The sequence below is a fragment of the Tenrec ecaudatus genome, chromosome 7 (genome assembly GCF_050624435.1).
Source record: "Tenrec ecaudatus isolate mTenEca1 chromosome 7, mTenEca1.hap1, whole genome shotgun sequence".
NCBI lineage: Eukaryota > Metazoa > Chordata > Mammalia > Afrosoricida > Tenrecidae > Tenrec > Tenrec ecaudatus.
The window spans coordinates 142,643,409-142,787,587 of record NC_134536.1 but is presented as its reverse complement, the minus strand read 5'-3'; positions in this window follow the sequence as shown (position 1 = coordinate 142,787,587).

Here is a 144,179-nt window from a genome sequence, read left to right as displayed (position 1 = left end):
GCGCTAGGTAACGTAGATAGTTCATGTGCCAGCTAGGAAACCTAGATAGTCCAAGTGCCCACTAGGTAACCTACAATATCTAAGTGCCCGCTAGGTAATCTATATAGTCCAAATGACCGCTAGGGAGCCTACATAGTCCAAATGACCGCTAGGGAGCCTACATAGTCCAAATGCCCGCTAGGTAACCTAGGTAATATAAGGGCCCGCTAGGAAACCTACATAGTCCTAGTGCCCCCTAGTTAACCTACATTCTCCAAGTGCCCGATAGGGAACCTACATAATCCAAGTGCCCGCTAGGGAACCTACATAGTCCAAGTGCCCGTTAGGCAACCTAGATAGTCCAAATGCCCGCCAGGAAACACACATAGTCCAAGTGCCCGCTAGGGAATTTACATAGTCCAAGGGCCCGCTAGGGAACCTACATAGTCCAAGTGCCCGTTAGTTAACCTAGATAGTCCAAGTGCCCGCTTGGTAACCTAGATAGTCCAACAGCCCGGTAGGTAACCTACATACTCCAAGAACTTGCTAGGTAACGTAGATAGTTCATGTGCCAGCTAGGTAACCTAGATAGTCCAGTAACCGCTAGGTAACCTACAAAGTCTAAGTGCCCGCTAGATTTTCTATATAGTCCAAATGCCCGCTAGGGAATCTACATAGTCCAAGGGCCCGCTAGTTAACGTAGATAGTCCAAGTGCTGCTAGTTAATCTACATAGTCCAAGGGCCCGCTAGTTAACCTACATAGTCCAAGTACCCGCTTGTTAACCTAGATCGTCCAAGTGCCCGCTAGGTAACCTACATAGTCCAAGGGCCCGCTAGTTAACCTACATAGTCCAAGGGCCCACTTGGTAACCTACAAAGCCTAAGGGCCGGCTAGGTTATCTATATAGTCCAAATGCCCCCTAGGGAACCTACATAGTCCAAGTGCCCACTAGGCAAAGTAGTTAATCCAAGTGCCCGCTAGTTAACCTATATTGTCCAAGTGCCCGCTAGTTAACCTAGATCGTCCAAGTGCCCGCTAGTTAACCAACAGTGTCAATGGGCCCGCTAGTTAACCTACATAGTGCAAGAGCCCGCTAGTTAACCTAGATCGTGCAAGTGTCCGCTAGTTAACATACATAGTCCAAGTGCCATTTAGCTAACCTAGATATTCTAAGGACCCGCTAGTTGACCTATATAGTCCAAGTGCGCGCTAGGTAACCTAGATAGTCCAAGGGCCCGCTAGTTAACCTACATAGTCCAAGGGCTCACTTGTTAACTTTGATAGTCCAAGGGCTCACTTGTTAACTTTGATAGTCCAAGTGCCCGCTAGTTAACCTAGATCGTCCAAACGCCCGCTAGTTAACCTAGATAATCCTAGTGCCCGTTAGTTAACCTAGAGTGTCCAAGTGCCCACTAGGGGACGTTCTTAGTCCAAATGCCCGTTAGCTAACTTAGATAGTCCAAGTGACCGCTAGTTAACATTGATCATCCAAGTGCCCGCTAGTTAACCTAGATAGTCCAAGTGTACGCTAGTTAACCTAGATAGTCCAAGTGCCCTCTAGTTAACCTAGATCGTCCAAGTGCCGCTAAGAAACCTAGACATCCAAGTGCCCGTTAAGTAACCTAGATAGTCCAAGTGCCCGCTAGGGAACCTACATAGTCCAAAATCCCGCTAGGTAACCTAGATAGTCCAAGTGCCCGTTACCTAACCTAGATAGTCCAATTGCCCGCTATGCAACATATATAGTCCAAGTGCTCATTCGTTAACCTAGAACTCCAAGTGCCCGCTATGCCACATACATAGTCCAAGTGCCCGCTAGGTTACCTACATAGTCCAAGTGCCCGCTAGGTAACATACATAGTCCAAGGGCCCGCTAGTTAACCTACATAGTCCAAGTGCCCGGTAGTTAACTTCCATAGTTCAAGTATCCATAGGGAACATACATAGTCCAAGTGCCCGCTAGGGAACATACATAGTCCAAGTTCCGCTAGTTAATCGACATAGTTCAAGGGCCCGCTAGTTAACCTACATAGTCCAAGTGCCTGCTAGGTAACCTAGATAGTCCAAGTGCCCACTAGTTAACCTACATTGTCCAGGTTCCCCCTAGGTAACCTAGATAGTCCAAGGGCCCGCTAGGTAACCTACATAGTCCAAATGCCCGATAGGAACCTACATAGTCCAAGTGCCCGCTAGGTATCCTACATAGTCCCAATGCTCGCTAGTTAACCTACATAGTCCAAGTGCCCGATAGGGAACCTACATAATCCAAGTGCCCGCTAGGTTACCTACATAGTCCAAGTGCCCGATAGGTAACCTACATAGTCCAAGGGCACGCTAGTTAACCTACATAGTCCAAGTGCCCGGTACTTAACTTACATAGTTCAAGTGTCCATAGGGAACATACATAGTCCAAGTGCCCGCTAGGAACATACATAGTCCAAGTTCCGCTAGTTAGTCTACATAGTTTAAGGGCTCGCTAGTTAACCTACATAGTCCAAGTACCCGCTAGTTAACCTAGATCGTCCAAGTGTCCGCTAGTTAACCTACATAGTACAAGTGCCCGCTAGGGATTCTAGTTAGTCCAAGTGCCCGTTCTGGAACCTACATACTCCAAGTGCCTGCTAGGGAACCTACATAGTCCAAGTGCCCACGCTGGAACATACATAGTCCAAGTGCCCGCTAGGGAATCTACATTGTCCAAGGGCCCGCTAGTTAATGTCGATAGTCCAAGTGCCGCTAGTTAATCTACATAGTCCAAGGGCCCGCTAGTTAACCTACATAGTCCAAGTGCCTGCTAGGTAACCTAGATAGACAAGTGCCCGCTAGGTAACCTACAATATCTAAGTGCCCTCTAGGTAATCTATATAGTCCAAATGACCACTAGGGAGCCTACATAGTCCAATTGCCCGCTAGGTAACCTAGGTAGTACAAGGGCCCGCTAGGAAACCTACATAGTCCTAGTGCCCCCTAGTTAACCTACATTCTCCAAGTGCCCGATAGTTAACCTACATAGTCCAAGTGCCCGCTAGGTAACCTACATAGTCCAAGTGCCCGATAGGGAACCTACATAATCCAAGTGCCCGCTAGGGAACCTACATAGTCCAAGTGCCCGTTAGGTAACCTAGATAGTCCAAATGCCCGCCAGGAAACCCACATAGTCCAAGTGCTCGCTAGGGAATTTACATAGCCCAAGGGCCCTCTAGGGAACCTACATAGTCCAAGTGCCCGTTAGTTAACCTAGATAGTCCAAGTGCCCGATTGGTAACCTAGATAGTCCAACAGCCCGGTAGGTAACCTACATACTCCAAGAACCCGCTAGGTAACGTAGATAGTTCATGTGCCAGCTAGGTAACCTAGATAGACCAAGTGCCCGCTAGGTAACCTACAAAGTCTAAGTGCCCGCTAGATTATCTATATAGTCCAAATACCCGCTGGGAATCTACATAGTCCAAGGGCCCGCTAGTTAACGTAGATAGTCCAAGTAACCGCTAGTTAACCTAGATCGTCCAATTGCCCGCTAGGTAACCTACATAGTCCAAGGGCCCGCTAGTTAACCTACATAGTCCAAGGGCCCGTTAGGTAACCTACAAAGTCTAAGGACCCGCTAGGTTATCTATATAGTCCAAATGCCCCCTAGGGAACCTACATAGTCCAAGTGCCCGCTAGGTAACCTAGATAATCCAAGGGCGCCATACTTAACCTAGATCGTCCAAGTGCCCGCTAGTTAACCAACAGTGTCAATGGGCCCGCTAGTTAACCTACATAGTCCAAGTGCCCGCTATATAACCTAGATAGTCAAAGTGCCCGTTAGGTAACCTAGATAGTCCAAGTGCCCGCTAGGTAAATTACATTGTCCAAGTTCCCGCTAGGTAACCTAGATACTCAAAGTGCCCGTTACCTAACCTAGATAGTCCAAGTGCCCGCTAAGCAACCTACATAGTTCAAGTGCCCGTTCGTTAACCTAGAAGTCCAAGTGCCCGCTAGGTAACCTAGACAGTCCAAGTGCCCGCTAGGTAACCTGCATATTCTAAGTGCCCGTTCGTTAACCTAGATAGTCCAAGTGCCCACTAGGTAACCTACATAGTCCAAGTGCCCACTAGGTAACCTGCATAGTCCAAGTGCCCTCTAGGTAACCTATATAGTCCAAGTGCCAGCTACGTAACCTAGATGGTCCAAGTGTCCGCTAGTTAACCTAGATAGTCCTATTGCCCGTTAGTTAACCTAGTGTGTCCAAGTGCCCACTTGGGGACGTACTTAGTCCAAGTGCCCGTTAGCTAACCTAGATAGTCCAAGTGCCCGCTAGTTAACAGTGATCATCCAAGTACCCGCTAGTTAACCTAGATAGTCCAAGTACACGCTAGTTAACGTAGATAGTCCAAGTGCCCTCTAGTTAACCTAGATCGTCCATGTGTCCGCTAGTTAACCTAGATAGTCCAAGTGTCCGCTAGGTAACCTAAGTAGTCCAGATGTCCGATAGGGATCCTACATAGTCCAATGCCCTTTCGTTAACCTAGATAGTCCAACTGCACGCTAGGTAACCTACACTGTCCAAGTGCCCGCTAGGTTACCTACATAGTCCAAGTGCCCGTTCGTTAACCTAGATAGTCCAAGTGCCCGCTAGGAAACCTACATAGTCCAAGGGCCCGCTAGGTAACCTAGATAGTCTAAGTGCCCGCTACGTAACCTAGAGTCCAAGTGCTCGCTAGTTAGCCTACATAGTCCAAGTGCCTGCTATATAACCTAGATAGTCAAAGTGCCCGTTACCTAACCTAGATAGTCCAAGTGCCCGCTAAGCAACCTACATAGTCCAAGTGCCCGTTCGTTAACCTAGAAGTCCAAGTGCCCGCTAGGTAACCTAGACTGTCCAAGTGCCCGCTAGGTTACCTGCATATTCCAAGTGCCCGTTCGTTAACCTAGATAGTCCAAGTGCCCACTAGGTAACCTGCATAGTCCAAGTGCCCGCTAGGTAACCTAGATAGTCCAAGGGCCCACTAGTTAACCTACATAGTCCAAGGACTCACTTGTTAACTTGGATGGTCCAAGTGCCCGCTAGTTAACCTAGATAGTCCTAGTGCCCATTAGTTAACCTAGAGTGTCCAAGTGTCCACTAGGGGACGTACTTAGTCCAAGTGCCCGTTAGCTAACCTAGATAGTCCAGGTGCCCGCTAGTTAACATTGATCATCCAAGTGCCCGCTAGTTAACCTAGATAGTCCAAGTGCCCTCTAGTTAACCTAGATCGTCCAAGTGCCCGCTAAGAAACCTAGACATCCAAGTGCCCGTTAAGTAACCTAGATAGTCCAAGTGCCTGCTAGGTAACCTACATAGTCCAAGTTCCCGCTAGGTAACCTAGATAGTCGAAGTGCCCGTTACCTAAACTAGATAGTCCCATTGCCCGCTATGCAACATACATAGTCCAAGTGCCCGTTCGTTAACCTAGAAGTCCAAGTGCCCGCTAGGTTACCTACAGAGTCCAAGTGCCAGCAAGGTAACCTACATAGTCCAAGGGCCCGCTAGTTAACCTACATAGTCCAAGTGCCCGGTAGTTAACTTACATAGTTCAAGGGTCCATAGGGAACATACATAGTCCAAGTGCCCGCTAGGGAACATACATTGTCCTAGTGCCCGCTAGGGAATCTACATAGTCCAAGGACCCGCTAGTTAATGTAGATAGTCCAAGTTACGCTAGTTAATCTACATAGTTCAAGGGCCCGCTAGTTAACCTACATAGTCCAAGTACCCGCTAGATAACCTAGATCGTCCAAGTGTATGCTAGTTAACCTATATAGTACAAGTGCCCGCTAGGGAATCTAGTTAGTCCAAGTGCCCGCTCTGGAACCTACATAGTCCAAGTGCCTGCTAGGGAACCTATATAGTCCAAGTGCCCGCGCTGGAACATACATAGTCCAAGTTCCCCCTAGAGAATCTACATAGTTCAAGGGCCCGCTAGTTAACGTAGATAGTCCAAGTGCCGCTAGTTAATCTACATAGTCCAAGGGACCGCTAGTTAAACTACATAGTCCAAGTACCCGCTAGTTAACCTAGATCGTTCAAGTGCCCGCTAGGTAACCTAGACAATTTAAGTGTCCACTAGGTTACCTACATAGTCCAAGTGCCCGTTCGTTAACCTACATAGTCCAAGTGCCCGCAAGGTAACCAATATAGTCTAAATGCCAGCTAGGGGCCCTAATAGTCCAAATGCCCGCTAGTTAACCTAGATAGTCCAAGTGCTCGCTAGTTAACCTAGATAGTCCTAGTGCCCGCTAGTTATCGTAGATAGACCAAGTGCCCGCTAGGGAACCTATCTAGTCCAAGTACCCGCTAGGAAACGTACATAGTCCAAGTGCCCGCTAGGTAACGTACATAGTCCAAGTGCCCGCTAGGTAACGTAGATAGTCCAAGTGCCCGCTAGGGAACGTACATAGTCCAAGTGTCCTCTAGGTAACCTAGATAGTCCAAGTGCCCGCTAGTTAACCTACATTGTCCAGGTTCCCCCTAGGTAACCTAGATAGTCCAAGAGCCCGCTAGGTAACCTACATAGTCCAAATGCCCTATAGGGAACCTACATAGTCCAAGTGCCCGCTAGGTAACCTACATAGTCCAAATGCCCGCTTGTTAACCTACATAGTCCAAGTGCCCGATAGGGAACCTACATAATCCAAGTGCCCGCTAGGGAACCTACATAGTCCAAGTGCCCGTTCGTTAACCTAAATAATCCAAGTGCCCGCTAGGTAACCAATATAGTCCAAATGCTCGCTAGGGGCCTTAATAGTCCAAATGCCCGCTAGAAAACCTAGATAGTCCAAGTGCCCGCTAGTTAACCCAGAAAGACCAAGTGCCCGCTAGGGAACCTATCTAGTCCAAGTACCCGTTAGGAAACGTACATAGTTCAAGTGCCCGCTAGGTAACGTACATACTCCAAGTGCCCGCTAGGTAACGTAGATAGTCCAAGTGCCCGCTAGGGAACGTACATAGTCCAAGTGCCCGCTAGGTAACCTAGATAGTGCAAGTGCCCGCTAGTTAACCTACATAGTCCAAGTGCCTGCTAGGTAACCTAGATAGTCCAAGTGCCCACTAGTTAACCTACATTGTCCAGGTTCCCCCTAGGTAACCTAGATAGTCCAAGGGCCCGCTAGGTAACCTACATAGTCCAAATGCCCGATAGGGAACCTACATAATCCAAGTACCCGCTAGGAAACCTACATAGTTCAAGTGCCCGTTAGGTAACCTACATAGTCCAAATGTACGCTAGGGAACCCACATAGTCCAAGTGCCCGCTCGGGAACTTACATAGTCCAAGGGCCCGCTAGGGAACCTACATAGTCCAAGTGCCCGTTAGTTAACCTAGATAGTCCCAGTGCCCGCTAGGTAACCTAGATAGTCCAAGTGCCCGCTAGGTAACCTAGATTGTCCAACAGCCCGGTAGGTAACCTACATACTCCAAGTACCCGCTAGGTAACGTAGATAGTTCAAGTGCCTGCTAGGTAACCTAGATAGTGCAAGTGCCCGCTAGGTAACCTACAAATTCTAAGTGCCCGCTAAGTAATCTATATAGTCCAAATAACCGCTAGGGAGCCTACATAGTCCAAGTGCCCGCTAGGTAACCTAGATAGTCTAAGGGCCCTCTAGGTAACCTACATAGTCCTAGTGCCCCCTAGTTAACCTACATTTTTCAAGTGCCCGATAGGGAACCTACATAGTCCAAGTGCCCTTTAGGTAACCTATATCGTCCAAATGCCCTCTACTTAACCTACATAGTCAAGTGCCCGATACAGAACCTACAAAATCAAAGTGTCCGCTAGTTGACCTACATAGTCCAAGTGCCCGCGAGGTAATCTAGATAATCCTAGTGCCCGCGAGGTAATCTAGATAATCCTAGTGCCCGCTAGGGAACCTTGATAGTCCTAGTGCCAGCTAGGTAACCTAGATAGTCCAAGTGCCTGCTAGTTAACCTAGATAGTCCTAGTGACCGTTACTTAACCTAGAGTGTCCAAATGCCCACTAGGGGACGTACTTAGTCCAAGTGCCTGTTAGCTAACCTAGATAGTCCAAGTGCCGCTAGTTAACATTGATCATCCAAGTGCCCGCTAGTTAACCTAGATAGTCCAAGTGCACGCTAGTTTACCTACATAGTCCAAGGGCCCGCTAGTTAACCTACGTAGTCCAAGGTCCGCTAATTAACCTAGATAGTCCAAGTGCCCGCTAGGTAACCTAAGTAGTCCAAATGTCCGATAGGGATCCTACATAGTCCAAGTGCCCGCTAGGTAACCTACATAGTCCATGTGCCCGATAGGGAACCTACATAGTCCAAATTCTCGCTAGGTAACCTAGATAGTCCAAGTGCCCGCTAGGAAACCTACATAGTCCAAGGGCCCGCTAGGTAACCTATATATTCCAAGTGCCCCCTAGGTAACCTAGAGTCCAAGTGCTCGCTAGTTAACCTACATAATCAAAGTGCCCGCTATGCAACCTAGATAGTCAAAGTGCCCCTTAGGTAACCTAGATAGTCCAAGTGCCCGCTAGGTAACTTACATTGTCCAAGTTCCCGCTAGGTAACCTACATAGTCCAAATGCCCACTGTTAACCTACATAATCCAAGTGCTCGATAGGGAACCTACATAATCCAAGTGCCCGCTAGGGAACCTACATAATCCAAGTGCCCGTGAGGTAACCTACATAGTCCAAATGCCCGCTAGGGAACCCACATAGTCCAAGTGCTCGCTTGAGAACCTACATAGTCCAAGGGCCCGCTAGGGAACCTAAATAGTCCAAGTTCCCGTTAGTTAACCTAGATAGTCCCAGTGCCCGCTTGGTAACTTAGATAATCCCACAGCCCTCTAGGTAACCTACATACTCCAAGAACGCGCTATAACGTAGATAGTTCAAGTGCCAGCTAGGTAACCTAGATAGTTCTTGTGCCGCTAGGTAACCTACAAAGTCTAAGTGCCTGCTAGGTTATCTATATAGTCCAAATGCCCGCTAGGGAATCTACATAGTCCAAGGGCCCGCTCGTTAACGTAGATAGTCCAAGTGCCGCTAGTTAATCTACATAGTCCAAGGGCCCGCTAGTTAACCTACATAGTCCAAGTACCCGCTAAAAACCTAGATAGTCCAAGTGCACGCTAGTTAACCTAGATAGTCCAAGTGCCCTCTAGTTAACTTAGATCGTCCAAGTGCCCGATAAGAAACCTAGATAGTCCAAGTGCCCGTTACCTAACCTAGATAGTCCAATTGCCCGCTATGCAACATACATAGTCCAAGTGCCCGTTCGTTAACCTAGAAGTCCAAGTGCCCGCTAGGTAACCTAGATAGTCCAAGGGCCCGCTAGTTAACCTACATAGTCCAAGTGCCCGGTAGTTAACTTACATAGTTCAAGTGTCCGTAGGGAACATACAGAGTCCAAGTGCCCGCTAGGAAACCTACATATTCCAAGTGCCCGCTAGGCAATCTACATAGTCCAAGGGCCCGCTAGTTAATGTAGATAGTCCAAGTGCCGCTAGTTAATCTACATAGTTCAATGGCCCGCTAGTTAACCTACATAATCCAAGTACCCGCTAGTTAACCTAGATCTTCCAAGTGTCCGCTAATAAACCTACATAGTACAAGTGCCCGCTAGGTAACCTAGATAGTCCAAGTGCCCGCTCTGGAACCTACATAGTCCAAGTGACTGCTAAGGAACCTACATAGTCCAATTGCCCTCTCTGGAACATACATAGTCCAAGTGCCCGCTATGGAATCTACATAGTCCAAGGGCCCGCTAGTTAACGTAGACAGTCCAAGTGCCGCTAGTTAATCTACATAGTTCAAGTGCCCGCTAGTTAACCTATATATTCCTAGTGCCTGCTAGGTAACCTAGATAGTCCAAGTGCCCACTAGTTAACCTACATTGTCCATGTTCCCCCTAGTAACCTATATAGTCCAAGGGCCCGCTAGGTAACCTACATAGTCCAAATGCCCGATAGGGAACATACATAGTCCAAGTGCCCGCTAGGTAACCTACATAGTCCCAATGCCCGCTAGTTAACCTACACAGTCCAAGTGCCCGTTAGGTAACCTAGATAGTCCAAATGCCCGCTAGTGAACCCACATAGTCCAAGTGCCCGCTAGGGAACTTACATAGTCCAAGGGCCCGCTAGGGAACCTACATAGTCCAAGTCCCCGTTAGTTAACCTAGATATTCCCAGTGCCCGCTAGGTAACCAAGATAGTCCAACAGCCCGGTAGGTAACCTACATACTCCAAGTACGCGCTAGGTAACGTAGATAGTTCATGTGCCAGCTAGGAAACCTAGATAGTCCAAGTGCCCGCTAAGTAACCTACAATATCTAAGTGCCCGCTAGGTAATCTATATAGTCCAAATGACCGCTAGGGAGCCTACATAGTCCAAATGACCGCTAGGGAGCCTACATAGTCCAAATGCCCGCTAGGTAACCTAGGTAGTATAAGGGCCCGCTAGGAAACCTACATAGTCCTAATGCCCCCTAGTTAACCTACATTCTCCAAGTGCCCGATAGGGAACCTACATAATCCAAGTGCCCGCTAGGGAACCTACATAGTCCAAGTGCCCGTTAGGTAACCTAGATAGTCCAAATGCCCGCCAGGAAACCCACATAGTCCAAGTACCCACTAGGGAATTTACATAGTCCAAGGGCCCGTTAGTTAACCTAGATAGTCCAAGTGCCCGCTTGGTAACCTAGATAGTCCAACAGCCTGGTAGGTAACCTACATACTCCAAGAACTTGCTAGGTAACGTAGATAGTTCATGTGCCAGCTAGGTAACCTAGATAGTCCAAGTACCCGCTAGGTAACCTACAAAGTCTAAGTGCCCGCTAGATTTTCTATATAGTCCAAATGCCCGCTAGCGAATCTACATAGTCCAAGGGCCCGCTAGTTAACGTAGATAGTCCAAGTGCCGCTAGTTAATCTACATAGTCCAAGGGCCCGCTAGTTAACCTACATAGTCCAAGTACCCGCTTGTTAACCTAGATCGTCCAAGTGCCCGCTAGGTAACCTACATAGTCCAAGGGCCCGCTAGTTAACCTACATAGTCCAAGGGCCCACTAGGTAACCTACAAAGTCTAAGGGCCGGCTAGGTTATCTATATAGTCCAAATGCCCCCTAGGGAACCTACATAGTCCAAGTGCCCACTAGGTAACCTAGTTAATCCAAGTGCCCGCTAGTTAACCTATATAGTCCAAGTGCCCGCTAGTTAACCTAGATCGTCCAAGTGCCCGCTAGTTAACCAACAGTGTTAATGGGCCCGCTAGTTAACCTACATAGTGCAAGAGCCCGCTAGTTAACCTAGATCGTGCAAGTGTCCGCTAGTCAACCTACATAGTCTAAGTGCCATTTAGCTAACCTAGATATTCTAAGGACCCGCTAGTTGACCTATATAGTCCAAGTGCGCGCTAGGTAACCTAGATAGTCCAAGGGCCCGCTAGTTAACCTACATAGTCCAAGGGCTCACTTGTTAACTTTGATAGTCCAAGTGCCCGCTAGTTAACCTAGATCGTCCAAGCGCCCGCTAGTTAACCTAGATAATCCTAGTGCCCGTTAGTTAACCTAGAGTGTCCAAGTGCCCACTAGGGGACGTTCTTAGTCCAAATGCCCGTTAGCTAACTTAGATAGTCCAAGTGCCCGCTAGTTAACATTGATCATCCAAGTGCCCGCTAGTTAACCTAGATAGTCCAAGTGTACGCTAGTTAACCTAGATAGTCCAAGTGCCCTCTAGTTAACCTAGATCGTCCAAGTGCCGCTAAGAAACCTAGACATCCAAGTGCCCGTTAAGTAACCTAGATAGTCCAAGTGCCCGCTAGGGAACCTACATAGTCCAAAATCCCGCTAGGTAACCTAGATAGTCCAAGTGCCCGTTACCTAACCTAGATAGTCCAATTGCCCGCTATGCAACATATATAGTCCAAGTGCTCATTCGTTAACCTAGAACTCCAAGTGCCCGCTATGCCACATACATAGTCCAAGTGCCCGCTAGGTTACCTACATAGTCCAAGTGCCCGCTAGGTAACATACATAGTCCAAGGGCCCGCTAGTTAACCTACATAGTCCAAGTGCCCGGTAGTTAACTTCCATAGTTCAAGTATCCATAGGGAACATACATAGTCCAAGTGCCCGCTAGGGAACATACATAGTCCAAGTTCCGCTAGTTAATCTACATAGTTCAAGGGCCCGCTAGTTAACCTACATAGTCCAAATGCCTGCTAGGTAACCTAGATAGTCCAAGTGCCCACTAGTTAACCTACATTGTCCAGGTTCCCCCTAGGTAACCTAGATAGTCCAAGGGCCCGCTAGGTAACCTACATAGTCCAAATGCCCGATAGGAACCTACATAGTCCAAGTGCCCGCTAGGTATCCTACATAGTCCCAATGCTCGCTAGTTAACCTACATAGTCCAAGTGCCCGATAGGGAACCTACATAATCCAAGTGCCCGCTAGGTTACCTACATAGTCCAAGTGCCCGATAGGTAACCTACATAGTCCAAGGGCACGCTAGTTAACCTACATAGTCCAAGTGCCCGGTACTTAACTTACATAGTTCAAGTGTCCATAGGGAACATACATAGTCCAAGTGCCCGCTAGGAACATACATAGTCCAAGTTCCGCTAGTTAGTCTACATAGTTTAAGGGCTCGCTAGTTAACCTACATAGTCCAAGTACCCGCTAGTTAACCTAGATCGTCCAAGTGTCCGCTAGTTAACCTACATAGTACAAGTGCCCGCTAGGGATTCTAGTTAGTCCAAGTGCCCGTTCTGGAACCTACATAGTCCAAGTGCCTGCTAGGGAACCTACATAGTCCAAGTGCCCACGCTGGAACATACATAGTCCAAGTGCCCGCTAGGGAATCTACATTGTCCAAGGGCCCGCTAGTTAATGTCGATAGTCCAAGTGCCGCTAGTTAATCTACATAGTCCAAGGGCACGCTAGTTAACCTACATAGTCCAAGTGCCTGCTAGGTAACCTAGATAGACAAGTGCCCGCTAGGTAACCTACAATATCTAAGTGCCCTCTAGGTAATCTATATAGTCCAAATGACCGCTAGGGAGCCTACAAAGTCCAATTGCCCGCTAGGTAACCTAGGTAGTACAAGGGCCCGCTAGGAAACCTACATAGTCCTAGTGCCCCCTAGTTAACCTACATTCTCCAAGTGCCCGATAGTTAACCTACATAGTCCAAGTGCCCGCTAGGTAACCTACATAGTCCAAGTGCCCGATAGGGAACCTACATAATCCAAGTGCCCGCTAGGGAACCTACATAGTCCAAGTGCCCGTTAGGTAACCTAGATAGTCCAAATGCCCTCCAGGAAACCCACATAGTCCAAGTGCCCGCTAGGGAATTTACATAGTCCAAGGGCCCTCTAGGGAACCTACATAGTCCAAGTGCCCGTTAGTTAACCTAGATAGTCCAAGTGCCCGCTTGGTAACCTAGATAGTCCAACAGCCCGGTAGGTAACCTACATACTCCAAGAACCCGCTAGGTAACGTAGATAGTTCATGTGCCAGCTAGGTAACCTAGATAGACCAAGTGCCCGCTAGGTAACCTACAAAGTCTAAGTGCCCGCTAGATTATCTATATAGTCCAAATACCCGCTGGGAATCTACATAGTCCAAGGGCCCGCTAGTTAACGTAGATAGTCCAAGTAACCGCTAGTTAACCTAGATCGTCCAATTGCCCGCTAGGTAACCTACATAGTCCAAGGGCCCGCTAGTTAAACTACATAGTCCAAGGGCCCGCTAGGTAACCTACAAAGTCTAAGGGCCCGCTAGGTTATCTATATAGTCCAAATGCCCCCTAGGGAACCTACATAGTCCAAGTGCCCGCTAGGTAACCTAGATAATCCAAGGGCCCCATAGTTAACCTAGATCGTCCAAGTGCCCGCTAGTTAACCAACAGTGTCAATGGGCCCGCTAGTTAACCTACATAGTCCAAGTGCCCGCTATATAACCTAGATAGTCAAAGTGCCCGTTAGGTAACCTAGATAGTCCAAGTGCCCGCTAGGTAACTTACATTGTCCAAGTTCCCGCTAGGTAACCTAGATACTCAAAGTGCCCGTTACCTAACCTAGATAGTCCAAGTGCCCGCTAAGCAACCTACATAGTTCAAGTGCCCGTTCGTTAACCTAGAAGTCCAAGTGCCCGCTAGGTAACCTAGACAGTCCAAGTGCCCGCTAGGTTACCTGCATATTCCAAGTGCCCGTTCGTTAACCTAGATAGTCCAAGTGCCCACTAGGTAACCTGCATAGTCCAAGTGCCCACTAGGTAACCTGCATAGTCCAAGTGCCCTCTAGGTAACCTATATAGTCCAAGTGCCAGCTACGTAACCTAGATGGTCCAAGTGTCCGCTAGTTAACCTAGATAGTCCTATTGCCCGTTAGTTAACCTAGTGTGTCCAAGTGCCCACTTGGGGATGTACTTAGTCCAATGCCCGTTAGCTAACCTAGATAGTCCAAATGCCCGCTAGTTAACAGTGATCATCCAAGTACCCGCTAGTTAACCTAGATAGTCCAAGTACACGCTAGTTAACCTAGATAGTCCAAGTGCCCTCTAGTTAACCTAGATCGTCCATGTGCCCGCTAGTTAACCTAGATAGTCCAAGTGCCCGCTAGGTAACCTAAGTAGTCCAGATGTCCGATAGGGATCCTACATAGTCCAAGTGCCCTTTCGTTAACCTAGATAGTCCAACTGCACGCTAGGTAACCTACACTGTCCAAGTGCCCGCTAGGTTACCTACATAGTCCAAGTGCCCGTTCGTTAACCTAGATAGTCCAAGTGCCCGCTAGGAAACCTACATAGTCCAAGGGCCCGCTAGGTAACCTAGATAGTCTAAGTGCCCGCTACGTAACCTAGAGTCCAAGTGCTCGCTAGTTAGCCTACATAGTCCAAGTGCCTGCTATATAACCTAGATAGTCAAAGTGCCCGTTACCTAACCTAGATAGTCCAAGTGCCCGCTAAGCAACCTACATAGTCCAAGTGCCCGTTCGTTAACCTAGAAGTCCAAGTGCCCGCTAGGTAACCTAGACTGTCCAAGTGCCCGCTAGGTTACCTGCATATTCCAAGTGCCCGTTCGTTAACCTAGATAGTCCAAGTGCCCACTAGGTAACCTGCATAGTCCAAGTGCCCTCTAGGTAACCTATATAGTCCAAGTGCCCGCTAGGTAACCTAGATAGTCCAAGGGCCCACTAGTTAACCTACATAGTCCAAGGACTCACTTGTTAACTTGGATGGTCCAAGTGCCCACTAGTTAACCTAGATCGTCCAAGTGCCCGCTAGTTAACCTAGATAGTCCTAGTGCCCATTAGTTAACCTAGAGTGTCCAAGTGTCCACTAGGGGACGTACTTAGTCCAAGTGCCCGTTAGCTAACCTAGATAGTCCAGGTGCCCGCTAGTTAACATTGATCATCCAAGTGCCCGCTAGTTAACCTAGATAGTCCAAGTGTACGCTAGTTAACCTAGATAGTCCAAGTGCCCTCTAGTTAACCTAGATCGTCCAAGTGCCCGCTAAGAAACCTAGACATCCAAGTGCCCGTTAAGTAACCTAGATAGTCCAAGTGCCTGCTAGGTAACCTACATAGTCCAAGTTCCCGCTAGGTAACCTAGATAGTCGAAGTGCCCGTTACCTAAACTAGATAGTCCCATTGCCCGCTATGCAACATACATAGTCCAAGTGCCCGTTCGTTAACCTAGAAGTCCAAGTGCCCGCTAGGTTACCTACAGAGTCCAAGTGCCAGCAAGGTAACCTACATAGTCCAAGGGCCCGCTAGTTAACCTACATAGTCCAAGTGCCCGGTAGTTAACTTACATAGTTCAAGGGTCCATAGGGAACATACATAGTCCAAGTGCCCGCTAGGGAACATACATTGTCCAAGTGCCCGCTAGGGAATCTACATAGTCCAAGGACCCGCTAGTTAATGTAGATAGTCCAAGTTACGCTAGTTAATCTACATAGTTCAAGGGCCCGCTAGTTAACCTACATAGTCCAAGTACCCGCTAGTTAACCTAGATCGTCCAAGTGTAAGCTAGTTAACCTACATAGTACAAGTGCCCGCTAGGGAATCTAGTTAGTCCAAGTGCCCGCTCTGGAACCTACATAGTCCAAGTGCCTGCTAGGGAACCTATATAGTCCAAGTGCCCGCGCTGGAACATACATAGTCCAAGTTCCCCCTAGAGAATCTACATAGTTCAAGGGCCCGCTAGTTAACGTAGATAGTCCAAGTGCCGCTAGTTAATCTACATAGTCCAAGGGACCGCTAGTTAACCTACATAGTCCAAGTACCCGCTAGTTAACCTAGATCGTTCAAGTGCCCGCTAGGTAACCTAGACAATTTAAGTGTCCACTAGGTTACCTACATAGTCCAAGTGCCCGTTCGTTAACCTACATAGTCCAAGTGCCCGCAAGGTAACCAATATAGTCTAAATGCCAGCTAGGGGCCCTAATAGTCCAAATGCCTGCTAGTTAACCTAGATAGTCCAAGTCCTCGCTAGTTAACCTAGATAGTCCTAGTGCCCGCTAGTTATCGTAGATAGACCAAGTGCCCGCTAGGGAACCTATCTAGTCCAAGTACCCGCTAGGAAACGTACATAGTCCAAGTGCCCGCTAGGTAACGTACATAGTCCAAGTGCCCGCTAGGTAACGTACATAGTCCAAGTGCCCGCTAGGGAACGTACATAGTCCACGTGTCCTCTAGGTAACCTAGATAGTCCAAGTGCCCGCTAGTTAACCTACATTGTCCAGGTTCCCCCTAGGTAACCTAGATAGTCCAAGAGCCCGCTAGATAACCTACATAGTCCAAATGCCCTATAGGGAACCTACATAGTCCAAGTGCCCGCTAGGTAACCTACATAGTCCAAATGCCCGCTTGTTAACCTACATAGTCCAAGTGCCCGATAGGGAACCTACATAATCCAAGTGCCCGCTAGGGAACCTACATAGTCCAAGTGCCCGTTCGTTAACCTACATAATCCAAGTGCCCGCTAGGTAACCAATATAGTCCAAATGCTCGCTAGGGGCCTTAATAGTCCAAATGCCCGCTAGAAAACCTAGATAGTCCAAGTGCCCGCTAGTTAACCCAGAAAGACCAAGTGCCCGCTAGGGAACCTATCTAGTCCAAGTACCCGTTAGGAAACGTACATAGTTCAAGTGCCCGCTAGGTAACGTACATACTCAAAGTGCCCGCTAGGTAACGTAGATAGTCCAAGTGCCCGCTAGGGAACGTACATAGTCCAAGTGCCCGCTAGGTAACCTAGATAGTGCAAGTGCCCACTAGTTAACCTACATAGTCCACGTGCCTGCTAGGTAACCTAGATAGTCCAAGTGCCCACTAGTTAACCTACATTGTCCAGGTTCCCCCTAGGTAACCTAGATAGTCCAAGGGCCCGCTAGGTAACCTACATAGTCCAAATGCCCGATAGGGAACCTACATAATCCAAGTACCCGCTAGGGAACCTACATAGTTCAAGTGCCCGTTAGGTAACCTACATAGTCCAAATGTACGCTAGGGAACCCACATAGTCCAAGTGCCCGCTCGGGAACTTACATAGTGCAAGGGCCCGCTAGGGAACCTATCAAGTCCAAGTACCCGCTAGGAAACGTACATAGTCCAAGTGCCCGCTAGGTAACGTACATAGTCCAAGTGCCCGCTAGGTAACGTAGATAGTCCAAGTGCCCGCTAGGGAACGTACATAGTCCAAGTGTCCTCTAGGTAACCTAGATAGTCCAAGTGCCCGCTAGTTAACCTACATTGTCCAGGTTCCCCCTAGGTAACCTAGATAGTCCAAGAGCCCGCTAGGTAACCTACATAGTCCAAATGCCCTATAGGGAACCTACATAGTCCAAGTGCCCGCTAGGTAACCTACATAGTCCAAATGCCCGCTTGTTAACCTACATAGTCCAAGTGCCCGATAGGGAACCTACATAATCCAAGTGCCCGCTAGGGAACCTACATAGTCCAAGTGCCCGTTCGTTAACCTACATAATCCAAGTGCCCGCTAGGTAACCAATATAGTCCAAATGCTCGCTAGGGGCCTTAATAGTCCAAATGCCCGCTAGAAAACCTAGATAGTCCAAGTGCCCGCTAGTTAACCCAGAAAGACCAAGTGCCCGCTAGGGAACCTATCTAGTCCAAGTACCCGTTAGGAAACGTACATAGTTCAAGTGCCCGCTAGGTAACGTACATACTCCAAGTGCCCGCTAGGTAACGTAGATAGTCCAAGTGCCCGCTAGGGAACGTACATAGTCCAAGTGCCCGCTAGGTAACCTAGATAGTGCAAGTGCCCGCTAATTAACCTACATAGTCCAAGTGCCTGCTAGGTAACCTAGATAGTCCAAGTGCCCACTAGTTAACCTACATTGTCCAGGTTCCCCCTAGGTAACCTAGATAGTCCAAGGGCCCGCTAGGTAACCTACATAGTCCAAATGCCCCATAGGGAACCTACATAATCCAAGTACCCGCTAGGGAACCTACATAGTTCAAGTGCCCGTTAGGTAACCTACATAGTCCAAATGTACGCTAGGGAACCCACATAGTCCAAGTGCCCGCTCGGGAACTTACATAGTCCAAGGGCCCGCTAGGGAACCTACATAGTCCAAGTGCCCGTTAGTTAACCTAGATAGTCCCAGTGCCCGCTAGGCAACCTAGATAGTCCAACAGCCCGGTAGGTAACCTACATACTCCAAGTACCCGCTAGGTAACGTAGATAGTTCAAGTGCCTGCTAGGTAACCTAGATAGTGCAAGTGCCCGCTAGGTAACCTACAAATTCTAAGTGCCCGCTAAGTAATCTATATAGTCCAAATAACCGCTAGGGAGCCTACATAGTCCAAGTGTCCGCTAGGTAACCTAGATAGTCTAAGGGCCCGCTAGGTAACCTACATAGTCCTAGTGCCCCTAGTTAACCTATATTTTTAAAGTGCCCGATAGGGAACCTACATAGTCCAAGTGCCCGCTAGGTAACCTATATCGTCCAAATGCCCTCTACTTAACCTACATAGTCAAGTGCCCGATACAGAACCTACAAAATCAAAGTGTCCGCTAGTTGACCTACATAGTCCAAGTGCCCGCGAGGTAATCTAGATAATCCTAGTGCCCGCTAGGGAACCTTCATAGTCCTAGTGCCAGCTAGGTAACCTAGATAGTCCAAGTGCCTGCTAGTTAACCTAGATAGTCCTAGTGACCGTTACTTAACCTAGAGTGTCCAAATGCCCACTAGGGGACGTACTTAGTCCAAGTGCCTGTTAGCTAACCTAGATAGTCCAAGTTCCGCTAGTTAACATTGATCATCCAAGTGCCCGCTAGTTAACCTAGATAGTCCAAGTGCACGCTAGTTTACCTACATAGTCCAAGGGCCCGCTAGTTAACCTACGTAGTCCAAGGTCCGCTAATTAACCGAGATAGTCCAAGTGCCAGCTAGGTAACCTAAGTAGTCCAAATGTCCGATAGGGATCCTACATAGTCCAAGTGCCCGCTAGGTAACCTACATAGTCCATGTGCCCGATAGGGAACCTACATAATCCAAGTGCCCGCTAGGGATCCTACATAGTCCAAGGGCCCGCTAGTTAACCTACGTAGTCAAAGGTATGCTAGTTAACCTAGATAGTCCAAGTGCCCTCTAGTTAACCTAGATCGTCCAAGTGCCGCTAAGAAACCTAGACATCCAAGTGCCCGTTAAGTAACCTAGATATTCCAAGTGCCCGCTAGGTAACCTACATAGTCCAAATTCTCGCTAGGTAACCTAGATAGTCCAAGTGCCCGCTAGGAAACCTACATAGTCCAAGGGCCCGCTAGGTAACCTATATATTCCAAGTGCCCACTAGGTAACCTAGAGTCCAAGTGCTCGCTAGTTAACCTACATAATCCAAGTGCCCGATATGCAACCTGGATAGTCAAAGTGCCCCTTAGGTAACCTAGATAGTCCAAGTGCCCGCTAGGTAACTTACATAGTCCAAGTTCCCGCTAGGTAACCTACATAGTCCAAATGCCCACTGTTAACCTACATAATCCAAGTGCTCGATAGGGAACCTACATAATCCAAGTGCCCGCTAGGGAACCTACATAATCCAAGTGCCCGTGAGGTAACCTACATAGTCCAAATGCCCGCTAGGGAACCCACATAGTCCAAGTGCTCGCTTGAGAACCTACATAGTCCAAGGGCCCGCTAGGGAACCTAAATAGTCCAAGTTCCCGTTAGTTAACCTAGATAGTCCCAGTGCCCGCTTGGTAACTTAGATAATCCCACAGCCCTCTAGGTAACCTACATACTCCAAGAACCCGCTATAACGTAGATAGTTCAAGTGCCAGCTAGGTAACCTAGATAGTTCTTGTGCCGCTAGGTAACCTACAAAGTCTAAGTGCCTGCTAGGTTATCTATATAGTCCAAATGCCCGCTAGGGAATCTACATAGTCCAAGGGCCCGCTCGTTAACGTAGATAGTCCAAGTGCCGCTAGTTAATCTACATAGTCCAAGGGCCCGCTAGTTAACCTACATAGTCCAAGTACCCGCTAAAAACCTAGATAGTCCAAGTGCACGCTAGTTAACTTAGATCGTCCAAGTGCCCGATAAGAAACCTAGATAGTCCAAGTGCCCGTTACCTAACCTAGATAGTCCAATTGCCCGCTATGCAACATACATAGTCCAAGTGCCCGTTCGTTAACCTAGAAGTCCAAGTGCCCGCTAGGTAACCTAGATAGTCCAAGGGCCCGCTAGTTAACCTACATAGTCCAAGTGCCCGGTAGTTAACTTACATAGTTCAAGTGTCCGTAGGGAACATACAGAGTCCAAGTGCCCGCTAGGAAACCTACATATTCCAAGTGCCCGCTAGGCAATCTACATAGTCCAAGGGCCCGCTAGTTAATGTAGATAGTCCAAGTGCCGCTAGTTAATCTACATAGTTCAAGGGCCCGCTAGTTAACCTACATAATCCAAGTACCCGCTAGTTAACCTAGATCTTCCAAGTGTCCGCTAATAAACCTACATAGTACAAGTGCCCGCTAGGTAACCTAGAGAGTCCAAGTGCCCGCTCTGGAACCTACATAGTCCAAGTGACTGCTAAGGAACCTACATAGTCCAATTGCCCGCTCTGGAACATACATAGTCCAAGTGCCCGCTATGGAATCTACATAGTCCAAGGGCCCGCTAGTTAACGTAGACAGTCCAAGTGCCGCTAGTTAATCTACATAGTTCAAGTGCCCGCTAGTTAACCTATATATTCCTAGTGCCTGCTAGGTAACCTAGATAGTCCAAGTGCCCACTAGTTAACCTACATTGTCCAGGTTCCCCCTAGGTAACCTATATAGTCCAAGGGCCCGCTAGGTAACCTACATAGTCCAAATGCCCGATAGGGAACATACATAGTCCAAGTGCCCGCTAGGTAACCTACATAGTCCCAATGCCCGCTAGTTAACCTACACAGTCCAAGTGCCCGTTAGTTAACCTAGATAGTCCAAATGCCCGCTAGTGAACCCACATAGTCCAAGTGCCCGCTAGGGAACTTACATAGTCCAAGGGCCCGCTAGGGAACCTACATAGTCCAAGTCCCCGTTAGTTAACCTAGATAGTCCCAGTGCCCGCTAGGTAACCAAGATAGTCCAACAGCCCGGTAGGTAACCTACATACTCCAAGTACGCGCTAGGTAACGTAGATAGTTCATGTGCCAGCTAGGAAACCTAGATAGTCCAAGTGCCCGCTAGGTAACCTACAATATCTAAGTGCCCGCTAGGTAATCTATATAGTCCAAATGACCGCTAGGGAGCCTACATAGTCCAAATGACCGCTAGGGAGCCTACATAGTCCAAATGCCCGCTAGGTAACCTAGGTAGTATAAGGGCCCGCTAGGAAACCTACATAGTCCTAGTGCCCCCTAGTTAACCTACATTCTCCAAGTGCCAGAGAGGGAACCTACATAATCCAAGTGCCCGCTAGGGAACCTACATAGTCCAAGTGCCCGTTAGGTAACCTAGATTGTCCAAATGCCCGCCAGGAAACCCACATAGTCCAAGTACCCGCTAGGGAATTTACATAGTCCAAGGGCCCGCTAGGGAACCTACATAGTCCAAGTGCCCGTTAGTTAACCTAGATAGTCCAAGTGCCCGCTTGGTAACCTAGATAGTCCAACAGCCCGGTAGGTAACCTACATACTCCAAGAACTTGCTAGGTAACGTAGATAGTTCATGTGCCAGCTAGGTAACCTAGATAGTCCAAGTACCCGCTAGGTAACCTACAAAGTCTAAGTGCCCGCTAGATTTTCTATATAGTCCAAATGCCCGCTAGCGAATCTACATAGTCCAAGGGCCCGCTAGTTAACGTAGATAGTCCAAGTGCCGCTAGTTAATCTACATAGTCCAAGGGCCCGCTAGTTAACCTACATAGTCCAAGTACCCGCTTGTTAACCTAGATCGTCCAATTGCCCGCTAGGTAACCTACATAGTCCAAGGGCCCGCTAGTTAACCTACATAGTCCAAGGGCCCACTAGGTAACCTACAAAGTCTAAGGGCCGGCTAGGTTATCTATATAGTCCAAATGCCCCCTAGGGAACCTACATAGTCCAAGTGCCCACTAGGTAACCTAGTTAATCCAAGTGCCCGCTAGTTAACCTATATAGTCCAAGTGCCCGCTAGTTAACCTAGATCGTCCAAGTGCCCGCTAGTTAACCAACAGTGTCAATGGGCCCGCTAGTTAACCTACATAGTGCAAGAGCCCGCTAGTTAACCTAGATCGTGCAAGTGTCCGCTAGTTAACCTACATAGTCCAAGTGCCATTTAGCTAACCTAGATATTCTAAGGACCCGCTAGTTGACCTATATAGTCCAAGTGCGCGCTAGGTAACCTAGATAGTCCAAGGGCCCGCTAGTTAACCTACATAGTCCAAGGGCTCACTTGTTAACTTTGATAGTCCAAGTGCCCGCTAGTTAACCTAGATCGTCCAAGCGCCCGCTAGTTAACCTAGATAATCCTAGTGCCCGTTAGTTAACCTAGAGTGTCCAAGTGCCCACTAGGGGACGTTCTTAGTCCAAATGCCCGTTAGCTAACTTAGATAGTCCAAGTGCCCGCTAGTTAACATTGATCATCCAAGTGCCCGCTAGTTAACCTAGATAGTCCAAGTGTACGCTAGTTAACCTAGATAGTCCAAGTGCCCTCTAGTTAACCTAGATCGTCCAAGTGCCGCTAAGAAACCTAGACATCCAAGTGCCCGTTAAGTAACCTAGATAGTCCAAGTGCCCGCTAGGGAACCTACATAGTCCAAAATCCCGCTAGGTAACCTAGATAGTCCAAGTGCCCGTTACCTAACCTAGATAGTCCAATTGCCCGCTATGCAACATATATAGTCCAAGTGCTCATTCGTTAACCTAGAACTCCAAGTGCCCGCTATGCCACATACATAGTCCAAGTGCCCGCTAGGTTACCTACATAGTCCAAGTGCCCGCTAGGTAACATACATAGTCCAAGGGCCCGCTAGTTAACCTACATAGTCCAAGTGCCCGGTAGTTAACTTCCATAGTTCAAGTATCCATAGGGAACATACATAGTCCAAGTGCCCGCTAGGGAACATACATAGTCCAAGTTCCGCTAGTTAATCTACATAGTTCAAGGGCCCGCTAGTTAACCTACATAGTCCAAGTGCCTGCTAGGTAACCTAGATAGTCCAAGTGCCCACTAGTTAACCTACATTGTCCAGGTTCCCCCTAGGTAACCTAGATAGTCCAAGGGCCCGCTAGGTAACCTACATAGTCCAAATGCCCGATAGGAACCTACATAGTCCAAGTGCCCGCTAGGTATCCTACATAGTCCCAATGCTCGCTAGTTAACCTACATAGTCCAAGTGCCCGATAGGGAACCTACATAATCCAAGTGCCCGCTAGGTTACCTACATAGTCCAAGTGCCCGATAGGTAACCTACATAGTCCAAGGGCACGCTAGTTAACCTACATAGTCCAAGTGCCCGGTACTTAACTTACATAGTTCAAGTGTCCATAGGGAACATACATAGTCCAAGTGCCCGCTAGGAACATACATAGTCCAAGTTCCGCTAGTTAGTCTACATAGTTTAAGGGCTCGCTAGTTAACCTACATAGTCCAAGTACCCGCTAGTTAACCTAGATCGTCCAAGTGTCCGCTAGTTAACCTACATAGTACAAGTGCCCGCTAGGGATTCTAGTTAGTCCAAGTGCCCGTTCTGGAACCTACATAGTCCAAGTGCCTGCTAGGGAACCTACATAGTCCAAGTGCCCACGCTGGAACATACATAGTCCAAGTGCCCGCTAGGGAATCTACATTGTCCAAGGGCCCGCTAGTTAATGTCGATAGTCCAAGTGCCGCTAGTTAATCTACATAGTCCAAGGGCCCGCTAGTTAACCTACATAGTCCAAGTGCCTGCTAGGTAACCTAGATAGACAAGTGCCCGCTAGGTAACCTACAATATCTAAGTGCCCTCTAGGTAATCTATATAGTCCAAATGACCGCTAGGGAGCCTACATAGTCCAATTGCCCGCTAGGTAACCTAGGTAGTACAAGGGCCCGCTAGGAAACCTACATAGTCCTAGTGCCCCCTAGTTAACCTACATTCTCCAAGTGCCCGATAGTTAACCTACATAGTCCAAGTGCCCGCTAGGTAACCTACATAGTCCAAGTGCCCGATAGGGAACCTACATAATCCAAGTGCCCGCTAGGGAACCTACATAGTCCAAGTGCCCGTTAGGTAACTTAGATAGTCCAAATGCCCGCCAGGAAACCCACATAGTCCAAGTGCCCGCTAGGGAATTTACATAGTCCAAGGGCCCTCTAGGGAACCTACATAGTCCAAGTGCCCGTTAGTTAACCTAGATAGTCCAAGTGCCCGCTTGGTAACCTAGATAGTCCAACAGCCCGGTAGGTAACCTACATACTCCAAGAACCCGCTAGGTAACGTAGATAGTTCATGTGCCAGCTAGGTAACCTAGATAGAACAAGTGCCCGCTAGGTAACCTACAAAGTCTAAGTGCCCGCTAGATTATCTATATAGTCCAAATACCCGCTGGGAATCTACATAGTCCAAGGGCCCGCTAGTTAACGTAGATAGTCCAAGTAACCGCTAGTTAACCTAGATCGTCCAATTGCCCGCTAGGTAACCTACATAGTCCAAATGCCCACTGTTAACCTACATAATCAAAGTGCTCGATAGGGAACCTACATAATCCAAGTGCCCGCTAGGGAACCTACATAATCCAAGTGCCCGTGAGGTAACCTACATAGTCCAAATGCCCGCTAGGGAACCCACATAGTCCAAGTGCTCGCTTAAGAACCTACATAGTCCAAGGGCCCGCTAGGGAACCTAAATAGTCCAAGTTCCCGTTAGTTAACCTAGATAGTCCCAGTGCCCGCTTGGTAACTTAGATAATCCCACAGCCCTCTAGGTAACCTACATACTCCAAGAACCCGCTATAACATAGATAGTTCAAGTGCCAGCTAGGTAACCTAGATAGTTCTTGTGCCGCTAGGTAACCTACAATGTCTAAGTGCCTGCTAGGTTATCTATATAGTCCAAATGCCCGCTAGGGAATCTACATAGTCCAAGGGCCCGCTCGTTAACGTAGATAGTCCAAGTGCCGCTAGTTAATCTACATAGTCCAAGGGCCCGCTAGTTAACCTACATAGTCCAAGTACCCGCTAAAAACCTAGATAGTCCAAGTGCACGCTAGTTAACCTAGATAGTCCAAGTGCCCTCTAGTTAACTTAGATCGTCCAAGTGCCCGTTACCTAACCTAGATAATCCAAGTGCCCGTTACCTAACCTAGATAGTCCAATTGCCCGCTATGCAACATACATAGTCCAAGTGCCCGTTCGTTAACCTAGAAGTCCAAGTGCCCGCTAGGTAACCTAGATAGTCCAAGGGCCCGCTAGTTAACCTACATAGTCCAAGTGCCCGGTAGTTAACTTACATAGTTCAAGTGTCCGTAGGGAACATACAGAGTCCAAGTGCCCGCTAGGAAACCTACATATTCCAAGTGCCCGCTAGGCAATCTACATAGTCCAAGGGCCCGCTAGTTAATGTAGATAGTCCAAGTGCCGCTAGTTAATCTACATAGTTCAAGGGCCCGCTAGTTAACCTACATAATCCAAGTACCCGCTAGTTACCCTAGATCTTCCAAGTGTCCGCTAATAAACCTACATAGTACAAGTGCCCGCTAGGTAACCTAGATAGTCCAAGTGCCCGCTCTGGAACCTACATAGTCCAAGTGACTGCTAAGGAACCTACATAGTCCAATTGCCCGCTCTGGAACATACATAGTCCAAGTGCCCGCTATGGAATCTACATAGTCCAAGGGCCCGCTAGTTAACGTAGACAGTCCAATTGCCGCTAGTTAATCTACATAGTTCAAGTGCCCGCTAGTTAACCTATATATTCCTAGTGCCTGCTAGGTAACCTAGATAGTCCAAGTGCCCACTAGTTAACCTACATTGTCCAGGTTCCCCCTAGGTAACCTATATAGTCCAAGGGCCCGCTAGGTAACCTACATAGTCCAAATGCCCGATAGGGAACATACATAGTCCAAGTGCCCGCTAGGTAACCTACATAGTCCCAATGCCCGCTAGTTAACCTACACAGTCCAAGTGCCCTTTAGGTAACCTAGGTAGTCCAAATGCCCGCTAGTGAACCCACATAGTCCAAGTGCCCGCTAGGGAACTTACATAGTCCAAGGGCCCGCTAGGGAACCTACATAGTCCAAGTCCCCGTTAGTTAACCTAGATAGTCCCAGTGCCCGCTAGGTAACCAAGATAGTCCAACAGCCCGGTAGGTAACCTACATACTCCAAGTACGCGCTAGGTAACGTAGATAGTTCATGTGCCAGCTAGGAAACCTAGATAGTCCAAGTGCCCGCTAGGTAACCTAAAATATCTAAGTGCCCGCTAGGTAATCTATATAGTCCAAATGACCGCTAGGGAGCCTACATAGTCCAAATGACCGCTAGGGAGCCTACATAGTCCAAATGCCCGCTAGGTAACCTAGGTAGTATAAGGGCCCGCTAGGAAACCTACATAGTCCTAGTGCCCCCTAGTTAACCTACATTCTCCAAGTGCCCGAGAGGGAACCTACATAATCCAAGTGCCCGCTAGGGAACCTACATAGTCCAAGTGCCCGTTAGGTAACCTAGATAGTCCAAATGCCCGCCAGGAAACCCACATAGTCCAAGTACCCGCTAGGGAATTTACATAGTCCAAGGTCCCGCTAGGGAACCTACATAGTCCAAGTGCCCGTTAGTTAACCTAGATAGTCCAAGTGCCCGCTTGGTAACCTAGATAGTCCAACAGCCCGGTAGGTAACCTACATACTCCAAGAACTTGCTAGGTAACGTAGATAGTTCATGTGCCAGCTAGGTAACCTAGATAGTCCAAGTACCCGCTAGGTAACCTACAAAGTCTAAGTGCCCGCTAGATTTTCTATATAGTCCAAATGCCCGCTAGCGAATCTACATAGTCCAAGGGCCCGCTAGTTAACGTAGATAGTCCAAGTGCCGCTAGTTAATCTACATAGTCCAAGGGCCCGCTAGTTAACCTACATAGTCCAAGTACCCGCTTGTTAACCTAGATCGTCCAAGTGCCCGCTAGGTAACCTACATAGTCCAAGGGCCCGCTAGTTAACCTACATAGTCCAAGGGCCCACTAGGTAACCTACAAAGTCTAAGGGCCGGCTAGGTTATCTATATAGTCCAAATGCCCCCTAGGGAACCTACATAGTCCAAGTGCCCACTAGGTAACCTAGTTAATCCAAGTGCCCGCTAGTTAACCTATATAGTCCAAGTGCCCGCTAGTTAACCTAGATCGTCCAAGTGCCCGCTAGTTAACCAACAGTGTCAATGGGCCCGCTAGTTAACCTACATAGTGCAAGAGCCCGCTAGTTAACCTAGATCGTGCAAGTGTCCGCTAGTTAACCTACATAGTCCAAGTGCCATTTAGCTAACCTAGATATTCTAAGGACCCGCTAGTTGACCTATATAGTCCAAGTGCGCGCTAGGTAACCTAGATAGTCCAAGGGCCCGCTAGTTAACCTACATAGTCCAAGGGCTCACTTGTTAACTTTGATAGTCCAAGTGCCCGCTAGTTAACCTAGATCGTCCAAGCGCCCGCTAGTTAACCTAGATAATCCTAGTGCCCGTTAGTTAACCTAGAGTGTCCAAGTGCCCACTAGGGGACGTTCTTAGTCCAAATGCCCGTTAGCTAACTTAGATAGTCCAAGTGCCCGCTAGTTAACATTGATCATCCAAGTGCCCGCTAGTTAACCTAGATAGTCCAAGTGTACGCTAGTTAACCTAGATAGTCCAAGTGCCCTCTAGTTAACCTAGATCGTCCAAGTGCCGCTAAGAAACCTAGACATCCAAGTGCCCGTTAAGTAACCTAGATAGTCCAAGTGCCCGCTAGGGAACCTACATAGTCCAAAATCCCGCTAGGTAACCTAGATAGTCCAAGTGCCCGTTACCTAACCTAGATAGTCCAATTGCCCGCTATGCAACATATATAGTCCAAGTGCTCATTCGTTAACCTAGAACTCCAAGTGCCCGCTATGCCACATACATAGTCCAAGTGCCCGCTAGGTTACCTACATAGTCCAAGTGCCCGCTAGGTAACATACATAGTCCAAGGGCCCGCTAGTTAACCTACATAGTCCAAGTGCCCGGTAGTTAACTTCCATAGTTCAAGTATCCATAGGGAACATACATAGTCCAAGTGCCCGCTAGGGAACATACATAGTCCAAGTTCCGCTAGTTAATCTACATAGTTCAAGGGCCCGCTAGTTAACCTACATAGTCCAAGTGCCTGCTAGGTAACCTAGATAGTCCAAGTGCCCACTAGTTAACCTACATTGTCCAGGTTCCCCCTAGGTAACCTAGATAGTCCAAGGGCCCGCTAGGTAACCTACATAGTACAAATGCCCGATAGGAACCTACATAGTCCAAGTGCCCGCTAGGTATCCTACATAGTCCCAATGCTCGCTAGTTAACCTACATAGTCCAAGTGCCCGATAGGGAACCTACATAATCCAAGTGCCCGCTAGGTTACCTACATAGTCCAAGTGCCCGATAGGTAACCTACATAGTCCAAGGGCACGCTAGTTAACCTACATAGTCCAAGTGCCCGGTACTTAACTTACATAGTTCAAGTGTCCATAGGGAACATACATAGTCCAAGTGCCCGCTAGGAACATACATAGTCCAAGTTCCGCTAGTTAGTCTACATAGTTTAAGGGCTCGCTAGTTAACCTACATAGTCCAAGTACCCGCTAGTTAACCTAGATCGTCCAAGTGTCCGCTAGTTAACCTACATAGTACAAGTGCCCGCTAGGGATTCTAGTTAGTCCAAGTGCCCGTTCTGGAACCTACATAGTCCAAGTGCCTGCTAGGGAACCTACATAGTCCAAGTGCCCACGCTGGAACATACATAGTCCAAGTGCCCGCTAGGGAATCTACATTGTCCAAGGGCCCGCTAGTTAATGTCGATAGTCCAAGTGCCGCTAGTTAATCTACATAGTCCAAGGGCCCGCTAGTTAACCTACATAGTCCAAGTGCCTGCTAGGTAACCTAGATAGACAAGTGCCCGCTAGGTAACCTACAATATCTAAGTGCCCTCTAGGTAATCTATATAGTCCAAATGACCGCTAGGGAGCCTACAAAGTCCAATTGCCCGCTAGGTAACCTAGGTAGTACAAGGGCCCGCTAGGAAACCTAGATAATCCTAGTGCCCGTTAGTTAACCTAGAGTGTCCAAGTGCCCACTAGGGGACGTTCTTAGTCCAAATGCCCGTTAGCTAACTTAGATAGTCCAAGTGCCCGCTAGTTAACATTGATCATCCAAGTGCCCGCTAGTTAACCTAGATAGTCCAAGTGTACGCTAGTTAACCTAGATAGTCCAAGTGCCCTCTAGTTAACCTAGATCGTCCAAGTGCCGCTAAGAAACCTAGACATCCAAGTGCCCGTTAAGTAACCTAGATAGTCCAAGTGCCCGCTAGGGAACCTACATAGTCCAAAATCCCGCTAGGTAACCTAGATAGTCCAAGTGCCCGTTACCTAACCTAGATAGTCCAATTGCCCGCTATGCAACATATATAGTCCAAGTGCTCATTCGTTAACCTAGAACTCCAAGTGCCCGCTATGCCACATACATAGTCCAAGTGCCCGCTAGGTTACCTACATAGTCCAAGTGCCCGCTAGGTAACATACATAGTCCAAGGGCCCGCTAGTTAACCTACATAGTCCAAGGGCCCACTAGGTAACCTACAAAGTCTAAGGGCCGGCTAGGTTATCTATATAGTCCAAATGCCCCCTAGGGAACCTACATAGTCCAAGTGCCCACTAGGTAACCTAGTTAATCCAAGTGCCCGCTAGTTAACCTATATAGTCCAAGTGCCCGCTAGTTAACCTAGATCGTCCAAGTGCCCGCTAGTTAACCAACAGTGTCAATGGGCCCGCTAGTTAACCTACATAGTGCAAGAGCCCGCTAGTTAACCTAGATCGTGCAAGTGTCCGCTAGTTAACCTACATAGTCCAAGTGCCATTTAGCTAACCTAGATATTCTAAGGACCCGCTAGTTGACCTATATAGTCCAAGTGCGCGCTAGGTAACCTAGATAGTCCAAGGGCCCGCTAGTTAACCTACATAGTCCAAGGGCTCACTTGTTAACTTTGATAGTCCAAGTGCCCGCTAGTTAACCTAGATCGTCCAAGCGCCCGCTAGTTAACCTAGATAATCCTAGTGCCCGTTAGTTAACCTAGAGTGTCCAAGTGCCCACTAGGGGACGTTCTTAGTCCAAATGCCCGTTAGCTAACTTAGATAGTCCAAGTGCCCGCTAGTTAACATTGATCATCCAAGTGCCCGCTAGTTAACCTAGATAGTCCAAGTGTACGCTAGTTAACCTAGATAGTCCAAGTGCCCTCTAGTTAACCTAGATCGTCCAAGTGCCGCTAAGAAACCTAGACATCCAAGTGCCCGTTAAGTAACCTAGATAGTCCAAGTGCCCGCTAGGGAACCTACATAGTCCAAAATCCCGCTAGGTAACCTAGATAGTCCAAGTGCCCGTTACCTAACCTAGATAGTCCAATTGCCCGCTATGCAACATATATAGTCCAAGTGCTCATTCGTTAACCTAGAACTCCAAGTGCCCGCTATGCCACATACATAGTCCAAGTGCCCGCTAGGTTACCTACATAGTCCAAGTGCCCGCTAGGTAACATACATAGTCCAAGGGCCCGCTAGTTAACCTACATAGTCCAAGTGCCCGGTAGTTAACTTCCATAGTTCAAGTATCCATAGGGAACATACATAGTCCAAGTGCCCGCTAGGGAACATACATAGTCCAAGTTCCGCTAGTTAATCTACATAGTTCAAGGGCCCGCTAGTTAACCTACATAGTCCAAGTGCCTGCTAGGTAACCTAGATAGTCCAAGTGCCCACTAGTTAACCTACATTGTCCAGGTTCCCCCTAGGTAACCTAGATAGTCCAAGGGCCCGCTAGGTAACCTACATAGTACAAATGCCCGATAGGAACCTACATAGTCCAAGTGCCCGCTAGGTATCCTACATAGTCCCAATGCTCGCTAGTTAACCTACATAGTCCAAGTGCCCGATAGGGAACCTACATAATCCAAGTGCCCGCTAGGTTACCTACATAGTCCAAGTGCCCGATAGGTAACCTACATAGTCCAAGGGCACGCTAGTTAACCTACATAGTCCAAGTGCCCGGTACTTAACTTACATAGTTCAAGTGTCCATAGGGAACATACATAGTCCAAGTGCCCGCTAGGAACATACATAGTCCAAGTTCCGCTAGTTAGTCTACATAGTTTAAGGGCTCGCTAGTTAACCTACATAGTCCAAGTACCCGCTAGTTAACCTAGATCGTCCAAGTGTCCGCTAGTTAACCTACATAGTACAAGTGCCCGCTAGGGATTCTAGTTAGTCCAAGTGCCCGTTCTGGAACCTACATAGTCCAAGTGCCTGCTAGGGAACCTACATAGTCCAAGTGCCCACGCTGGAACATACATAGTCCAAGTGCCCGCTAGGGAATCTACATTGTCCAAGGGCCCGCTAGTTAATGTCGATAGTCCAAGTGCCGCTAGTTAATCTACATAGTCCAAGGGCCCGCTAGTTAACCTACATAGTCCAAGTGCCTGCTAGGTAACCTAGATAGACAAGTGCCCGCTAGGTAACCTACAATATCTAAGTGCCCTCTAGGTAATCTATATAGTCCAAATGACCGCTAGGGAGCCTACAAAGTCCAATTGCCCGCTAGGTAACCTAGGTAGTACAAGGGCCCGCTAGGAAACCTAGATAATCCTAGTGCCCGTTAGTTAACCTAGAGTGTCCAAGTGCCCACTAGGGGACGTTCTTAGTCCAAATGCCCGTTAGCTAACTTAGATAGTCCAAGTGCCCGCTAGTTAACATTGATCATCCAAGTGCCCGCTAGTTAACCTAGATAGTCCAAGTGTACGCTAGTTAACCTAGATAGTCCAAGTGCCCTCTAGTTAACCTAGATCGTCCAAGTGCCGCTAAGAAACCTAGACATCCAAGTGCCCGTTAAGTAACCTAGATAGTCCAAGTGCCCGCTAGGGAACCTACATAGTCCAAAATCCCGCTAGGTAACCTAGATAGTCCAAGTGCCCGTTACCTAACCTAGATAGTCCAATTGCCCGCTATGCAACATATATAGTCCAAGTGCTCATTCGTTAACCTAGAACTCCAAGTGCCCGCTATGCCACATACATAGTCCAAGTGCCCGCTAGGTTACCTACATAGTCCAAGTGCCCGCTAGGTAACATACATAGTCCAAGGGCCCGCTAGTTAACCTACATAGTCCAAGTGCCCGGTAGTTAACTTCCATAGTTCAAGTATCCATAGGGAACATACATAGTCCAAGTGCCCGCTAGGGAACATACATAGTCCAAGTTCCGCTAGTTAATCTACATAGTTCAAGGGCCCGCTAGTTAACCTACATAGTCCAAGTGCCTGCTAGGTAACCTAGATAGTCCAAGTGCCCACTAGTTAACCTACATTGTCCAGGTTCCCCCTAGGTAACCTAGATAGTCCAAGGGCCCGCTAGGTAACCTACATAGTACAAATGCCCGATAGGAACCTACATAGTCCAAGTGCCCGCTAGGTATCCTACATAGTCCCAATGCTCGCTAGTTAACCTACATAGTCCAAGTGCCCGATAGGGAACCTACATAATCCAAGTGCCCGCTAGGTTACCTACATAGTCCAAGTGCCCGATAGGTAACCTACATAGTCCAAGGGCACGCTAGTTAACCTACATAGTCCAAGTGCCCGGTACTTAACTTACATAGTTCAAGTGTCCATAGGGAACATACATAGTCCAAGTGCCCGCTAGGAACATACATAGTCCAAGTTCCGCTAGTTAGTCTACATAGTTTAAGGGCTCGCTAGTTAACCTACATAGTCCAAGTACCCGCTAGTTAACCTAGATCGTCCAAGTGTCCGCTAGTTAACCTACATAGTACAAGTGCCCGCTAGGGATTCTAGTTAGTCCAAGTGCCCGTTCTGGAACCTACATAGTCCAAGTGCCTGTTAGGGAACCTACATAGTCCAAGTGCCCACGCTGGAACATACATAGTCCAAGTGCCCGCTAGGGAATCTACATTGTCCAAGGGCCCGCTAGTTAATGTCGATAGTCCAAGTGCCGCTAGTTAATCTACATAGTCCAAGGGCCCGCTAGTTAACCTACATAGTCCAAGTGCCTGCTAGGTAACCTAGATAGACAAGTGCCCGCTAGGTAACCTACAATATCTAAGTGCCCTCTAGGTAATCTATATAGTCCAAATGACCGCTAGGGAGCCTACAAAGTCCAATTGCCCGCTAGGTAACCTAGGTAGTACAAGGGCCCGCTAGGAAACCTAGATAATCCTAGTGCCCGTTAGTTAACCTAGAGTGTCCAAGTGCCCACTAGGGGACGTTCTTAGTCCAAATGCCCGTTAGCTAACTTAGATAGTCCAAGTGCCCGCTAGTTAACATTGATCATCCAAGTGCCCGCTAGTTAACCTAGATAGTCCAAGTGTACGCTAGTTAACCTAGATAGTCCAAGTGCCCTCTAGTTAACCTAGATCGTCCAAGTGCCGCTAAGAAACCTAGACATCCAAGTGCCCGTTAAGTAACCTAGATAGTCCAAGTGCCCGCTAGGGAACCTACATAGTCCAAAATCCCGCTAGGTAACCTAGATAGTCCAAGTGCCCGTTACCTAACCTAGATAGTCCAATTGCCCGCTATGCAACATATATAGTCCAAGTGCTCATTCGTTAACCTAGAACTCCAAGTGCCCGCTATGCCACATACATAGTCCAAGTGCCCGCTAGGTTACCTACATAGTCCAAGTGCCCGCTAGGTAACATACATAGTCCAAGGGCCCGCTAGTTAACCTACATAGTCCAAGTGCCCGGTAGTTAACTTCCATAGTTCAAGTATCCATAGGGAACATACATAGTCCAAGTGCCCGCTAGGGAACATACATAGTCCAAGTTCCGCTAGTTAATCTACATAGTTCAAGGGCCCGCTAGTTAACCTACATAGTCCAAGTGCCTGCTAGGTAACCTAGATAGTCCAAGTGCCCACTAGTTAACCTACATTGTCCAGGTTCCCCCTAGGTAACCTAGATAGTCCAAGGGCCCGCTAGGTAACCTACATAGTACAAATGCCCGATAGGAACCTACATAGTCCAAGTGCCCGCTAGGTATCCTACATAGTCCCAATGCTCGCTAGTTAACCTACATAGTCCAAGTGCCCGATAGGGAACCTACATAATCCAAGTGCCCGCTAGGTTACCTACATAGTCCAAGTGCCCGATAGGTAACCTACATAGTCCAAGGGCACGCTAGTTAACCTACATAGTCCAAGTGCCCGGTACTTAACTTACATAGTTCAAGTGTCCATAGGGAACATACATAGTCCAAGTGCCCGCTAGGAACATACATAGTCCAAGTTCCGCTAGTTAGTCTACATAGTTTAAGGGCTCGCTAGTTAACCTACATAGTCCAAGTACCCGCTAGTTAACCTAGATCGTCCAAGTGTCCGCTAGTTAACCTACATAGTACAAGTGCCCGCTAGGGATTCTAGTTAGTCCAAGTGCCCGTTCTGGAACCTACATAGTCCAAGTGCCTGTTAGGGAACCTACATAGTCCAAGTGCCCACGCTGGAACATACATAGTCCAAGTGCCCGCTAGGGAATCTACATTGTCCAAGGGCCCGCTAGTTAATGTCGATAGTCCAAGTGCCGCTAGTTAATCTACATAGTCCAAGGGCCCGCTAGTTAACCTACATAGTCCAAGTGCCTGCTAGGTAACCTAGATAGACAAGTGCCCGCTAGGTAACCTACAATATCTAAGTGCCCTCTAGGTAATCTATATAGTCCAAATGACCGCTAGGGAGCCTACAAAGTCCAATTGCCCGCTAGGTAACCTAGGTAGTACAAGGGCCCGCTAGGAAACCTAGATAATCCTAGTGCCCGTTAGTTAACCTAGAGTGTCCAAGTGCCCACTAGGGGACGTTCTTAGTCCAAATGCCCGTTAGCTAACTTAGATAGTCCAAGTGCCCGCTAGTTAACATTGATCATCCAAGTGCCCGCTAGTTAACCTAGATAGTCCAAGTGTACGCTAGTTAACCTAGATAGTCCAAGTGCCCTCTAGTTAACCTAGATCGTCCAAGTGCCGCTAAGAAACCTAGACATCCAAGTGCCCGTTAAGTAACCTAGATAGTCCAAGTGCCCGCTAGGGAACCTACATAGTCCAAAATCCCGCTAGGTAACCTAGATAGTCCAAGTGCCCGTTACCTAACCTAGATAGTCCAATTGCCCGCTATGCAACATATATAGTCCAAGTGCTCATTCGTTAACCTAGAACTCCAAGTGCCCGCTATGCCACATACATAGTCCAAGTGCCCGCTAGGTTACCTACATAGTCCAAGTGCCCGCTAGGTAACATACATAGTCCAAGGGCCCGCTAGTTAACCTACATAGTCCAAGTGCCCGGTAGTTAACTTCCATAGTTCAAGTATCCATAGGGAACATACATAGTCCAAGTGCCCGCTAGGGAACATACATAGTCCAAGTTCCGCTAGTTAATCTACATAGTTCAAGGGCCCGCTAGTTAACCTACATAGTCCAAGTGCCTGCTAGGTAACCTAGATAGTCCAAGTGCCCACTAGTTAACCTACATTGTCCAGGTTCCCCCTAGGTAACCTAGATAGTCCAAGGGCCCGCTAGGTAACCTACATAGTACAAATGCCCGATAGGAACCTACATAGTCCAAGTGCCCGCTAGGTATCCTACATAGTCCCAATGCTCGCTAGTTAACCTACATAGTCCAAGTGCCCGATAGGGAACCTACATAATCCAAGTGCCCGCTAGGTTACCTACATAGTCCAAGTGCCCGATAGGTAACCTACATAGTCCAAGGGCACGCTAGTTAACCTACATAGTCCAAGTGCCCGGTACTTAACTTACATAGTTCAAGTGTCCATAGGGAACATACATAGTCCAAGTGCCCGCTAGGAACATACATAGTCCAAGTTCCGCTAGTTAGTCTACATAGTTTAAGGGCTCGCTAGTTAACCTACATAGTCCAAGTACCCGCTAGTTAACCTAGATCGTCCAAGTGTCCGCTAGTTAACCTACATAGTACAAGTGCCCGCTAGGGATTCTAGTTAGTCCAAGTGCCCGTTCTGGAACCTACATAGTCCAAGTGCCTGTTAGGGAACCTACATAGTCCAAGTGCCCACGCTGGAACATACATAGTCCAAGTGCCCGCTAGGGAATCTACATTGTCCAAGGGCCCGCTAGTTAATGTCGATAGTCCAAGTGCCGCTAGTTAATCTACATAGTCCAAGGGCCCGCTAGTTAACCTACATAGTCCAAGTGCCTGCTAGGTAACCTAGATAGACAAGTGCCCGCTAGGTAACCTACAATATCTAAGTGCCCTCTAGGTAATCTATATAGTCCAAATGACCGCTAGGGAGCCTACAAAGTCCAATTGCCCGCTAGGTAACCTAGGTAGTACAAGGGCCCGCTAGGAAACCTAGATAATCCTAGTGCCCGTTAGTTAACCTAGAGTGTCCAAGTGCCCACTAGGGGACGTTCTTAGTCCAAATGCCCGTTAGCTAACTTAGATAGTCCAAGTGCCCGCTAGTTAACATTGATCATCCAAGTGCCCGCTAGTTAACCTAGATAGTCCAAGTGTACGCTAGTTAACCTAGATAGTCCAAGTGCCCTCTAGTTAACCTAGATCGTCCAAGTGCCGCTAAGAAACCTAGACATCCAAGTGCCCGTTAAGTAACCTAGATAGTCCAAGTGCCCGCTAGGGAACCTACATAGTCCAAAATCCCGCTAGGTAACCTAGATAGTCCAAGTGCCCGTTACCTAACCTAGATAGTCCAATTGCCCGCTATGCAACATATATAGTCCAAGTGCTCATTCGTTAACCTAGAACTCCAAGTGCCCGCTATGCCACATACATAGTCCAAGTGCCCGCTAGGTTACCTACATAGTCCAAGTGCCCGCTAGGTAACATACATAGTCCAAGGGCCCGCTAGTTAACCTACATAGTCCAAGTGCCCGGTAGTTAACTTCCATAGTTCAAGTATCCATAGGGAACATACATAGTCCAAGTGCCCGCTAGGGAACATACATAGTCCAAGTTCCGCTAGTTAATCTACATAGTTCAAGGGCCCGCTAGTTAACCTACATAGTCCAAGTGCCTGCTAGGTAACCTAGATAGTCCAAGTGCCCACTAGTTAACCTACATTGTCCAGGTTCCCCCTAGGTAACCTAGATAGTCCAAGGGCCCGCTAGGTAACCTACATAGTACAAATGCCCGATAGGAACCTACATAGTCCAAGTGCCCGCTAGGTATCCTACATAGTCCCAATGCTCGCTAGTTAACCTACATAGTCCAAGTGCCCGATAGGGAACCTACATAATCCAAGTGCCCGCTAGGTTACCTACATAGTCCAAGTGCCCGATAGGTAACCTACATAGTCCAAGGGCACGCTAGTTAACCTACATAGTCCAAGTGCCCGGTACTTAACTTACATAGTTCAAGTGTCCATAGGGAACATACATAGTCCAAGTGCCCGCTAGGAACATACATAGTCCAAGTTCCGCTAGTTAGTCTACATAGTTTAAGGGCTCGCTAGTTAACCTACATAGTCCAAGTACCCGCTAGTTAACCTAGATCGTCCAAGTGTCCGCTAGTTAACCTACATAGTACAAGTGCCCGCTAGGGATTCTAGTTAGTCCAAGTGCCCGTTCTGGAACCTACATAGTCCAAGTGCCTGTTAGGGAACCTACATAGTCCAAGTGCCCACGCTGGAACATACATAGTCCAAGTGCCCGCTAGGGAATCTACATTGTCCAAGGGCCCGCTAGTTAATGTCGATAGTCCAAGTGCCGCTAGTTAATCTACATAGTCCAAGGGCCCGCTAGTTAACCTACATAGTCCAAGTGCCTGCTAGGTAACCTAGATAGACAAGTGCCCGCTAGGTAACCTACAATATCTAAGTGCCCTCTAGGTAATCTATATAGTCCAAATGACCGCTAGGGAGCCTACAAAGTCCAATTGCCCGCTAGGTAACCTAGGTAGTACAAGGGCCCGCTAGGAAACCTAGATAATCCTAGTGCCCGTTAGTTAACCTAGAGTGTCCAAGTGCCCACTAGGGGACGTTCTTAGTCCAAATGCCCGTTAGCTAACTTAGATAGTCCAAGTGCCCGCTAGTTAACATTGATCATCCAAGTGCCCGCTAGTTAACCTAGATAGTCCAAGTGTACGCTAGTTAACCTAGATAGTCCAAGTGCCCTCTAGTTAACCTAGATCGTCCAAGTGCCGCTAAGAAACCTAGACATCCAAGTGCCCGTTAAGTAACCTAGATAGTCCAAGTGCCCGCTAGGGAACCTACATAGTCCAAAATCCCGCTAGGTAACCTAGATAGTCCAAGTGCCCGTTACCTAACCTAGATAGTCCAATTGCCCGCTATGCAACATATATAGTCCAAGTGCTCATTCGTTAACCTAGAACTCCAAGTGCCCGCTATGCCACATACATAGTCCAAGTGCCCGCTAGGTTACCTACATAGTCCAAGTGCCCGCTAGGTAACATACATAGTCCAAGGGCCCGCTAGTTAACCTACATAGTCCAAGTGCCCGGTAGTTAACTTCCATAGTTCAAGTATCCATAGGGAACATACATAGTCCAAGTGCCCGCTAGGAAACATACATAGTCCAAGTTCCGCTAGTTAATCTACATAGTTCAAGGGCCCGCTAGTTAACCTACATAGTCCAAGTGCCTGCTAGGTAACCTAGATAGTCCAAGTGCCCACTAGTTAACCTACATTGTCCAGGTTCCCCCTAGGTAACCTAGATAGTCCAAGGGCCCGCTAGGTAACCTACATAGTACAAATGCCCGATAGGAACCTACATAGTCCAAGTGCCCGCTAGGTATCCTACATAGTCCCAATGCTCGCTAGTTAACCTACATAGTCCAAGTGCCCGATAGGGAACCTACATAATCCAAGTGCCCGCTAGGTTACCTACATAGTCCAAGTGCCCGATAGGTAACCTACATAGTCCAAGGGCACGCTAGTTAACCTACATAGTCCAAGTGCCCGGTACTTAACTTACATAGTTCAAGTGTCCATAGGGAACATACATAGTCCAAGTGCCCGCTAGGAACATACATAGTCCAAGTTCCGCTAGTTAGTCTACATAGTTTAAGGGCTCGCTAGTTAACCTACATAGTCCAAGTACCCGCTAGTTAACCTAGATCGTCCAAGTGTCCGCTAGTTAACCTACATAGTACAAGTGCCCGCTAGGGATTCTAGTTAGTCCAAGTGCCCGTTCTGGAACCTACATAGTCCAAGTGCCTGCTAGGGAACCTACATAGTCCAAGTGCCCACGCTGGAACATACATAGTCCAAGTGCCCGCTAGGGAATCTACATTGTCCAAGGGCCCGCTAGTTAATGTCGATAGTCCAAGTGCCGCTAGTTAATCTACATAGTCCAAGGGCCCGCTAGTTAACCTACATAGTCCAAGTGCCTGCTAGGTAACCTAGATAGACAAGTGCCCGCTAGGTAACCTACAATATCTAAGTGCCCTCTAGGTAATCTATATAGTCCAAATGACCGCTAGGGAGCCTACAAAGTCCAATTGCCCGCTAGGTAACCTAGGTAGTACAAGGGCCCGCTAGGAAACCTAGATAATCCTAGTGCCCGTTAGTTAACCTAGAGTGTCCAAGTGCCCACTAGGGGACGTTCTTAGTCCAAATGCCCGTTAGCTAACTTAGATAGTCCAAGTGCCCGCTAGTTAACATTGATCATCCAAGTGCCCGCTAGTTAACCTAGATAGTCCAAGTGTACGCTAGTTAACCTAGATAGTCCAAGTGCCCTCTAGTTAACCTAGATCGTCCAAGTGCCGCTAAGAAACCTAGACATCCAAGTGCCCGTTAAGTAACCTAGATAGTCCAAGTGCCCGCTAGGGAACCTACATAGTCCAAAATCCCGCTAGGTAACCTAGATAGTCCAAGTGCCCGTTACCTAACCTAGATAGTCCAATTGCCCGCTATGCAACATATATAGTCCAAGTGCTCATTCGTTAACCTAGAACTCCAAGTGCCCGCTATGCCACATACATAGTCCAAGTGCCCGCTAGGTTACCTACATAGTCCAAGTGCCCGCTAGGTAACATACATAGTCCAAGGGCCCGCTAGTTAACCTACATAGTCCAAGTGCCCGGTAGTTAACTTCCATAGTTCAAGTATCCATAGGGAACATACATAGTCCAAGTGCCCGCTAGGGAACATACATAGTCCAAGTTCCGCTAGTTAATCTACATAGTTCAAGGGCCCGCTAGTTAACCTACATAGTCCAAGTGCCTGCTAGGTAACCTAGATAGTCCAAGTGCCCACTAGTTAACCTACATTGTCCAGGTTCCCCCTAGGTAACCTAGATAGTCCAAGGGCCCGCTAGGTAACCTACATAGTACAAATGCCCGATAGGAACCTACATAGTCCAAGTGCCCGCTAGGTATCCTACATAGTCCCAATGCTCGCTAGTTAACCTACATAGTCCAAGTGCCCGATAGGGAACCTACATAATCCAAGTGCCCGCTAGGTTACCTACATAGTCCAAGTGCCCGATAGGTAACCTACATAGTCCAAGGGCACGCTAGTTAACCTACATAGTCCAAGTGCCCGGTACTTAACTTACATAGTTCAAGTGTCCATAGGGAACATACATAGTCCAAGTGCCCGCTAGGAACATACATAGTCCAAGTTCCGCTAGTTAGTCTACATAGTTTAAGGGCTCGCTAGTTAACCTACATAGTCCAAGTACCCGCTAGTTAACCTAGATCGTCCAAGTGTCCGCTAGTTAACCTACATAGTACAAGTGCCCGCTAGGGATTCTAGTTAGTCCAAGTGCCCGTTCTGGAACCTACATAGTCCAAGTGCCTGCTAGGGAACCTACATAGTCCAAGTGCCCACGCTGGAACATACATAGTCCAAGTGCCCGCTAGGGAATCTACATTGTCCAAGGGCCCGCTAGTTAATGTCGATAGTCCAAGTGCCGCTAGTTAATCTACATAGTCCAAGGGCCCGCTAGTTAACCTACATAGTCCAAGTGCCTGCTAGGTAACATAGATAGACAAGTGCCCGCTAGGTAACCTACAATATCTAAGTGCCCTCTAGGTAATCTATATAGTCCAAATGACCGCTAGGGAGCCTACAAAGTCGAATTGCCCGCTAGGTAACCTAGGTAGTACAAGGGCCCGCTAGGAAACCTAGATAATCCTAGTGCCCGTTAGTTAACCTAGAGTGTCCAAGTGCCCACTAGGGGACGTTCTTAGTCCAAATGCCCGTTAGCTAACTTAGATAGTCCAAGTGCCCGCTAGTTAACATTGATCATCCAAGTGCCCGCTAGTTAACCTAGATAGTCCAAGTGTACGCTAGTTAACCTAGATAGTCCAAGTGCCCTCTAGTTAACCTAGATCGTCCAAGTGCCGCTAAGAAACCTAGACATCCAAGTGCCCGTTAAGTAACCTAGATAGTCCAAGTGCCCGCTAGGGAACCTACATAGTCCAAAATCCCGCTAGGTAACCTAGATAGTCCAAGTGCCCGTTACCTAACCTAGATAGTCCAATTGCCCGCTATGCAACATATATAGTCCAAGTGCTCATTCGTTAACCTAGAACTCCAAGTGCCCGCTATGCCACATACATAGTCCAAGTGCCCGCTAGGTTACCTACATAGTCCTAGTGCCCGCTAGGTAACATACATAGTCCAAGGGCCCGCTAGTTAACCTACATAGTCCAAGTGCCCGGTAGTTAACTTCCATAGTTCAAGTATCCATAGGGAACATACATAGTCCAAGTGCCCGCTAGGGAACATACATAGTCCAAGTTCCGCTAGTTAATCTACATAGTTCAAGGGCCCGCTAGTTAACCTACATAGTCCAAGTGCCTGCTAGGTAACCTAGATAGTCCAAGTGCCCACTAGTTAACCTACATTGTCCAGGTTCCCCCTAGGTAACCTAGATAGTCCAAGGGCCCGCTAGGTAACCTACATAGTACAAATGCCCGATAGGAACCTACATAGTCCAAGTGCCCGCTAGGTATCCTACATAGTCCCAATGCTCGCTAGTTAACCTACATAGTCCAAGTGCCCGATAGGGAACCTACATAATCCAAGTGCCCGCTAGGTTACCTACATAGTCCAAGTGCCCGATAGGTAACCTACATAGTCCAAGGGCACGCTAGTTAACCTACATAGTCCAAGTGCCCGGTACTTAACTTACATAGTTCAAGTGTCCATAGGGAACATACATAGTCCAAGTGCCCGCTAGGAACATACATAGTCCAAGTTCCGCTAGTTAGTCTACATAGTTTAAGGGCTCGCTAGTTAACCTACATAGTCCAAGTACCCGCTAGTTAACCTAGATCGTCCAAGTGTCCGCTAGTTAACCTACATAGTACAAGTGCCCGCTAGGGATTCTAGTTAGTCCAAGTGCCCGTTCTGGAACCTACATAGTCCAAGTGCCTGTTAGGGAACCTACATAGTCCAAGTGCCCACGCTGGAACATACATAGTCCAAGTGCCCGCTAGGGAATCTACATTGTCCAAGGGCCCGCTAGTTAATGTCGATAGTCCAAGTGCCGCTAGTTAATCTACATAGTCCAAGGGCCCGCTAGTTAACCTACATAGTCCAAGTGCCTGCTAGGTAACCTAGATAGACAAGTGCCCGCTAGGTAACCTACAATATCTAAGTGCCCTCTAGGTAATCTATATAGTCCAAATGACCGCTAGGGAGCCTACAAAGTCCAATTGCCCGCTAGGTAACCTAGGTAGTACAAGGGCCCGCTAGGAAACCTAGATAATCCTAGTGCCCGTTAGTTAACCTAGAGTGTCCAAGTGCCCACTAGGGGACGTTCTTAGTCCAAATGCCCGTTAGCTAACTTAGATAGTCCAAGTGCCCGCTAGTTAACATTGATCATCCAAGTGCCCGCTAGTTAACCTAGATAGTCCAAGTGTACGCTAGTTAACCTAGATAGTCCAAGTGCCCTCTAGTTAACCTAGATCGTCCAAGTGCCGCTAAGAAACCTAGACATCCAAGTGCCCGTTAAGTAACCTAGATAGTCCAAGTGCCCGCTAGGGAACCTACATAGTCCAAAATCCCGCTAGGTAACCTAGATAGTCCAAGTGCCCGTTACCTAACCTAGATAGTCCAATTGCCCGCTATGCAACATATATAGTCCAAGTGCTCATTCGTTAACCTAGAACTCCAAGTGCCCGCTATGCCACATACATAGTCCAAGTGCCCGCTAGGTTACCTACATAGTCCAAGTGCCCGCTAGGTAACATACATAGTCCAAGGGCCCGCTAGTTAACCTACATAGTCCAAGTGCCCGGTAGTTAACTTCCATAGTTCAAGTATCCATAGGGAACATACATAGTCCAAGTGCCCGCTAGGAAACATACATAGTCCAAGTTCCGCTAGTTAATCTACATAGTTCAAGGGCCCGCTAGTTAACCTACATAGTCCAAGTGCCTGCTAGGTAACCTAGATAGTCCAAGTGCCCACTAGTTAACCTACATTGTCCAGGTTCCCCCTAGGTAACCTAGATAGTCCAAGGGCCCGCTAGGTAACCTACATAGTACAAATGCCCGATAGGAACCTACATAGTCCAAGTGCCCGCTAGGTATCCTACATAGTCCCAATGCTCGCTAGTTAACCTACATAGTCCAAGTGCCCGATAGGGAACCTACATAATCCAAGTGCCCGCTAGGTTACCTACATAGTCCAAGTGCCCGATAGGTAACCTACATAGTCCAAGGGCACGCTAGTTAACCTACATAGTCCAAGTGCCCGGTACTTAACTTACATAGTTCAAGTGTCCATAGGGAACATACATAGTCCAAGTGCCCGCTAGGAACATACATAGTCCAAGTTCCGCTAGTTAGTCTACATAGTTTAAGGGCTCGCTAGTTAACCTACATAGTCCAAGTACCCGCTAGTTAACCTAGATCGTCCAAGTGTCCGCTAGTTAACCTACATAGTACAAGTGCCCGCTAGGGATTCTAGTTAGTCCAAGTGCCCGTTCTGGAACCTACATACTCCAAGTGCCTGCTAGGGAACCTACATAGTCCAAGTGCCCACGCTGGAACATACATAGTCCAAGTGCCCGCTAGGGAATCTACATTGTCCAAGGGCCCGCTAGTTAATGTCGATAGTCCAAGTGCCGCTAGTTAATCTACATAGTCCAAGGGCCCGCTAGTTAACCTACATAGTCCAAGTGCCTGCTAGGTAACCTAGATAGACAAGTGCCCGCTAGGTAACCTACAATATCTAAGTGCCCTCTAGGTAATCTATATAGTCCAAATGACCGCTAGGGAGCCTACAAAGTCCAATTGCCCGCTAGGTAACCTAGGTAGTACAAGGGCCCGCTAGGAAACCTACATAGTCCTAGTGCCCCCTAGTTAACCTACATTCTCCAAGTGCCCGATAGTTAACCTACATAGTCCAAGTGCCCGCTAGGTAACCTACATAGTCCAAGTGCCCGATAGGGAACCTACATAATCCAAGTGCCCGCTAGGGAACCTACATAGTCCAAGTGCCCGTTAGGTAACCTAGATAGTCCAAATGCCCGCCAGGAAACCCACATAGTCCAAGTGCCGCTAGGGAATTTACATAGTCCAAGGGCCCTCTAGGGAACCTACATAGTCCAAGTGCCCGTTAGTTAACCTAGATAGTCCAAGTGCCCGCTTGGTAACCTAGATAGTCCAACAGCCCGGTAGGTAACCTACATACTCCAAGAACCCGCTAGGTAACGTAGATAGTTCATGTGCCAGCTAGGTAACCTAGATAGACCAAGTGCCCGCTAGGTAACCTACAAAGTCTAAGTGCCCGCTAGATTATCTATATAGTCCAAATACCCGCTGGGAATCTACATAGTCCAAAGGCCCGCTAGTTAACGTAGATAGTCCAAGTAACCGCTAGTTAACCTAGATCGTCCAATTGCCCGCTAGGTAACCTACATAGTCCAAGGGCCCGCTAGTTAACCTACATAGTCCAAGGGCCCGCTAGGTAACCTACAAAGTCTAAGGGCCCGCTAGGTTATCTATATAGTCCAAATGCCCCCTAGGGAACCTACATAGTCCAAGTGCCCGCTAGGTAACCTAGATAATCCAAGGGTCCCATAGTTAACCTAGATCGTCCAAGTGCCCGCTAGTTAACCAACAGTGTCAATGGGCCCGCTAGTTAACCTACATAGTCCAAGTGCCCGCTATATAACCTAGATAGTCAAAGTGCCCGTTAGGTAACCTAGATAGTCCAAGTGCCCGCTAGGTAACTTACATTGTCCAAGTTCCCGCTAGGTAACCTAGATACTCAAAGTGCCCGTTACCTAACCTAGATAGTCCAAGTGCCCGCTAAGCAACCTACATAGTTCAAGTGCCCGTTCGTTAACCTAGAAGTCCAAGTGCCCGCTAGGTAACCTAGACAGTCCAAGTGCCCGCTAGGTTACCTGCATATTCCAAGTGCCCGTTCGTTAACCTAGATAGTCCAAGTGCCCACTAGGTAACCTGCATAGTCCAATTGCCCACTAGGTAACCTGCATAGTCCAAGTGCCCTCTAGGTAACTTATATAGTCCAAGTGCCAGCTACGTAACCTAGATGGTCCAAGTGTCCGCTTGTTAACCTAGATAGTCCTATTGCCCGTTAGTTAACCTAGTGTGTCCAAGTGCCCACTTGGGGACGTACTTAGTCCAAGTGCCCGTTAGCTAACCTAGATAGTCCAAGTGCCCGTTAGTTAACAGTGATCATCCAAGTACCCGCTAGTTAACCTAGATAGTCCAAGTACACGCTAGTTAACCTAGATAGTCCAAGTGCCCTCTAGTTAACCTAGATCGTCCATGTGCCCGCTAGTTAACCTAGATAGTCCAAGTGCCCGCTAGGTAACCTAAGTAGTCCAGATGTCCGATAGGGATCCTACATAGTCCAAGTGCCCTTTCGTTAACCTAGATAGTCCAACTTCACGCTAGGTAACCTACACTGTCCAAGTGCCCGCTAGGTTACCTACATAGTCCAAGTGCCCGTTCGTTAACCTAGATAGTCCAAGTGCCCGCTAGGAAACCTACATAGTCCAAGGGCCCGCTAGGTAACCTAGATAGTCTAAGTGCCCGCTACGTAACCTAGAGTCCAAGTGCTCGCTAGTTAGCCTCCATAGTCCAAGTGCCTGCTATATAACCTAGATAGTCAAAGTGCCCGTTACCTAACCTAGATAGTCCAAGTGCCCGCTAAGCAACCTACATAGTCCAAGTGCCCGTTCGTTAACCTAGAAGTCCAAGTGTCCACTAGGTTACCTACATAGTCCAAGTGCCCGTTCGTTAACCTACATAGTCCAAGTGCCCGCAAGGTAACCAATATAATCTAAATGCCAGCTAGGGGCCCTAATAGTCCAAATGCCCGCTAGTTAACCTAGATAGTCCAAGTGCTCGCTAGTTAACCTAGATAGTCCTAGTGCCCGCTAGTTATCGTAGATAGACCAAGTGCCCGCTAGGGAACCTATCTAGTCCAAGTACCCGCTAGGAAACGTACATAGTCCAAGTGCCCGCTAGGTAACGTACATAGTCCAAGTGCCCGCTAGGTAACGTAGATAGTCCAAGTGCCCGCTAGGGAACGTACATAGTCCAAGTGTCCTCTAGGTAACCTAGATAGTCCAATTGCCCGCTAGTTAACCTACATTGTCCAGGTTCCCCCTAGGTAACCTAGATAGTCCAAGAGCCCGCTAGGTAACCTACATAGTCCAAATGCCCTATAGGGAACCTACATAGTCCAAGTGCCCGCTAGGTAACCTACATAGTCCAAATGCCCGCTTGTTAACCTACATAGTCCAAGTGCCCGATAGGGAACCTACATAATCCAAGTGCCCGCTAGGGAACCTACATAGTCCAAGTGCCCGTTCGTTAACCTACATAATCCAAGTGCCCACTAGGTAACCAATATAGTCCAAATGCTCGCTAGGGGCCTTAATAGTCCAAATGCCCGCTAGAAAACCTAGATAGTCCAAGTGCCCGCTAGTTAACCCAGAAAGACCAAGTGCCCGCTAGGGAACCTATCTAGTCCAAGTACCCGTTAGGAAACGTACATAGTTCAAGTGCCCGCTAGGTAACGTACATACTACAAGTGCCCGCTAGGTAACGTAGATAGTCCAAGTGCCCGCTAGGGAACATACATAGTCCAAGTGCCCGCTAGGTAACCTAGATAGTGCAAGTGCCCGCTAGTTAACCTACATAGTCCAAGTGCCTGCTAGGTAACCTAGATAGTCCAAGTGCCCACTAGTTAACCTACATTGTCCAGGTTCCCCCTAGGTAACCTAGATAGTCCAAGGGCCCGCTAGGTAACCTACATAGTCCAAATGCCCGATAGGGAACCTACATAATCCAAGTACCCACTAGGGAACCTACATAGTTCAAGTGCCCGTTAGGTAACCTACATAGTCCAAATGTACGCTAGGGAACCCACATAGTCCAAGTGCCCGCTAGGGAACTTACATAATCCAAGGGCCCGCTAGGGAACCTACATAGTCCAAGTGCCCGTTAGTTAACCTAGCTAGTCCCAGTGCCCGCTAGGTAACCTAGAAAGTCCAACAGCCCGGTAGGTAACCTACATACTCCAAGTACCCGCTAGGTAACGTAGATAGTTCAAGTGCCAGCTAGGAAACCTAGATTGTCCAAATGCCCGCTAGGTAACCTACAATATCTAAGTGCGCGCTAGGTAATCTATATAGTCCAAATGTCCGCTAGGGAGCCTACATAGTCCAAATGCCCGCTAGGTAACCTAGGTAGTACAAGGGCCCGCTAGGAAACCTACATAGTCCTAGTGCCCCCTAGTTAACCTACATTCTCCAAGTGCCCGATAGTTAACCTACATAGTCCAAGTGCCCGCTAGGTAACCTACATAGTCCAGTGCCCGATAGGGAACCTACATAATCCAAGTGCCCGCTAGGGAACCTACATAGTCCAAGTGCCCGTTAGGTAACCTAGATAGTCCAAATGCCCGCCAGGAAACCCACATAGTCCAAGTGCCCGCTAGGGAATTTACATAGTCCAAGGGCCCTCTAGGGAACCTACATAGTCCAAGTCCCGTTAGTTAACCTAGATAGTCCAAGTGCCCGCTTGGTAACCTAGATAGTCCAACAGCCCGGTAGGTAACCTACATACTACAAGAACCCGCTAGGTAACGTAGATAGTTCACGTGCCAGCTAGGTAACCTAGATAGACCATGTGCCCGCTAGGCAACCTACAAAGTCTAAGTGCCCACTAGATTATCTATATCGTCCAAATACCCGCTAGGGAATCTACAAAGTCCAAGGGCCCGATAGTTAACGTAGATAGTCCAAGTACCCGCTAGTTAACCTAGATCGTCCAAGTGCCCGCTAGGTAAGCTACATAGTCCAAGGGCCCGCTAGTTAACCTACATAGTCCAAGGGCCCACTAGGTAACCTACAAAGTCTAAGGGCCCGCTAGGTTATCTATATAGTCCAAATGCCCCCTAGGGAACCTACATAGTCCAAGTGCCCACTAGGTAACCTAGATAATCCAAGTGCCCGCTAGTTAACCTAGATCGTCCAAGTGCCCGCTAGTTAACCAACAGTGTCAATGGGCCCGCTAGTTAACCTACATAGTGCAAGAGTCCGCTAGTTAACCTAGATCGTGCAAGTGTCCGCTAGTTAACCTACATAGTCCACGTGCCAGTTAGCTAACATAGATATTCCAAGGACCCGCTAGTTAACTTATATAGTCCAAGTGCCCGCTGGGTAACCTAGATAATTCAAGTGCCCGCTAGGGAACCTTCATAATCCAAGTGCCAGCTAGGTAACCTAGATAGTCCTATTGCCCGTTAGTTAACCTAGAGTGTCCAAGTGCCCACTTGGGTACATACTTAGTCCAAGTGCCGTTAGCTAACCGAGATAGTCCAAGTGCCCGCTAGTTAACAGTGATCATCCAAGTGCCCGCTAGTTAACCTAGATAGTCCAAGTACACGCTAGTTAACCTAGATAGTCCAAGTGCCCTCTAGTTAACCTAGATCGTCCATGTGCCCGCTAGTTAACCTAGATAGTCCAAGTGACCTTTAGGTAAAGTAAGTAGTCCAAATGTCCGATAGGGATCCTACATAGTCCAAGTGCCCGCTAGGTAACCTACATAGTCCATGTGCCCGATAGGGAACCTACATAATCCAAGTGCCCGCTAGGGATCCTACATAGTCCAAGGGCCCGCTAGTTAACCTAGAGAGTCCAAGTGCCCGTTCTGGAACCTACATAGTCCAAGTGACTGCTAAGGAACCTACATAGTCCAATTGCCCGCTCTGGAACATACATAGTCCAAGTGCCCGCTATGGAATCTACATAGTCCAAGGGCCCGCTAGTTAACGTAGACAGTCCAAGTGCCGCTAGTTAATCTACATAGTTCAAGTGCCCGCTAGTTAACCTATATATTCCTAGTGCCTGCTAGGTAACCTAGATAGTCCAAGTGCCCACTAGTTAACCTACATTGTCCAGGTTCCCCCTAGGTAACCTATATAGTCCAAGGGCCCGCTAGGTAACCTACATAGTCCAAATGCCCGATAGGGAACATACATAGTCCAAGTGCCCGCTAGGTAACCTACATAGTCCCAATGCCCGCTAGTTAACCTACACAGTCCAAGTGCCCGTTAGTTAACCTAGATAGTCCAAATGCCCGCTAGTGAACCCACATAGTCCAAGTGCCCGCTAGGGAACTTACATAGTCCAAGGGCCCGCTAGGGAACCTACATAGTCCAAGTCCCCGTTAGTTAACCTAGATAGTCCCAGTGCCCGCTAGGTAACCAAGATAGTCCAACAGCCCGGTAGGTAACCTACATACTCCAAGTACGCGCTAGGTAACGTAGATAGTTCATGTGCCAGCTAGGAAACCTAGATAGTCCAAGTGCCCGCTAGGTAACCTACAATATCTAAGTGCCCGCTAGGTAATCTATATAGTCCAAATGACCGCTAGGGAGCCTACATAGTCCAAATGACCGCTAGGGAGCCTACATAGTCCAAATGCCCGCTAGGTAACCTAGGTAGTATAAGGGCCCGCTAGGAAACCTACATAGTCCTAGTGCCCCCTAGTTAACCTACATTCTCCAAGTGCCCGATAGGGAACCTACATAATCCAAGTGCCCGCTAGGGAACCTACATAGTCCAAGTGCCCGTTAGGTAACCTAGATTGTCCAAATGCCCGCCAGGAAACCCACATAGTCCAAGTACCCGCTAGGGAATTTACATAGTCCAAGGGCCCGCTAGGGAACCTACATAGTCCAAGTGCCCGTTAGTTAACCTAGATAGTCCAAGTGCCCGCTTGGTAACCTAGATAGTCCAACAGCCCGGTAGGTAACCTACATACTCCAAGAACTTGCTAGGTAACGTAGATAGTTCATGTGCCAGCTAGGTAACCTAGATAGTCCAAGTACCCGCTAGGTAACCTACAAAGTCTAAGTGCCCGCTAGATTTTCTATATAGTCCAAATGCCCGCTAGCGAATCTACATAGTCCAAGGGCCCGCTAGTTAACGTAGATAGTCCAAGTGCCGCTAGTTAATCTACATAGTCCAAGGGCCCGCTAGTTAACCTACATAGTCCAAGTACCCGCTTGTTAACCTAGATCGTCCAAGTGCCCGCTAGGTAACCTACATAGTCCAAGGGCCCGCTAGTTAACCTACATAGTCCAAGGGCCCACTAGGTAACCTACAAAGTCTAAGGGCCGGCTAGGTTATCTATATAGTCCAAATGCCCCCTAGGGAACCTACATAGTCCAAGTGCCCACTAGGTAACCTAGTTAATCCAAGTGCCCGCTAGTTAACCTATATAGTCCAAGTGCCCGCTAGTTAACCTAGATCGTCCAAGTGCCCGCTAGTTAACCAACAGTGTCAATGGGCCCGCTAGTTAACCTACATAGTGCAAGAGCCCGCTAGTTAACCTAGATCGTGCAAGTGTCCGCTAGTTAACCTACATAGTCCAAGTGCCATTTAGCTAACCTAGATATTCTAAGGACCCGCTAGTTGACCTATATAGTCCAAGTGCGTGCTAGGTAACCTAGATAGTCCAAGGGCCCGCTAGTTAACCTACATAGTCCAAGGGCTCACTTGTTAACTTTGATAGTCCAAGTGCCCGCTAGTTAACCTAGATCGTCCAAGCGCCCGCTAGTTAACCTAGATAATCCTAGTGCCCGTTAGTTAACCTAGAGTGTCCAAGTGCCCACTAGGGGACGTTCTTAGTCCAAATGCCCGTTAGCTAACTTAGATAGTCCAAGTGCCCGCTAGTTAACATTGATCATCCAAGTGCCCGCTAGTTAACCTAGATAGTCCAAGTGTACGCTAGTTAACCTAGATAGTCCAAGTGCCCTCTAGTTAACCTAGATCGTCCAAGTGCCGCTAAGAAACCTAGACATCCAAGTGCCCGTTAAGTAACCTAGATAGTCCAAGTGCCCGCTAGGGAACCTACATAGTCCAAAATCCCGCTAGGTAACCTAGATAGTCCAAGTGCCCGTTACCTAACCTAGATAGTCCAATTGCCCGCTATGCAACATATATAGTCCAAGTGCTCATTCGTTAACCTAGAACTCCAAGTGCCCGCTATGCCACATACATAGTCCAAGTGCCCGCTAGGTTACCTACATAGTCCAAGTGCCCGCTAGGTAACATACATAGTCCAAGGGCCCGCTAGTTAACCTACATAGTCCAAGTGCCCGGTAGTTAACTTCCATAGTTCAAGTATCCATAGGGAACATACATAGTCCAAGTGCCCGCTAGGGAACATACATAGTCCAAGTTCCGCTAGTTAATCTACATAGTTCAAGGGCCCGCTAGTTAACCTACATAGTCCAAGTGCCTGCTAGGTAACCTAGATAGTCCAAGTGCCCACTAGTTAACCTACATTGTCCAGGTTCCCCCTAGGTAACCTAGATAGTCCAAGGGCCCGCTAGGTAACCTACATAGTCCAAATGCCCGATAGGAACCTACATAGTCCAAGTGCCCGCTAGGTATCCTACATAGTCCCAATGCTCGCTAGTTAACCTACATAGTCCAAGTGCCCGATAGGGAACCTACATAATCCAAGTGCCCGCTAGGTTACCTACATAGTCCAAGTGCCCGATAGGTAACCTACATAGTCCAAGGGCACGCTAGTTAACCTACATAGTCCAAGTGCCCGGTACTTAACTTACATAGTTCAAGTGTCCATAGGGAACATACATAGTCCAAGTGCCCGCTAGGAACATACATAGTCCAAGTTCCGCTAGTTAGTCTACATAGTTTAAGGGCTCGCTAGTTAACCTACATAGTCCAAGTACCCGCTAGTTAACCTAGATCGTCCAAGTGTCCGCTAGTTAACCTACATAGTACAAGTGCCCGCTAGGGATTCTAGTTAGTCCAAGTGCCCGTTCTGGAACCTACATACTCCAAGTGCCTGCTAGGGAACCTACATAGTCCAAGTGCCCACGCTGGAACATACATAGTCCAAGTGCCCGCTAGGGAATCTACATTGTCCAAGGGCCCGCTAGTTAATGTCGATAGTCCAAGTGCCGCTAGTTAATCTACATAGTCCAAGGGCCCGCTAGTTAACCTACATAGTCCAAGTGCCTGCTAGGTAACCTAGATAGACAAGTGCCCGCTAGGTAACCTACAATATCTAAGTGCCCTCTAGGTAATCTATATAGTCCAAATGACCGCTAGGGAGCCTACATAGTCCAATTGCCCGCTAGGTAACCTAGGTAGTACAAGGGCCCGCTAGGAAACCTACATAGTCCTAGTGCCCCCTAGTTAACCTACATTCTCCAAGTGCCCGATAGTTAACCTACATAGTCCAAGTGCCCGCTAGGTAACCTACATAGTCCAAGTGCCCGATAGGGAACCTACATAATCCAAGTGCCCGCTAGGGAACCTACATAGTCCAAGTGCCCGTTAGGTAACCTAGATAGTCCAAATGCCCGCCAGGAAACCCACATAGTCCAAGTGCCCGCTAGGGAATTTACATAGTCCAAGGGCCCTCTAGGGAACCTACATAGTCCAAGTGCCCGTTAGTTAACCTAGATAGTCCAAGTGCCCGCTTGGTAACCTAGATAGTCCAACAGCCCGGTAGGTAACCTACATACTCCAAGAACCCGCTAGGTAACGTAGATAGTTCATGTGCCAGCTAGGTAACCTAGATAGAACAAGTGCCCGCTAGGTAACCTACAAAGTCTAAGTGCCCGCTAGATTATCTATATAGTCCAAATACCCGCTGGGAATCTACATAGTCCAAGGGCCCGCTAGTTAACGTAGATAGTCCAAGTAACCGCTAGTTAACCTAGATCGTCCAATTGCCCGCTAGGTAACCTACATAGTCCAAATGCCCACTGTTAACCTACATAATCCAAGTGCTCGATAGGGAACCTACATAATCCAAGTGCCCGCTAGGGAACCTACATAATCCAAGTGCCCGTGAGGTAACCTACATAGTCCAAATGCCCGCTAGGGAACCCACATAGTCCAAGTGCTCGCTTGAGAACCTACATAGTCCAAGGGCCCGCTAGGGAACCTAAATAGTCCAAGTTCCCGTTAGTTAACCTAGATAGTCCCAGTGCCCGCTTGGTAACTTAGATAATCCCACAGCCCTCTAGGTAACCTACATACTCCAAGAACCCGCTATAACATAGATAGTTCAAGTGCCAGCTAGGTAACCTAGATAGTTCTTGTGCCGCTAGGTAACCTACAATGTCTAAGTGCCTGCTAGGTTATCTATATAGTCCAAATGCCCGCTAGGGAATCTACATAGTCCAAGGGCCCGCTCGTTAACGTAGATAGTCCAAGTGCCGCTAGTTAATCTACATAGTCCAAGGGCCCGCTAGTTAACCTACATAGTCCAAGTACCCGCTAAAAACCTAGATAGTCCAAGTGCACGCTAGTTAACCTAGATAGTCCAAGTGCCCTCTAGTTAACTTAGATCGTCCAAGTGCCCGTTACCTAACCTAGATAATCCAAGTGCCCGTTACCTAACCTAGATAGTCCAATTGCCCGCTATGCAACATACATAGTCCAAGTGCCCGTTCGTTAACCTAGAAGTCCAAGTGCCCGCTAGGTAACCTAGATAGTCCAAGGGCCCGCTAGTTAACCTACATAGTCCAAGTGCCCGGTAGTTAACTTACATAGTTCAAGTGTCCGTAGGGAACATACAGAGTCCAAGTGCCCGCTAGGAAACCTACATATTCCAAGTGCCCGCTAGGCAATCTACATAGTCCAAGGGCCCGCTAGTTAATGTAGATAGTCCAAGTGCCGCTAGTTAATCTACATAGTTCAAGGGCCCGCTAGTTAACCTACATAATCCAAGTACCCGCTAGTTACCCTAGATCTTCCAAGTGTCCGCTAATAAACCTACATAGTACAAGTGCCCGCTAGGTAACCTAGATAGTCCAAGTGCCCGCTCTGGAACCTACATAGTCCAAGTGACTGCTAAGGAACCTACATAGTCCAATTGCCCGCTCTGGAACATACATAGTCCAAGTGCCCGCTATGGAATCTACATAGTCCAAGGGCCCGCTAGTTAACGTAGACAGTCCAAGTGCCGCTAGTTAATCTACATAGTTCAAGTGCCCGCTAGTTAACCTATATATTCCTAGTGCCTGCTAGGTAACCTAGATAGTCCAAGGGCCCACTAGTTAACCTACATTGTCCAGGTTTCCCCTAGGTAACCTATATAGTCCAAGGGCCCGCTAGGTAACCTACATAGTCCAAATGCCCGATAGGGAACATACATAGTCCAAGTGCCCGCTAGGTAACCTACATAGTCCCAATGCCCGCTAGTTAACCTACACAGTCCAAGTGCCCGTTAGGTAACCTAGGTAGTCCAAATGCCCGCTAGTGAACCCACATAGTCCAAGTGCCCGCTAGGGAACTTACATAGTCCAAGGGCCCGCTAGGGAACCTACATAGTCCAAGTCCCCGTTAGTTAACCTAGATAGTCCCAGTGCCCGCTAGGTAACCAAGATAGTCCAACAGCCCGGTAGGTAACCTACATACTCCAAGTACGCGCTAGGTAACGTAGATAGTTCATGTGCCAGCTAGGAAACCTAGATAGTCCAAGTGCCCGCTAGGTAACCTACAATATCTAAGTGCCCGCTAGGTAATCTATATAGTCCAAATGACCGCTAGGGAGCCTACATAGTCCAAATGACCGCTAGGGAGCCTACATAGTCCAAATGCCCGCTAGGTAACCTAGGTAGTATAAGGGCCCGCTAGGAAACCTACATAGTCCTAGTGCCCCCTAGTTAACCTACATTCTCCAAGTGCCCGAGAGGGAACCTACATAATCCAAGTGCCCGCTAGGGAACCTACATAGTCCAAGTGCCCGTTAGGTAACCTAGATAGTCCAAATGCCCGCCAGGAAACCCACATAGTCCAAGTACCCGCTAGGGAATTTACATAGTCCAAGGGCCCGCTAGGGAACCTACATAGTCCAAGTGCCAGTTAGTTAACCTAGATAGTCCAAGTGCCCGCTTGGTAACCTAGATAGTCCAACAGCCCGGTAGGTAACCTACATACTCCAAGAACTTGCTAGGTAACGTAGATAGTTCATGTGCCAGCTAGGTAACCTAGATAGTCCAAGTACCCGCTAGGTAACCTACAAAGTCTAAGTGCCCGCTAGATTTTCTATATAGTCCAAATGCCCGCTAGCGAATCTACATAGTCCAAGGGCCCGCTAGTTAACGTAGATAGTCCAAGTGCCGCTAGTTAATCTACATAGTCCAAGGGCCCGCTAGTTAACCTACATAGTCCAAGTACCCGCTTGTTAACCTAGATCGTCCAAGTGCCCGCTAGGTAACCTACATAGTCCAAGGGCCCGCTAGTTAACCTACATAGTCCAAGGGCCCACTAGGTAACCTACAAAGTCTAAGGGCCGGCTAGGTTATCTATATAGTCCAAATGCCCCCTAGGGAACCTACATAGTCCAAGTGCCCACTAGGTAACCTAGTTAATCCAAGTGCCCGCTAGTTAACCTATATAGTCCAAGTGCCCGCTAGTTAACCTAGATCGTCCAAGTGCCCGCTAGTTAACCAACAGTGTCAATGGGCCCGCTAGTTAACCTACATAGTGCAAGAGCCCGCTAGTTAACCTAGATCGTGCAAGTGTCCGCTAGTTAACCTACATAGTCCAAGTGCCATTTAGCTAACCTAGCTATTCTAAGGACCTGCTAGTTGACCTATATAGTCCAAGTGCGCGCTAGGTAACCTAGATAGTCCAAGGGCCCGCTAGTTAACCTACATAGTCCAAGGGCTCACTTGTTAACTTTGATAGTCCAAGTGCCCGCTAGTTAACCTAGATCGTCCAAGCGCCCGCTAGTTAACCTAGATAATCCTAGTGCCCGTTAGTTAACCTAGAGTGTCCAAGTGCCCACTAGGGGACGTTCTTAGTCCAAATGCCCGTTAGCTAACTTAGATAGTCCAATTGCCCGCTAGTTAACATTGATCATCCAAGTGCCCGCTAGTTAACCTAGATAGTCCAAGTGTACGCTAGTTAACCTAGATCGTCCAAGTGCCGCTAAGAAACCTAGACATCCAAGTGCCCGTTAAGTAACCTAGATAGTCCAAGTGCCCGCTAGGGAACCTACATAGTCCAAAATCCCGCTAGGTAACCTAGATAGTCCAAGTGCCCGTTACCTAACCTAGATAGTCCAATTGCCCGCTATGCAACATATATAGTCCAAGTGCTCATTCGTTAACCTAGAACTCCAAGTGCCCGCTATGCCACATACATAGTCCAAGTGCCCGCTAGGTTACCTACATAGTCCAAGTGCCCGCTAGGTAACATACATAGTCCAAGGGCCCGCTAGTTAACCTACATAGTCCAAGTGCCCGGTAGTTAACTTCCATAGTTCAAGTATCCATAGGGAACATACATAGTCCAAGTGCCCGCTAGGGAACATATATAGTCCAAGTTCCGCTAGTTAATCTACATAGTTCAAGGGCCCGCTAGTTAACCTACATAGTCCAAGTGCCTGCTAGGTAACCTAGATAGTCCAAGTGCCCACTAGTTAACCTACATTGTCCAGGTTCCCCCTAGGTAACCTAGATAGTCCAAGGGCCCGCTAGGTAACCTACATAGTACAAATGCCCGATAGGAACCTACATAGTCCAAGTGCCCGCTAGGTATCCTACATAGTCCCAATGCTCGCTAGTTAACCTACATAGTCCAAGTGCCCGATAGGGAACCTACATAATCCAAGTGCCCGCTAGGTTACCTACATAGTCCAAGTGCCCGATAGGTAACCTACATAGTCCAAGGGCACGCTAGTTAACCTACATAGTCCAAGTGCCCGGTACTTAACTTACATAGTTCAAGTGTCCATAGGGAACATACATAGTCAAGTGCCCGCTAGGAACATACATAGTCCAAGTTCCGCTAGTTAGTCTACATAGTTTAAGGGCTCGCTAGTTAACCTACATAGTCCAAGTACCCGCTAGTTAACCTAGATCGTCCAAGTGTCCGCTAGTTAACCTACATAGTACAAGTGCCTGCTAGGGATTCTAGTTAGTCCAAGTGCCCGTTCTGGAACCTACATAGTCCAAGTGCCTGCTAGGGAACCTACATAGTCCAAGTGCCCACGCTGGAACATACATAGTCCAAGTGCCCGCTAGGGAATCTACATTGTCCAAGGGCCCGCTAGTTAATGTCGATAGTCCAAGTGCCGCTAGTTAATCTACATAGTCCAAGGGCCCGCTAGTTAACCTACATAGTCCAAGTGCCTGCTAGGTAACCTAGATAGACAAGTGCCCGCTAGGTAACCTACAATATCTAAGTGCCCTCTAGGTAATCTATATAGTCCAAATGACCGCTAGGGAGCCTACAAAGTCCAATTGCCCGCTAGGTAACCTAGGTAGTACAAGGGCCCGCTAGGAAACCTACATAGTCCTAGTGCCCCCTAGTTAACCTACATTCTCCAAGTGCCCGATAGTTAACCTACATAGTCCAAGTGCCCGCTAGGTAACCTACATAGTCCAAGTGCCCGATAGGTAACCTACATAATCCAAGTGCCCGCTAGGGAACCTACATAGTCCAAGTGTCCGTTAGGTAACCTAGATAGTCCAAATGCCCGCCAGGAAACCCACATAGTCCAAGTGCCCGCTAGGGAATTTACATAGTCCAAGGGCCCTCTAGGGGACCTACATAGTCCAAGTGCCCGTTAGTTAACCTAGATAGTCCAAGTGCCCGCTTGGTAACCTAGATAGTCCAACAGCCCGGTAGGTAACCTACATACTCCAAGAACTTGCTAGGTAACGTAGATAGTTCATGTGCCAGCTAGGTAACCTAGATAGTCCAAGTACCCGCTAGGTAACCTACAAAGTCTAAGTGCCCGCTAGATTTTCTATATAGTCCAAATGCCCGCTAGCGAATCTACATAGTCCAAGGGCCCGCTAGTTAACGTAGATAGTCCAAGTGCCGCTAGTTAATCTACATAGTCCAAGGGCCCGCTAGTTAACCTACATAGTCCAAGTACCCGCTTGTTAACCTAGATCGTCCAAGTGCCCGCTAGGTAACCTACATAGTCCAAGGGCCCGCTAGTTAACCTACATAGTCCAAGGGCCCACTAGGTAACCTACAAAGTCTAAGGGCCGGCTAGGTTATCTATATAGTCCAAATGCCCCCTAGGGAACCTACATAGTCCAAGTGCCCACTAGGTAACCTAGTTAATCCAAGTGCCCGCTAGTTAACCTATATAGTCCAAGTGCCCGCTAGTTAACCTAGATCGTCCAAGTGCCCGCTAGTTAACCAACAGTGTCAATGGGCCCGCTAGTTAACCTACATAGTGCAAGAGCCCGCTAGTTAACCTAGATCGTGCAAGTGTCCGCTAGTTAACCTACATAGTCCAAGTGCCATTTAGCTAACCTAGCTATTCTAAGGACCTGCTAGTTGACCTATATAGTCCAAGTGCGCGCTAGGTAACCTAGATAGTCCAAGGGCCCGCTAGTTAACCTACATAGTCCAAGGGCTCACTTGTTAACTTTGATAGTCCAAGTGCCCGCTAGTTAACCTAGATCGTCCAAGCGCCCGCTAGTTAACCTAGATAATCCTAGTGCCCGTTAGTTAACCTAGAGTGTCCAAGTGCCCACTAGGGGACGTTCTTAGTCCAAATGCCCGTTAGCTAACTTAGATAGTCCAATTGCCCGCTAGTTAACATTGATCATCCAAGTGCCCGCTAGTTAACCTAGATAGTCCAAGTGTACGCTAGTTAACCTAGATCGTCCAAGTGCCGCTAAGAAACCTAGACATCCAAGTGCCCGTTAAGTAACCTAGATAGTCCAAGTGCCCGCTAGGGAACCTACATAGTCCAAAATCCCGCTAGGTAACCTAGATAGTCCAAGTGCCCGTTACCTAACCTAGATAGTCCAATTGCCCGCTATGCAACATATATAGTCCAAGTGCTCATTCGTTAACCTAGAACTCCAAGTGCCCGCTATGCCACATACATAGTCCAAGTGCCCGCTAGGTTACCTACATAGTCCAAGTGCCCGCTAGGTAACATACATAGTCCAAGGGCCCGCTAGTTAACCTACATAGTCCAAGTGCCCGGTAGTTAACTTCCATAGTTCAAGTATCCATAGGGAACATACATAGTCCAAGTGCCCGCTAGGGAACATATATAGTCCAAGTTCCGCTAGTTAATCTACATAGTTCAAGGGCCCGCTAGTTAACCTACATAGTCCAAGTGCCTGCTAGGTAACCTAGATAGTCCAAGTGCCCACTAGTTAACCTACATTGTCCAGGTTCCCCCTAGGTAACCTAGATAGTCCAAGGGCCCGCTAGGTAACCTACATAGTACAAATGCCCGATAGGAACCTACATAGTCCAAGTGCCCGCTAGGTATCCTACATAGTCCCAATGCTCGCTAGTTAACCTACATAGTCCAAGTGCCCGATAGGGAACCTACATAATCCAAGTGCCCGCTAGGTTACCTACATAGTCCAAGTGCCCGATAGGTAACCTACATAGTCCAAGGGCACGCTAGTTAACCTACATAGTCCAAGTGCCCGGTACTTAACTTACATAGTTCAAGTGTCCATAGGGAACATACATAGTCAAGTGCCCGCTAGGAACATACATAGTCCAAGTTCCGCTAGTTAGTCTACATAGTTTAAGGGCTCGCTAGTTAACCTACATAGTCCAAGTACCCGCTAGTTAACCTAGATCGTCCAAGTGTCCGCTAGTTAACCTACATAGTACAAGTGCCTGCTAGGGATTCTAGTTAGTCCAAGTGCCCGTTCTGGAACCTACATAGTCCAAGTGCCTGCTAGGGAACCTACATAGTCCAAGTGCCCACGCTGGAACATACATAGTCCAAGTGCCCGCTAGGGAATCTACATTGTCCAAGGGCCCGCTAGTTAATGTCGATAGTCCAAGTGCCGCTAGTTAATCTACATAGTCCAAGGGCCCGCTAGTTAACCTACATAGTCCAAGTGCCTGCTAGGTAACCTAGATAGACAAGTGCCCGCTAGGTAACCTACAATATCTAAGTGCCCTCTAGGTAATCTATATAGTCCAAATGACCGCTAGGGAGCCTACAAAGTCCAATTGCCCGCTAGGTAACCTAGGTAGTACAAGGGCCCGCTAGGAAACCTACATAGTCCTAGTGCCCCCTAGTTAACCTACATTCTCCAAGTGCCCGATAGTTAACCTACATAGTCCAAGTGCCCGCTAGGTAACCTACATAGTCCAAGTGCCCGATAGGTAACCTACATAATCCAAGTGCCCGCTAGGGAACCTACATAGTCCAAGTGTCCGTTAGGTAACCTAGATAGTCCAAATGCCCGCCAGGAAACCCACATAGTCCAAGTGCCCGCTAGGGAATTTACATAGTCCAAGGGCCCTCTAGGGAACCTACATAGTCCAAGTGCCCGTTAGTTAACCTAGATAGTCCAAGTGCCCGCTTGGTAACCTAGATAGTCCAACAGCCCGGTAGGTAACCTACATACTCCAAGAACCCGCTAGGTAACGTAGATAGTTCATGTGCCAGCTAGGTAACCTAGATAGAACAAGTGCCCGCTAGGTAACCTACAAAGTCTAAGTGCCCGCTAGATTATCTATATAGTCCAAATACCCGCTGGGAATCTACATAGTCCAAGGGCCCGCTAGTTAACGTAGATAGTCCAAGTAACCGCTAGTTAACCTAGATCGTCCAATTGCCCGCTAGGTAACCTACATAGTCCAAATGCCCACTGTTAACCTACATAATCCAAGTGCTCGATAGGGAACCTACATAATCCAAGTGCCCGCTAGGGAACCTACATAATCCAAGTGCCCGTGAGGTAACCTACATAGTCCAAATGCCCGCTAGGGAACCCACATAGTCCAAGTGCTCGCTTGAGAACCTACATAGTCCAAGGGCCCGCTAGGGAACCTAAATAGTCCAAGTTCCCGTTAGTTAACCTAGATAGTCCCAGTGCCCGCTTGGTAACTTAGATAATCCCACAGCCCTCTAGGTAACCTACATACTCCAAGAACCCGCTATAACATAGATAGTTCAAGTGCCAGCTAGGTAACCTAGATAGTTCTTGTGCCGCTAGGTAACCTACAATGTCTAAGTGCCTGCTAGGTTATCTATATAGTCCAAATGCCCGCTAGGGAATCTACATAGTCCAAGGGCCCGCTCGTTAACGTAGATAGTCCAAGTGCCGCTAGTTAATCTACATAGTCCAAGGGCCCGCTAGTTAACCTACATAGTCCAAGTACCCGCTAAAAACCTAGATAGTCCAAGTGCACGCTAGTTAACCTAGATAGTCCAAGTGCCCTCTAGTTAACTTAGATCGTCCAAGTGCCCGTTACCTAACCTAGATAATCCAAGTGCCCGTTACCTAACCTAGATAGTCCAATTGCCCGCTATGCAACATACATAGTCCAAGTGCCCGTTCGTTAACCTAGAAGTCCAAGTGCCCGCTAGGTAACCTAGATAGTCCAAGGGCCCGCTAGTTAACCTACATAGTCCAAGTGCCCGGTAGTTAACTTACATAGTTCAAGTGTCCGTAGGGAACATACAGAGTCCAAGTGCCCGCTAGGAAACCTACATATTCCAAGTGCCCGCTAGGCAATCTACATAGTCCAAGGGCCCGCTAGTTAATGTAGATAGTCCAAGTGCCGCTAGTTAATCTACATAGTTCAAGGGCCCGCTAGTTAACCTACATAATCCAAGTACCCACTAGTTACCCTAGATCTTCCAAGTGTCCGCTAATAAACCTACATAGTACAAGTGCCCGCTAGGTAACCTAGATAGTCCAAGTGCCCGCTCTGGAACCTACATAGTCCAAGTGACTGCTAAGGAACCTACATAGTCCAATTGCCCGCTCTGGAACATACATAGTCCAAGTGCCCGCTATGGAATCTACATAGTCCAAGGGCCCGCTAGTTAACGTAGACAGTCCAAGTGCCGCTAGTTAATCTACATAGTTCAAGTGCCCGCTAGTTAACCTATATATTCCTAGTGCCTGCTAGGTAACCTAGATAGTCCAAGGGCCCACTAGTTAACCTACATTGTCCAGGTTCCCCCTAGGTAACCTATATAGTCCAAGGGCCCGCTAGGTAACCTACATAGTCCAAATGCCCGATAGGGAACATACATAGTCCAAGTGCCCGCTAGGTAACCTACATAGTCCCAATGCCCGCTAGTTAACCTACACAGTCCAAGTGCCCGTTAGGTAACCTAGGTAGTCCAAATGCCCGCTAGTGAACCCACATAGTCCAAGTGCCCGCTAGGGAACGTACATAGTCCAAGGGCCCGCTAGGGAACCTACATAGTCCAAGTCCCCGTTAGTTAACCTAGATAGTCCCAGTGCCCGCTAGGTAACCAAGATAGTCCAACAGCCCGGTAGGTAACCTACATACTCCAAGTACGCGCTAGGTAACGTAGATAGTTCATGTGCCAGCTAGGAAACCTAGATAGTCCAAGTGCCCGCTAGGTAACCTAAAATATCTAAGTGCCCGCTAGGTAATCTATATAGTCCAAATGACCGCTAGGGAGCCTACATAGTCCAAATGACCGCTAGGGAGCCTACATAGTCCAAATGCCCGCTAGGTAACCTAGGTAGTATAAGGGCCCGCTAGGAAACCTACATAGTCCTAGTGCCCCCTAGTTAACCTACATTCTCCAAGTGCCCGAGAGGGAACCTACATAATCCAAGTGCCCGCTAGGGAACCTACATAGTCCAAGTGCCCGTTAGGTAACCTAGATAGTCCAAATGCCCGCCAGGAAACCCACATAGTCCAAGTACCCGCTAGGGAATTTACATAGTCCAAGGGCCCGCTAGGGAACCTACATAGTCCAAGTGCCAGTTAGTTAACCTAGATAGTCCAAGTGCCCGCTTGGTAACCTAGATAGTCCAACAGCCCGGTAGGTAACCTACATACTCCAAGAACTTGCTAGGTAACGTAGATAGTTCATGTGCCAGCTAGGTAACCTAGATAGTCCAAGTACCCGCTAGGTAACCTACAAAGTCTAAGTGCCCGCTAGATTTTCTATATAGTCCAAATGCCCGCTAGCGAATCTACATAGTCCAAGGGCCCGCTAGTTAACGTAGATAGTCCAAGTGCCGCTAGTTAATCTACATAGTCCAAGGGCCCGCTAGTTAACCTACATAGTCCAAGTACCCGCTTGTTAACCTAGATCGTCCAAGTGCCCGCTAGGTAACCTACATAGTCCAAGGGCCCGCTAGTTAACCTACATAGTCCAAGGGCCCACTAGGTAACCTACAAAGTCTAAGGGCCGGCTAGGTTATCTATATAGTCCAAATGCCCCCTAGGGAACCTACATAGTCCAAGTGCCCACTAGGTAACCTAGTTAATCCAAGTGCCCGCTAGTTAACCTATATAGTCCAAGTGCCCGCTAGTTAACCTAGATCGTCCAAGTGCCCGCTAGTTAACCAACAGTGTCAATGGGCCCGCTAGTTAACCTACATAGTGCAAGAGCCCGCTAGTTAACCTAGATCGTGCAAGTGTCCGCTAGTTAACCTACATAGTCCAAGTGCCATTTAGCTAACCTAGATATTCTAAGGACCCGCTAGTTGACCTATATAGTCCAAGTGCGCGCTAGGTAACCTAGATAGTCCAAGGGCCCGCTAGTTAACCTACATAGTCCAAGGGCTCACTTGTTAACTTTGATAGTCCAAGTGCCCGCTAGTTAACCTAGATCGTCCAAGCGCCCGCTAGTTAACCTAGATAATCCTAGTGCCCGTTAGTTAACCTAGAGTGTCCAAGTGCCCACTAGGGGACGTTCTTAGTCCAAATGCCCGTTAGCTAACTTAGATAGTCCAATTGCCCGCTAGTTAACATTGATCATCCAAGTGCCCGCTAGTTAACCTAGATAGTCCAAGTGTACGCTAGTTAACCTAGATAGTCCAAGTGCCCTCTAGTTAACCTAGATCGTCCAAGTGCCGCTAAGAAACCTAGACATCCAAGTGCCCGTTAAGTAACCTAGATAGTCCAAGTGCCCGCTAGGGAACCTACATAGTCCAAAATCCCGCTAGGTAACCTAGATATTCCAAGTGCCCGTTACCTAACCTAGATAGTCCAATTGCCCGCTATGCAACATATATAGTCCAAGTGCTCATTCGTTAACCTAGAACTCCAAGTGCCCGCTATGCCACATACATAGTCCAAGTGCCCGCTAGGTTACCTACATAGTCCAAGTGCCCGCTAGGTAACATACATAGTCCAAGGGCCCGCTAGTTAACCTACATAGTCCAAGTGCCCGGTAGTTAACTTCCATAGTTCAAGTATCCATAGGGAACATACATAGTCCAAGTGCCCGCTAGGGAACATACATAGTCCAAGTTCCGCTAGTTAATCTACATAGTTCAAGGGCCCGCTAGTTAACCTACATAGTCCAAGTGCCTGCTAGGTAACCTAGATAGTCCAAGTGCCCACTAGTTAACCTACATTGTCCAGGTTCCCCCTAGGTAACCTAGATAGTCCAAGGGCCCGCTAGGTAACCTACATAGTACAAATGCCCGATAGGAACCTACATAGTCCAAGTGCCCGCTAGGTATCCTACATAGTCCCAATGCTCGCTAGTTAACCTACATAGTCCAAGTGCCCGATAGGGAACCTACATAATCCAAGTGCCCGCTAGGTTACCTACATAGTCCAAGTGCCCGATAGGTAACCTACATAGTCCAAGGGCACGCTAGTTAACCTACATAGTCCAAGTGCCCGGTACTTAACTTACATAGTTCAAGTGTCCATAGGGAACATACATAGTCAAGTGCCCGCTAGGAACATACATAGTCCAAGTTCCGCTAGTTAGTCTACATAGTTTAAGGGCTCGCTAGTTAACCTACATAGTCCAAGTACCCGCTAGTTAACCTAGATCGTCCAAGTGTCCGCTAGTTAACCTACATAGTACAAGTGCCTGCTAGGGATTCTAGTTAGTCCAAGTGCCCGTTCTGGAACCTACATAGTCCAAGTGCCTGCTAGGGAACCTACATAGTCCAAGTGCCCACGCTGGAACATACATAGTCCAAGTGCCCGCTAGGGAATCTACATTGTCCAAGGGCCCGCTAGTTAATGTCGATAGTCCAAGTGCCGCTAGTTAATCTACATAGTCCAAGGGCCCGCTAGTTAACCTACATAGTCCAAGTGCCTGCTAGGTAACCTAGATAGACAAGTGCCCGCTAGGTAACCTACAATATCTAAGTGCCCTCTAGGTAATCTATATAGTCCAAATGACCGCTAGGGAGCCTACAAAGTCCAATTGCCCGCTAGGTAACCTAGGTAGTACAAGGGCCCGCTAGGAAACCTACATAGTCCTAGTGCCCCCTAGTTAACCTACATTCTCCAAGTGCCCGATAGTTAACCTACATAGTCCAAGTGCCCGCTAGGTAACCTACATAGTCCAAGTGCCCGATAGGGAACCTACATAATCCAAGTGCCCGCTAGGGAACCTACATAGTCCAAGTGCCCGTTAGGTAACCTAGATAGTCCAAATGCCCGCCAGGAAACCCACATAGTCCAAGTGCCGCTAGGGAATTTACATAGTCCAAGGGCCCTCTAGGGAACCTACATAGTCCAAGTGCCCGTTAGTTAACCTAGATAGTCCAAGTGCCCGCTTGGTAACCTAGATAGTCCAACAGCCCGGTAGGTAACCTACATACTCCAAGAACCCGCTAGGTAACGTAGATAGTTCATGTGCCAGCTAGGTAACCTAGATAGACCAAGTGCCCGCTAGGTAACCTACAAAGTCTAAGTGCCCGCTAGATTATCTATATAGTCCAAATACCCGCTGGGAATCTACATAGTCCATAGGCCCGCTAGTTAACGTAGATAGTCCAAGTAACCGCTAGTTAACCTAGATCGTCCAATTGCCCGCTAGGTAACCTACAGAGTCCAAGGGCCCGCTAGTTAACCTACATAGTCCAAGGGCCCGCTAGGTAACCTACAAAGTCTAAGGGCCCGCTAGGTTATCTATATAGTCCAAATGCCCCCTAGGGAACCTACATAGTCCAAGTGCCCGCTAGGTAACCTAGATAATCCAAGGGTCCCATAGTTAACCTAGATCGTCCAAGTGCCCGCTAGTTAACCAACAGTGTCAATGGGCCCGCTAGTTAACCTACATAGTCCAAGTGCCCGCTATATAACCTAGATAGTCAAAGTGCCCGTTAGGTAACCTAGATAGTCCAAGTGTCCGCTAGGTAACTTACATTGTCCAAGTTCCCGCTAGGTAACCTAGATACTCAAAGTGCCCGTTACCTAACCTAGATAGTCCAAGTGCCTGCTAAGCAACGTACATAGTTCAAGTGCCCGTTCGTTAACCTAGAAGTCCAAGTGCCCGCTAGGTAACCTAGACAGTCCAAGTGCCCGCTAGGTTACCTGCATATTCCAAGTGCCCGTTCGTTAACCTAGATAGTCCAAGTGCCCACTAGGTAACCTGCATAGTCCAAGTGCCCACTAGGTAACCTGCATAGTCCAAGTGCCCTCTAGGTAACCTATATAGTCCAAGTGCCAGCTACGTAACCTAGATGGTCCAAGTGTCCGCTAGTTAACCTAGATAGTCCTATTGCCCGTTAGTTAACCTAGTGTGTCCAAGTGCCCACTTGGGGACGTACTTAGTCCAAGTGCCCGTTAGCTAACCTAGATTGTCCAAGTGCCCGTTAGTTAACAGTGATCATCCAAGTACCCGCTAGTTAACCTAGATAGTCCAAGTACACGCTAGTTAACCTAGATAGTCCAAGTGCCCTCTAGTTAACCTAGATCGTCCATGTGCCCGCTAGTTAACCTAGATAGTCCAATTGCCCGCTAGGTAACCTAAGTAGTCCAGATGTCCGATAGGGATCCTACATAGTCCAAGTGCCCTTTCGTTAACCTAGATAGTCCAACTTCACGCTAGGTAACCTACACTGTCCAAGTGCCCGCTAGGTTACCTACATAGTCCAAGTGCCCGTTCGTTAACCTAGATAGTCCAAGTGCCCGCTAGGAAACCTACATAGTCCAAGGGCCCGCTAGGTAACCTAGATAGTCTAAGTGCCCGCTACGTAACCTAGAGTCCAAGTGCTCGCTAGTTAGCCTCCATAGTCCAAGTGCCTGCTATATAACCTAGATAGTCAAAGTGCCCGTTACCTAACCTAGATAGTCCAAGTGCCCGCTAAGCAACCTACATAGTCCAAGTGCCCGTTCGTTAACCTAGAAGTCCAAGTGTCCACTAGGTTACCTACATAGTCCAAGTGCCCGTTCGTTAACCTACATAGTCCAAGTGCCCGCAAGGTAACCAATATAATCTAAATGCCAGCTAGGGGCCCTAATAGTCCAAATGCCCGCTAGTTAACCTAGATAGTCCAAGTGCTCGCTAGTTAATCTAGATAGTCCTAGTGCCCGCTAGTTATCGTAGATAGACCAAGTGCCCGCTAGGGAACCTATCTAGTCCAAGTACCCGCTAGGAAACGTACATAGTCCAAGTGCCCGCTAGGTAACGTACATAGTCCAAGTGCCCGCTAGGTAACGTAGATAGTCCAAGTGCCCGCTAGGGAACGTACATAGTCCAAGTGTCCTCTAGGTAACCTAGATAGTCCAATTGCCCGCTAGTTAACCTACATTGTCCAGGTTCCCCCTAGGAAACCTAGATAGTCCAAGAGCCCGCTAGGTAACCTACATAGTCCAAATGCCCTATAGGGAACCTACATAGTCCAAGTGCCCGCTAGGTAACCTACATAGTCCAAATGCCCGCTTGTTAACCTACATAGTCCAAGTGCCCGATAGGGAACCTACATAATCCAAGTGCCCGCTAGGGAACCTACATAGTCCAAGTGCCCGTTCGTTAACCTACATAATCCAAGTGCCCGCTAGGTAACCAATATAGTCCAAATGCTCGCTAGGGGCCTTAATAGTCCAAATGCCCGCTAGAAAACCTAGATAGTCCAAGTGCCCGCTAGTTAACCCAGAAAGACCAAGTGCCCGCTAGGGAACCTATCTAGTCCAAGTACCCGTTAGGAAACGTACATAGTTCAAGTGCCCGCTAGGTAACGTACATACTACAAGTGCCCGCTAGGTAACGTAGATAGTCCAAGTGCCCGCTAGGGAACATACATAGTCCAAGTGCCCGCTAGGTAACCTAGATAGTGCAAGTGCCCGCTAGTTAACCTACATAGTCCAAGTGCCTGCTAGGTAACCTAGATAGTCCAAGTGCCCACTAGTTAACCTACATTGTCCAGGTTCCCCCTAGGTAACCTAGATAGTCCAAGGGCCCGCTAGGTAACCTACATAGTCCAAATGCCCGATAGGGAACCTACATAATCCAAGTACCCACTAGGGAACCTACATAGTTCAAGTGCCCGTTAGGTAACCTACATAGTCCAAATGTACGCTAGGGAACCCACATAGTCCAAGTGCCCGCTAGGGAACTTACATAATCCAAGGGCCCGCTAGGGAACCTACATAGTCCAAGTGCCCGTTAGTTAACCTAGCTAGTCCCAGTGCCCGCTAGGTAACCTAGAAAGTCCAACAGCCCGGTAGGTAACCTACATACTCCAAGTACCCGCTAGGTAACGTAGATAGTTCAAGTGCCAGCTAGGAAACCTAGATTGTCCAAATGCCCGCTAGGTAACCTACAATATCTAAGTGCGCGCTAGGTAATCTATATAGTCCAAATGTCCGCTAGGGAGCCTACATAGTCCAAATGCCCGCTAGGTAACCTAGGTAGCACAAGGGCCCGCTAGGAAACCTACATAGTCCTAGTGCCCCCTAGTTAACCTACATTCTCCAAGTGCCCGATAGTTAACCTACATAGTCCAAGTGCCCGCTAGGTAACCTACATAGTCCAGTGCCCGATAGGGAACCTACATAATCCAAGTGCCCGCTAGGGAACCTACATAGTCCAAGTGCCCGTTAGGTAACCTAGATAGTCCAAATGCCCGCCAGGAAACCCACATAGTCCAAGTGCCCGCTAGGGAATTTACATAGTCCAAGGGCCCTCTAGGGAACCTACATAGTCCAAGTCCCGTTAGTTAACCTAGATAGTCCAAGTGCCCGCTTGGTAACCTAGATAGTCCAACAGCCCGGTAGGTAACCTACATACTCCAAGAACCCGCTAGGTAACGTAGATAGTTCACGTGCCAGCTAGGTAACCTAGATAGACCATGTGCCCGCTAGGCAACCTACAAAGTCTAAGTGCCCACTAGATTATCTATATCGTCCAAATACCCGCTAGGGAATCTACAAAGTCCAAGGGCCCGATAGTTAACGTAGATAGTCCAAGTACCCGCTAGTTAACCTAGATCGTCCAAGTGCCCGCTAGGTAAGCTACATAGTCCAAGGGCCCGCTAGTTAACCTACATAGTCCAAGGGCCCACTAGGTAACCTACAAAGTCTAAGGGCCCGCTAGGTTATCTATATAGTCCAAATGCCCCCTAGGGAACCTACATAGTCCAAGTGCCCACTAGGTAACCTAGATAATCCAAGTGCCCGCTAGTTAACCTAGATAGTCCAAGTGCCCTCTAGTTAACCTAGATCGTCCAAGTGCCCGCTAGTTAACCAACAGTGTCAATGGGCCCGCTAGTTAACCTACATAGTGCAAGAGTCCGCTAGTTAACCTAGATCGTGCAAGTGTCCGCTAGTTAACCTACATAGTCCACGTGCCAGTTAGCTAACATAGATATTCCAAGGACCCGCTAGTTGACCTATATAGTCCAAGTGCCCGCTGGGTAACCTAGATAATTCAAGTGCCCGCTAGGGAACCTTCATAATCCAAGTGCCAGCTAGGTAACCTAGATAGTCCTATTGCCCGTTAGTTAACCTAGAGTGTCCAAGTGCCCTCTTGGGTACATACTTAGTCCAAGTGCCGTTAGCTAACCGAGATAGTCCAAGTGCCCGCTAGTTAACAGTGATCATCCAAGTGCCCGCTAGTTAACCTAGATAGTCCAAGTACACGCTAGTTAACCTAGATAGTCCAAGTGCCCTCTAGTTAACCTAGATCGTCCATGTGCCCGCTAGTTAACCTAGATAGTCCAAGTGACCGCTAGGTAAAGTAAGTAGTCCAAATGTCCGATAGGGATCCTACATAGTCCAAGTGCCTGCTAGGTAACCTACATAGTCCAAGTGCCCGTTCGTTAACCTAGATAGTCCAAGTGCCCGCTAGGTATCCTAGACTGTCCAAGTGCCCGCTAGGTTACCTACATAGTCCAAGTGCCCATTCGTTAACCTATATAGTCCAAGTGCCCGCTAGGGAACCTACATAGTCCAAGTGCCCGTTCGTTAACCTACATAATCCAAGTGCCCGCTAGGTAACCAATATAGTCCAAATGCTCGCTAGGGGCCTTAATAGTCCAAATGCCCGCTAGAAAACCTAGATAGTCCAAGTGCCCGCTAGTTAACCCAGAAAGACCAAGTGCCCGCTAGGGAACCTATCTAGTCCAAGTACCCGTTAGGAAACGTACATAGTTCAAGTGCCCGCTAGGTAACGTACATACTACAAGTGCCCGCTAGGTAACGTAGATAGTCCAAGTGCCCGCTAGGGAACATACATAGTCCAAGTGCCCGCTAGGTAACCTAGATAGTGCAAGTGCCCGCTAGTTAACCTACATAGTCCAAGTGCCTGCTAGGTAACCTAGATAGTCCAAGTGCCCACTAGTTAACCTACATTGTCCAGGTTCCCCCTAGGTAACCTAGATAGTCCAAGGGCCCGCTAGGTAACCTACATAGTCCAAATGCCCGATAGGGAACCTACATAATCCAAGTACCCACTAGGGAACCTACATAGTTCAAGTGCCCGTTAGGTAACCTACATAGTCCAAATGTACGCTAGGGAACCCACATAGTCCAAGTGCCCGCTAGGGAACTTACATAATCCAAGGGCCCGCTAGGGAACCTACATAGTCCAAGTGCCCGTTAGTTAACCTAGCTAGTCCCAGTGCCCGCTAGGTAACCTAGAAAGTCCAACAGCCCGGTAGGTAACCTACATACTCCAAGTACCCGCTAGGTAACGTAGATAGTTCAAGTGCCAGCTAGGAAACCTAGATTGTCCAAATGCCCGCTAGGTAACCTACAATATCTAAGTGCGCGCTAGGTAATCTATATAGTCCAAATGTCCGCTAGGGAGCCTACATAGTCCAAATGCCCGCTAGGTAACCTAGGTAGCACAAGGGCCCGCTAGGAAACCTACATAGTCCTAGTGCCCCCTAGTTAACCTACATTCTCCAAGTGCCCGATAGTTAACCTACATAGTCCAAGTGCCCGCTAGGTAACCTACATAGTCCAGTGCCCGATAGGGAACCTACATAATCCAAGTGCCCGCTAGGGAACCTACATAGTCCAAGTGCCCGTTAGGTAACCTAGATAGTCCAAATGCCCGCCAGGAAACCCACATAGTCCAAGTGCCCGCTAGGGAATTTACATAGTCCAAGGGCCCTCTAGGGAACCTACATAGTCCAAGTCCCGTTAGTTAACCTAGATAGTCCAAGTGCCCGCTTGGTAACCTAGATAGTCCAACAGCCCGGTAGGTAACCTACATACTCCAAGAACCCGCTAGGTAACGTAGATAGTTCACGTGCCAGCTAGGTAACCTAGATAGACCATGTGCCCGCTAGGCAACCTACAAAGTCTAAGTGCCCACTAGATTATCTATATCGTCCAAATACCCGCTAGGGAATCTACAAAGTCCAAGGGCCCGATAGTTAACGTAGATAGTCCAAGTACCCGCTAGTTAACCTAGATCGTCCAAGTGCCCGCTAGGTAAGCTACATAGTCCAAGGGCCCGCTAGTTAACCTACATAGTCCAAGGGCCCACTAGGTAACCTACAAAGTCTAAGGGCCCGCTAGGTTATCTATATAGTCCAAATGCCCCCTAGGGAACCTACATAGTCCAAGTGCCCACTAGGTAACCTAGATAATCCAAGTGCCCGCTAGTTAACCTAGATAGTCCAAGTGCCCTCTAGTTAACCTAGATCGTCCAAGTGCCCGCTAGTTAACCAACAGTGTCAATGGGCCCGCTAGTTAACCTACATAGTGCAAGAGTCCGCTAGTTAACCTAGATCGTGCAAGTGTCCGCTAGTTAACCTACATAGTCCACGTGCCAGTTAGCTAACATAGATATTCCAAGGACCCGCTAGTTGACCTATATAGTCCAAGTGCCCGCTGGGTAACCTAGATAATTCAAGTGCCCGCTAGGGAACCTTCATAATCCAAGTGCCAGCTAGGTAACCTAGATAGTCCTATTGCCCGTTAGTTAACCTAGAGTGTCCAAGTGCCCTCTTGGGTACATACTTAGTCCAAGTGCCGTTAGCTAACCGAGATAGTCCAAGTGCCCGCTAGTTAACAGTGATCATCCAAGTGCCCGCTAGTTAACCTAGATAGTCCAAGTACACGCTAGTTAACCTAGATAGTCCAAGTGCCCTCTAGTTAACCTAGATCGTCCATGTGCCCGCTAGTTAACCTAGATAGTCCAAGTGACCGCTAGGTAAAGTAAGTAGTCCAAATGTCCGATAGGGATCCTACATAGTCCAAGTGCCTGCTAGGTAACCTACATAGTCCAAGTGCCCGTTCGTTAACCTAGATAGTCCAAGTGCCCGCTAGGTAACCTAGACTGTCCAAGTGCCCGCTAGGTTACCTACATAGTCCAAGTGCCCATTCGTTAACCTATATAGTCCAAGTGCCCGCTAGGAAACCTACATAGTCCAAGAGCCAGCTAGGTAACCTAGATAGTCTAAGTGCCAGCTAGGTATCCTAGAGTCCAAGTGCTCTCTAGTTAACCTACATAGTCTAAGTGCCCGCTATGTAACCTAGATAGTAAAAGTGCCCGTTAGGTAACCTAGATAGTCCAAGTGCCCGCTAGGTAACTTACATTGTCCAAGTTCCCGCTAGGTAACCTAGATTCTCAAAGTGCCCGTTACCTAACCTAGATAGTCCACGTGCCCGCTAAGCAACCTACATAGTCCAAGTGCCCGCTCGTTAACCAAGATAGTCCAAGTGCCCACTAGGTAACCTACATAGTCCAAGTGCCCTCTAGGTAACCTATATAGTCCAAGTGCCCGCTAGGTAACCTAGATAGTCCAAGGGCGGGCTAGTTAACTTACATAGTCCAAGGACTCACTTGTTAACTTTGATAGTCCAAGTGCCCGCTAGTTAACCTAGATCGTGCAAGTGTCCGCTAGTTAACCTACATAGTCCAAGTGCCAGTTAGCTAACATAGATATTCCAAGGACCCGCTAGTTGACCTATATAGTCCAATTGCCCGCTGGGTAACCTAGATAATTCAAGTGCCCGCTAGGGAACCTTCATAATCCAAGTGCCAGCTAGGTAACCTAGATAGTCCTATTGCCCGTTAGTTAACCTAGAGTGTCCAAGTGCCCACTTGGGGACATACTTAGTCCAAGTGCCCGTTAGCTAACCTAGATAGTCCAAGTGCCCGCTAGTTAACAGTGATCATCCAAGTGCCTGCTAGTCAACCTAGATAGTCCAAGTACACTCTAGTTAACCTAGATCGTCCATGTGCCCGCTAGTTAACCTAGATAGTCCAAGTGCCCGCTAGGTAACGTTAGTAGTCCAAATGTCCGATAGGGATCCTATATAGTCCAAGTGCCCGCTAGGTAACCTACATAGTCCAAGTGCCCGTTCGTTAACCTAGATAGTCCAAGTGACCGCTAGGTAACCTAGACTGTCCAAGTGCCCGCTAGGTTACCTACATAGTCCAAGTGCCCGTTCGTTAACCTAGATAGTCCAAGTGCCCTCTAGGAAACCTACATAGTCCAAGGGCCCGCTAGGTAACCTAGATAGTCTAAGTGCCCGCTAGGTAACCTAGAGTCCAAGTGCTCTCTAGTTAACCTACATAGTCCAAGTGCCCGCTATGTAACCTAGATAGTAAAAGTGCCCGTTAGGTAACCTAGATAGTCCAAGGGCCTGCTAGGTAACTTACATTGTCCAAGTTCCCGCTAGGTAACCAAGATTCTCAAAGTGCCCGTTACCTAACCTAGATAGTCCACGTGCCCGCTAAGCAACCTACATAGTCCAAGTGCCCGTTCGTTAACCTAGAAGTCCAAGTGCCCGCTAGGTTACCTGCATATTCCAAGTGCCCGTTCGTTAACCAAGATAGTCCAAGTGCCCACTAGGTAACCTACATATCCAAGTGCCCTCTAGGTAACCTATATAGTCCAAGTGTCCGCTAGGTAACCTAGATAGTCCAAGGGCCTGCTAGTTAACTTAAATAGTCCAAGGACTCACTTGTTAACTTTGATAGTCCAAGTGCCCGCTAGTTAACCTAGATCGTCCAAGTGCCCGCTAGTTAACCTAGATAGTCCTAGTGCCCATTAGTTAACCTAGAGTGTCCAAGTGTCCACTAGGGGACGTACTTAGTCCAAGTGCCCGTTAGCTAACCTATATAGTCCAAGTGCCCGCTTGTTAACATTGATCATCCAAGTGCCCGCTAGTTAACCTACATAGTCCAAGTGCACGCTAGTTAACCTACATAGTCCAAGTGCCCTCTAGTTAACCTAGACCGTCCAAGTACCCGCTAGGTATCCTACATAATCCAAGGGCCCGCTAGTTAACCTACATAGTCCAAGGGCCTGCTAGGTAACCTACAAAGCCTAAGGGCCCGCTAGGTTATCTATATAGTCCAAATGCCCCATAAGGAACCTACATAGTCCAAGTGCCCGCTAGGTAACCTAGATAATTCAAGTGCCCGCTAGTTAACCTATATAGTCCATGTGCCCGCTAGTTAACCTAGATCGTCCAAGTGCCCGCTAGTTAACCAACAGTGTCAATAGGCCCGCTAGTTAACCTACATAGTGCAAGAGTCCGCTAGTTAACCTAGATCATGCAAGTGTCCGCTAGTTAACCTACATAGTCCATGTGCCAGTTAGCTAACATAGATATTCCAAGGACCCGCTAGTTGACCTACATAGTCCAAGTGCCCGCTGGGTAACCTAGATATTTCAAGTGCCCGCTAGGGAACCTTCATAATCCAAGTGCCAGCTAGGTAACCTAGATAGTCCTATTGCCTGTTAGTTAACCTAGAGTGTCCAAGTGCCCACTTGGGGACATACTTAGTCCAAGTGCCCGTTAGCTAACCTAGATAGTCCAAGTGCCCGCTAGTTAACAGTGATCATCCAAGTGCCCGCTAGTTAACCTAGATAGTCCAAGTACACGCTAGTTAACCTAGATAGTCCAAGTGCCCTCTAGTTAACCTAGATCGTCCATGTGCCCGCTAGTTAACCTAGATAGTCCAAGTGCCCGCTAGGTAACGTAAGTAGTCCAAATGTCCGATAGGGATCCTATATAGTCCAAGTGCCCGCTAGGTAACCTACATAGTCCAAGTGCCCGTTCGTTAACCTAGATAGTCCAAGTGCCCGCTAGGTAACCTAGACTGTCCAAGTGCCCGCTAGGTTACCTACATAGTCCAAGTGCCCGTTCGTTAACCTAGATAGTCCAAGTGCCCGCTAGGAAACCTACATAGTCCAAGGGCCCGCTAGGTAACCTAGATAGTCTAAGTGCCCGCTAGGTAACCTAGAGTCCAAGTGCTCTCTAGTTAACCTACATAGTCCAAGTGCCCGCTATGTAACCTAGATAGTAAAAGTGCCCGTTAGGTAACCTAGATAGTCCAAGTGCCCGCTAGGTAACTTACATTGTCCAAGTTCCCGCTAGGTAACCTAGATACTCAAAGTGCCTGTTACCTAACCTAGATAGTCCACGTGCCCGCTAAGCAACCTACATAGTCCAAGTGCCCGTTCGTTAACCTAGAAGTCCAAGTGCCCGCTAGGTAACCTAGACATTCCAAGTGCCCGCTAGGTTACCTGCATATTCCAAGTGCCCGTTCGTTAACCTAGATAGTCCAAGTGCCCACTAGGTAACCTACATAGTCCAAGTGCCCTCTAGGTAACCTATATAGTCCAAGTGCCCGCTAGGTAACCTAGATAGTCCAAGGGCCCGCTAGTTAACTTACATAGTCCATGGACTCACTTGTTAACTTTGATAGTCCAAGTGCCCGCTAGTTAACCTAGATCGTCCAAGTGCCCGCTAGTTAACCTAGATAGTCCTACTGCCCATTAGTTAACCTAGAGTGTCCAAGTGTCCACTAGGGGACGTACTTAGTCCAAGTGCCCATTAGCTAACCTATATAGTCCAAGTGCCCGCTTGTTAACATTGATCATCCAAGTGCCCGCTAGTTAACCTAGATAGTCCAAGTGCACGCTAGTTAACCTAGATAGTCCAAGTGCCCTCTAGTTAACCTAGACCGTCCAAGTACCCGCTAGGTATCCTACATAATCCAAGGGCCCGCTAGTTAACCTACGTAGTCCAAGGGCCCGCTAGGTAACCTACAAAGCCTAAGGGCCCGCTAGGTTATTTATATAGTCCAAATGCCCCATAGGGAACCTACATAGTCCAAGTGCCCGCTAGGTAACCTAGATAATCCAAGTGCCCGCTAGTTAACCTATATAGTCCATGTGCCCGCTAGTTAACCTAGATCGTCCAAGTGCCCGCTAGTTAACCAACAGTGTCAATGGGCCCGCTAGTTAACCTACATAGTGCAAGAGTCCGCTAGTTAACCTAGATCATGCAAGTGTCCGCTAGTTAACCTACATAGTCCATGTGCCAGTTAGCTAACATAGATATTCCAAGGACCCGCTAGTTGACCTATATAGTCCAAGTGCCCGCTGGGTAACCTAGATATTTCAAGTGCCCGCTAGGGAACCTTCATAATCCAAGTGCCAGCTAGGTAACCTAGATAGTCCTATTGCCTGTTAGTTAACCTAGAGTGTCCAAGTGCCCACTTGGGGACATACTTAGTCCAAGTGCCCGTTAGCTAACCTAGATAGTCCAAGTGCCCGCTAGTTAACAGTGATCATCCAAGTGCCCGCTAGTTAACCTAGATAGTCCAAGTACACGCTAGTTAACCTAGATAGTCCAAGTGCCCTCTAGTTAACCTAGATCGTCCATGTGCCCGCTAGTTAACCTAGATAGTCCAAGTGCCCGCTAGGTAACGTAAGTAGTCCAAATGTCCGATAGGGATCCTATATAGTCCAAGTGCCCGCTAGGTAACCTACATAGTCCAAGTGCCCGTTCGTTAACCTAGATAGTCCAAGTGCCCGCTAGGTAACCTAGACTGTCCAAGTGCCCGCTAGGTTACCTACATAGTCCAAGTGCCCGTTCGTTAACTTAGATAGTCCAAGTGCCCGCTAGGAAACCTACATAGTCCAAGGGCCCGCTAGGTAACCTAGATAGTCTAAGTGCCCGCTAGGTAACCTAGAGTCCAAGTGCTCTCTAGTTAACCTACATAGTCCAAGTGCCCGCTATGTAACCTAGATAGTAAAAGTGCCCGTGAGGTAACCTAGATAGTCCAAGTGCCCGCTAGGTAACTTACATTGTCCAAGTTCCCGCTAGGTAACCTAGATACTCAAAGTGCCTGTTACCTAACCTAGATAGTCCACGTGCCCGCTAAGCAACCTACATAGTCCAAGTGCCCGTTCGTTAACCTAGAAGTCCAAGTGCCCGCTAGGTAACCTAGACATTCCAAGTGCCCGCTAGGTTACCTGCATATTCCAAGTGCCCGTTCGTTAACCTAGATAGTCCAAGTGCCCACTAGGTAACCTACGTAGTCCAAGTGCCCTCTAGGTAACCTATATAGTCCAAGTGCCCGCTAGGTAACCTAGATAGTCCAAGGGCGGGCTAGTTAACTTACATAGTCCAAGGACTCACTTGTTAACTTTGATAGTCCAGGTGCCCGCTAGTTAACCTAGATCGTGCAAGTGTCCGCTAGTTAACCTACATAGTCCAAGTGCCAGTTAGCTAACATAGATATTCCAAGGACCCGCTAGTTGACCTATATAGTCCAATTGCCCGCTGGGTAACCTAGATAATTCAAGTGCCCGCTAGGGAACCTTCATAATCCAAGTGCCAGCTAGGTAACCTAGATAGTCCTATTGCCCGTTAGTTAACCTAGAGTGTCCAAGTGCCCACTTGGGGACATACTTAGTCCAAGTGCCCGTTAGCTAACCTAGATAGTCCAAGTGCCCGCTAGTTAACAGTGATCATCCAAGTGCCTGCTAGTCAACCTAGATAGTCCAAGTACACTCTAGTTAACCTAGATCGTCCATGTGCCCGCTAGTTAACCTAGATAGTCCAAGTGCCCGCTAGGTTACGTTAGTAGTCCAAATGTCCGATAGGGATCCTATATAGTCCAAGTGCCCGCTAGGTAACCTACATAGTCCAAGTGCCCGTTCGTTAACCTAGATAGTCCAAGTGACCGCTAGGTAACCTAGACTGTCCAAGTGCCCGCTAGGTTACCTACATAGTCCAAGTGCCCGTTCGTTAACCTAGATAGTCCAAGTGCCCTCTAGGAAACCTACATAGTCCAAGGGCCCGCTAGGTAACCTAGATAGTCTAAGTGCCCGCTAGGTAACCTAGAGTCCAAGTGCTCTCTAGTTAACCTACATAGTCCAAGTGCCCGCTATGTAACCTAGATAGTAAAAGTGCCCGTTAGGTAACCTAGATAGTCCAAGGGCCTGCTAGGTAACTTACATTGTCCAAGTTCCCGCTAGGTAACCAAGATTCTCAAAGTGCCCGTTACCTAACCTAGATAGTCCACGTGCCCGCTAAGCAACCTACATAGTCCAAGTGCCCGTTCGTTAACCTAGAAGTCCAAGTGCCCGCTAGGTTACCTGCATATTCCAAGTGCCCGTTCGTTAACCAAGATAGTCCAAGTGCCCACTAGGTAACCTACATATCCAAGTGCCCTCTAGGTAACCTATATAGTCCAAGTGTCCGCTAGGTAACCTAGATAGTCCAAGGGCCTGCTAGTTAACTTAAATAGTCCAAGGACTCACTTGTTAACTTTGATAGTCCAAGTGCCCGCTAGTTAACCTAGATCGTCCAAGTGCCCGCTAGTTAACCTAGATAGTCCTAGTGCCCATTAGTTAACCTAGAGTGTCCAAGTGTCCACTAGGGGACGTACTTAGTCCAAGTGCCCGTTAGCTAACCTATATAGTCCAAGTGCCCGCTTGTTAACATTGATCATCCAAGTGCCCGCTAGTTAACCTACATAGTCCAAGTGCACGCTAGTTAACCTAGATAGTCCAAGTGCCCTCTACTTAACCTAGACCGTCCAAGTACCCGCTAGGTATCCTACATAATCCAAGGGCCCGCTAGTTAACCTACGTAGTCCAAGGGCCCGCTAGGTAACCTACAAAGCCTAAGGGCCCGCTAGGTTATCTATATAGTCCAAATGCCCCATAGGGAACCTACATAGTCCAAGTGCCCGCTAGGTAACCTAGATAATTCAAGTGCCCGCTAGTTAACCTATATAGTCCATGTGCCCGCTAGTTAACCTAGATCGTCCAAGTGCCCGCTAGTTAACCAACAGTGTCAATAGGCCCGCTAGTTAACCTACATAGTGCAAGAGTCCGCTAGTTAACCTAGATCATGCAAGTGTCCGCTAGTTAACCTACATAGTCCATGTGCCAGTTAGCTAACATAGATATTCCAAGGACCCGCTAGTTGACCTACATAGTCCAAGTGCCCGCTGGGTAACCTAGATATTTCAAGTGCCCGCTAGGGAACCTTCATAATCCAAGTGCCAGCTAGGTAACCTAGATAGTCCTATTGCCTGTTAGTTAACCTAGAGTGTCCAAGTGCCCACTTGGGGACATACTTAGTCCAAGTGCCCGTTAGCTAACCTAGATAGTCCAAGTGCCCGCTAGTTAACAGTGATCATCCAAGTGCCCGCTAGTTAACCTAGATAGTCCAAGTACACGCTAGTTAACCTAGATAGTCCAAGTGCCCTCTAGTTAACCTAGATCGTCCATGTGCCCGCTAGTTAACCTAGATAGTCCAAGTGCCCGCTAGGTAACGTAAGTAGTCCAAATGTCCGATAGGGATCCTATATAGTCCAAGTGCCCGCTAGGTAACCTACATAGTCCAAGTGCCCGTTCGTTAACCTAGATAGTCCAAGTGCCCGCTAGGTAACCTAGACTGTCCAAGTGCCCGCTAGGTTACCTACATAGTCCAAGTGCCCGTTCGTTAACCTAGATAGTCCAAGTGCCCGCTAGGAAACCTACATAGTCCAAGGGCCCGCTAGGTAACCTAGATAGTCTAAGTGCCCGCTAGGTAACCTAGAGTCCAAGTGCTCTCTAGTTAACCTACATAGTCCAAGTGCCCGCTATGTAACCTAGATAGTAAAAGTGCCCGTTAGGTAACCTAGATAGTCCAAGTGCCCGCTAGGTAACTTACATTGTCCAAGTTCCCGCTAGGTAACCTAGATACTCAAAGTGCCTGTTACCTAACCTAGATAGTCCACGTGCCCGCTAAGCAACCTACATAGTCCAAGTGCCCGTTCGTTAACCTAGAAGTCCAAGTGCCCGCTAGGTAACCTGCACATTCCAAGTGCCCGCTAGGTTACCTGCATATTCCAAGTGCCCGTTCGTTAACCTAGATAGTCCAAGTGCCCACTAGGTAACCTACATAGTCCAAGTGCCCTCTAGGTAACCTATATAGTCCAAGTGCCCGCTAGGTAACCTAGATAGTCCAAGGGCCCGCTAGTTAACTTACATAGTCCATGGACTCACTTGTTAACTTTGATAGTCCAAGTGCCCGCTAGTTAACCTAGATCGTCCAAGTGCCCGCTAGTTAACCTAGATAGTCCTACTGCCCATTAGTTAACCTAGAGTGTCCAAGTGTCCACTAGGGGACGTACTTAGTCCAAGTGCCCGTTAGCTAACCTATATAGTCCAAGTGCCCGCTTGTTAAAATTGATCATCCAAGTGCCCGCTAGTTAACCTAGATAGTCCAAGTGCACGCTAGTTAACCTAGATAGTCCAAGTGCCCTCTAGTTAACCTAGACCGTCCAAGTACCCGCTAGGTATCCTACATAATCCAAGGGCCCGCTAGTTAACCTACGTAGTCCAAGGGCCCGCTAGGTAACCTACAAAGCCTAAGGGCCCGCTAGGTTATTTATATAGTCCAAATGCCCCATAGGGAACCTACATAGTCCAAGTGCCCGCTAGGTAACCTAGATAATCCAAGTGCCCGCTAGTTAACCTATATAGTCCATGTGCCCGCTAGTTAACCTAGATCGTCCAAGTGCCCGCTAGTTAACCAACAGTGTCAATGGGCCCGCTAGTTAACCTACATAGTGCAAGAGTCCGCTAGTTAACCTAGATCATGCAAGTGTCCGCTAGTTAACCTACATAGTCCATGTGCCAGTTAGCTAACATAGATATTCCAAGGACCCGCTAGTTGACCTACATAGTCCAAGTGCCCGCTGGGTAACCTAGATATTTCAAGTGCCCGCTAGGGAACCTTCATAATCCAAGTGCCAGCTAGGTAACCTAGATAGTCCTATTGCCTGTTAGTTAACCTAGAGTGTCCAAGTGCCCACTTGGGGACATACTTAGTCCAAGTGCCCGTTAGCTAACCTAGATAGTCCAAGTGCCCGCTAGTTAACAGTGATCATCCAAGTGCCCGCTAGTTAACCTAGATAGTCCAAGTACACGCTAGTTAACCTAGATAGTCCAAGTGCCCTCTAGTTAACCTAGATCGTCCATGTGCCCGCTAGTTAACCTAGATAGTCCAAGTGCCCGCTAGGTAACGTAAGTAGTCCAAATGTCCGATAGGGATCCTATATAGTCCAAGTGCCCGCTAGGTAACCTACATAGTCCAAGTGCCCGTTCGTTAACCTAGATAGTCCAAGTGCCCGCTAGGTAACCTAGACTGTCCAAGTGCCCGCTAGGTTACCTACATAGTCCAAGTGCCCGTTCGTTAACCTAGATAGTCCAAGTGCCCGCTAGGAAACCTACATAGTCCAAGGGCCCGCTAGGTAACCTAGATAGTCTAAGTGCCCGCTAGGTAACCTAGAGTCCAAGTGCTCTCTAGTTAACCTACATAGTCCAAGTGCCCGCTATGTAACCTAGATAGTAAAAGTGCCCGTTAGGTAACCTAGATAGTCCAAGTGCCCGCTAGGTAACTTACATTGTCCAAGTTCCCGCTAGGTAACCTAGATACTCAAAGTGCCTGTTACCTAACCTAGATAGTCCACGTGCCCGCTAAGCAACCTACATAGTCCAAGTGCCCGTTCGTTAACCTAGAAGTCCAAGTGCCCGCTAGGTAACCTGCACATTCCAAGTGCCCGCTAGGTTACCTGCATATTCCAAGTGCCCGTTCGTTAACCTAGATAGTCCAAGTGCCCACTAGGTAACCTACATAGTCCAAGTGCCCTCTAGGTAACCTATATAGTCCAAGTGCCCGCTAGGTAACCTAGATAGTCCAAGGGCCCGCTAGTTAACTTACATAGTCCATGGACTCACTTGTTAACTTTGATAGTCCAAGTGCCCGCTAGTTAACCTAGATCGTCCAAGTGCCCGCTAGTTAACCTAGATAGTCCTACTGCCCATTAGTTAACCTAGAGTGTCCAAGTGTCCACTAGGGGACGTACTTAGTCCAAGTGCCCGTTAGCTAACCTATATAGTCCAAGTGCCCGCTTGTTAAAATTGATCATCCAAGTGCCCGCTAGTTAACCTAGATAGTCCAAGTGCACGCTAGTTAACCTAGATAGTCCAAGTGCCCTCTAGTTAACCTAGACCGTCCAAGTACCCGCTAGGTATCCTACATAATCCAAGGGCCCGCTAGTTAACCTACGTAGTCCAAGGGCCCGCTAGGTAACCTACAAAGCCTAAGGGCCCGCTAGGTTATTTATATAGTCCAAATGCCCCATAGGGAACCTACATAGTCCAAGTGCCCGCTAGGTAACCTAGATAATCCAAGTGCCCGCTAGTTAACCTATATAGTCCATGTGCCCGCTAGTTAACCTAGATCGTCCAAGTGCCCGCTAGTTAACCAACAGTGTCAATGGGCCCGCTAGTTAACCTACATAGTGCAAGAGTCCGCTAGTTAACCTAGATCATGCAAGTGTCCGCTAGTTAACCTACATAGTCCATGTGCCAGTTAGCTAACATAGATATTCCAAGGACCCGCTAGTTGACCTATATAGTCCAAGTGCCCGCTGGGTAACCTAGATATTTCAAGTGCCCGCTAGGGAACCTTCATAATCCAAGTGCCAGCTAGGTAACCTAGATAGTCCTATTGCCTGTTAGTTAACCTAGAGTGTCCAAGTGCCCACTTGGGGACATACTTAGTCCAAGTGCCCGTTAGCTAACCTAGATAGTCCAAGTGCCCGCTAGTTAACAGTGATCATCCAAGTGCCCGCTAGTTAACCTAGATAGTCCAAGTACACGCTAGTTAACCTAGATAGTCCAAGTGCCCTCTAGTTAACCTAGATCGTCCATGTGCCCGCTAGTTAACCTAGATAGTCCAAGTGCCCGCTAGGTAACGTAAGTAGTCCAAATGTCCGATAGGGATCCTATATAGTCCAAGTGCCCGCTAGGTAACCTACATAGTCCAAGTGCCCGTTCGTTAACCTAGATAGTCCAAGTGCCCGCTAGGTAACCTAGACTGTCCAAGTGCCCGCTAGGTTACCTACATAGTCCAAGTGCCCGTTCGTTAACTTAGATAGTCCAAGTGCCCGCTAGGAAACCTACATAGTCCAAGGGCCCGCTAGGTAACCTAGATAGTCTAAGTGCCCGCTAGGTAACCTAGAGTCCAAGTGCTCTCTAGTTAACCTACATAGTCCAAGTGCCCGCTATGTAACCTAGATAGTAAAAGTGCCCGTTAGGTAACCTAGATAGTCCAAGTGCCCGCTAGGTAACTTACATTGTCCAAGTTCCCGCTAGGTAACCTAGATACTCAAAGTGCCTGTTACCTAACCTAGATAGTCCACGTGCCCGCTAAGCAACCTACAGAGTCCAAGTGCCCGTTCGTTAACCTAGAAGTCCAAGTGCCCGCTAGGTAACCTAGACATTCCAAGTGCCCGCTAGGTTACCTGCATATTCCAAGTGCCCGTTCGTTAACCTAGATAGTCCAAGTGCCCACTAGGTAACCTACGTAGTCCAAGTGCCCTCTAGGTAACCTATATAGTCCAAGTGCCCGCTAGGTAACCTAGATAGTCCAAGGGCCCGCTAGTTAACTTACATAGTCCATGGACTCACTTGTTAACTTTGATAGTCCAAGTGCCCGCTAGTTAACCTAGATCGTCCAAGTGCCCGCTAGTTAACCTAGATAGTCCTACTGCCCATTAGTTAACATAGAGTGTCCAAGTGTCCACTAGGGGACGTACTTAGTCCAAGTGCCCGTTAGCTAACCTATATAGTCCAAGTGCCCGCTTGTTAACATTGATCATCCAAGTGCCCGCTAGTTAACCTAGATAGTCCAAGTGCACGCTAGTTAACCTAGATAGTCCAAGTGCCCTCTAGTTAACCTAGACCGTCCAAGTACCCGCTAGGTATCCTACATAATCCAAGGGCCCGCTAGTTAACCTACGTAGTCCAAGGGCCCGCTAGGTAACCTACAAAGCCTAAGGGCCCGCTAGGTTATTTATATAGTCCAAATGCCCCATAGGGAACCTACATAGTCCAAGTGCCCGCTAGGTAACCTAGATAATCCAAGTGCCCGCTAGTTAACCTATATATTCCATGTGCCCGCTAGTTAACCTAGATCGTCCAAGTGCCCGCTAGTTAACCAACAGTGTCAATGGGCCCGCTAGTTAACCTACATAGTGCAAGAGTCCGCTAGTTAACCTAGATCATGCAAGTGTCCGCTAGTTAACCTACATAGTCCATGTGCCAGTTAGCTAACATAGATATTCCAAGGACCCGCTAGTTGACCTATATAGTCCAAGTGCCCGCTGGGTAACCTAGATATTTCAAGTGCCCGCTAGAGAACCTTCATAATCCAAGTGCCAGCTAGGTAACCTAGATAGTCCTATTGCCTGTTAGTTAACCTAGAGTGTCCAAGTGCCCACTTGGGGACATACTTAGTCCAAGTGCCCGTTAGCTAACCTAGATAGTCCAAGTGCCCGCTAGTTAACAGTGATCATCCAAGTGCCCGCTAGTTAACCTAGATAGTCCAAGTACACGCTAGTTAACCTAGATAGTCCAAGCGCCCTCTAGTTAACCTAGATCGTCCATGTGCCCGCTAGTTAACCTAGATAGTCCAAGTGCCCGCTAGGTAACGTAAGTAGTCCAAATGTCCGATAGGGATCCTATATAGTCCAAGTGCCCGCTAGGTAACCTACATAGTCCAAGTGCCCGTTCGTTAACCTAGATAGTCCAAGTGCCCGCTAGGTAACCTAGACTGTCCAAGTGCCCGCTAGGTTACCTACATAGTCCAAGTGCCCGTTCGTTAACCTAGATAGTCCAAGTGCCCGCTAGGAAACCTACATAGTCCAAGGGCCCGCTAGGTAACCTAGATAGTCTAAGTGCCCGCTAGGTAACCTAGAGTCCAAGTGCTCTCTAGTTAACCTACATAGTCCAAGTGCCCGCTATGTAACCTAGATAGTAAAAGTGCCCGTTAGGTAACCTAGATAGTCCAAGTGCCCTCTAGGTAACTTACATTGTCCAAGTTCCCGCTAGGTAACCTAGATACTCAAAGTGCCTGTTACCTAACCTAGATAGTCCACGTGCCCGCTAAGCAACCTACATAGTCCAAGTGCCCGTTCGTTAACCTAGAAGTCCAAGTGCCCGCTAGGTAACCTAGACATTCCAAGTGCCCGCTAGGTTACCTGCATATTCCAAGTGCCCGTTCATTAACCTAGATAGTCCAAGTGCCCACTAGGTAACCTACATAGTCCAAGTGCCCTCTAGGTAACCTATATAGTCCAAGTGCCCGCTAGGTAACCTAGATAGTCCAAGGGCCCGCTAGTTAACTTACATAGTCCATGGACTCACTTGTTAACTTTGATAGTCCAAGTGCCCGCTAGTTAACCTAGATCGTCCAAGTGCCCGCTAGTTAACCTAGATAGTCCTACTGCCCATTAGTTAACCTAGAGTGTCCAACTGTCTACTAGGGGACGTACTTAGTCCAAGTGCCCGTTAGCTAACCTAGATAGTCCATGTGCCCGCTTGTAAACATTGATCATCCAAGTGCCCGCTAGTTAACCTAGATTGTCCAAGTGCACACTAGTTAACCTAGATAGTCCAAGTTCCCTCTAGTTAACCTAGATCGTCCAAGTGCCCGCTAAGAAACCTAGACATCCAAGTGCCCGTTAAGTAACCTAGATAGTCCAAGTGCCCGCTAAGTAACCTACATAGTCCAAGTTCCCGCTAGGTAACCTAGATAGTCCAAGTGCCCGTTACCTAAACTAGATAGTCCCATTGCCCGCTATGCAACATACATAGTCCAAGTGCCCGTTCGTTAACCTAGAAGTCCATGTGCCCGCTAGGTAACCTAGACTTTCCAAGTGCCCGCTAGTTAACCTAGATCGTCCAAGTGCCCGCTAGGTAACCTAGACTGTCCAAGTGCCCGCTAGGTTACCTACATAGTCCAAGTGCCCGCAAGGTAACCTACATAGTGCAAGGGCCCGCTAGTAAACCTACATAGTCCAAGTGCCCCGTAGTTAAATTACATAGTTCAAATGTCCATAGGGAACATACATAGTCCAAGTGCCCGCTAGGGAATCCACATAGTCCAAGTGCCCGCTAGGGAATCTAGTTAGTCCAAGTGCCCGCTCTGGAACCTACATAGTCCAAGTTCCTGCTAGGGAACCTACATAGTCCAAGTGCCCGCGCTGGAACATACATAGTCCAAGTGCCCGCTATGGAATCTACATAGCCCAAGAGCCTGCCAGTTTACGTAGATAGTCCAAGTGCCGCTAGTTAATCTACATAGTCCAAGGGCCCGCTAGTTAACCCACATAGTCCAAGTACCCGCTAGTTAACCTAGATCGTCCAAGTGCCCCCTAGGTAACCTACATAGTGCAAGTGCTGCTAGTTAAACTACATAGACCAAGGGCCCGCTAGTTAACCTACATCGTCCAAGGGCCCGCTAGTTAACCTAGATAGTCCAAGTGCCCGCTAGTTAACCTACATAGTCCAAGTGCCCGCTAGTTAACCTACATAGTAAGTGCCCGCTAGGTAACCAATATAGTCCAAATGCCCGCTAGGGGCCCTAATAGTCCAAATGCCCGCTAGTTAACCTAGATAGTCCAAGTGCTCGCTAGTTAACCTAGATAATCCTAGTGCCTGCTAGTTAACCTAGATAGACCAAGTGCCCGCTAGGGAACCTATCTAGTCCAAGTACCCGCTAGGAAACGTACATAGTCCAAGTGCTCGCTAGGTAACGTATATAGTCCAAGTGCCCTCTAGGTAACCTATATAGTCCAAATGCCCGCTAGGTAACCTAGATAGTCCAAGGGCCCGCTAGTTAACTTACATAGTCCATGGACTCACTTGTTAACTTTGATAGTCCAAGTGCTCTCTAGTTAACCTACATAGTCCAAGTGCCCGCTATGTAACCTAGATAGTAAAAGTGCCCGTTAGGTAACCTAGATAGTCCAAGGGCCTGCTAGGTAACTTACATTGTCCAAGTTCCCGCTAGCTAACCAAGATTCTCAAAGTGCCCGTTACCTAACCTAGATAGTCCACGTGCCCGCTAAGCAACCTACATAGTCCAAGTGCCCGTTCGTTAACCTAGAAGTCCAAGTGCCCGCTAGGTTACCTGCATATTCCAAGTGCCCGTTCGTTAACCAAGATAGTCCAAGTGCCCTCTAGGTAACCTACATATCCAAGTGCCCTCTAGGTAACCTATATAGTCCAAGTGCCCGCTAGGTAACCTAGATAGTCCAAGGGCCTGCTAGTTAACTTAAATAGTCCAAGGACTCACTTGTTAACTTTGATAGTCCAAGTGCCCGCCAGTTAACCTAGATCGTCCAAGTGCCCGCTAGTTAACCTAGATAGTCCTAGTGCCCATTAGTTAACCTAGAGTGTCCAAGTGTCCACTAGGGGACGTACTTAGTCCAAGTGCCCGTTAGCTAACCTATATAGTCCAAGTGCCCGCTTGTTAACATTGATCATCCAAGTGCCCGCTAGTTAACCTAGATAGTCCAAGTCCACGCTAGTTAACGTAGATAGTCCAAGTGCCCTCTAGTTAACCTAGATCGTCCAAGTACCCGCTAGGTATCCTACATAATCCAAGGGCCCGCTAGTTAACCTACATAGTGCAAGAGTCCGCTAGTTAACCTAGATCATGCAAGTGTCCGCTAGTTAACCTACATAGTCCATGTGCCAGTTAGCTAACATAGATATTCCAAGGACCCGCTAGTTGACCTATATAGTCCAAGTGCCCGCTGGGTAACCTAGATATTTCAAGTGCCCGCTAGGGAACCTTCATAATCCAAGTGCCAGCTAGGTAACCTAGATAGTTCTATTGCCTGTTAGTTAACCTAGAGTGTCCAAGTGCCCACTTGGGGACATACTTAGTCCAAGTGCCCGTTAGCTAACCTAGATAGTCCAAGTGCCCGCTAGTTAACAGTGATCATCCAAGTGCCCACTAGTTAACCTAGATAGTCCAAGTACACGCTAGTTAACCTAGATAGTCCAAGTGCCCTCTAGTTAACCTAGATCGTCCATGTGCCCGCTAGTTAACCTAGATAGTCCAAGTGCCCGCTAGGTAACGTAAGTAGTCCAAATGTCCGATAGGGATCCTATATAGTCCAAGTGCCCGCTAGGTAACCTACATAGTCCAAGTGCCCGTTCGTTAACCTAGATAGTCCAAGTGCCCGCTAGGTAACCTAGACTGTCCAAGTGCCCGCTAGGTTACCTACATAGTCCAAGTGCCCGTTCGTTAACCTAGATAGTCCAAGTGCCCGCTAGGAAACCTACATAGTCCAAGGGCCCGCTAGGTAACCTAGATAGTCTAAGTGCCCGCTAGGTAACCTAGAGTCCAAGTGCTCTCTAGTTAACCTACATAGTCCAAGTGCCCGCTATGTAACCTAGATAGTAAAAGTGCCCGTTAGGTAACCTAGATAGTCCAAGTGCCCGCTAGGTAACTTACATTGTCCAAGTTCCCGCTAGGTAACCTAGATACTCAAAGTGCCTGTTACCTAACCTAGATAGTCCACGTGCCCGCTAAGCAACCTACATAGTCCAAGTGCCCGTTCGTTAACCTAGAAGTCCAAGTGCCCGCTAGGTAACCTAGACATTCCAAGTGCCCGCTAGGTTACCTGCATATTCCAAGTGCCCGTTCGTTAACCTAGATAGTCCAAGAGCCCACTAGGTAACCTACATATTCCAAGTGCCCTCTAGGTAACCTATATAGTCCATGTGCCCGCTAGGTAACCTAGATAGTCCAAGGGCCCGCTAGTTAACTTACATAGTCCATGGACTCACTTGTTAACTTTGATAGTCCAAGTGCCCGCTAGTTAACCTAGATCGTCCAAGTGCCCGCTAGTTAACCTAGATAGTCCTACTGCCCATTAGTTAACCTAGAGTGTCCAACTGTCCACTAGGGGACGTACTTAGTCCAAGTGCCCGTTAGCTAACCTAGATAGTCCACGTGCCCGCTAAGCAACCTACATAGTCCAAGTGCCCGTTCGTTAACCTAGAAGTCCAAGTGCCCGCTAGGTAACCTAGACATTCCAAGTGCCCGCTAGGTTACCTGCATATTCCAAGTGCCCGTTCATTAACCTAGATAGTCCAAGTGCCCACTAGGTAACCTACATAGTCCAAGTGCCCTCTAGGTAACCTATATAGTCCAAGTGCCCGCTAGGTAACCTAGATAGTCCAAGGGCCCGCTAGTTAACTTACATAGTCCATGGACTCACTTGTTAACTTTGATAGTCCAAGTGCCCGCTAGTTAACCTAGATCGTCCAAGTGCCCGCTAGTTAACCTAGATAGTCCTACTGCCCATTAGTTAACCTAGAGTGTCCAACGGTCTACTAGGGGACGTACTTAGTCCAAGTGCCCGTTAGCTAACCTAGATAGTCCATGTGCCCGCTTGTAAACATTGATCATCCAAGTGCCCGCTAGTTAACCTAGATAGTCCAAGTGCACACTAGTTAACCTAGATAGTCCAAGTTCCCTCTAGTTAACCTAGATCGTCCAAGTGCCCGCTAAGAAACCTAGACATCCAAGTGCCCGTTAAGTAACCTAGATAGTCCAAGTGCCCGCTAAGTAACCTACATAGTCCAAGTTCCCGCTAGGTAACCTAGATAGTCCAAGTGCCCGTTACCTAAACTAGATAGTCCCATTGCCCGCTATGCAACATACATAGTCCAAGTGCCCGTTCGTTAACCTAGAAGTCCAAGTGCCCGCTAGGTAACCTAGACTTTCCAAGTGCCCGCTAGTTAACCTAGATCGTCCAAGTGCCCGCTAGGTAACCTAGACTGTCCAAGTGCCCGCTAGGTTACCTACATAGTCCAAGTGCCCGCAAGGTAACCTACATAGTGCAAGGGCCCGCTAGTAAACCTACATAGTCCAAGTGCCCCGTAGTTAAATTACATAGTTCAAATGTCCATACGGAACATACATAGTCCAAGTGCCCGCTAGGGAATCCACATAGTCCAAGTGCCCGCTAGGGAATCTAGTTAGTCCACGTGCCCGCTCTGGAACCTACATAGTCCAAGTTCCTGCTAGGGAACCTACATAGTCCAAGTGCCCGCGCTGGAATATACATAGTCCAAGTGCCCGCTATGGAATCTACATAGCCCAAGAGCCTGCCAGTTAACGTAGATAGTCCAAGTGCCGCTAGTTAATCTACATAGTCCAAGGGCCCGCTAGTTAACCCACATAGTCCAAGTACCCGCTAGTTAACCTAGATCGTCCAAGTGCCCCCTAGGTAACCTACATAGTGCAAGTGCTGCTAGTTAAACTACATAGACCAAGGGCCCGCTAGTTAACCTACATCGTCCAAGGGCCCGCTAGTTAACCTAGATAGTCCAAGTGCCCGCTAGTTAACCTACATAGTCCAAGTGCCCGCTAGTTAACCTACATAGTCCAAGTGCCCGCTAGGTAACCTAGACAATTCAATTGACAACTAGGTTACCTACATAGTCCAAGTGCCCGTTCGTTAACCTATATAGTAAGTGCCCGCTAGGTAACCAATATAGTCCAAATGCCCGCTAGGGGCCCTAATAGTCCAAATGCCCGCTAGTTAACCTAGATAGACCAAGTGCCCGCTAGGGAACCAATCTAGTCCAAGTACCCGCTAGGAAACGTAAATAGTCCAAGTGCTCGCTAGGTAACGTATATAGTCCAAGTGCCCTCTAGGTAACCTATATAGTCCAAGTGCCCGCTTGGAAACCTAGATAGTCCAAGGGCCCGCTAGTTAACTTACATAGTCCATGGACTCACTTGTTAACTTTGATAGTCCAAGTGCCCGCTAGTTAACCTAGATCGTCCAAGTGCCCGCTAGTTAACCTAGATAGTCCTACTGCCCATTAGTTAACCTAGAGTGTCCAACTGTCCACTAGGGGACGTACTTAGTCCAAGTGCCCGTTAGCTAACCTAGATAGTCCAAGTGCCCGCTTGTAAACATTGATCATCCAAGTGCCCGCTAGTTAACCTAGATAGTCCAAGTGCCCGTTAGCTAACCTAGATAGTCCAAGTGCCCGCTAGTTAACAGTGATCATCCAAGTTCCCGCTAGTCAACCTAGATAGTCCAAGTACACACGAGTTAACCTAGATAGTCCAAGTGCCCTCTAGTTAACCTAGATCGTCCAAGGGCCCGCTAATTTACCTAGATAGTCCAAGTACCCTCTAGTTAACCTAGATCGTCCAAGTGCCCGCTAATTAACCTAGATAGTCCAAGTGCCCTCTAGGTAACCTAAGTAGTCCAAATGTCCGAAAGGGATCCTACATAGTCCAAGTGCCCGCTAGGTAACCTACATAATCCATGTGCCCTTTCGTTAACCTAGATAGTCCAAGTCCCCGCTAGGTAACCTAGACTGTCCAAGTGCCCGCTAGGTTACCTACATAGTACACGTGCCCATTCGTTAACCTAGATAGTCCAAGTGCCCGCTAGGAAACCTACATAGTCCAAGGGCCCGCTAGGTAACCTAATAGTCCAAGTGCCCGCTAGGTAACCTAGAGTCCAAGTGCTCGCTAGTTAACCTACATAGTCCAAGTGCCCGCTATGTAACCTAGATAGTCAAAGTGCCCGTTAGGTAACCTGGATAGTCAAAGTGCCCACTAGGTAACTTACATTGTCCAAGTTCCCGCTAGGTAACCTAGATACTCAAAATGCCCGTTACCAAACCTAAATAGTCCAAGTGCCCGCTAAGCAACCTACATAGTCCAACTGCCTGTTCGTTAACCTAGAAGTCCAAGTGCCCACTAGGTAACCTAGACAGTCCAAGTGCCCGCTAGGTAACCTAAATAGTGCAAGTGTCCGCTAGTTAACCTAAGTAGCCCAAGGGCCCGCTAGTTAACCTAGATAGTCTAAGTGCCCGCTCTGGAACCTACATAGTCGAAGTGCCTGCTAGGGAACCTACATAGTCGAAGTGCCCACTCTGGAACATACATAGTCCAAGTGCTCGCTAGGGAATCTACATAGTCCAAGGGCCCACTAGTTAACGTAGATAGTCCAAGTGCCCCTAGTTAATATACATTGTCCAAGGGCCCGCTAGTTAACCTAGATCGTCCAAAGGCACGCTAGTTAACCTACATAGTCCAAAGGCCCGCTACTTAACCTACATAGTCCATGGGCCCGCTAGTTAACCTACATCATCCCAGTGTCCGCTAGGAAACCTAGATAGTGCAAGTGCCCGCTAGTTAACCTAGATAGTTCAAGTACCCGCTAGGTAACCTAGATCGTCCAAGCGCCCATTAGTTAGCCTACATACTCCAAGTGCCCGCTAGGTAACCTAGATAGTCCAAGTGCCTGTTCGGTAACCTAGATAATCCAAGTGCCCGCTTCGTAAACTTGACAGTCCAAGTGCCCGCTAGTTAACCTACATAGTCCAAGTGCCCGATAGGGAACCTACATAATTCAAGTGCCCGCTAGGCAACCTACTTACTCCAAGTGCCCGTTAGTTAACCTAGATAGTCAAAGTGCCTGCTAGGTAACCTAGATAGTCCAAGTGCCCGCTATGTAACCTACATAGTCCAAGTGCCCGCTAGGTAACCTAAATAGTCCAAATGCCTGCTAGGGAAACTACATAGTCCAAGTGCCCGCTAGTTTACCTAGATAGTCCAAGTGCCTGCTAGTAAACCTACATAATCCATGGGCCCGCTAGTTAACCTACATAGTGCATGGGCCCGCTACTTAATCTAGGTCGTGCAAGTGTCCGCTAGTTAGCCTATATAGTCCAAGTGCCCGCTAGTTAACCTATATACCAAGTGCCTGCTACGTAACCTAGATAGTCCAAGGGCACCCTAGTTAACCTACATAGTACAAGTGCCCGCTAGGCAACCTAGATAGTCCAAGTGCGCGCTAAGGAACCTACATAGTCCAAGTGCACGCTAGTTAACCTAGATAGTCCAAGTGCCTGCTAGGTAACCTACATAGTGCAAGTGTCCGCTAGTTAACCTACATATTCCAAGTGCCCGCTAGTTAACATAGATAGTCCAAGTGCCGGCTAGGGAACGTACATAGTCCAAGTGCCCGCTAGTTAACCTAGATAGTTCAAGTACCCGCTAGGTAACCTAGATAGTCCAAGGGCCCCCTAGTTAGCCTACATAGTCCAAGTGCCCGCTAGGTAACCTAGATGGTCCAAGTGCCTTTTCGGTAATCTAGATAGTCCAAGTCCCCGCTAGGGAACGTACATAGTCCAAGTGCCCTCTAGGTAACCTAGATACTGCAAGTGCCCGCTAGTTAACCTAGATAGATCAAGTACCCGCTAGGTAACCTAGATCGTCCAAGGGCCGCCTAGTTAGCCTACATAGTCCAAGTGCCCGCTAGTTAACCTACATAATCAAAGTGTCCGTTGGCTAACCTAGATAGTCCAAGTGCCTGCTAAGCAACCTACATAGTCCAAGTGCCCGTTCGTTAACCTAGAAGTCCAAGTGCCCGCTAGGTAACCTAGACAGTCCAAGTGCCCGCTAGGTAACCTACATAGTGCAAGTGTCCGCTAGTTAACCGAAGTAGTCCAAGGGCCCGCTAGTTAACATACATATTCCAAGTACCCGGTAGTTAACTTACATAGTGCAAGTGTCCGTAGGGGACATACATAGTCCAAGTGCCCGCTAGGGAATATACATAGTCCAAGTGCCCGCCAAGGAACCTACGTAGTCCAAGTGCCCGCTAGGGAATCTACATAGTCCAAGGTCCCGCTAGTTAACGTAGATAGTCCAAGTGCTCCTAGTTAATCTACATAGTCCAAGTACCCGCTAGTTAACCTAGATCGCCCAAGTGTCCACTAGTTAACCTACATAGTCTAAGTGCCCGCAAGGGAACCTAGATAGTCCAAGTGCCCGTTCTGGAACCTACATAGTCCAGTGCCTGCTAGGGAACCTACATAGTCGAAGTGCCCACTCTGGAACATACATAGTCCAAGTGCCCGCTAGGGAATCTACATAGTCCAAAGGCCCGCTAGTTAACGTAGATAGTCCAAGTGCCGCTAGTTAATATACATAGTCCAAGGGCCCGCTAGTTAACCTAGATCGTCCAAGTGCACGCTAGTTAACCTACATAGTCCAAGGGCCCGCTAGTTAACCTACATATTCCAAGGGCCCGCTAGTTAACCTACATCGTCCCAGTGCCCGCTAGGAAACCTAGATAGTGCAAGTGCCCGCTAGTTAACCTAGATAGTTCAAGTGCCCGCTAGTTAACAGTGATCATCCAAGTTCCCGCTAGTCAACCTAGATAGTCCAAGTACACACGAGTTAACCTAGATAGTCCAAGTGCCCTCTAGTTAACCTAGATCGTCCAAGGGCCCGCTAATTTACCTAGATAGTCCAAGTACCCTCTAGTTAACCTAGATCGTCCAAGTGCCCGCTAATTAACCTAGATAGTCCAAGTGCCCTCTAGGTAACCTAAGTAGTCCAAATGTCCGAAAGGGATCCTACATAGTCCAAGTGCCCGCTAGGTAACCTACATAATCCATGTGCCCTTTCGTTAACCTAGATAGTCCAAGTCCCCGCTAGGTAACCTAGACTGTCCAAGTGCCCGCTAGGTTACCTACATAGTACACGTGCCCATTCGTTAACCTAGATAGTCCAAGTGCCCGCTAGGAAACCTACATAGTCCAAGGGCCCGCTAGGTAACCTAATAGTCCAAGTGCCCGCTAGGTAACCTAGAGTCCAAGTGCTCGCTAGTTAACCTACATAGTCCAAGTGCCCGCTATGTAACCTAGATAGTCAAAGTGCCCGTTAGGTAACCTGGATAGTCAAAGTGCCCACTAGGTAACTTACATTGTCCAAGTTCCCGCTAGGTAACCTAGATACTCAAAATGCCCGTTACCAAACCTAAATAGTCCAAGTGCCCGCTAAGCAACCTACATAGTCCAACTGCCTGTTCGTTAACCTAGAAGTCCAAGTGCCCACTAGGTAACCTAGACAGTCCAAGTGCCCGCTAGGTAACCTAAATAGTGCAAGTGTCCGCTAGTTAACCTAAGTAGCCCAAGGGCCCGCTAGTTAACCTAGATAGTCTAAGTGCCCGCTCTGGAACCTACATAGTCGAAGTGCCTGCTAGGGAACCTACATAGTCGAAGTGCCCACTCTGGAACATACATAGTCCAAGTGCTCGCTAGGGAATCTACATAGTCCAAGGGCCCACTAGTTAACGTAGATAGTCCAAGTGCCCCTAGTTAATATACATTGTCCAAGGGCCCGCTAGTTAACCTAGATCGTCCAAAGGCACGCTAGTTAACCTACATAGTCCAAAGGCCCGCTACTTAACCTACATAGTCCATGGGCCCGCTAGTTAACCTACATCATCCCAGTGTCCGCTAGGAAACCTAGATAGTGCAAGTGCCCGCTAGTTAACCTAGATAGTTCAAGTACCCGCTAGGTAACCTAGATCGTCCAAGCGCCCATTAGTTAGCCTACATACTCCAAGTGCCCGCTAGGTAACCTAGATAGTCCAAGTGCCTGTTCGGTAACCTAGATAATCCAAGTGCCCGCTTCGTAAACTTGACAGTCCAAGTGCCCGCTAGTTAACCTACATAGTCCAAGTGCCCGATAGGGAACCTACATAATTCAAGTGCCCGCTAGGCAACCTACTTACTCCAAGTGCCCGTTAGTTAACCTAGATAGTCAAAGTGCCTGCTAGGTAACCTAGATAGTCCAAGTGCCCGCTATGTAACCTACATAGTCCAAGTGCCCGCTAGGTAACCTAAATAGTCCAAATGCCTGCTAGGGAAACTACATAGTCCAAGTGCCCGCTAGTTTACCTAGATAGTCCAAGTGCCTGCTAGTAAACCTACATAATCCATGGGCCCGCTAGTTAACCTACATAGTGCATGGGCCCGCTACTTAATCTAGGTCGTGCAAGTGTCCGCTAGTTAGCCTATATAGTCCAAGTGCCCGCTAGTTAACCTATATACCAAGTGCCTGCTACGTAACCTAGATAGTCCAAGGGCACCCTAGTTAACCTACATAGTACAAGTGCCCGCTAGGCAACCTAGATAGTCCAAGTGCGCGCTAAGGAACCTACATAGTCCAAGTGCACGCTAGTTAACCTAGATAGTCCAAGTGCCTGCTAGGTAACCTACATAGTGCAAGTGTCCGCTAGTTAACCTACATATTCCAAGTGCCCGCTAGTTAACATAGATAGTCCAAGTGCCGGCTAGGGAACGTACATAGTCCAAGTGCCCGCTAGTTAACCTAGATAGTTCAAGTACCCGCTAGGTAACCTAGATAGTCCAAGGGCCCCCTAGTTAGCCTACATAGTCCAAGTGCCCGCTAGGTAACCTAGATGGTCCAAGTGCCTTTTCGGTAATCTAGATAGTCCAAGTCCCCGCTAGGGAACGTACATAGTCCAAGTGCCCTCTAGGTAACCTAGATACTGCAAGTGCCCGCTAGTTAACCTAGATAGATCAAGTACCCGCTAGGTAACCTAGATCGTCCAAGGGCCGCCTAGTTAGCCTACATAGTCCAAGTGCCCGCTAGTTAACCTACATAATCAAAGTGTCCGTTGGCTAACCTAGATAGTCCAAGTGCCTGCTAAGCAACCTACATAGTCCAAGTGCCCGTTCGTTAACCTAGAAGTCCAAGTGCCCGCTAGGTAACCTAGACAGTCCAAGTGCCCGCTAGGTAACCTACATAGTGCAAGTGTCCGCTAGTTAACCGAAGTAGTCCAAGGGCCCGCTAGTTAACATACATATTCCAAGTACCCGGTAGTTAACTTACATAGTGCAAGTGTCCGTAGGGGACATACATAGTCCAAGTGCCCGCTAGGGAATATACATAGTCCAAGTGCCCGCCAAGGAACCTACGTAGTCCAAGTGCCCGCTAGGGAATCTACATAGTCCAAGGTCCCGCTAGTTAACGTAGATAGTCCAAGTGCTCCTAGTTAATCTACATAGTCCAAGTACCCGCTAGTTAACCTAGATCGCCCAAGTGTCCACTAGTTAACCTACATAGTCTAAGTGCCCGCAAGGGAACCTAGATAGTCCAAGTGCCCGTTCTGGAACCTACATAGTCCAGTGCCTGCTAGGGAACCTACATAGTCGAAGTGCCCACTCTGGAACATACATAGTCCAAGTGCCCGCTAGGGAATCTACATAGTCCAAAGGCCCGCTAGTTAACGTAGATAGTCCAAGTGCCGCTAGTTAATATACATAGTCCAAGGGCCCGCTAGTTAACCTAGATCGTCCAAGTGCACGCTAGTTAACCTACATAGTCCAAGGGCCCGCTAGTTAACCTACATATTCCAAGGGCCCGCTAGTTAACCTACATCGTCCCAGTGCCCGCTAGGAAACCTAGATAGTGCAAGTGCCCGCTAGTTAACCTAGATAGTTCAAGTACCCGCTAGGTAACCTAGATCGTCCAAGGGCCCATTAGTTAGCCTACAAACTCCAAGTGCCCGCTAGGTAACCTAGATAGTCCAAGTGCCTCTTCGGTAACCTAGATAATCCAAGTGCCCGCTTGGTAACCTTGACAGTCCAAGTGCCCGCTAGTTAACGTACATAGTCCAAGTGCCGGATAGGGAACCTACATAATCCAAGTGCCCGCTAGGCAACCTACATACTCCAAGTGCCCGTTAGTTAACTTAGATAGTCAAAGTGCCTGCTATGTAACCTAGATAGTCCAAGTGCCCGCTATGTAACCTACATAGTACAAGTGCCCGCTAGGTAACCTAAATAGTCCAAATGCCTTCTAGGGAAACTACATAGTCCACGTGCCTGCTAGTAAACCTACATAATCCATGGGACCGCTAGTTAACCTACATAGTGCAAGGGCCCGCGGGTTAACCTAGATCATGCAAGTGTCCGCTAGTTAGCCTATATATTCCATGTGCCCGCTAGTTAACCTATATACCAAGTGCTGGCTACGTAACCTAGATAGTCCAAGGGCACGCAAGTTAACCTACATAGTACAAGTGTCCGCTAGGCAACCTATATAGTCCAAGTGCCCGCTAAGGAACCTACATAGTCCAAGTGCAAGCTAGTTTACCTAGATAGTCCAAGTGCCCGCTAGTTAACTTAGATAGTCCAAGTGCCTGCTAGGTAACCTACATAGTGCAAGTGTCCGCTAGTTAACCTACATATTCTAAGGGCCCGCTAGTTAACATAGATAGTCCAAGTGCCCGCTAGGGAACGTACATAGTCCAAGTGCCCGCTAGTTAACCTAGATAGTTCAAGTACCCGCTAGGTAACCTAGATAGTCCAAGGGCCCCCTTGTTAGCGTACATAGTCCAAGTGCCCGCTAGGTAACCTAGAGAGTTCAAGTGCCTTTTCGGTAACCAAATAGTACAAGTGCCCTTTAGGGAACCTAGATAATCCAGGCCCGCAAGTAAACCTACATAGTCCAAGGGCCCGCTAGTTAACCTACATAATCTAAGTGCCTGTTAGCTAACCTAGATTGTCCAAGGGCCAGCTGGTTGACCTACATTGTCCAAGTGCCAGCTAGGTAATCTAGATAGTACAAGTGCCCGCTAGGGAACCTAGATAATCCAAGTGCCTGTTCGCTAACCTAGATAGTCCAAGTGGCGGCTATGTAACCTACATAGTTCAAGTGCCCTTTCGTTAACCTAGGTAATCCAAGTGCCCGCTAGGAAACCTAAATAGTCCAAGTGCCCGCTAGTTAACCTACATAGTCCAAGTGTCTGATAGGGAACCTACATAATCCAAGTGCCCGCTAGGGAACCTACATAGTCCAAGTGCTCGCTAGGCAACCTACATAGTCCAAGTGCCCGTTAGTTAACCTAGATAGTCAAAGTGTCTGCTAGGTAATCTAGATAGTCCAAGTGCCCGCTAGGTAACCTACATAGTCCAAGTGCCCGCTTGGTAAACTAAATAGTCCAAATGCCCGCTAGGGAAACTACATAGTCCAAGTGCCCTCTAGTTAACCTTGATAGTCCAAGTGCCTGCTAGTAAACCTACATAATCCATGGGCCCGCTAGTTAACCTACATAGTGCAAGAGCCCGCTAGTCAAACTAGATCAAGAAAGTGTCCGTTTGTTAACCTACATAGTCCAAGTGCCCGCTAGGGAACCTACATAGTCCAAGTGCCCGTTAGGTAACTTAGATAGATCAAATGCCCGCTAGGAACCCACATAGTCCAAGTGCCCGCTAGTTAACCTAGATAGTCCTAGTGCCCGTTAGTTAACCTAGATAGTCCAAGTGCCCACTAGGGGACGTACATAGTCCAAGTGCCCGCTAGGTAACCTAGATAGTCCAAGTGCCCGCTAGGGATCCGTCATAATCCAAGTGCCTGCTAGGCAACCTAGATAGTCCAAGTTCCCGCTAGGTAACCTAGATAGTCCAAGTGCCCGTTACCTAACCTAGATAGTTCAAGTGCCCGCTAGGCAACCTACATAGTCCAAGTGCCCGTTCGTTAACCTAGAAGTCCAAGAGCCCGCTATGTAACCTAGACAGTCCAAGTGCCCGCTATGTAACCTAGACAGTCCAAGTGCCCGCAACGTTACCTGCATAGTCCAAGTGCCCGTTCCTTAACATAGATAGTCCAAGTGCCCGCTAGGGAACCTATATAATCCAAGTGCTATCTAGGTAACCTAGATAGTCCAAGGGCCCGCTAGTTAACCTACACAGTCCAAGGGCTCGCTTGTTAACTTTGATAGTCCAAGTGCCCGTTAGTTAACCTAGATAGTCAAAGTGCCTGCTAGGTAACCTAGATAGTTCAAGTGCTCGCTAGGTAACCTACATAGTCCAAGTGCCAGCTTGGTAACCTAAATAGTCCAAATGCCCACTAGGGAAATTACATAGTCCAAGTGCCCGCTAGTTAACCTAGATAGTCCAATTGCCTGCTAGTAAACCTACATAATCCATGGCCCCGCTAGTTAACCTACATAATGCAAGGACCCGCTAGTTAACCTAGATCGTGCAAGTGTCCGCTAATTAACCTACATAGTCGAAGTGCCCGCTCTGGAACATACATAGTCCAAGTGCCCGCTAGGGATTCTACATAGTCCAAGGGCCCGCTAGTTAACGTAGATAGTCCAAGTCCCGCTAGTTAACCTACATAGTCCAAGTACCTGCTAGTTAACCTAGATCGTCCAAGTGCACGCTAGTTAACCTACATAGTCCAAGGGCCCGCTAGTTAACCTACATAGTCCAAGGGCCTGCTAGTTAACCTACATCGTCCAAGGGCCCGCTAGTTAACCTACATAGTCGAAGTGCCCGCTAGGTAACCTAGACAGTTCAAGTGACCACTAGGTTACATACATAGTCCAAGTGCCTGTTCGTTAACCTACATAGTCCAAGTGCCCTCTAGGTAACCTATATAGTCCAAATGCCCGCTAGGGACCCTAATAGTCCAAGTGCCCGCTAGTTATCCTAGATAGTCCAAGTGCTCGCTAGTTAACCTAGATACTCCTAGTGCCCGCTAGTTAACCTAGATAGACCAAGTGCCCGCTAGGGAACCTACCTAGTCCAAGTGCCCGATAGGGAACCTACATAGTCCAAGTGCCCGTTAGTTAACCTAGATAGTCCAAGTGCCCGCTAGGTAACCTAGATAGTCCAACAGCCCGCTAGGTAACCTACATACTCCAAGAACCCGCTAGGCAACGTAGATAGTTCAAGTGCCAGCTAGGTAACCTAGATAGTCAAAGTGCCCGCTAGGTAACCTACAAAGTCTAAGTGCCCGCTAGGTTATCTATATAGTCCAAGTGCCCGTTAGGTAACCTTGATAGTCCAATTGCCCATTAGCTAACCTAGATAGTCCAAATTTCCGCTAGTTAACCTACATAGTCCAAGTGCCCGATAGGGAATCTACATAGGCCAATTCTCCCTAGGTAACCTAGATAATCCAAGTGGCGGCTAGTTAACCTATATCGTCCAAGTGCCCGCAAGTTAACCTAGATAGTCCAAGTGCCCGCTAGTTAACCTACATAGTCAATGGGCCCGCTAGTTAACCTACATAGTGCAAGAGCCCGCTAGCTAACCTAGATAATCCAAGTGCCCGCTAGTTAACCTATATCGTCCAAGGGCCCACTAATTAACCTACATAGTCAATGGGCCCGCTAGTTAACCTACATAGTGCAAGAGCCCGCTAGCTAACCTAGATCGTGCAAGTGTCCGCTAGTTAACCTACATAGTCCACGTACCAGTTAGCTAACCTAGGTAGTCCAAGGGCCCGCTAGTTGACCTACATAGTCCAAGTGCCCGCTGGGTAACCTTGATAATCCAAGTGCCCGCTAGGGAACCTTCATAGTCTAAGTACCTGCTAGGTAACCTAGATAGTCCAAGTGCCCACTACGGGACGTACTTACTCCATGTGCCCGTTAGCTAACCTAGATAGTCCAAGTGCCCGCTAGTTAACATTGATCATCCAAGTGCCCGCTAGTTAACCTAGATAGTCCAAGTGCATGCTAGTTAACCTAGATAGTCCAAGTGCCCTCTAGTTAACTTAGATCATCCAAGTGCCCACTAGTTAACCTACATAGCCCAAAAGCCCGCTAGTTAACCTACAGAGTCCAAGGTCCGCTAGTTAACCTAGATAGTCCAAGTGCTCGCTAGTTAACCTACATAGTAAAAGGGCCCACTAGTTGACCTAGATAGTCCAAGTGCCCGCTAGTTAACCTAGATAGTCCAAGTGCCCGCTAGGTAACCTAAGTAGTCCAAATGTCCGATAGGGATCCTACATAGTCCAAGTGCCCGCTAGGTAACCTACATTGTCCAAGTGCCCGTTCGTTAACCTAGATAGTCCAAGTGCCGGCTAGGAAACCTACATAGCCCAAGGACCCGCTAGGTAACCTAGATAGTCCAAGTGTCCGCTAGATAACCTAGAGTCCAAGTGCTCGCTAGTTAACCTACATAGTCCAAGTGCCTGCTATGTAACCTAGATATTCAAAGTGCCCGTTAGGCAACCTACCTTGTCCAAGGGTTCACTTGTTCACTTTGACAGTCCATGTGCCCGCTAGTTAACCTAGATTTTCCAAGTGCCCGCTCGTTAACCTAGATTGTCCAAGTGCCTGCTAGTTAAGTTACATAGTCCAAGGGCCCACTAGTTAACCTAGATAGTCCAAGTGTCCTCTATTTAACCTACATAGTCCAAGTGCAAACTAGTTAACCTATATACCAAGTGCCCGCTACGTAACCTAGATATTCCAAGGGCACGCTAGTTAACCTATATCGTCAAAGTGCCCGCTAGGCAACCTAGATAGTCCAAGTGCCCGCTAAGGAACCCACATAGTCCAAGTGCACGTTAGTTAACCTAGATAGTCCAAGGGCCCCCTAGTTAGCCTACATAGTCCAAGTTCCTGCTAGGTAACCTAGATAGTCCAAGTGCCCGTTCGGTAACCTAGATAGTCCAAGTGCCCTTTAGGGAACCTAGATAATCCAAGGGTCCGCTAGTAAACCTACATAGTCCATGGGCCCGCTAGTTAACCTTCATAGTGCAAGTGTCCGCTACTTAACCTATATATTCCAAGTGCCCGCTAGTTAACCTACACAATCTAAGTGCCCGTTGGCTAACCGAGATAGTCCAAGGGCCCGCTAGTTGACCTACATAGTCCAAGTGCCCGCTAGTTAACCTAGATAGTCCAAGTGCCTGCTAGGTAACCTACATAGTTCAAGTGTCCGCTAGTTATCCTAGATAGTCCAAGTGCCCACTAGTTAACCTAGATAGTCCAAGTCCCCGCTAGGGAACGTACATAGTCCAAGTGCCCTCTAGGTAACCTAGATACTGCAAGTGCCCGCTAGTTAACCTAGGTAGTTCAAGTACCCGCTAGGTAACCTAGATCGTCCAAGGGCCCCCTAGTTAGCCTACATAGTCCAAGTTCCCGCTAGTTAACCTACATAATCTAAGTGCCCGTTGTCTAACCTAGATAGTCCAAGGGCCCACTAGTTGACCTACATAGTCCAAGTGCCAGCTAGGTAACCTAGACAGTACAAGTGCCCGCTAGGGAACCTAGATAGTCCAAGTGCCTGTTACCTAACCTAGAGAGTGCAAGTGGCGGCTAGGTAACCTACATAGTCCAAGTGCCCGTTCGTTAACCTAGATAATACAAGTGCCCGCTAGGCAACCTAGACAGTCCAAGTGACCGCCAGTTAACCTAAATAGTCCAAGTGCCCGATAGGGAACCTACATAATCCAAGTGCCCTCTAGGCAACCTACATAGTCCAAGTGCCCGTTAGTTAACCTAGATAGTCAAAGTGCCTGCTAGGTAACCTAGATAGTCCAAGTGCTCGCTAGGTAACCTACATAGTCCAAGTGCCCGCTTGGTAAACTAAATAGTCCAAATGCCCGCTAGGGAAACTACATAGTCCAAGTGCCCGCTAGTTAACCTAGATAGTCCAAGTGCCTGCTAGTAAACCTACATAATCCATGGGCCCGCTAGTTAACCTACATAGTGCAAGGGCCCGCTAGTTAACCTATATCAAGCAAGTGTCCGCTAGTTAACCTACATAGTGCAAGAGCCCGCTAGCTAACCTAGATAATCCAAGTGCCCGCTAGTTAACCTATATCGTCTAAGTGCCCACTAGTTAACCTACATAGTCAATGGGCCCGCTAGTTAACCTACATAGTGCAAGAGCCCGCTAGCTAACCTAGATCGTGCAAGTGTCCGCTAGTTAACCTAAATAGTCCACGTGCCAGTTAGCTAACCTAGATAGTCCAAGGGCCCGCTAGTTGACCTACATAGTCCAAGTGCCCGCTGGGTAACCTAGATAATCCAAGTGCCCGCTAGGGAACCTTAATAGTCTAAGTGTCTGCTAGGTAACCTAGATAGTCCAAGTGCCCACTACGGGACGTACTTAGTCCATGTGCCCATTAGCTAACCTAGATAGTCCAACTGCCCGCTAGTTAACATTGATCATCCAAGTGCACGCTAGTTAACCTAGATAGTCCAAGTGCCCTCTAGTTAACCTAGATCATCCAAGTGCCCACTAGTTTACCTACATAGTCCAAAGGCCCACTAGTTAACCTACAGAGTCCAAGGTCAGCTAGTTAACCTAGATAGTCCAAGTGCTCGCTAGTTAACCTACATAGTACAAGGGCCCACTAGTTAACCTACATAGTACAAGGGCCCACTAGCTGACCTAGATAGTCCAAGTGCCCGCTAGTTAACCTAGATAGTCCAAGTGCCAGCTAGGTTACCTAAGTAGTCCAAATGTCCGATAGGGATCCTACATAGTCCAAGTGCCCGCTAGGTAACCTACCTTGTCCAAGTGCCCGTTCATTAACCTAGATAGTCCAAGTGCACGCTAGTTAACCTAGATAGTCCAAGTGCCCTCTAGTTAACCTAGATCACCCAAGTGCCCACTAGTTTACCTACATAGTCCAAAGGCCCGCTAGTTAACCTACAGAGTCCAAGGTCCGCTACTTAACCTAGATAGTCCAAGTGCTCGCTAGTTAACCTACATAGTACAAGGGCCCACTAGTTGACCTAGATAGTCCAAGTGCCCGCTAGTTATCCTAGATAGTCCAAGGGCCCGCTTGTTAACCTACATAGTCTAAGAACCCGCTAGTTAACCTCGATAGTCCAAGTGCCGCTAGATAACCTAGAGTCCAAGTGCTCGCTAGTTAACCTACATAGTCCAAGTGCCCGCTATGTAACCTAGATATTCAAAGTGCCCGTTAGGTAACCTACCTTGTCCAAGGGTTCACTTGTTCACTTTGACAGTCCAAGTGCCCGCTAGTTAACCTAGATAGTCCAAGGGCCCCCTAGTTAGCCTACATAGTCCAAGTTCCTGCTAGGTAACCTAGATAGTCCAAGTGCCCGTTCGGTAACCTAGATAGTCCAAGTGCCCTTTAGGGAACCTAGATAATCCAAGGGCCCGCTAGTAAACCTACATAGTCCATGGCCCGCTAGTTAACCTTCATAGCGCAAGTGTCCGCTACTTAACCTATATATTCCAAGTGCCCGCTAGTTAACCTACACAATCTAAGTGCCCGTTGGCTAACCTAGATAGTCCAAGGGCCCGCTAGTTGACCTACATAGTCCAAGTGCCAGATAGGTAACCTAGATAGTACAAGTGCCCGCTAGGGAACCTAGATAGTCCAAGTGCCTGTTAGCTAACCTAGATAGTGCAAGTGGCGGCTAGGTAACTTACATAGTCCAAGTGCCCGTTCGTTAACCTAGATAATACACGTGCCCGCTAGGTAACCTAGACAGTCCAAGTGACCACCAGTTAACCTACATAGTCCAAGTGCCCGATAGGGAACCTACATAATCCAAGTGCCCTCTATGCAACCTACATAGTCCAAGTGCCCGTTAGTTAACCTAGATAGTCAAAGTGCCTGCTAGGTAACCTAGATAGTCCAAGTGCTCGCTAGGTAACCTACATAGTCCAAGTGCCTGCTTGGTAACCTAAATAGTCCAAATGCCCGCTAGGGAAACTACATAGTCCAAGTGCCCGCTGGTTAACCTAGATAGTCCAAGTGCCTGCTAGTAATCCTACATAATCCATGGGCCCGGTAGTTAACCTACATAATGCAAGGGCCCGCTAGTTAACCTAGATCAAGCAAGTGTCCGCTAGTTAACCTACATAGTCCAAGTGCCCGCTAGGGATCCTTCATAATCCAAGTGCCCGCTAGTTTACCTAGATAGTCCTAGTGCCCATTAGTTAACCTAGATAGTCCAAGTGCCTGCTAGGTAACCTCCATAGTGCAAGTGTCCGCTAGTTATCCTAGATAGTCCAAGTGCCCGCTAGTTAACCTAGATAATCCAAGTCCCCGCTAGGGAACGTACATAGTCCAAGTGCCCACTAGGTAACCTAGATACTGCAAGTGCCCGCTAGTTAACCTAGATAGTTCAAGTACCCACTAGGTAACCTAGATCGTCCAAGGGTCCCCTAGTTAGCCTACATAGTCCAAGTGCCCGCTAGTTAACCTACATAATCTAAGTGCCCGTTTGCTAACCTAGATAATCCAAGGGCCCGCTAGTTGACCTACATAGTCCAAGTGCCAGCTAGGTAACCTAGATAGTACAAGTGCCCGCTAGGGAACCTAGATAGTCCAAGTGCCTGTTAGCTAACCTAGATAGTGCAACTGGCGGCTAAGTAACCTACATAGTCCAAGTGCCCGTTCGTTAACCTAGATAATACAAGTGCCCGCTAGGTAACCTAGACAGTCCAAGTGACCGCTAGTTAACCTACATAGTCCAAGTGCCCGATAGGGAACCTACATAATCCAAGTGCCCTCTAGGCAACCTACATAGTCCAAGTGCCCGCTAGGTAACCTAAATAGTCCAAATGCCCGCTAGGGAAACTACATAGTCCTAGTTCCCGCTAGTTAACCTAGATAGTCCAAGTGCCTGCTAGTAAACCTACATAATCCATGGGCCCGCTAGTTAACTTACATAGTGCGAGGGCCCGCTAGTTAACCTACATCGTCCAAGGGCCGGCTAGGTAACCTAGATAGTCCAAGTGCCCGCTAGTTAACCTACATAGTCTAAGTGCCCGCTAGGTAACCTAGACAGTTCAAGTGACCGCTAGGTTACGTACATAGTCCAAGTGCGCGTTCGTTAACCTACATAGTCCAAGTACCTGCTAGGTAACCAATATAGTCCAATTGCCCGCTAGGGGCCCTAAAAGTCCAAATGCCCGCTAGTTAACCTAGATAGTCCAAGTGCCCGCTAGTTAACCTAGATAGATAAAGTGCCCGCTAGGGAACGTATCTAGTCCAAGTACCCGCTAGGAAACGTACATAGTCCAAGTGCCCGCTAGGTAACGTTCATAGTCCAAGTGCCCGCTAGGTAACGTAGATAGTCCAAGTGCCCGCTAGTTAACCTACATAGTCCATGTGCCTGCTAGGTTACCTAGATAGTCCAAGTGCCCACTTGTTAACCTACATAGTCCAGGTTCCTCCTAGGTAACCTAGATAGTCCAAGGGCCCGTAGGTAACCTACATTGTCCTAGTGCCCCCTAGTTAACCTACAATCTCCAAGTGCCCGATAGGGATCCTACATAGTCCAAGTGCCTGCTAGGTAACCTACATAGTCCAAATGCCCGCTAGTTAACCTACATAGTCCAAGTGCCCGATAGGGAACCTACATAATTCAAGTGCCCGCTAGGGAACCTACATAGTCCAAGTGCCCGTTAGGTAACCTAGATAGTCCAAATGCCCGCTAGGAAACCCACATAGTCCAAGTGCACGCTAGGGAACTTACATAGTCCAAGGGCCCGCTAGGGAACCTACATAGTCCAAGTGCCCGTTAGTTAACCTAGATAGTCCAAGTGCCCGCTAGGTAACCTAGATAGTCCATCAGCCCGGTAGGTAACCTACATACTCCAAGTACCCGCTAGGTAACGTAGATAGTTCAAGTGCCAGCTAGGTAACCTAGATAGTCCAAGTGCCCGCTAGGTAGCCTACAAAGTCTAAGTGCCCGCTAGGTAATCTATAAAGTCCAAATGACCGCTAGGGAGCCTACATAGTCCAAATGCCCGCTAGGTAACCTAGATAGTCTAAGGGCCCGCTAGGCAACCTACATAGTCCTAGTGCCCCCTAGTTAACCTACATTTTCCAAGTGCCCGATAGGGAACCTACATAGTCCAAGGGCCCGCTAGGTAACCTACATAGTCTAAATGCCCTCTAGTTATTCTACATAGTCCAAGTGCCCGATAGGGAACCTACATTATCCAAGTGCCCGCTAGGGAACGTACATAGTCCAAGTGCCCTTTAGGTAACCTAAAAAGTCCAAATGCCCGCCAGGAAACCCAAATAGTCCAAGTGCCCGCTAGGGAACTTACATAGTCCAAGGGCCCGCTTGGGAACCTACACAGTCCAAGTGCCCATTAGTTAACCTAGATAGTCCAAGTGCCCGCTTGGTAACCTAGATAGTCCAACAGCCCGGTAGGTAACCTACATACTCCAAGTACCCGCTAGGTAACGTAGATAGTTCAAGTGCCAGCTAGGTAACCTTGATAGTCCAAGTGCCCGCTAGGTAACCAACAAAGTCTAAGTGCCCGCTAGGTAATCTATATAGTCCAAATGACCGCTAGGGAGCCTACATAGTCCAAATGCCCGCTAGGTAACCTACATCGTCCTAGTGCCCCCTAGTTAACCTACATTTTCCTAGTGCCCGATAGGGAACCTACATAGTCCAAGTTCCCGCTAGGTAACCTACATAGTCCAAATGCCCTCTTGTTATTCTACATAGTCCAAGTGCCCGATAGGGAACCTACATAATCTAAGTGCCCGCTAGGGAACGTACATAGTCCAAGTGCCCGTTAGGTAACCTAGAAAGTCCAAATGCCCGCCAGGAAACCCACATAGTCCAAGTGCCCGCTAGGGAACTTACATAGTCCAAGGGCCCGCTAGGGAACCTACACAGTCCAAGTGCCCGTTAGTTAACCTAGATAGTCCAAGTGCCCGCTTGGTAACCTAGATAGTCCAACAGCCCGCTAGGTAACCTACATACTCCAAGTACCCGCTAGGTAACGTAGATAGTTCAAGTGCCAGCTAGGTAACTTAGATAGTCCATGTGCCGCTAGGTAACCTACAAAGTCAAAGTGCCCGCTAGGTTATCTATATAGTCCAAATGCCCGCTAGGGTATCTACATAGTCCAAGCGCCCGCTAGTTAACGTAGATAGTCCAAGTGCCGCTAGTTATTCTACATAGTTCAAGGGCCCACTAGTTAACCTACATAGTCCAAGTACCCGCTAAGAAACCTAGATAGTCCAAGTGCCCGTTACGTAACCTAGATAGTCCAAGTGCCCTCTAGTTGACCTAGATCGTCCAAGTGCCCGCTAAGAAATCTAGATAGTCCAAGTGCCCGTTACCTAACCTAGATAGTCCAATTGCCCGCTATGCAACATACATAGTCCGAGTGCCCGTTCGTTAACCTAATAGTCCAAGTGCCCGCTAGGTAACCTAGACTCTCCAAGTGCCCGCTAGGTTACCTACATAGTCCAAATGCTCGTTTGGAAACCTAGATAGTGCAAGTGCCCGCTAGTTAACCTACATAGTCCAAGTGCCCGCTAGGTAACCTAGATAGTCCAAGGGCCCGCTAGTTAATCTACATAGATCAAGGGCCCGCTAGTTAAACTACATAATCCAAGTACCCTCTAGGTAACCTAGATCGTCCAAGGGTCCGCTAATTAACGTACATACTACAAGTGCCCGCTAGGGAACCTAGATAGTCTAAGTGCCCGCTCTGGAACCTACAAAGTCCAAGTGACTGCTAGGGAACCTACATAGTCCAAGTGCCCGCTCTGGAACATACATAGACCAAGTGCCCGCTAGGGAATCTACATAGTCCAAGGGCCCGCTAGTTAACGTAGATAGTCCAAGTGCTGCTAGTTAACCTACATAGTCCAATTACCCGCTAGTTAACCTAGATCGTCCAAGTGCCCACTAGGTAACCTACATAGTCCAAGGGCCCGCTAGGTAACCTAGACATTTCAAGTGACCACTAGGTTACCTACATAGTCCAAGTGCCCGTTCGTTAACCTACATAGTCCATGTGCCCGCTAGGTAACCAATATGGTCCAAATGCCCGCTAGGGGCACTAATAGTCCATATGCCCGCAAGTTAACCACGATAGTCCAAGTGCTCGCTAGTTAACCTAGATAGACCAATGCCCGCTAGGGAACCTATCTAGTCCAAGTACCCGCTAGGAAACGTACATATCCAAGTGCCCGCTAGGTAACGTACATAGTCCAAGTGCCCGCTAGTTAACCTACATAGTCCCAGTGCCCAATAGGGAACCTACATAATCCAAGTGCCCGCTAGGGAACCCACATAGTCTAAGTGACCGTTAGGTGACCTAGATAGTCCAAATGCCCGCTAGGGAACCCACATAGTCCAAGTGCATGCTAGGGAACTTACATAGTCCAAGGGCCCACTAGGGAACCTACATAGTCCAAGTGCCCGTTAGTTAACCTAGATAGTCCCAGTGCCCGCTACGTAACCTAGATAGTCCAACAGCCCGTTAGGTAACCTACATACTCCAAGTACCGGCTAGGTAACGTAGATAGTTCAAGTGCCAGCTAGGTAACTTAGATAGTCCATGTGCCGCTAGGTAACCTACAAAGTCAAAGTGCCCGCTAGGTTATCTATATAGTCCAAATGCCCGCTAGGGTATCTACATAGTCCAAGCGCCCGCTAGTTAACGTAGATAGTCCAAGTGCCGCTAGTTATTCTACATAGTTCAAGGGCCCACTAGTTAACCTACATAGTCCAAGTACCCGCTAAGAAACCTAGATAGTCCAAGTGCCCGTTACGTAACCTAGATAGTCCAAGTGCCCTCTAGTTGACCTAGATCGTCCAAGTGCCCGCTAAGAAATCTAGATAGTCCAAGTGCCCGTTACCTAACCTAGATAGTCCAATTGCCCGCTATGCAACATACATAGTCCGAGTGCCCGTTCGTTAACCTAATAGTCCAAGTGCCCGCTAGGTAACCTAGACTCTCCAAGTGCCCGCTAGGTTACCTACATAGTCCAAATGCTCGTTTGGAAACCTAGATAGTGCAAGTGCCCGCTAGTTAACCTACATAGTCCAAGTGCCCGCTAGGTAACCTAGATAGTCCAAGGGCCCGCTAGTTAATCTACATAGTTCAAGGGCCCGCTAGTTAAACTACATAATCCAAGTACCCTCTAGGTAACCTAGATCGTCCAAGGGTCCGCTAATTAACGTACATACTACAAGTGCCCGCTAGGGAACCTAGATAGTCTAAGTGCCCGCTCTGGAACCTACATAGTCCAAGTGACTGCTAGGGAACCTACATAGTCCAAGTGCCCGCTCTGGAACATACATAGACCAAGTGCCCGCTAGGGAATCTACATAGTCCAAGGGCCCGCTAGTTAACGTAGATAGTCCAAGTGCTGCTAGTTAACCTACATAGTCCAATTACCCGCTAGTTAACCTAGATCGTCCAAGTGCCCACTAGGTAACCTACATAGTCCAAGGGCCCGCTAGGTAACCTAGACATTTCAAGTGACCACTAGGTTACCTACATAGTCCAAGTGCCCGTTCGTTAACCTACATAGTCCATGTGCCCGCTAGGTAACCAATATGGTCCAAATGCCCGCTAGGGGCACTAATAGTCCATATGCCCGCAAGTTAACCACGATAGTCCAAGTGCTCGCTAGTTAACCTAGATAGACCAATGCCCGCTAGGGAACCTATCTAGTCCAAGTACCCGCTAGGAAACGTACATATCCAAGTGCCCGCTAGGTAACGTACATAGTCCAAGTGCCCGCTAGTTAACCTACATAGTCCCAGTGCCCAATAGGGAACCTACATAATCCAAGTGCCCGCTAGGGAACCTACATAGTCTAAGTGACCGTTAGGTGACCTAGATAGTCCAAATGCCCGCTAGGGAACCCACATAGTCCAAGTGCATGCTAGGGAACTTACATAGTCCAAGGGCCCACTAGGGAACCTACATAGTCCAAGTGCCCGTTAGTTAACCTAGATAGTCCCAGTGCCCGCTACGTAACCTAGATAGTCCAACAGCCCGTTAGGTAACCTACATACTCCAAGTACCGGCTAGGTAACGTAGATAGTTCATGTGCCAGCTAGGTAACCTAGATAGTCCAAGTGCCCGCTAGGTAACCTACAAAGTCTAAGTACCCGCTAGATTATCGATACAGTCCAAACACCCGCTAGGGAATCTGCATAGTCCAAATGCCCGCTAGGTAACGGAGATATTCCAAGGGCCCGCTAGGTAACCTACATAGTCCTAGTGCCCGCTAGTTAACCTACATTCTCCAAGTGCCAGCTAGGTAACCTAGATAGTCCAATTGACCGCTAGGGATCCTTCATAATCCAAGTGCCTGCTAGGTAACCTAGATAGACCAAATGCCCGCTAGTAAACCTAGATAGTCCAAGTGCGCGCTAGTGAACCTAAATCGTACAAGTGTCCGCTAGGTAATCTACATAGTCCAAGTGCCTGCTAGGTAACCTAGATATTCCAAGTTCCTGAGAGCTCACCTACATAGTCCAAGTGTCCGTTCGTTAACGTAGATAGTCCAATTTCCCATTGGGGAACCTACATAGTCCAAGTGCCTGCTTGGTAACCTGGATAGTCCAAGTGTCCGCTAGTTAACCTACATAGTCCAAGTGCCTTCTAGGTAGCCTACATAGTCCACGTGACCGCTAGGGAACCTACATATTCCAAGTGCCTGTTAGGGAACCTACATAGTCCAAGTGCTCGCTAGGTAACCTACATAGTCCAAAAGCCCGCAAGGAAACCTACATTGTCTAAATGCCCGCTAGGCAACCTACATAATCCAAGTGCCCACTCTGGAACATACATAGTCCAAGTGCCCGTTAGCTAACCTAGATAGTCCAAGGGCCCACTAGTTGACCTACATAGTCCAAGAGCCAGCTAGGTAACCTAGATAGTACAAGTGCCCACTAGGGAACCTAGATAGTCCAAGTGCCGGTTAGCTAACCTAGATAGTCCAAGTGGCGGCTAGGTAACCTACATACTCCAAGTGCCCGTTCGTTAACCTAGATAATCCAAGTGCCTGTTAGGTAACCTAGACAGTCCAAGTGCCTGCTAGTTACCCTACATAGTCCAAGTGCCCGTTAGTTAACCTACATAGTCCAAGTGCCCGCAAGGTAACCTAAATTGTCCAAATGCCCGCTAGGGAAACTACATAGTCCAAGTGCCCGCTAGTTAACCTAGATAGTCCAAGTGCCCCCTAGTAAACCTACATAATCCATGGGCCCGCTAGTTTACCTACATAGTCCAAGCGCCAGCTAGGTAACCTAGATATTCCAATTGCCCGCTAGGGATCCTTCATAATCCTATTCCTGCTAGGTAACCTAGATAGTCCAAGGGCCTGCTAGTTAACCTACATAATACAAGAGTCCGCTAGTTAACCTACATAGTCCAAGTGCACGCTAGTTAACCTAGATAGTCCAAGTGCCCGCTAGGTAACATACATAGTGCAAGTGTCCGCTAGTTAACCTACGTAGTCCAAGGGACCCCTAGTTAACCTAGATAGTCCAAGTACCCGCTAGGTAACTTAGATAGTCCATGTGCCCGCTAGTTAACCTACATAGTCCAAGTGCCCGATAGAAAACTATATATTCCAAGTGCCCTCTATGGAACCTACATAGTCCAAGTGCCCGTTAGGGAACCAATAGTCTTAGTGCTGGCTAGGGAACCTGTATCATCCAAGTGCCCGCGAGGTAACCTAGATAGTCCAAGTGCCCGCTAGGTAACCTACAAAGTCCAAGTGCCCACTAGGTATTCTATATAGTCCAAATGCCCGCTAGGGAACCTACATAGTCCAAGTACCCGCTAATTAACCTACATAGTCCAAGTGACCGTTAGCTAACCTAGATAGTCTAAGGGCCTACTAGTTAACCTACATAATTCAAGTGCCCGCTAGGTAACTTAGATAATCCAAGTGCCCGCTACTTACCCTACATAGTCCAAAGGCCCGCTAGTTAACCTACATTGTGCAAGGGCCCGCTAGTTAACCTAGATCGTCCAAGTGTCCATTAGTTAACCTACATAATACAAATGCCCTTTAGCTAACCTAGATAGTACAAGGGCCCGCTAGTTGACCTACATAATCCAAGTGCCCGCTAGGTAACCTAGATAGGCCTAGTGCCCGTTAGTTAACCCAGATAGTCCAAGTGCCCGCTAGGGTATGTACATAGACCAAGTGCCCGCTAGGTAACCTAGACAGTCCAATTACCCCCTAGTTAACCTAGACAGTCCAAGTACCCGATAGGGAACCTACATAGTCCAAGTGCCCGCTAGGGAACCTACATAGTCCAAGTGCTCGCTAGGCAACCTACATAGTCCAAGTGCCCGTTAGTTAACCTAGATAGTCCAATTGCCCGTTAGCTAACCTAGATAGTCGAAGTGTCCGCTAGTTAACCTACATGGTCCAAGTGTCCGTTAGTTAACCTAGATAGTCCAATGGCCAGCTAGGTAAACTAGACAGTCCAAGTGCCCGCTGGGTTACCTACATAGTCCAAGTGCACGTTCGTTAATCTAGATAGTCCAAGTGACCGCTGGTATCCTACATAGTCCAAGGGTTCGTTGGTAACCTTGATAGTCCAAGTGCCTTCTGGTTAACCTACGTTGTCCAAGTGCCCGCTAGGTAACTTACATAGTCCAAGTGCCCACTAGGTAACCTAAGTAATCCAAATGCCCGCTAGGGAAACTACATATTCCAAGTGCCCGCTAGTTAACCTAGATAGTCCAAGTGCACGCTAGTAAACCTAGATAGTCCAAGGGCCCGCTAGTTAACCTAGATAGTTCAAGTGCCCGCTAGTTAACCTAAATTTACCAAGTGTCCGCTAGGTAACCTACATAGTCCAAGTGACTGCTAGGTAACCTATGTAGTCCAAGTGCCTGATAGCTAACCTACATAGTCCAAGTGTCCGTTTGTTAACCTAGATGGTCCAAGTGCCCATTGTGTAACCTACATAGTCCAAGTGCCGCCTGGTAACCTGGATAGTCCAAGTGCCCGCTAGTTAACCTACATAGTCCAAGTGCCTTCTAGGGAGCCTACATAGTCCACGTGACCGCTAAGGAACCTACATAATCCAAGTGCCCGTTAGCTAACCTAGATAGTCCAAGGGCCCGCTAGTTGACCTACATAGTCCAAGTGCCAGCTAGGTAACCTAGATAGTACAAGTGCCCGCTAGGGAACCTAGATAGTCCAAGTGCCTGTTAGCTAACCTAGATAGTCCAAGTGGCGGCTAGGTAACCTACATAGTCCAAGTGCCCGTTCGTTAACCAAGATAATCCAAGTGTCCGCTAGGTAACCTAGACAGTCCAAGTGCCCGATAGTTACCCTACATAGTCCAAGTGCCCGTTAGTTAACCTAGATAGTCAAAGTGCCTGCTAGGTAATCTAGATAGTCCAAGTGCCCGCTAGGTAACATACATAGTCCAAGTGCCCGCTAGGTAACCTAAATAGTCCAAATGCCCGCTAAGGAAACTACATAGTCCAAGTGCCCGCTAGTTAACCTAGATAATACAAGTGCCCGCTAATTAACCTAGATAGTCCAAGTGCCCGCTAGGTAACATACATAGTCCAAGTGCCCGCTAGGTAACCTAAATAGTCCAAATGCCCGCTAAGGAAACTACATAGTCCAAGTGCCCGCTAGTTAACCTAGATAGTCCAAGTGCCTCCTAGTAAACCTACATAATCCATGGTCCGCTAGTTAACCTACATAGTGCAAGGGCCCGCTAGTTAACCTAGATCGTGCAAGTGTCCGCTAGTTAACCTACATAGTCCAAGTGCCCGCTAGTTAACCTAGATAGTCCAAGTGCCCGCTAGGTATCCGTCATAATCCAAGTGCCTTCTAGGTAACCTACATAGTCCAAGGGCCCGCTAGGTAACCTAGATAGTCCAAGTGCCCGCTAGTTAACCTACAAAGTCCAAAGGCCCGCTAGTTAACCTACATAGTCCAAGGTCTGCTAGTTAACCTAGATAGTCAAAGTGCCCGCTAGGTAACCTAGACAGTCCAAGTGCCCGCTAGGTTACCTACATAGTCCAAGTGCCCGTTGGTTAACCTAGATTGTCCAAGTGCCCGCTAGGTAACCTACATAGTCCAAGGGCCCGCTAGGTAACCTAGACAGACAAAGTGCCCGTTAGGTAACCTAGATAGTCCAAGTGCCTGCTAGGTAACCTACATTGTCCATGTTCCCTCTAGGTAACCTAGATAGTCCAAGTGCCCGTTACCTAACCTAGATAGTCCAAATGCCCGCTAGGCAACATATATAGTCCAATTGCCCGTTCGTTAACCTAGAAGTCCAAGTGCCCGCTATGTAACCTAGACAGTCCAAGTGCCCGCTAGGTTACCTGCATAGTCCAAGTGCCCGTTCGTTAACCTATATTGTCCAAGTGCCCGCTAGGTAACGTAGATAGCCCAAGTGCCCGCTAGGGAACGTACATAGTCCAAGTGCCCACTAGGTAACCTAGACAGTCCAATTGCACCCTAGTTAACCTAGACAGTCCAAGTACCCGATAGGGAACCTACATAGGCCAAGTGCCCGCTAGGGAACCTACATACTCCAAGGGCCCGCTAGTTAAACTACATAGTCCAAGGTCTGCTAGTTAACCAAGAGAGTCAAAGTGCGCGCTAGGTAACCTAGACAGTCCTAGTGCCCGCTGGTATCCTACATAGTCCAAGGGCCCGCTAGGTAACCTTGATAGTCCAAGTGCATTCTAGTTAACCTACGTAGTCCAATTGCCCGCTAGGTAACCTACATAGTCCAAGTGCCCACTAGGTAACCTAAGTAATCCAAATGCCCGCTAGGGAAACTACATAGTCCAAGTGCCCGCTAGTTAACCTAGATAGTCCAAGTGCCCGCTAGTAAACCTAGATAGTCCAAGGGCCCGCTAGTTAACCTAGATAGTCCAAGTGCCTGCTAGTTAACCTAAATCTACCAAGTGTCTGCTAGGTAACCTACATAGTCCAAGTGACTGCTAGGTAACCTAGATAGTCCAAGTGCCTAATAGCTAACCTACATAGTCCAAGTGTCCGTTCGTTAACCTAAATAGTCCAAGTGCCCACTGGGTAACCTGCATAGTCCAAGTGCCGCCTGGTAACCTGGATAGTCCAAGTGCCCGCTAGTTAACCTACATAGTCCAAGTGCCTTCTAGGGAGCCTACAGAGTCCACGTGACCGCTAAGGAACCTACATAGTCAAAGTGCCCGTTAGCTAACCTAGGTAGTCCAAGGGCCCGCTAGTTGACCTACATAGTCCGAGTGCCAGCTAGGTAACCTAGATAGTACAAGTGACCGCTAGGGAACATAGATAATCCAAGTGCCTGTTAGCTAACCTAGATAGTCCAAGTGGCGGCTAGGTAACCTACATAGTCCCAGTGCCCGTTCGTTAACCTAGATAATCCAAGTGTCCGCTTGGTAACCTAGACAGTCCAAGTGCCCGATAGTTACCCTACATAGTCCAAGTGCCCGTTAGTTAACCTAGATAGTCAAAGTGCCTGCTAGGTAATCTAGATAGTCCAAGTGCCTGCTAGGTAACCTACATAGTCCAAGTGCCTGCTAGGTAACCTAAATAGTCCAAATGCCCCCTAAGGAAACTACATAGTCCAAGTGCCCGCTAGTTAACCTAGATAGTCCAAGTGCCTCCTAGTAAACCTACATAATCCATGGGTCCGCTAGTTAACCTACATAGTGCAAGGGCCCGCTAGTTAACCTAGATCGTGCAAGTGTCCGCTAGTTAACCTATAGTCCAAGTGCCCGCTAGTTAACCTAGATAGTCCAAGTGCCCGCTAGGTATCCGTCATAATCCAAGTGCCTTCTAGGTAACCTACATAGTCCAAGGGCCCGCTAGGTAACCTAGATAGTCCAAGTGCCCGCTAGTTAACCTACATAGTCCAAGGGCCCGCTAGTTAACCTACATAGTCCAAGGTCTGCTAGTTAACCTAGATAGTCAAAGTGCCCGCTAGGTAACCTAGACAGTCCAAGTGCCCGCTAGGTTACCTACATAGTCCAAGTGCCCGTTGGTTAACCTAGATTGTCCAAGTGCACGCTAGGTAACCTACATAGTCCAAGGGCCCGCTAGGTAACCTAGACAGACAAAGTGCCCGTTAGGTAACCTAGATAGTCCAAGTGCCTGCTAGGTAACCCACATTGTCCATGTTCCCTCTAGGTAACCTAGATAGTCCAAGTGCCCGTTACCTAACCTAGATAGTCCAAATGCCCGCTAGGCAACATACATAGTCCAATTGCCCATTCGTTAACCTAGAAGTCCAAGTGCCCGCTATGTAACCTAGACAGTCCAAGTGCCCGCTAGGTTACCTGCATAGTCCAAGTGCCCGTTCGTTAACCTAGATAGTCCAAGTGCCCACTAGGGAACCTATACAGTCCAAGTGACCGCTAGGTAACCTACATAGTGCAAGTGTCTGCTAGGTAACCTACATAGTCCAAGTGCCCGCTAGTTAACATAGATAGTCCAAGTGCCCGCTAGGGAAGGTACATAGTCCAAGTGCCCGCTAGGTAACCTAGAGAGTGCAAGTGCCTGCTAGTTAACCTACATAGTCCAAGTGCCTGGTAGGTAACCTAGATAGTCCAAGGGCCTGCTAGTTAACCTACATTGTCCAAGTGCCCTCTAGGTAACCTACATAGTGCAAGTGTCCGCTAGTTAACCTACATAGTCAAAGTGCCCGCTAGTTAACCTAGATAGTCCAAGTGCCCGCTAGGTAACCTACATAGTGCAAGTGTCCGCTAGTTAACCTAGATCGTCCACTTTTCCGCTAGTTAACCTACGTAGTCCATGTGCCCGCTAGGTAACCTAGATAGTCCAAGTGCCCGTTCGGTAACCTAGATAGTCCAAGTGCCCTTTAGGGAACCTAGATAGTCCAAGTGCCCGCTAGGTAACCTACATAGTCCAAGGGCCCGCTAGGTAACCTAGACAGACAAAGTGCCCGTTAGGTAACCTAGATAGTCCAAGTGCCTGCTAGGTAACCCACATTGTCCATGTTCCCTCTAGGTAACCTAGATAGTCCAAGTGCCCGTTACCTAACCTAGATAGTCCAAATGCCCGCTAGGCAACATACATAGTCCAATTGCCCATTCGTTAACCTAGAAGTCCAAGTGCCCGCTATGTAACCTAGACAGTCCAAGTGCCCGCTAGGTTACCTGCATAGTCCAAGTGCCCGTTCGTTAACCTAGATAGTCCAAGTGCCCACTAGGGAACCTATACAGTCCAAGTGCCCGCTAGGTAACCTACATAGTGCAAGTGTCTGCTAGGTAACCTACATAGTCCAAGTGCCCGCTAGTTAACATAGATAGTCCAAGTGCCCGCTAGGGAAGGTACATAGTCCAAGTGCCCGCTAGGTAACCTAGAGAGTGCAAGTGCCTGCTAGTTAACCTACATAGTCCAAGTGCCTGGTAGGTAACCTAGATAGTCCAAGGGCCTGCTAGTTAACCTACATTGTCCAAGTGCCCTCTAGGTAACCTACATAGTGCAAGTGTCCGCTAGTTAACCTACATAGTCAAAGTGCCCGCTAGTTAACCTAGATAGTCCAAGTGCCCGCTAGGTAACCTACATAGTGCAAGTGTCCGCTAGTTAACCTAGATCGTCCAATTTTCCGCTAGTTAACCTACATAGTCCATGTGCCCGCTAGGTAACCTAGATAGTCCAAGTGCCCGTTCGGTAACCTAGATAGTCCAAGTGCCCTTTAGGGAACCTAGATAGTCCAAGTGCCCGCTAGGGAACCTACATAGTCCAATTGCCCGCTCTGGAACATACATAGTCCAAGTGCCCGTTAGTTAACCTAGATAATCCAAGTGCCCGCTAGTTAACCTAGATAGTCCAGTGCCCGCTAGGTAACCTACATAGTCCAAGTGCCCGCTAGGTAACCTATATAGTCCAAATACCCGCTAGGGAACCTACATAGTCCAAGAGCCCTCTAGTTAACCTACATAGACCAAGGGCCCGCTAGTTAACCTAGATAGTCCAAGTGCCCGCTAGTTAACCTACATAGTCCAAGTTCCCGCTAGGTAACCTAGACAGTCCAATTGACCACTAGGTTACCTACATAGTCTAAGTGCCCGTTCGTTAACCTCCATAGTCCAAGTGCCCACTAGGTAACGTAGATAGCCCAAGTGCCCGCTAGGGATCGTACATAGTCCAAGTGCCCGTAGGTAACCTAGATAGTCCAAGTGCCCGCTAGTTAACATATATAGTCCAACTGCCTGCTGGGTAAACTACATAGTCCAAGTGCCCGTTCGTTAACCTACATTGTCCAAGTGCCCGCTAGGTAACGTAGATAGCACAAGTGCCCCCTAGGGAACGTACATAGTCCAAGTGCCCACTAGGTAACCTAGACAGTCCAATTGCACCCTAGTTAACCTAGACAGTCCAAGTACCCGATAGGGAACCTACATAGTCCAAGTGCCCGCTAGGTAACCTACATAGTCCAAGGGCCCGCTAGGTAACCTAGACAGACAAAGTGCCCGTTAGGTAACCTAGATAGTCCAAGTGCCTGCTAGGTAACCTACATTGTCCATGTTCCCTCTAGGTAACCTAGATAGTCCAAGTGCCCGTTACCTAACCTAGATAGTCCAAATGCCCGCTAGGCAACATATATAGTCCAATTGCCCGTTCGTTAACCTAGAAGTCCAAGTGCCCGCTATGTAACCTAGACAGTCCAAGTGCCCGCTAGGTTACCTGCATAGTCCAAGTGCCCGTTCGTTAACCTATATTGTCCAAGTGCCCGCTAGGTAACGTAGATAGCCCAAGTGCCCGCTAGGGAACGTACATAGTCCAAGTGCCCACTAGGTAACCTAGACAGTCCAATTGCACCCTAGTTAACCTAGACAGTCCAAGTACCCGATAGGGAACCTACATAGGCCAAGTGCCCGCTAGGGAACCTACATACTCCAAGGGCCCGCTAGTTAAACTACATAGTCCAAGGTCTGCTAGTTAACCAAGAGAGTCAAAGTGCGCGCTAGGTAACCTAGACAGTCCTAGTGCCCGCTGGTATCCTACATAGTCCAAGGGCCCGCTAGGTAACCTTGATAGTCCAAGTGCATTCTAGTTAACCTACGTAGTCCAATTGCCCGCTAGGTAACCTACATAGTCCAAGTGCCCACTAGGTAACCTAAGTAATCCAAATGCCCGCTAGGGAAACTACATAGTCCAAGTGCCCGCTAGTTAACCTAGATAGTCCAAGTGCCCGCTAGTAAACCTAGATAGTCCAAGGGCCCGCTAGTTAACCTAGATAGTCCAAGTGCCTGCTAGTTAACCTAAATCTACCAAGTGTCTGCTAGGTAACCTACATAGTCCAAGTGACTGCTAGGTAACCTAGATAGTCCAAGTGCCTAATAGCTAACCTACATAGTCCAAGTGTCCGTTCGTTAACCTAAATAGTCCAAGTGCCCACTGGGTAACCTGCATAGTCCAAGTGCCGCCTGGTAACCTGGATAGTCCAAGTGCCCGCTAGTTAACCTACATAGTCCAAGTGCCTTCTAGGGAGCCTACAGAGTCCACGTGACCGCTAAGGAACCTACATAGTCAAAGTGCCCGTTAGCTAACCTAGGTAGTCCAAGGGCCCGCTAGTTGACCTACATAGTCCGAGTGCCAGCTAGGTAACCTAGATAGTACAAGTGACCGCTAGGGAACCTAGATAATCCAAGTGCCTGTTAGCTAACCTAGATAGTCCAAGTGGCGGCTAGGTAACCTACATAGTCCCAGTGCCCGTTCGTTAACCTAGATAATCCAAGTGTCCGCTTGGTAACCTAGACAGTCCAAGTGCCCGATAGTTACCCTACATAGTCCAAGTGCCCGTTAGTTAACCTAGATAGTCAAAGTGCCTGCTAGGTAATCTAGATAGTCCAAGTGCCTGCTAGGTAACCTACATAGTCCAAGTGCCTGCTAGGTAACCTAAATAGTCCAAATGCCCCCTAAGGAAACTACATAGTCCAAGTGCCCGCTAGTTAACCTAGATAGTCCAAGTGCCTCCTAGTAAACCTACATAATCCATGGGTCCGCTAGTTAACCTACATAGTGCAAGGGCCCGCTAGTTAACCTAGATCGTGCAAGTGTCCGCTAGTTAACCTATAGTCCAAGTGCCCGCTAGTTAACCTAGATAGTCCAAGTGCCCGCTAGGTATCCGTCATAATCCAAGTGCCTTCTAGGTAACCTACATAGTCCAAGGGCCCGCTAGGTAACCTAGATAGTCCAAGTGCCCGCTAGTTAACCTACATAGTCCAAGGGCCCGCTAGTTAACCTACATAGTCCAAGGTCTGCTAGTTAACCTAGATAGTCAAAGTGCCCGCTAGGTAACCTAGACAGTCCAAGTGCCCGCTAGGTTACCTACATAGTCCAAGTGCCCGTTGGTTAACCTAGATTGTCCAAGTGCACGCTAGGTAACCTACATAGTCCAAGGGCCCGCTAGGTAACCTAGACAGACAAAGTGCCCGTTAGGTAACCTAGATAGTCCAAGTGCCTGCTAGGTAACCCACATTGTCCATGTTCCCTCTAGGTAACCTAGATAGTCCAAGTGCCCGTTACCTAACCTAGATAGTCCAAATGCCCGCTAGGCAACATACATAGTCCAATTGCCCATTCGTTAACCTAGAAGTCCAAGTGCCCGCTATGTAACCTAGACAGTCCAAGTGCCCGCTAGGTTACCTGCATAGTCCAAGTGCCCGTTCGTTAACCTAGATAGTCCAAGTGCCCACTAGGGAACCTATACAGTCCAAGTGCCCGCTAGGTAACCTACATAGTGCAAGTGTCTGCTAGGTAACCTACATAGTCCAAGTGCCCGCTAGTTAACATAGATAGTCCAAGTGCCCGCTAGGGAAGGTACATAGTCCAAGTGCCCGCTAGGTAACCTAGAGAGTGCAAGTGCCTGCTAGTTAACCTACATAGTCCAAGTGCCTGGTAGGTAACCTAGATAGTCCAAGGGCCTGCTAGTTAACCTACATTGTCCAAGTGCCCTCTAGGTAACCTACATAGTGCAAGTGTCCGCTAGTTAACCTACATAGTCAAAGTGCCCGCTAGTTAACCTAGATAGTCCAAGTGCCCGCTAGGTAACCTACATAGTGCAAGTGTCCGCTAGTTAACCTAGATCGTCCACTTTTCCGCTAGTTAACCTACGTAGTCCATGTGCCCGCTAGGTAACCTAGATAGTCCAAGTGCCCGTTCGGTAACCTAGATAGTCCAAGTGCCCTTTAGGGAACCTAGATAGTCCAAGTGCCCGCTAGGTAACCTACATAGTCCAAGGGCCCGCTAGGTAACCTAGACAGACAAAGTGCCCGTTAGGTAACCTAGATAGTCCAAGTGCCTGCTAGGTAACCCACATTGTCCATGTTCCCTCTAGGTAACCTAGATAGTCCAAGTGCCCGTTACCTAACCTAGATAGTCCAAATGCCCGCTAGGCAACATACATAGTCCAATTGCCCATTCGTTAACCTAGAAGTCCAAGTGCCCGCTATGTAACCTAGACAGTCCAAGTGCCCGCTAGGTTACCTGCATAGTCCAAGTGCCCGTTCGTTAACCTAGATAGTCCAAGTGCCCACTAGGGAACCTATACAGTCCAAGTGCCCGCTAGGTAACCTACATAGTGCAAGTGTCTGCTAGGTAACCTACATAGTCCAAGTGCCCGCTAGTTAACATAGATAGTCCAAGTGCCCGCTAGGGAAGGTACATAGTCCAAGTGCCCGCTAGGTAACCTAGAGAGTGCCAGTGCCTGCTAGTTAACCTACATAGTCCAAGTGCCTGGTAGGTAACCTAGATAGTCCAAGGGCCTGCTAGTTAACCTACATTGTCCAAGTGCCCTCTAGGTAACCTACATAGTGCAAGTGTCCGCTAGTTAACCTACATAGTCAAAGTGCCCGCTAGTTAACCTAGATAGTCCAAGTGCCCGCTAGGTAACCTACATAGTGCAAGTGTCCGCTAGTTAACCTAGATCGTCCAATTTTCCGCTAGTTAACCTACATAGTCCATGTGCCCGCTAGGTAACCTAGATAGTCCAAGTGCCCGTTCGGTAACCTAGATAGTCCAAGTGCCCTTTAGGGAACCTAGATAGTCCAAGTGCCCGCTAGGGAACCTACATAGTCCAATTGCCCGCTCTGGAACATACATAGTCCAAGTGCCCGTTAGTTAACCTAGATAATCCAAGTGCCCGCTAGTTAACCTAGATAGTCCAGTGCCCGCTAGGTAACCTACATAGTCCAAGTGCCCGCTAGGTAACCTATATAGTCCAAATACCCGCTAGGGAACCTACATAGTCCAAGAGCCCTCTAGTTAACCTACATAGACCAAGGGCCCGCTAGTTAACCTAGATAGTCCAAGTGCCCGCTAGTTAACCTACATAGTCCAAGTTCCCGCTAGGTAACCTAGACAGTCCAATTGACCACTAGGTTACCTACATAGTCTAAGTGCCCGTTCGTTAACCTCCATAGTCCAAGTGCCCACTAGGTAACGTAGATAGCCCAAGTGCCCGCTAGGGATCGTACATAGTCCAAGTGCCCGTAGGTAACCTAGATAGTCCAAGTGCCCGCTAGTTAACATATATAGTCCAACTGCCTGCTGGGTAAACTACATAGTCCAAGTGCCCGTTCGTTAACCTACATTGTCCAAGTGCCCGCTAGGTAACGTAGATAGCACAAGTGCCCCCTAGGGAACGTACATAGTCCAAGTGCCCACTAGGTAACCTAGACAGTCCAATTGCACCCTAGTTAACCTAGACAGTCCAAGTACCCGATAGGGAACCTACATAGTCCAAGTGCCCGCTAGGGAACCTACATACTCCAAGGGCCTGCTAATTAAACTACATAGTCCAAGGTCTGCTAGTTAACCAAGATAGTCAAAGTGCGCGCTAGGTAACCTAGACAGTCCAAGTGCCCGCTGGTATCCTACATAGTCCAAGGGCCCGCTAGGTAACCTTGATAGTCCAAGTGCATTCTAGTTAACCTACGTAGTCCAAGTGCCCACTAGGTAACCTAAGTAATCCAAATGCCCGCTAGGGAAACTACATAGTCCAAGTGCCCGCTAGTTAACCTAGATAGTCCAAGTGCCCGCTAGTAAACCTAGATAGTCCAAGGGCCCGCTAGTTAACCTAGATAGTCCAAGTGCCTGCTAGTTAACCTAAATCTACCAAGTGTCTGCTAGGTAACCTACATAGTCCAAGTGACTGCTAGGTAACCTAGATAGTCCAAGTGCCTGATAGCTAACGTACATAGTCCAAGTGTCCGTTCGTTAACCTAGATAGTCCAAGTGCCCACTGGGTAACCTGCATAGTCCAAGTGCCGCCTGGTAACCTGGATAGTCCAAGTGCCCGCTAGTTAACCTACATAGTCCAAGTGCCTTCTAGGGAGCCTACATACTCCATGTGACCGCTAAGGAACCTACATAGTCCAAGTGCCCGTTAGCTAACCTAGAGGGTCCAAGGGCCCGCTAGTTGACCTACATAGTCCAAGTGCCAGCTAGGTAACCTAGATAGTACAAGTGCCCGCTAGGGAACCTAGATAGTCCAAGTGCCTGTTCGCTAACCTAGATAGTCCAAGTCGCGGCTAGGTAACCTACATAGTACAAGTGCCCGTTCGTTAACCTAGATAATCCAAGTGTCCGCTAGGTAACCTAGACAGTCCAAGTGCCCGATAGTTACCCTACATAGTCCAAGTGCCCGCTAGTTAACCTAGATAGTCAAAGTGCCTGCTAGGTTACCTAGATAGTACATGTGCCCGGAAGGTAACCTACATAGTCCAAGTGCCCGCTAGGTAACCTAAATTGTCCAAATGCCCGCTAGGGAAACTACATAGTCCAAGTGCCCACTAGTTAACCTAGATAGTCCATGTGCCTGCTAGTAAACCTACATAATCCATGGGCCCGCTAGTTAACCTACATAGTGCAAGGGCCCGCTAGTTAACCTAGATCGTGCAAGTGTCCGCTAGTTAACCTACATAATGCAAGTGCCCGCTAGTTAACCTAGATAGTCCAAGTGCCCGCTAGGGATCCCTCATAATCCAAGTGCCTTCTAGGTAACGTAGATAGCCCAAGTGCCCGCTAGGGAACGTACATAGTCCAAGTGCCCGTAGGTAACCTAGATAGTCCAAGTGCCCGCTGGTTAACCTACATAGTCCAAGTGCCTGCTGGATAACTACATAGTCCAAGTGCCCGTTCGTTAACCTACATTGTCCAAGTGCCCGCTAGGTAACGTAGATAGATCAAGTGCCCGCTAGGGAACGTACATAGTCCAAGTGCCCACTAGGTAACCTAGACAGTCCAATTGCCCCCTAGTTAACCTAGACAGTCCAAGACCCCGATAGGGAACCTACATAGTCCAAGTGCCCACTAGGGAACCTACATACTCCAAGGGCCCGCTAGTTAATCTACATAGTCCAAGGTCTGCTAGTTAACCTAGATAGTCAAAGTGCCCGCTAGGTAACCTAGACTGTCCAAGTGCCCGCTAGGTTACCTAGATAGTCCATGTGCCCTTTCGGTAACCTAGATAGTCCAAGTGCCCTTTAGGGGACCTAGATAGTCCAAGTGCCCGCTAGGGAACCTACATAGTCCAATTGCCCGCTCTGGAACATACATAGTCCAAGTGCCCGTTAGTTAACCTAGATAATACAAGTGCCCGCTAATTAACCTAGATAGTCCAAGTGCCCGCTAGGTAACATACATAGTCCAAGTGCCCGCTAGGTAACCTAAATAGTCCAAATGCCCGCTAAGGAAACTACATAGTCCAAGTGCCCGCTAGTTAACCTAGATAGTCCAAGTGCCTCCTAGTAAACCTACATAATCCATGGGTCCGCTAGTTAACCTACATAGTGCAAGGGCCCGCTAGTTAACCTAGATCGTGCAAGTGTCCGCTAGTTAACCTACATAGTCCAAGTGCCCGCTAGTTAACCTAGATAGTCCAAGTGCCCGCTAGGTATCCGTCATAATCCAAGTGCCTTCTAGGTAACCTACATAGTCCAAGGGCCCGCTAGGTAACCTAGATAGTCCAAGTGCCCGCTAGTTAACCTACAAAGTCCAAGGGCCCGCTAGTTAACCTACATAGTCCAAGGTCTGCTAGTTAACCTAGATAGTCAAAGTGCCCGCTAGGTAACCTAGACAGTCCAAGTGCCCGCTAGGTTACCTACATAGTCCAAGTGCCCGTTGGTTAACCTAGATTGTCCAAGTGCCCGCTAGGTAACCTACATAGTCCAAGGGCCCGCTAGGTAACCTAGACAGACAAAGTGCCCGTTAGGTAACCTAGATAGTCCAAGTGCCTGCTAGGTAACCTACATTGTCCATGTTCCCTCTAGGTAACCTAGATAGTCCAAGTGCCCGTTACCTAACCTAGATAGTCCAAATGCCCGCTAGGCAACATATATAGTCCAATTGCCCGTTCGTTAACCTAGAAGTCCAAGTGCCCGCTATGTAACCTAGACAGTCCAAGTGCCCGCTAGGTTACCTGCATAGTCCAAGTGCCCGTTCGTTAACCTATATTGTCCAAGTGCCCGCTAGGTAACGTAGATAGCCCAAGTGCCCGCTAGGGAACGTACATAGTCCAAGTGCCCACTAGGTAACCTAGACAGTCCAATTGCACCCTAGTTAACCTAGACAGTCCAAGTACCCGATAGGGAACCTACATAGGCCAAGTGCCCGCTAGGGAACCTACATACTCCAAGGGCCCGCTAGTTAAACTACATAGTCCAAGGTCTGCTAGTTAACCAAGATAGTCAAAGTGCGCGCTAGGTAACCTAGACAGTCCTAGTGCCCGCTGGTATCCTACATAGTCCAAGGGCCCGCTAGGTAACCTTGATAGTCCAAGTGCATTCTAGTTAACCTACGTAGTCCAATTGCCCGCTAGGTAACCTACATAGTCCAAGTGCCCACTAGGTAACCTAAGTAATCCAAATGCCCGCTAGGGAAACTACATTGTCCAAGTGCCCGCTAGTTAACCTAGATAGTCCAAGTGCCCGCTAGTAAACCTAGATAGTCCAAGGGCCCGCTAGTTAACCTAGATAGTCCAAGTGCCTGCTAGTTAACCTAAATCTACCAAGTGTCTGCTAGGTAACCTACATAGTCCAAGTGACTGCTAGGTAACCTAGATAGTCCAAGTGCCTAATAGCTAACCTACATAGTCCAAGTGTCCGTTAGTTAACCTAAATAGTCCAAGTGCCCACTGGGTAACCTGCATAGTCCAAGTGCCGCCTGGTAACCTGGATAGTCCAAGTGCCCGCTAGTTAACCTACATAGTCCAAGTGCCTTCTAGGGAGCCTACAGAGTCCACGTGACCGCTAAGGAACCTACATAGTCAAAGTGCCCGTTAGCTAACCTAGGTAGTCCAAGGGCCCGCTAGTTGACCTACATAGTCCGAGTGCCAGCTAGGTAACCTAGATAGTACAAGTGACCGCTAGGGAACCTAGATAATCCAAGTGCCTGTTAGCTAACCTAGATAGTCCAAGTGGCGGCTAGGTAACCTACATAGTCCAAGTGCCCGTTCGTTAACCTAGATAATCCAAGTGTCCGCTTGGTAACCTAGACAGTCCAAGTGCCCGATAGTTACCCTACATAGTCCAAGTGCCCGTTAGTTAACCTAGATAGTCAAAGTGCCTGCTAGGTAATCTAGATAGTCCAAGTGCCTGCTAGGTAACCTACATAGTCCAAGTGCCTGCTAGGTAACCTAAATAGTCCAAATGCCCGCTAAGGAAACTACATAGTCCAAGTGCCCGCTAGTTAACCTACATAGTCCAAGTGTCTCCTAGTAAACCTACATAATCCATGGGTCCGCTAGTTAACCTACATAGTGCAAGGGCCCGCTAGTTAACCTAGATCGTGCAAGTGTCCGCTAGTTAACCTATAGTCCAAGTGCCCGCTAGTTAACCTAGATAGTCCAAGTGCCCGCTAGGTATCCGTCATAATCCAAGTGCCTTCTAGGTAACCTACATAGTCCAAGGGCCCGCTAGGTAACCTAGATAGTCCAAGTGCCCGCTAGTTAACCTACATAGTCCAAGGGCCCGCTAGTTAACCTACATAGTCCAAGGTCTGCTAGTTAACCTAGATAGTCAAAGTGCCCGCTAGGTAACCTAGACAGTCCAAGTGCCCGCTAGGTTACCTACATAGTCCAAGTGCCCGTTGGTTAACCTAGATTGTCCAAGTGCCCGCTAGGTAACCTACATAGTCCAAGGGCCCGCTAGGTAACCTAGACAGACAAAGTGCCCGTTAGGTAACCTAGATAGTCCAAGTGCCTGCTAGGTAACCCACATTGTCCATGTTCCCTCTAGGTAACCTAGATAGTCCAAGTGCCCGTTACCTAACCTAGATAGTCCAAATGCCCGCTAGGCAACATACATAGTCCAATTGCCCATTCGTTAACCTAGAAGTCCAAGTGCCCGCTATGTAACCTAGACAGTCCAAGTGCCCGCTAGGTTACCTGCATAGTCCAAGTGCCCGTTCGTTAACCTAGATAGTCCAAGTGCCCACTAGGGAACCTATACAGTCCAAGTGCCCGCTAGGTAACCTACATAGTGCAAGTGTCTGCTAGGTAACCTACATAGTCCAAGTGCCCGCTAGTTAACATAGATAGTCCAAGTGCCCGCTAGGGAAGGTACATAGTCCAAGTGCCCGCTAGGTAACCTAGAGAGTGCAAGTGCCTGCTAGTTAACCTACATAGTCCAAGTGCCTGGTAGGTAACCTAGATAGTCCAAGGGCCTGCTAGTTAACCTACATTGTCCAAGTGCCCTCTAGGTAACCTACATAGTGCAAGTGTCCGCTAGTTAACCTACATAGTCAAAGTGCCCGCTAGTTAACCTAGATAGTCCAAGTGCCCGCTAGGTAACCTACATAGTGCAAGTGTCCGCTAGTTAACCTAGATCGTCCAATTTTCCGCTAGTTAACCTACATAGTCCATGTGCCCGCTAGGTAACCTAGATAGTCCAAGTGCCCGTTCGGTAACCTAGATAGTCCAAGTGCCCTTTAGGGAACCTAGATAGTCCAAGTGCCCGCTAGGGAACCTACATAGTCCAATTGCCCGCTCTGGAACATACATAGTCCAAGTGCCCGTTAGTTAACCTAGATAATCCAAGTGCCCGCTAGTTAACCTAGATAGTCCAGTGCCCGCTAGGTAACCTACATAGTCCAAGTGCCCGCTAGGTAACCTATATAGTCCAAATACCCGCTAGGGAACCTACATAGTCCAAGAGCCCTCTAGTTAACCTACATAGACCAAGGGCCCGCTAGTTAACCTAGATAGTCCAAGTGCCCGCTAGTTAACCTACATAGTCCAAGTTCCCGCTAGGTAACCTAGACAGTCCAATTGACCACTAGGTTACCTACATAGTCTAAGTGCCCGTTCGTTAACCTCCATAGTCCAAGTGCCCACTAGGTAACGTAGATAGCCCAAGTGCCCGCTAGGGATCGTACATAGTCCAAGTGCCCGTAGGTAACCTAGATAGTCCAAGTGCCCGCTAGTTAACATATATAGTCCAACTGCCTGCTGGGTAAACTACATAGTCCAAGTGCCCGTTCGTTAACCTACATTGTCCAAGTGCCCGCTAGGTAACGTAGATAGCACAAGTGCCCCCTAGGGAACGTACATAGTCCAAGTGCCCACTAGGTAACCTAGACAGTCCAATAGCACCCTAGTTAACCTAGACAGTCCAAGTACCCGATAGGGAACCTACATAGTCAAAGTGCCCGCTAGGGAACCTACATACTCCAAGGGCCTGCTAGTTAAACTACATAGTCCAAGGTCTGCTAGTTAACCAAGATAGTCAAAGTGCGCGCTAGGTAACCTAGACAGTCCAAGTGCCCGCTGGTATCCTACATAGTCCAAGGGCCCGCTAGGTAACCTTGATAGTCCAAGTGCATTCTAGTTAACCTACGTAGTCCAAGTGCCCGCTAGATAACCTACATAGTCCAAGTGCCCACTAGGTAACCTAAGTAATCCAAATGCCCGCTAGGGAAACTACATAGTCCAAGTGCCCGCTAGTTAACCTAGATAGTCCAAGTGCCCGCTAGTAAACCTAGATAGTCCAAGGGCCCGCTAGTTAACCTAGATAGTCCAAGTGCCTGCTAGTTAACCTAAATCTACCAAGTGTCTGCTAGGTAACCTACATAGTCCAAGTGACTGCTAGGTAACCTAGATAGTCCAAGTGCCTGATAGCTAACGTACATAGTCCAAGTGTCCGTTCGTTAACCTAGATAGTCCAAGTGCCCACTGGGTAACCTGCATAGTCCAAGTGCCGCCTGGTAACCTGGATAGTCCAAGTGCCCGCTAGTTAACCTACATAGTCCAAGTGCCTTCTAGGGAGCCTACATACTCCATGTGACCGCTAAGGAACCTACATACTCCAAGTGCCCGTTAGCTAACCTAGAGGGTCCAAGGGCCCGCTAGTTGACCTACATAGTCCAAGTGCCAGCTAGGTAACCTAGATAGTACAAGTGCCCGCTAGGGAACCTAGATAGTCCAAGTGCCTGTTCGCTAACCTAGATAGTCCAAGTCGCGGCTAGGTAACCTACATAGTACAAGTGCCCGTTCGTTAACCTAGATAATCCAAGTGTCCGCTAGGTAACCTAGACAGTCCAAGTGCCCGATAGTTACCCTACATAGTCCAAGTGCCCGCTAGTTAACCTAGATAGTCAAAGTGCCTGCTAGGTTACCTAGATAGTACATGTGCCCGGAAGGTAACCTACATAGTCCAAGTGCCCGCTAGGTTCCCTAAATTGTCCAAATGCCCGCTAGGGAAACTACATAGTCCAAGTGCCCACTAGTTAACCTAGATAGTCCATGTGCCTGCTAGTAAACCTACATAATCCATGGGCCCGCTAGTTAACCTACATAGTGCAAGGGCCCGCTAGTTAACCTAGATCGTGCAAGTGTCCGCTAGTTAACCTACATAATGCAAGTGCCCGCTAGTTAACCTAGATAGTCCAAGTGCCCGCTAGGGATCCCTCATAATCCAAGTGCCTTCTAGGTAACGTAGATAGCCCAAGTGCCCGCTAGGGAACGTACATAGTCCAAGTGCCCGTAGGTAACCTAGATAGTCCAAGTGCCCGCTGGTTAACCTACATAGTCCAAGTGCCTGCTGGATAACTACATAGTCCAAGTGCCCGTTCGTTAACCTACATTGTCCAAGTGCCCGCTAGGTAACGTAGATAGCCCAAGTGCCCGCTAGGGAACGTACATAGTCCAAGTGCCCACTAGGTAACCTAGACAGTCCAATTGCCCCCTAGTTAACCTAGACAGTCCAAGAACCCGATAGGGAACCTACATAGTCCAAGTGCCCACTAGGGAACCTACATACTCCAAGGGCCCGCTAGTTAATCTACATAGTCCAAGGTCTGCTAGTTAACCTAGATAGTCAAAGTGCCCGCTAGGTAACCTAGACTGTCCAAGTGCCCGCTAGGTTACCTAGATAGTCCATGTGCCCTTTCGGTAACCTAGATAGTCCAAGTGCCCTTTAGGGGACCTAGATAGTCCAAGTGCCCGCTAGGGAACCTACATAGTCCAATTGCCCGCTCTGGAACATACATAGTCCAAGTGCCCGTTAGTTAACCTAGATAATACAAGTGCCCGCTAATTAACCTAGATAGTCCAGTGCCCGCTAGGTAACCTACATAGTCCAAGTGCCCGCTAGGTAACCTATATAGTCCAAATCCCCGCTAGGGAACCTACATAGTTCAAGAGCCCTCTAGTTAACCTAGATAGTCCAAGTGCCCGCTAGTTAACCTAGATAGTCCAAGTGCCTGCTAGTTAACCAGGATCATCAAAGTGCCCTCTAGTTAACTTACATAGTCTAAAGGCCTGTTAGTTAACCTACATAGACCAAGGGCCCGCTAGTTAACCTACATAGTCCAAGTTCCCGCTAGGTAACCTAGAGAGTCCAAGTGACCACTAGGTTACCTACATAGTCTAAGTGCCCGTTCGTTAACCTCCATAGTCCAAGTGCCCACTAGGTAACGTAGATAGCCCAAGTGCCCGCTAGGGAACGTACATAGTCCAAGTGCCCGTAGGTAACCTAGATAGTCCAAGTGCCCGCTGGTTAACCTACATAGTCCAAGTGCCTGCTGGATAACTACATAGTCCAAGTGCCCGTTCGTTAACCTACATTGTCCAAGTGCCCGCTAGGTAATGTAGATAGCCCAAGTGCCCGCTAGGGAACGTACATAGTCCAAGTGCCCACTAGGTAACCTAGACACTCCAATTGCCCCCTAGTTAACCTAGACAGTCCAAGATCCCGCTAGGGAACCTACATACTCCAAGGGCCCGCTAGTTAACCTACATAGTCCAAGGTCTGCTAGCTAACCTAGATAGTCAAAGTGCCCGCTAGGTAACCTAGACAGTCCAAGTGCCCGCTAGGTTACCTGCATAGTCCAAGTGCCCGTTCGTTAACCTAGATTGTCCAAGTGCCCGCTAGGTATCCTACATAGTCCAAGGGCCCGCTAGGTAACCTAGACAGACAAAGTGCCCGTTAGGTAACCTAGATACACCATGTGCCTGCTAGGTAACCTACATTGTCCATGTTCCCTCTAGGTAACCTAGATAGTCCAAGTGCCCGTTACCTAACCTAGATAGTCCAAGTGCCCGCTAGGCAACATACATAGTCAAAGTGCCCGTTCGTTAACCTAGAAGTCCAAGTGCCCGCTATGTAACCTAGACAGTCCAAGTGCCCGCTAGGTTACCTGCATAGTCCAAGTGCCCGTTCGTTAACCTAGATAGTCCAAGTGCCCACTAGGGAACATATATAGTCCAAGTGCCCGCTAGGTAACCTACATAGTCCAAGTGCCCGCTAGGGAAGGTACATAGTCCAAGTGCCCGCTAGGTAACCTAGAGAGTGCAAGTGCCCTCTAGTTAATCTACATAGTCCAAGTTCCTGCTAGGTAACCTAGATAGTCCAAGGGCCTGCTAGTTAACCTACATAGTAGAAGTGCCCGCTAGGAAACCTACATATTGCAAGTGTCCGCTAGTTAACCTACATAGTCAAAGTGCCCGCTAGTTAACCTAGATAGTCCAAGTGCCCGCTAGGTAACCTACATAGTGCAAGTGTCCGCTAGTTAACCTAGATCGTCCAATTTTCCGCTAGTTAACCTACATAGTCCAAGTTCCCGCTAGGTAACCTAGATAGTCCAAGTGCCCGCTAGTTAACCTAGATAGTCCAAGTGCCCGCTAGGTAACCTACATAGTCCAAGTGCCCGCTAGGTAACCTATATAGTCCAAATCCCCGCTAGGGAACCTACATAGTCCAAGAGCCCTCTAGTTAACCTAGATAATCCAAGTGCCCACTAGTTAACCTAGATAGTCCAAGTGCCCGCTAGTTAACCAAGATCATCGAAGTGCCCTCTAGTTAACTTACATAGTCCAAAGGCCTGCTAGTTAACCTACATAGACAAAGGGCCTGCTAGTTAACCTACATAGTCTAAGTGCCCGTTCGTTAACCTTCATAGTCCAAGTGCCCGCTAGGTAACGTAGATAGCCAAAGTGCCCGCTAGGGAACATACATAGCCCAAGTGCCCGTAGGTAACATATATAGTCCAAGTGCCCGCTAGTTAACCTACATAGTCCAAGTGCCCGCTAGTTAACCTAGATAGTCCAAGTGCCCGCTAGGTAACCTACATAGTGCAAGTGTCCGCTAGTTAACCTAGATCGTCCAATTTTCCGCTAGTTAACCTACATAGTCCAAGTGCCCGCTAGTTAACCTACATAGTCCAAGTTCCCGCTAGGTAACCTAGAGAGTCCAAGTGACCACTAGGTTACCTACATAGTCTAAGTGCCCGTTCGTTAACCTCCATAGTCCAAGTGCCCACTAGGTAACGTAGATAGCCCAAGTGCCCGCTAGGGAACGTACATAGTCCAAGTGCCCGTAGGTAACCTAGATAGTCCAAGTGCCCGCTGGTTAACCTACATAGTCCAAGTGCCTGCTGGATAACTACATAGTCCAAGTGCCCATTCATTAACCTACATTGTCCAAGTGCCCGCTAGGTAACGTAGATAGCCCAAGTGCCCGCTAGGGAACGTACATAGTCCAAGTGCCCACTAGGTAACCTAGACAGTCCAATTGCCCCCTAGTTAACCTAGACAGTCCAAGTACCCGATAGGGAACCTACATAGTCCAAGTGCCCGCTAGGGAACCTACATACTCCAAGGGCCCGTTAGTTAACCTACATAGTCCAAGGTCTGCTAGTTAACCTAAATAGTCAAAGTGCCCGCTAGGTAACCTAGACAGTCCAAGTGCCCGCTAGGTTACCTACATAGTCCAAGTGCCCGTTCGTTAACCTAGATTGTCCAAGTGCCCGCTAGGTATCCTACATAGTCCAAGGGCCCGCTAGGTAACCTAGACAGACAAAGTGCCCGTTAGGTAACCTAGATACTCCATGTGCCTGCTAGGTAACCTACATTGTCCATGTTCCCTCTAGGTAACCTAGATAGTCCAAGTGCCCGTTACCTAACCTAGATAGTCCAAGTGCCCGCTAGGCAAAATACATAGTCCAAGTGCCCGTTCGTTAACCTAGAAGTCCAAGTGCCCGCTATGTAACCTAGACAGTCCAAGTGCCCGCTAGGTTACCTGCATAGTCCAAGTGCCCGTTCGTTAACCTAGATAGTCCAAGTGCCCACTAGGGAACATATATAGTCCAAGTGCCCACTAGGTAACCTACAAAGTCCAAGTGCCCGCTAGGGAAGGTACATAGTCCAAGTGCCCGCTAGGTAACCTAGAGAGTGCAAGTGCCCTCTAGTTAACCTACATAGTCCAAGTTCCTGCTAGGTAACCTAGATAGTCCAAGGGCCTGCTAGGTAACCTACATAGTGCAAGTGTCCTCTAGTTAACCTACATAGTCAAAGTGCACGCTAGTTAACCTAGATAGTCCAAGTGCCCGCTAGGTAACCTACATAGTGCAAGTGTCCGCTAGTTAACCTAGATCGTCCAATTTTACGCTAGTTAACCTACATAGTCCAAGTGCCCGCTAGGTAACCTAGATAGTCCAATTGCCCTTTAGGGAACCTACATAGTCCAAGTGCCCGCTAGGGAACCTACATAGTCCAATTGCCCGCTCTGGAACATACATAGTCCAAGTGCCCGTTAGTTAACCTAGAAAATCCAAGTGCCCGCTAGTTAACCTAGATAGTCCAGTGCCCCCTAGGTAACCTACATAGTCCAAGTGCCCGCTAGGTAACCTATATAGTCCAAATCCCCGCTAGGGAACCTACATAGTCCAAGAGCCCTCTAGTTAACCTAGATAGTCCAAGTGCCCACTAGTTAACCTAGATAGTCCAAGTGCCCGCTAGTTAACCAAGATCATCGAAGTGCCCTCTAGTTAACTTACATAGTCCAAAGGCCTGCTAGTTAACCTACATAGACCAAGGGCCTGCTAGTTAACCTACATAGTCCAAGTGCCCGCTAGGTAACGTAGATAGCCAAAGTGCCCGCTAGGGAACTTCCATAGCCCAAGTGCCCGTAGGTAACATATATAGTCCAAGTGCCCGCTAGTTAACCTACATAGTCCAAGTGCCCGCTAGTTAACCTAGATAGTCCAAGTGCCCGCTAGGTAACCTATATAGTGCAAGTGTCCGCTAGTTAACCTAGATCGTCCAATTTTCCACTAGTTAACCTACATAGTCCAAGTGCCCGCTAGGTAACCTAGATAGTCCAAGTGCCCTTTAGGGATCCTAGATAGTCCAAATGCCCGCTAGGGAACCTACATAGTCCAATTGCCCGCTCTGGAACATACATAGTCCAAGTGCCCATTAATTAACCTAGATAATCCAAGTGCCCGCTTATTAACCTAGATAGTCCTGTGCCCCCTAGGTAACCTACATAGTCCAAGTGCCCGCTAGGTAACCTATATAGTCCAAATCCCCGCTAGGGAACCTACATAATCCAAGTGCGCGCTAGTTAACCTAGATAGTCCAAGTGCCCGCTAGTTAACCAGGATCATCAAAGTGCCCTCTAGTTAACTTACATAGTCCAAAGGCCTGCTAGTTAACCTACATAGACCAATGGCCCACAAGTTAACCTAGATAGTCCAAGTGCCCGCTAGTTAACATACATAGTCCAAGTTCCCGCTAGGTAACCTAGACAGTCCAAGTGACCACTAAGTTACCTACATAGTCTAAATGCCCGTTCGTTAACCTTCATAGTCCAAGTAACCGCTAGGTAACGTAGATAGCCCAAGTGCCCGCTAGGGAACGTACATAGTCCAAGTGCCCGTAGGTAACCTATATAGTCCAAGTGCCCGCTAGTTAACCTACATAGTCCAAGTGCCTGCTGGGTAAACTACATAGTCCAAGTGCCCGTTCGTTAACCTACATTGTCCAAGTGCCCGCTAGGTAACTTAGATAGCCCAAGTGCCCGCTAGGGAACGTACATAGTTCAGGTACCCGTTAGTTAACCTAGATAGTCCAATTGCCCGTTAGCTAACCTAGATAGTCGAAGTGTCCGCTAGTTAACCTACATAGTCCAAGTGCCCGTTCGTTAACCTAGATAGTCCATGTGCCCACTAGGTAACCTAGACAGTCCAATTGCCCCCTAGTTAACCTAGACAGTCCAAGTACCCGATAGGGAACCTACATAGTACAAGTGCCCGCTAGGGAACCTACATAGTCCAAGTGCTCGCTAGGAAACCTACATAGTCCAATTGCCCGTTAGCTAACCTAGATAGTCGAAGTGTCCGCTAGTTAACCTACATAGTCCAAGTGCCCATTCGTTAACCTAGATAGTCAAAGTGCCCGCTAGGTAACCTAGACAGTCCAAGTGCCCGCTAGGTTACCTACATAGTCCAAGTGCACGTTCGTTAACCTAGATAGTCGAAGTGTCCGCTAGTTAACCTACGTAGTCCAAGTGCCCGCTAGGTAACCTACATAGTCCAAGTGCCCACTAGGTAACCTAAATTATCCAAATGCCCGCTAGGGAAACTACATAGTCCAAGTGCCCGCTAGTTAACCTAGATAGTGCAAGTGCCCGCTAGTTAACCTAAATCGTCCAAGTGTCCGCTAGGTAACCTACATAGTCCAAGTGCCTGCTAGGTAACCTAGATAGTCCAACTGCCTGATAGCTAACCTACATAGTCCAAGTGTCCGTTCGTTAACTTAGATAGTCCAAGTGCCCATTGGGTAACCTACATAGTCCAAGTGCCCGCTAGGTAACCTAAATTGTGCAAATGCCCGCTAGGGAAACTACACAGTCCAAGTGCCCGCTAGGTAACCTAGATAGTCCAAGTGTCCGCTAGGTTACCTGCATAGTCCAAGTGCCCGTTCGTTAACCTAGATAGTCCAAGTGCCCACTAGGGAACATATATAGTCCAAGTGCCCACTAGGTAACCTACAAAGTCCAAGTGCCCGCTAGGGAAGGTACATAGTCCAAGTGCCCGCTAGGTAACCTAGAGAGTGCAAGTGCCCTCTAGTTAACCTACATAGTCCAAGTTCCTGCTAGGTAACCTAGATAGTCCAAGGGCCTGCTAGGTAACCTACATAGTGCAAGTGTCCTCTAGTTAACCTACATAGTCAAAGTGCACGCTAGTTAACCTAGATAGTCCAAGTGCCCGCTAGGTAACCTACATAGTGCAAGTGTCCGCTAGTTAACCTAGATCGTCCAATTTTACGCTAGTTAACCTACATAGGCCAAGTGCCCGCTAGGTAACCTAGATAGTCCAATTGCCCTTTAGGGAACCTACATAGTCCAAGTGCCCGCTAGGGAACCTACATAGTCCAATTGCCCGCTCTGGAACATACATAGTCCAAGTGCCCGTTAGTTAACCTAGAAAATCCAAGTGCCCGCTAGTTAACCTAGATAGTCCAGTGCCCCCTAGGTAACCTACATAGTCCAAGTGCCCGCTAGGTAACCTATATAGTCCAAATCCCCGCTAGGGAACCTACATAGTCCAAGAGCCCTCTAGTTAACCTAGATAGTCCAAGTGCCCACTAGTTAACCTAGATAGTCCAAGTGCCCGCTAGTTAACCAAGATCATCGAAGTGCCCTCTAGTTAACTTACATAGTCCAAAGGCCTGCTAGTTAACCTACATAGACCAAGGGCCTGCTAGTTAACCTACATAGTCCAAGTGCCCGCTAGGTAACGTAGATAGCCAAAGTGCCCGCTAGGGAACTTCCATAGCCCAAGTGCCCGTAGGTAACATATATAGTCCAAGTGCCCGCTAGTTAACCTACATAGTCCAAGTGCCCGCTAGTTAACCTAGATAGTCCAAGTGCCCGCTAGGTAACCTATATAGTGCAAGTGTCCGCTAGTTAACCTAGATCGTCCAATTTTCCACTAGTTAACCTACATAGTCCAAGTGCCCGCTAGGTAACCTAGATAGTCCAAGTGCCCTTTAGGGATCCTAGATAGTCCAAATGCCCGCTAGGGAACCTACATAGTCCAATTGCCCGCTCTGGAACATACATAGTCCAAGTGCCCATTAATTAACCTAGATAATCCAAGTGCCCGCTTATTAACCTAGATAGTCCTGTGCCCCCTAGGTAACCTACATAGTCCAAGTGCCCGCTAGGTAACCTATATAGTCCAAATCCCCGCTAGGGAACCTACATAATCCAAGTGCGCGCTAGTTAACCTAGATAGTCCAAGTGCCCGCTAGTTAACCAGGATCATCAAAGTGCCCTCTAGTTAACTTACATAGTCCAAAGGCCTGCTAGTTAACCTACATAGACCAATGGCCCACAAGTTAACCTAGATAGTCCAAGTGCCCGCTAGTTAACATACATAGTCCAAGTTCCCGCTAGGTAACCTAGACAGTCCAAGTGACCACTAAGTTACCTACATAGTCTAAATGCCCGTTCGTTAACCTTCATAGTCCAAGTAACCGCTAGGTAACGTAGATAGCCCAAGTGCCCGCTAGGGAACGTACATAGTCCAAGTGCCCGTAGGTAACCTATATAGTCCAAGTGCCCGCTAGTTAACCTACATAGTCCAAGTGCCTGCTGGGTAAACTACATAGTCCAAGTGCCCGTTCGTTAACCTACATTGTCCAAGTGCCCGCTAGGTAACTTAGATAGCCCAAGTGCCCGCTAGGGAACGTACATAGTTCAGGTACCCGTTAGTTAACCTAGATAGTCCAATTGCCCGTTAGCTAACCTAGATAGTCGAAGTGTCCGCTAGTTAACCTACATAGTCCAAGTGCCCGTTCGTTAACCTAGATAGTCCATGTGCCCACTAGGTAACCTAGACAGTCCAATTGCCCCCTAGTTAACCTAGACAGTCCAAGTACCCGATAGGGAACCTACATAGTACAAGTGCCCGCTAGGGAACCTACATAGTCCAAGTGCTCGCTAGGAAACCTACATAGTCCAATTGCCCGTTAGCTAACCTAGATAGTCGAAGTGTCCGCTAGTTAACCTACATAGTCCAAGTGCCCATTCGTTAACCTAGATAGTCAAAGTGCCCGCTAGGTAACCTAGACAGTCCAAGTGCCCGCTAGGTTACCTACATAGTCCAAGTGCACGTTCGTTAACCTAGATAGTCGAAGTGTCCGCTAGTTAACCTACGTAGTCCAAGTGCCCGCTAGGTAACCTACATAGTCCAAGTGCCCACTAGGTAACCTAAATTATCCAAATGCCCGCTAGGGAAACTACATAGTCCAAGTGCCCGCTAGTTAACCTAGATAGTGCAAGTGCCCGCTAGTTAACCTAAATCGTCCAAGTGTCCGCTAGGTAACCTACATAGTCCAAGTGCCTGCTAGGTAACCTAGATAGTCCAACTGCCTGATAGCTAACCTACATAGTCCAAGTGTCCGTTCGTTAACTTAGATAGTCCAAGTGCCCATTGGGTAACCTACATAGTCCAAGTGCCCGCTAGGTAACCTAAATTGTGCAAATGCCCGCTAGGGAAACTACACAGTCCAAGTGCCCGCTAGGTAACCTAGATAGTCCAAGTGTCCCCTAGTAAACCTACATAATCCATGGGCCTGCTAGTTAACCTACATAGTCCAAGCGCCAGCTAGGTAACCTAGATAGTCCAATTGCCCACTAAGGATCCTTCATAATCCTATTCCTGCTAGGTAACCTAGATAGTCCAAGTGCCCGCTAGGTAACCTAGAGAGTGCAAGTGCCCGCTAGGTAACCTACATAGTGCAAGTGTCCGCTAGTTAACCTACATAGTCCAAGTGCTCGCTAGGAAACCTACATAGTCCAATTGCCCGTTAGGTAACCTAGACAGTCCAAGTGCCCGCTAGTTACCCTACATAGTCCAAGTGCCCGTTAGTTAACCTAGATAGTCAAAGTGCCTGCTAGGTAACCTAGATAGTCCAAGTGCCCGCTAGGTAACCTACATAGTCCAACTGCCCTCTAGGCAACATACATAGTTCAAATGCCCGCTAGGGAAACTACATAGTCCAAGTGCCCGCTAGGTAACCTAGATAGTCAAGTGCCCCCTAGTAAACCTACATAATCCATGGGCCCGCTAGTTAACCTACATAGTGCAAGGGCCCGCTAGTTAACCTAGATCGTGCAAGTGTCCGCTAGTCAACCTTCATAATCCAAGTGCCTGCTAGGTAACCTAGATAGTCCAAGTGCCCGCTAGTAAACCTAGATTGTCCAAGGGCCTGCTAGTTAACCTAGATAGTCCAAGTGCCCGCTAGTTAACCTAAATCGTCCAAGTGTCCGCTAGGTAACCTACATAGTCCAAGTGCCTGCTAGGTAACCTAGATATTCCAAGTTCCTGATAGCTAACCTACATAGTCCAAGTGTCCGTTCGTTAACCTAGATAGTCCAAGGGACCATTGGGTAACCTACATAGTCCAAGTGCCCGCTTGGTAACCTGGATAGTCCAAGTGCCCGCTAGTTAACCTACATAGTCCAAGTGCCTTCTAGGGAGCCTACATAGTGCACGTGACCGCTAGGGAACCTACATCGTCCAAGTGCCCGTTAGGGAACCTACATAGTCCAAATTCCTGCAAGGAAACCTACATAGTCTAAATGCCCGCTAGGCAACCTACATAATCCAAGTGCCCGCTCTGGAAAATACATAGTCCAAGTGCCCGTTAGCTAACCTAGATTGTCCAAGGGCGCGCTAGTTAATCTAGATTGTCCAAGTGTCCGCTAGTGAACCTACATAGTCCAAGTTCCCGCTAGGTAACCTAGATAGTCAAGGGCCCGTTACCTATCTTAGATCGTCCAAGTGCCCACTAGGCAACCTACATAATCCGAGTGCCCGTTCGTTAACCTAGAAGTCCAAGTGCCCGCTACGTTACCTGCATAGTCCAAGTGCCCGCTAGGTAACCTAGATAGTCCAAGTACCCGTTAGCTAACTTAGATAGTCCAAGTGCCCGCTAGGGATCCCTCATAATCCAAGTGCCTTCTAGGTAACGTAGATAGCCCAAGTGCCCGCTAGGGAACGTACATAGTCCAAGTGCCCGTAGGTAACCTAGATTGTCCAAGTGCCCGCTGGTTAACCTACATAGTCCAAGTGCCTGCTGGATAACTACATAGTCCAAGTGCCCGTTCGTTAACCTACATTGTCCAAGTGCACGCTAGGTAACGTAGATAGCCCAAGTGCCCGCTAGGGAACGTACATAGTCCAAGTGCCCACTAGGTAACCTAGACAGTCCAATTGCCCCCTAGTTAACCTAGACAGTCCAAGAACCCGATAGGGAACCTACATAGTCCAAGTGCCCGCTAGGGAACCTACATACTCCAAGGGCCCGCTAGTTAATCTACATAGTCCAAGGTCTGCTAGTTAACCTAGATAGTCAAAGTGCCCGCTAGGTAACCTAGAGAGTCCATGTGCCCGCTAGGTTACCTACATAGTCCACGTGCCCATTCGTTAACCTAGATAGTCCAAGTGCCCGCTAGGAAACCTACATAGTCCAAGGGCCCGCTAGGTAACCTAGATAGTCCAAGTGCCCGCTAGGTAACCTAGAGTCCAAGTGCTCGCTAGTTAACCTACATAGTCCAAGTGCCCGCTATGTAACCTAGATAGTCAAAGTGCCCGTTAGGTAACCTAGATAGTCAAAGTGCCCACTAGGTAACTTACATTGTCCAAGTTCCCGCTAGGTAACCTAGATACTCAAAGTGCCCGTTACCAAACCTAGATAGTCCAAGTGCCCGCTAAGCAACCTACATAGTCCAACTGCCTGTTCGTTAACCTAGAAGTCCAAGTGCCCACTAGGTAACCTAGACTGTCCATGTGCCCGCTAGGTAACCTAAATAGTGCAAGTGTCCGCTAGTTAACCTAAGTAGCCCAAGGGCCCGCTAGTTAACATACATAGTCCAAGTACCCGGTAGTTAACTTACATAGTGCAAGTGTCCGTAGGGAACATACATAGTCCAAGTGCCCGCTAGGGAACATACATAGTCCAAGTGCCCGCTAGGGAACCTACGTAGTCCAAGTGCCCGCTAGGGAATCTACATAGTCCAAGGGCCCGCTAGTTAACGTAGATAGTCCAAGTGCTGCTAGTTAATCTACATAGTCCAAGTACCCGCTAGTTAACCTAGATAGTCTAAGTGTCCGCTAGTTAACCTACA